The 144179-nt window shown below is 32.1% G+C and overlaps 10 protein-coding genes and 3 long non-coding RNA genes across 15 annotated transcripts; 12 read left to right on the top strand and 1 right to left on the bottom strand.

Annotated features, from left to right (window-relative positions):
* The first annotated feature begins 14816 nt into the window (after positions 1-14816).
* Positions 14817-23751, top strand: LOC134259798 (uncharacterized). Of its 2 annotated transcripts, XM_062742402.1 has the most exons (4): positions 14817-14878; positions 16419-16924; positions 18173-18352; positions 22850-23751. In XM_062742402.1, the coding sequence occupies exons 2-4, from the start codon at positions 16666-16668 to the stop codon at positions 23353-23355; spliced, it is 945 nt and encodes a 314-aa protein (XP_062598386.1). In that variant the 5' UTR covers positions 14817-14878; positions 16419-16665; the 3' UTR covers positions 23356-23751. The 2 variants fall into 2 exon arrangements, with proteins under 2 accessions (XP_062598386.1, XP_062598385.1); XM_062742401.1 differs by lacking the exons at positions 14817-14878; positions 16419-16924; positions 18173-18352 and adding an exon at positions 20438-22200.
* A 13114-nt stretch (positions 23752-36865) lies between these two features.
* Positions 36866-42686, top strand: LOC134259797 (uncharacterized). Of its 2 annotated transcripts, XR_009990416.1 has the most exons (5): positions 36866-37038; positions 37573-38376; positions 40296-40368; positions 40741-41488; positions 41562-42685. XR_009990416.1 is itself a non-coding variant. In XM_062742399.1 (4 exons), exons 1-4 carry the CDS (start codon positions 36996-36998, stop codon positions 41324-41326), a joined length of 1506 nt encoding a protein of 501 aa, XP_062598383.1. In that variant the 5' UTR covers positions 36866-36995; the 3' UTR covers positions 41327-42686. The 2 variants fall into 2 exon arrangements, 1 of the variants encoding a protein (XP_062598383.1); XM_062742399.1 differs by having other exon boundaries at positions 40741-42686.
* Positions 42687-45740: 3054 nt separating this feature from the next.
* On the top strand, positions 45741-61260 carry LOC134259791 (multiple epidermal growth factor-like domains protein 6). The gene is made up of 27 exons (XM_062742394.1): positions 45741-45906; positions 46427-46596; positions 47256-47489; positions 47891-48025; positions 48181-48318; positions 48446-48586; positions 49397-49534; positions 49732-49872; positions 50283-50420; positions 50593-50733; positions 51693-51830; positions 51984-52124; positions 52488-52625; positions 52870-53010; positions 53153-53290; positions 53519-53659; positions 54051-54188; positions 54316-54456; positions 54866-55003; positions 55167-55304; positions 55589-55729; positions 56104-56241; positions 56499-56639; positions 56935-57075; positions 60425-60533; positions 60703-60821; positions 61022-61260. Exons 1-27 carry the CDS (start codon positions 45758-45760, stop codon positions 61078-61080), a joined length of 3765 nt encoding a protein of 1254 aa, XP_062598378.1. The 5' UTR covers positions 45741-45757; the 3' UTR covers positions 61081-61260.
* A 1029-nt stretch (positions 61261-62289) lies between these two features.
* LOC134259796 (multiple epidermal growth factor-like domains protein 10) lies at positions 62290-71436 on the top strand. Its single transcript, XM_062742398.1, has 8 exons — positions 62290-62571; positions 63148-63351; positions 63768-64004; positions 65511-65642; positions 69595-69732; positions 69991-70131; positions 70536-70653; positions 71313-71436. The coding sequence occupies exons 1-8, from the start codon at positions 62508-62510 to the stop codon at positions 71359-71361; spliced, it is 1083 nt and encodes a 360-aa protein (XP_062598382.1). The 5' UTR covers positions 62290-62507; the 3' UTR covers positions 71362-71436.
* A 2441-nt stretch (positions 71437-73877) lies between these two features.
* LOC134259790 (neurogenic locus Notch protein-like) lies at positions 73878-80108 on the top strand. The gene is made up of 9 exons (XM_062742393.1): positions 73878-73944; positions 74361-74564; positions 75018-75177; positions 75571-75719; positions 77169-77396; positions 77542-77673; positions 78171-78308; positions 79012-79152; positions 79819-80108. Exons 1-9 carry the CDS (start codon positions 73878-73880, stop codon positions 80106-80108), a joined length of 1509 nt encoding a protein of 502 aa, XP_062598377.1.
* A 7221-nt stretch (positions 80109-87329) lies between these two features.
* LOC134259789 (scavenger receptor cysteine-rich domain superfamily protein-like) lies at positions 87330-109570 on the top strand. Its single transcript, XM_062742392.1, has 9 exons — positions 87330-87396; positions 87651-87854; positions 88590-88773; positions 90432-90580; positions 90942-91169; positions 91285-91413; positions 92167-92307; positions 108064-108223; positions 109393-109570. The coding sequence occupies exons 1-9, from the start codon at positions 87330-87332 to the stop codon at positions 109568-109570; spliced, it is 1440 nt and encodes a 479-aa protein (XP_062598376.1).
* Positions 109571-110898: 1328 nt separating this feature from the next.
* Positions 110899-113096, top strand: LOC134259795 (uncharacterized). Its single transcript, XM_062742397.1, has 2 exons — positions 110899-111236; positions 111890-113096. Exons 1-2 carry the CDS (start codon positions 111035-111037, stop codon positions 113092-113094), a joined length of 1407 nt encoding a protein of 468 aa, XP_062598381.1. The 5' UTR covers positions 110899-111034; the 3' UTR covers positions 113095-113096.
* Positions 113097-113227: 131 nt separating this feature from the next.
* On the bottom strand, positions 113228-115303 carry LOC134259793 (uncharacterized). Its single transcript, XM_062742396.1, has 2 exons — positions 115083-115303; positions 113228-114683 (listed from the first exon to the last, which is right to left on the bottom strand). The coding sequence occupies exons 1-2, from the start codon at positions 115265-115267 to the stop codon at positions 113228-113230; spliced, it is 1641 nt and encodes a 546-aa protein (XP_062598380.1). The 5' UTR covers positions 115268-115303.
* Positions 115304-131077: 15774 nt separating this feature from the next.
* On the top strand, positions 131078-131875 carry LOC134259788 (uncharacterized). Its single transcript, XM_062742390.1, has 2 exons — positions 131078-131231; positions 131571-131875. Exons 1-2 carry the CDS (start codon positions 131105-131107, stop codon positions 131864-131866), a joined length of 423 nt encoding a protein of 140 aa, XP_062598374.1. The 5' UTR covers positions 131078-131104; the 3' UTR covers positions 131867-131875.
* A 262-nt stretch (positions 131876-132137) lies between these two features.
* Positions 132138-132857, top strand: LOC134259786 (uncharacterized). The gene is made up of 2 exons (XM_062742389.1): positions 132138-132579; positions 132691-132857. Exons 1-2 carry the CDS (start codon positions 132138-132140, stop codon positions 132723-132725), a joined length of 477 nt encoding a protein of 158 aa, XP_062598373.1. The 3' UTR covers positions 132726-132857.
* A 131-nt stretch (positions 132858-132988) lies between these two features.
* Positions 132989-133599, top strand: LOC134259787 (uncharacterized). The gene is made up of 3 exons (XR_009990415.1): positions 132989-133092; positions 133277-133412; positions 133546-133599. It is a non-coding gene; the product is annotated as an uncharacterized LOC134259787 (long non-coding RNA).
* Positions 133600-134295: 696 nt separating this feature from the next.
* Positions 134296-135592, top strand: LOC134259785 (uncharacterized). The gene is made up of 3 exons (XR_009990414.1): positions 134296-135088; positions 135155-135236; positions 135468-135592. It is a non-coding gene; the product is annotated as an uncharacterized LOC134259785 (long non-coding RNA).
* A 4905-nt stretch (positions 135593-140497) lies between these two features.
* Positions 140498-142151, top strand: LOC134259783 (uncharacterized). Its single transcript, XR_009990413.1, has 3 exons — positions 140498-140563; positions 140756-140890; positions 141003-142151. It is a non-coding gene; the product is annotated as an uncharacterized LOC134259783 (long non-coding RNA).
* Positions 142152-144179: the final 2028 nt, after the last annotated feature.

Below are 144179 nucleotides of genomic sequence, written 5' to 3'. Positions count from 1 at the left end.
GAAAATCTAATCGGAGAACCCTTCGATATGATTAATGATATCATCTCTAAATCATTTTAATGTTCTATTCTAATGCTAAGATAAAATGAACTTTGTAAATATTCCTTATAGATATAATTTATAGAACTAGAGATGCGTTAACACTGAACTTACTTAATGATATCCCTGCTTTCAAAATTCTTATATTGACAAAGTATATGTTTGCTATGGGAGCCCAAAAATAAATCTCATATCAAAAAGTAAAACACAGTCCGAATTGACAATTTGTAATAAAGAATCTATAAAAGAGTTTTGCGGACGGATAACCTTCAATATTTTAGAAAGAATGGTAGTATCCGTGTTTTACTATTCCAATCCGAAAACGTGTGTCTGATCGAAAAGTAAAAAAAAAACGGTGCACAGTGACACTATGTAAAAAAGGATCTGTAAATGGTGTCATTAAATTTCATTCAGAAGTATATTGGATGACCTTTAGATAAAAGGTGGGTGCCCAAAATCCTAACAGAATGACGGACATCCCGATCACTACATACCCTTTGAATTTTTAAGCGGGGATATAGAGTATTTCACGGTTTCTCAAAAATTACCAATTGCCATTGTTTTAATTTCACGATGCAAGAGATCAATTCAAATTTTCGTATAAGCATTTAACGGTTTGCGAAAACTGATAAAAGCAGTCATGATGGGTTTAATTTCGCGGAAAAAATGATGCATAGTAAACATAGCAAAATTAAAACCATGTTGCTTATTTGCCAATCTACAGAATTATTACAGAATTAATACAGAAAGTAGATGATCGAAAAGCTGCAGTCATCTCTTTTTTCTTACAATTTAGATTTTAACTGGTTCTCATCGTCTATTGTCTGTAAAATCTAAAATATAATACAGATGTTCCAAATGATATGGTGTCTTTTACTTCAAGCTCAATCGAACATAGCCCCGTGGGGATCCGGGTTAAAATAGGTCCTCAGTACCCCCTTGCTTGTCGTAAAAGGCGACTAAATGGGGCAGTCCTTCGGATGAGACCATATAAATCGAGGCCCCGTGTAACAACAGGTGTGACACGATAAAGATTCCTCCCTGCTCAAAGGCCGTAAGTGCCGAGCATAGGCCAAAATTTGCAGCCCTTCACCGGCAATGGTGACGTCTCCATATCAGTGAAATATTCTGGAGAGGGACGTTAATCAGTGTACAATCCATCAATCAATCAATCGAACATTTGGAGTTGGCATACATGTATGTTTGGATGTTACAAATGTTAATTTATAAAAAAAATTCTTTTGTTACAATATGTTGTATTATTCATTTATTTAAATTTGACATAACAATCGTTATTCCCAAAAGAAGATTAGAAACCAGTAAATCTTGCTTTTATATGAATATCATGGTGTTACATGTAAGACGGGGAAAGTTTTATGGGTTATGGCTTATTCTAATCCCTTTTATCAAATTAAAATTGATTAAATTGTTAAATGCTGCTCTTAAAAAATATAATTCTATACTTTGTAAACCACTTTGTAATCCGTGACCGGAAGGTCATGAGTTTGAATACCGGCTGCAACTAACCAAAATCGATAAAAAAGGGGGATAACAGATATTACTTTCCATGCATTTGACTGTGAAAGTTGTGGGTCCTGTCAATGAAACATTAAAAACTGAGAACTCGTATCATGGCAGGTATTGTCAAGATATAGAACCCTCACTGCTTAATGAATCTGAATGCCGAGTAAAAGTCTTTTGATGCTTTTCATAAATATATGGTGACATCTTTGTAAAAGTTTAAAAATTTCGCATTAGCGGAGAACAACACAGAATCAATCAATCAACCAATTTCTCATGTGTTCCAACATCACGTGGTTGCAATTTACCAGGAATTTGTAAAAGCAGAGCTACATATATAAAATCTTCGAAAGGAAGCGTACAATTTAGAGTAGATTTTTTTGGTTAGCCTATATTTCCTTCCTTGTGAGTATTTTTTTTCTTCGTTTTTTTAATATTCAACGAGCATGAAACTGTGTTTCGGATTTTCAATGTTTAAAATACCTTCAAAAAATACGATTTCATTGCGAGGTCGATTTTCATTTTAATTTGTAAGTTATGTACTAAAGTACAGAGGATTTAAGTATTGATGGTTTTCTAAATTTATAAACACGTATTCATATATTAATATGATATCACATGACGTACTTGATCACGAGAGGGGCATATTAATTATTTAATTTGTGTTTTGTTTATTAGTTGTTCCGTTGAAGACAGTTTTTACAGAATTACTACAGAATTAATACAGAAAGTTGGGGATGGAAAAGCTGCAGTAATCTCTTTTTTGTCTACAAATTTAGATATAAACTGATTCTCATCATCTATTGTCTGTAAAATCTAAAATATGATACAGATGTTGCAAATGATATGGTGTCTTTTACTTCAAGCTCAATCGAACATAGCCCCGTGGGGATCCCGGTTAAAATAGGTCCTCAGTACCCCCTTACTTGTCGTAAAAGGCGACTAAATGGGGCAGTCCTTCGGATGAGACCGTATAAATCGAGGCCCCGTTTAACAACAGGTGTGACACGATAAGGATTCCTCCCTGCTCAAAGGCCTTAAGTGCCGAGCATAGGCCTAAATTTGCAGCCCTTCACCGGCAATGGTGACGTCTCCATATCAGTGAAATATTCTGGAGAGGGACGTTAATCAGTATACAATCAATCAATCAATCAATCGAACATTTGGAGCTGACATACATGTATGTATGGATGTTACAAATGTTAATTTATAAAAAAAAATTCCAGGATTTTGTTACAATATGTTGTATTATTCATTTATTTAAATTTGACATAACAATCGTTATTCCAAAAAGAAGATTAGAAACCAGTAAATCTTGCTTTTATATGAATATCATGGTGTTAAAGGTACTTGGACACAGATTTAAAGTTAATATTTTCTGTATAATATCACGAATTATATATTTTTATAGCATTTCACACAAAAATTTATTAAACATATTATTTCATTTAAAAGTTATTGAAACTTTAAAGTTTTTGGCGGGTTTGATTGACACATCCTTGCATTTTCACAAATCTTAACTCTCTTCTTAATCCTTACACTACTGGCTTTTAAAACCCCTGTCCGTATGAAAATCCCCTGTCTTTCTCTGTATCCTACAGCATTTTCACAGTAATCTACGGCATATCTACAGTATGCTACGGTATGCTAGCTCTGTATATACAGTAAATCTCTGTATGCCACTGTATGTATCCCCAGCATGCCACAGTTACATACAGTAGGCCCCGATACGCCTACAGTATGCCACTGTATGGCTACTGTTTCCTACAGACAACTACGGTAAACCCCAGTATATGCCCCAGTACGCCCCTGTATATGTTCATTGAAGCAAAAAGAAGAAGTTTACACACTCCCAGAGCACTGTACCGGTTACGTAAAATGTGGGATTATCAATTTAGTACACAGAGTTACTTACCTAGAAAATTTTTGAACACTATTTTAAACACATAGTAGTTTTTTTTTTAATTTGTTAGGAGACTTATCGTGTTCTTTTATAACTCTGAAACAACTCTGAAAAATTTAAAAACGTTGCTTCAAAAAATATTTATCTATCAATTTTTAAAATTAATTATTAAATTATTCTTTGAATTGATTTATTAGTTAATTAATTAATTTATTTATTTTGCGAACTCCTATTTAATCCATTAAATACTTGGAGTGACTGTAACTTTTGAAGAAAAAAAACCAAAGGCCGGGGTAATGCTGCATTTTGGAAAATTGTAGTTTTTAAAATTGATATAGTTTCTTTGAAAAAAATAAATATAATTATATCGATATCCATCATGAACGTAAAATAATTGAAATTTGTTTTACTATGCTTAAAAAATACTTTGTAGCATATTTTAGGAAAAATAATTTTCATATAAAAATAAAACTACTAAAATCAATTTGAAGGAGGGGGGGTATAAAATAGATCACTTTGTTGTCATCAAATTAAAATTGTACATAACCTGACGATTGATTAACGGCATGAAATTAATCATTGTAAAAACAAATCTATCTATTTCTTGACAAATGCAGAGCTGCATAGTAGACACTGCACAATATAAACAAGGTGAAGTGGTAAGTGAAAATTAAGTAAAATAAATGACTTTAAAAATACTAATTATTTATCTTATTTCTTTATTCTGTTTATCAATTTATCTACAAATACATAAATAAACAAAATAAATAAATTAATAATTTATTTATTTTTGTAATTGATGACAACAAAGTGATCTATTTTATACCCCCCCTCCTTCAAATTGATTTTAGTAGTTTTATTTTTATATGAAAATTATTTTTCCTAAAATATGCTACAAAGTATTTTTTAAGCATAGTAAAACAAATTTCAATTATTTTACGTCCATGATGGATATCGATATAATCGTCAGGTTATGTACAATTTTAATTTGTCAATTGCAATTTAATATCTTTACTTTTGTTTTGATCGAAAAAAAAAATCGGTTTTCAAAACCCTAACACGATTATGAAAGAACTTCAAAGCCATTGATTGTTTACAAATGACTCGGGGTACACAGTAATGATACCTATTGTCTTTTCCACTGACCACTATACCTTGTTTATTTTGTGGCAGAGAGCGACCGTGTCCACTCTGCAGCTGTTTGAAATAACATTTTCTCTTTGTAAGAGAACCGATTTTTTTTTTCATACAAAACAAAATAAAATTATTTTAAAAAGCTATTGACGGGTTAAAATTGTGCAGAATGAGACGATTATTTTGATATCTTACACGGAAGTAAAATAATTAAATGTAGTATAAATATGCTTAAAAAAAAGACTTTGAGAGACATTTTAGTGGAAACTTGTTTACATTAAATAAGCCAAATAAATCCAACTTTCGGGATTATAATTAATTAATTTGTTTGTATTGTCAATTTTAAAATTAATAGATAAATATATTTTTCTTTTTACAATGAATAAATACGTGCTTTTAATCAGTTTTATTTATTTATTCACTAACCATTTAAAATCAATTATTGAATTGATTTAAAAACTAATTTAAATAAAAATGCAGCATTACTCTTGTTGTGTAGATGTGTGTGTGTGTATTTAATTTTTTTCCCCCCGAAAGATACAAAAAAGCCATTTCAAGCATTTTATGGATTAAACAGGTGTTAAAGAAATAATTAAATGGTAAATAAATAAAAAAAAATAATTAATTTATTACCATAAAAATGTCAAACTCTTTAATTATATTTTTTTAAATTGACAATGCAACAAAATAATTAATTATTTATATCCCCCCAAATTAGATTTTTAAGGGTTTTTTGTATAAATATTTTTTATCCTAAACTAAGTTACAAAGTATTTTTTAAGCATATTAAAGCGAATTTCAGTTATTTTATGTCCATGATGGATATTAAAATAGTCGTCAGATTATGTACAATTTTTATTTGTCAATTGCAATTTCATATTTTTACTTTGATTTGATTGAAAAAAAAATGGTTTTCAAAATCCTTACACGATTATGAAAGAACTTCAAAGCCATTGATTGTTTACAAGTGACTCGGGGTACACAGTAATGACACCTATTGTCTTTTTCACTGACCACTATACCTTGTTTATTTTGTGGCAGAGAGCGACCCTGTCCACTCTGAGGCTGTTTGAAATAACATTTTCTCTTTGTGAGAGAACCGATTTTTTTTAAAAACAAAACAAAGTAAAAGTTTCTAAAAAGCTACTGACGGGTTAAGATTGTGCATAATGAGACGATTATTTTGATACCCAACACGGAAGTAAAATAATTAAAAGTAGTATAAATATGCTTCAAAAAAACTTTGAAAGGCATTTTAGTGGAAACTTGTTTACATTAAATAAGCCAAATAAATCTAACTTTCGGGATTATAATTAATTAATTTGTTTGTATCGTCAATTTTAAAATTAATAGATAAATATATTGTTCTTTTTACAATGAATAAATACGTGCTTTTAATCAGTTTTATTTATTTATTCACTAACCATTTAAAATCAATTATTGATTTGATTTAAAAACTAATTTAAAAAAAATATGCAGAATTACTCTTGTTGTGTAGGTGAGTGTGTGTGTAATTTTTTTTTCCCTCAAAAGATACAAAGAAGCCACTCCAAGCATTTTATGGATTAAACAGGTGTTAAAGAAATAAATAAATGGTAAATAAATAAAATAAATAATTAATATATTACCATAAAAATGTCAAACTCTTTAATTATATTTTTTTAATTGACAATACAACAAAATAATTAATTATTTATATCCCCCCAAATTAGATTTTTAAGGGTTTTTTGTATAAATATTTTTATCCTAAACTATGTCACAAAGTATTTTTTAAGCATATTAGAGCGAATTTCAATTATTTTACGTCCATGATGGAGATCAAAATAATCGTCAGATTATGTACAATTTTTATTTGTCAATTGCAATTTCATATTTTTACTTTGATTTGAGTGAAAAAAAATCGGTTTTCAAAATCCTTACACGATTATGAAAGAACTTCAAAGCCATTGATTGTGTACTACTGACACGGGGTACACAGTAATGACACCTATTGTTTTTTTCACTGATCACTATACCTTGTTTATTTTGTGACAGAGAGCGACCGTGTCCACTCTGCAGCTGCTTGAAATAACAGTTCTTCTTTGTATGAGAACCGATTTTTGTCATACATAACAAAATAGAAGTTTCTAAAAAGCTACTGACGGGTTAAGATTGTGCATAATGAGACGATTATTTTGATTACCAACACGGAAGTAAAATGATTAAAAGTAGTTTAAATATGCTTCAGAAAGACTTTGAAACACATTTTAGCATAAAATTGTTTACATAAAATTAGCCAAATAAATCCAACTTTCAGATATGCGATTAATAATTTTGTTTGTATATTCAATTTTTTTTTTTTTTGAAATATTATGCATTTTATTACAACAATGATAATATAAATATTACTGATAAGTACAAGTATCTTGGTATATTTTTACAATCAAATTGCAATTTAAAACATGCTTGTGATGACCTTGCTGCCAATCAATCATCATTTATTTATTTGAATCTCATCACCATTTTACAATAGCGTACAGAGACTACAAAAAACATATAGGTGATTTTATATACAGCAATAGGTCTAGAAAGGCATGCGTGAGTAAGAAACTAAACAAAAACAAAAAAATTGTAGGTTACTATAAATGTGAAGTATGGGAATTTAGGCCGGGGAGCATATTTTATTTATTTTCTTTACAAAGGAGCACAATTTTCTTAGAAAGCAGTGTTTATTGTTGTTCATAATCTTTTTAAAACTAATTATATTCTGGAATTTTATGTGTTTTTCTGTTAAGCAAAGTTTTCTTTCTGTTTGTAGCGAGTTGCACTTTAAAATGTAATGAAACTCATTAAGAAATAAGAAAAAAGTTTTTTTTAAGCAATGATTGATTACAATTAATTAGATTATTTTTTTAAAGAACATCAATAAGTTTTAAAAAACAAGAATTACCCCTGCTGTTTTTGTTTTTTTTTTAAATAAAAGTTACAAAGTCACTCCGAGTATTTTATGGATTAAATAAGCGTTCGCAAAATAAATAAATAAATAAATTAACCAATAAATAAATTCAAAGAATAATTCAATAATTAATTTGAAAAATCGATAGATAAATATTCCTTGAAGCAATGATTTATTAATTTTTCAGAGTTATAAAAGAACACAATAAGTTTCTTAAAATTGTTTTAAAAAAATACTTCTATGTGTTTAAAATAGTGCTCAAAAATTTCTTAAGGTAAGAAACTGTGTACTAAATTGATAATCCCACATCTTAGGTAACCGTACAGTGCTCTGGGAGTGTGTAAACTTCTTCTTTTTGCTTCAATGAACATATACAGGGGCGTACTGGGGCATATACTGGGGTTTACCGTAGTTGTCTGTAGGAAACAGTAGCCATACAGTGGCATACTGTAGGCGTATCGGGGCCTACTGTATGTAACTGTGGCATGCTGGGGATACATACAGTGGCATACAGAGATTTACTGTATATACAGAGCTAGCATACCGTAGCATACTGTAGATATGCCGTAGATTACTGTGAAAATGCTGTAGGATACAGAGAAAGACAGGGGATTTTCATACGGACAGGGGTTTTAAAAGCCAGTAGTATTAGGAAAAGTGGGAATCCTGAAGTGTATTAATGAGAAATATTAGAACTTAAATCAAGAATAATATTTTTTTTTCAGGGTTGAAATATTAGAAAGCAGAACTACTTCACAAGTATCGTAATTCCGTCGTGTACAGAGTTTTGCGAATCGATCACACTCGTGTTATGTACACCGATTTTTGTAAACATGTTATTATTTAATGTTTACGATTCATCGGGTGCGTAACATTGCCAAAGTCTCTTCACCACAACTGCACGGACTGACAATATATTGTGTGTTTGTTTTGCTTTCGAACATGTCTACACTGAATTTTCTGGAATATAGTATTTATATTTTTCATTAATACACATCAGGAATGCCACTTTTCCAAAGGACTAAGAATAAAGTTAAGATTTGTGAAAGTGCAAAGATGTGTCAATGAAACCAGCCAAAAATTTAAAGTTTTAATAACTTTTCAATGAATAAGATTTTTAATTATTTTTTGTGTGAAATGCTATTAAAATATATATGTCGTAATATTATGAAGAAAATATTAACTTCAAAGCTGTGTCCAAGTACCTTTAAGACGGGGAAAGTTTTATGGGTTATTAAAATTAAAATTGATTAAATTGTTAAATGCTGCTCTTTAAAAATATAATTCTATACATTATAAACCACATTGTTATCCGTGGTCGGGAGGTCATGAGTTTGAATACCGGCTGCAAGTAACAAAAATCGATAAAAAAAAGGGGGGGATAACAGATTTTACTTTCCATGCATTTGACTATTTGAAGTGAAAGTTGTGGGTCCTGTCAATGAGACATTAAAAAACTGAGAACTCGTGTCACGGCAGGTATTGGCAAGCTATAGATCCCTCACTGCTTGATGAATCTAAATGCCGAGTAAATGTCATTTGATGCTAAGTATATGGTGACATCTTTATACAAGAGGCCCAAGGGCCTTATAGGTCACCTGAGAATTGTGTAACAACTTTCAAACAATTAAATTTGGTTCGTGTTTAAAACCAGAGGCCATGAAATTCACAATTTTGAAAGAGGCACCATTGCTTATCATAATTATTAACTTATCATGCTTACTCTATGTAATTAGTACCCAAAGGTAGATCAGAGTAACAAAGAGAAAATGCACTTCCACTTTATACCCAGTTGTGCACCTCACTCTAAAGGAACCACTGACCCAGGGGCCACAAATTTCAAAATTTTGCAAATTTTATCATAAAATATTTGAATTATACCAAAGAGCAGATTTCAAAGCATTAATTTATTTTTCAGTAGCCCCACCCCCCCCCACCCCCCACCCCCCTCTGATCCAGGGGGCATAAAAAACTCTTTTCTGGATTCACCTGTTTTCATTTTAAATATATATACTTGGATAATTGGCATAAAACCCAGAAGCAAAAGAAAATATTTTCAAAGAATTATTGTATTTTTATTATTAATCAATAGAACCCCACCCTAACACCAGAACCGCTGACCCTGGGCCATAAAATTCACAATTCTGGACGAGGCACTCTTGCTCATCATAACTATGCACTTAGTTAGTTTATTTAATACCCAGGAGCAGAGAAGAAAATTTTCAAAGAATAATGCATTTTCACTATATAATCAATAGAGCCCCACCCTAACACCAGAACCCCTGACCCTGGGGCCATAAAATTCACAATTCTGAAAGAGGCACTCTTGCTCATCATAACTATGTAGTTAGTTAGTTTATTTGATACCCAGAAACAGAGAAGAATATGCTCAAAAAATTTATGCATTTTCACTATATAATCAATAGAGCCCCGCCCTAACACCACAACCCCTGACCCTGGGGCCATAAAATTCGCAAATTAGGAAAAGGCACTCTTGCTTATCATTACTATGTACTTAGTTAGTTTATTTAATACTCAGAAGCTGAGAAGATTTTCAAAGAATAAATGCATTTTCACCATATAATGAATAGAGCCCCGCCCTAACACCAGAACCCCTATCCATGGGGCCATAAAATTCACAGTAATGGAAAAGGCACTCTTGTTCATCATAACTACGTGCTTAGTTAGTTTATTTAATTTCTAGAAGCAGAGGGGAAGTTTTTCAAAGATTAAATACATTTTCACTATATAATCTATAGAGCCCCGCCCTAACACCAGAACCCCTGACCCTGGGGCCATAAAATTCACAAACCTGGAAGAGGCACTCTTGCTCATCTTTACTATGTTCTTACTGTAATTAGCTTATTTAATTCCAGAAGCAGAGAAGTAGATTCTCAAAGAATTAATGCATTTTCACTATATAATCAATAGAGCCCCACCCCTAACACCAGAACCCCTGACTCTGGAGCCATAAATTTCACAATTTTGGAAACGGCACTCTTGCTCATCATACCTATGTGTCTTAGTTAGCTTTTTTATACCCAGAAGCAGAGAAGAAGATTTTCAAGGAAATAATGCATTTTCACTATATAATCTATATAGCACCGCCCTAGCACTAGAAGCCCTGATCCTGGGGCTATGAATTTCACAATTTTGGTGAGAGAACTCAATGCTCATTACATTCATGCCAACAGTTTGCCTGCTTGTTGTGCAGGAGTAAAGAAGAAGATTTTTAAAGATTGCAATAATTTTAGTGGTCTATATTTCCTTCCTTGTAAGTATTTTTTTTCTTCGTTTTGTTTTTGATTCAACAACCAGGATGAAATTTGTTAAGGATTTTGAAAGTTAAAACTGCCTTCAAAACATAGGATTTCATTGTGAGGTCAATTTTCATTTTAATTTGTAGGTTATGTACTAAAGTACAGAAGATTTAAGTATTGATGCTTTTCTAAATTTATAAACCCGTGTTCAGATATTTAATATGATATCACATGACGTACTTGATCACGAGTGGCTTTTAAATCATTTGTGTGTTATTAATTGGTTGTTTTGTTGCAGATACTTTACACAATTGTTATCTTCTTTCATTATAAACAAAAGGTATAAATCTTTATCCGAAATATTTTAAAAAGTCATTAAAAGGTCGTTATAGTATTTGTTATTCATTTCATGAGTTTTCATTGATCAATTACTGGAACCAGCAATGTATCTTTGTTTGTTAAGATTTTTGTTATGGAGTTGAGGAACCCGGTACAGGTATGGTATTTAAAACCATTTCGGGTTTTGAAATATTCAAATCTGAGACATTGTATTGAATTAAGGGAATTATTTGTATAAGTTGGATATCATGAAACTTGAATCTGAAAATTATAATCTGAATAATATTAAACTCATGAATTGAACTGAAAAAAATTAGATGATCACAAACGTTTTAATTTTTATTGCTTAGCTATAAATTTAACTTTATTTTCTGTTCCAAAACTACCAATATTAACAAGCATGGAATTGTTCACACCGTGTTAAAGATAAGGTCATTTCTGCTGTTGCAAAATATTTAAAAGACGATACTATGAAAACAAAGGAGGTGTATCAATTTTTTAACCCATCAACAGCTTTTATATGGAACACTCTTCGAACACACGTTATAATTATAAAACGCAATTCTAAGTTAATATGTGTCTAAGTATCTTTTTTTATTTTTGTTCTTATAGAGAATTGATATTCAATGCCTGAAAAAATTATGATGCACTCCGGTCAGTTTGGATTTTTTAATTGATTTTTTAAGTTATATACGACGACACCTTCCTAAAAAATATATGATTTTTCCTAAGAATTTGTAATTGAAGTAAAGTTCCTTAAACAGATTTCCTCACAAAAAATAGGGTACCTCGATTACCAGGCATTTGGACAAGATACCACAGGGTCATGTTTCTAATATAACCAGTATGAGTAATCTTTTAAATGGCCTATATCACGATTTTTGGTGTACTTATTTCTAAATACATATCAAGAACAACGTAGAAATCGGCAAAAATTATCAATATATTTTTTTTATATAATACCAAGAGAAACAGGACATATATTTGAGGAACGTGTCGTCTGACCTAAACATGTAGAGGGTCATCTTGACCACATGCTTATATATTCATATTATGTCATTTGACTTCGGTCGTTTATAATTTTATTTGAAGAGTTTCAAAATAATTGCATCGATGCAACCGACCAACACTATCCTAAGGCCTTCGTTATATCTACATATAATGTAAATATGTATAAATAATCTCGACGAATCCCTATGAACTTATTTTTTGGGGGGTAGGTGTGGATGAAAAGATAGTACTAGTATATTGTATATTGTTTTAAGGTCCCTCTCGAAAATTTTCAATTATATAGAGACGCCACATCTTTCCGGTGGAGAGGTGAAGATTTTATCCTATGCTCGGCACTTAGTACCATTGAGCAGGACAGTATCTCAGGTTATACGGTCTCATCTGAATGACCGGTTCCCACGTTTCACAGTTGAATTTGAACCCTCGACGTAAGGATCAACTCTTTACTTCGCGACTCTAGAGCAGATGCACTTTGCCACGCGGACAACAAGGATGGTATAACAAAAATGAATAAGAAGGAAATTCAACTTACCAGTATATTTGAGCATGTTTTGATCTAATATCGTAATACACTACACCACAGCCGCACATAAATGCATAACTAGATTTTGTTTGAAAACAAACATCTCTTTCAGATTTCCACAAAAAATATACTTCCTCTCATCGAGAATACATATCAGAGTACATTGTAATTGAGGATCGTTTATTCATGATCGTTTACATTCTGTAAAGCGCTTATCTTCATTCAAAGGGGTCGCCCGCGTGGCGCAGTGGTTAGAGCGTCTGCTCTAGAGTCGCGAAGTAAGGAGTCAATCCTTACATCGCGGGTTCGAATCCCACTGCGGGACGTGGAGACCGGTCCTTCGTATGAGACCACATAAACTGAGGCCCCGTGTCGCGGTAGGTGCTGGCACCAAAAAGATCCCTCACTGCTCAAAGGCCCTGAGTGCCGAGCATAGGACAAAATTTGTAGCCCTCCTACGGCAAGTGGTGGCGTCTCCATATGAGTGAAAAATTCTCGAGAGGGACGTTAAACAACATACAATCAATCAATCATTCAAAGGGAATTCTCTTTTACTTTTTTAATTGTAAATATAAGTATTTAATAAAGAGGTGTGAATGTTGCAGTAGAGATCTGACATTTTACATACAATATGAAACAATGTGTGAAGTTTATAAAACTCTCACAATCATTACTATTCAAGTTCAGCAAGCGAATAATACATTTTGATATTTTATAAAAAGCTTCCTTCTACTTTAAGTGTTTTCCTCACTGAAACGAAATAACTATTTTCAGCAGGTTTTCAAAGATAAGTTATCATTGCCTGATGTTAGGCTGTATAAGGATTGATATTTCCAAGATCCGAAACTGTGCAATCATATCTAGAGAGCTAGATATTGTGCAAGCTGATTTACATTGGAATGATGTACCTGTATTTTAAAAGTAACAGTTTGCAGAAAAAAAGAATTATAGTTCTAATGCAAAACACTGCTATGTTTTCATTCTCTACTTTTATTGCATAGAACAGATTGTTTCGTGTGATTTGCCGTTTCAATATATCCGTGTATCTTTTCTCAGCATTTTAATACTACTGGATTAGTCATATATATATTCTACAAAAGGGATGAATCTCTCTTTTTACACCAGATGTCACTAGTAATTAAGCTATTTTAGTGCCTTTTGCTTTGATTGTTCTATTGATAACGGTTGTCCTAATGAATTCCTTCTAATGCTTCAGAAATTCTTTAAGCAACATATCGTATATATCAGTACATGTTAATAGATATACAACACTAACAAATTGATTATTCTAACTTGTTTCCCTATCCCGCGGTTGGTTTATTCCATAAATGTAGTAGTTAAATAATGATAAACAAAACAGTTTAAGTCATGTTCTCCAGATGCATGATCTATGATATGTCTATGTTTAGATGCACACAATAAATAAGAAAGCAGTGAAAAATCTGGGATTTTCTTTCCACAAAGGCTTAAATATTAAATGTAAATTCACTTATTTTATTCTCCATATATATGATAGTGTAACTACCCCACCCCCTTTTAAGAAAAACAAAAAAATGAATACACATTACTACTATGTACTTTAAATGAGAAAAAAACTCCAAAAATTAGTATTTAATATGTTTACAATGCATCATAAGTGTTACAATTTAGCTTGAAATCAATTCAGATCCAAGGGCAGATCACTCCACTTGCAGACCCAAATAACCTTCCTTCCACCCACTCCCCCGAATAACATCTTTTTAGGATGCAGTGTAGAAATGATTGTTCTACTAGTTAAAAGAAATTAAGATCTGAATTACACAAGGTTCTCAAAATATAAAGTTAGCACATGTTTTAGACCCACAAAAGTATTTCTCAAAAGGTTTATCACTCTTCATGCAGATAAATTTAATTAGTCAGGCAAGCTTTTAAAAAACTGTAACTTGTACTGTTTATTAGCTTTAATAGTGACTAGTAGGTGTCACGTGAAACAAGGGTCGTATAAATCCCAACTAACCTAGTGAAATTTACTTATAAATTCTAGATTTACAAATGTTATCTTCTATATCTACGCAATACCTAGGAAAAGGTAGTGATTGTATGGACATAAATTAATAGTTTTCTTAGTCACTTTCACAATTTTTTTTTTCAGTGTTTTGTTTACAGAAGGGGAAAAAACTATTAAATTTGATAAAAGGGCAATGTAACAAAGGAGCCAAAGAAGTCATCTTTAGGTAAGTTTATAAACCAAAACTCTAGAAGTCATTAAAACGTATAAGAGAGAGAAATTGATTTGGTGCACCAAGGGAAAAAGCATAATAGATAGTTTCCGTTAGGCCTTAATTTAGCGAGAGTTACTTCCCGTTGGTGGCCATATTAGTGGTCGACTTGGTAATTTTCCCTCTTTGTCTTACCAAGTTTAAGAGGTTGTAGCAGAAATATTTGGTTGAAAAACTTTATTAATCTTTTTTTTTAAACAAAGGAGGCTTCCAAAATTTTAATACTTCAGAAAAATAATGATTCCTAATTCAAAATAGCAAATATAAAAATTGGTTGAACAAAGAAGGGATATCAGCATTTGTGCCTTCATTATGGCGGCCAACGGGAAATAACTCTTGCTTCATTCTGGCCTATTGAAAACTATCTAAAGTACTAAGTTGCTGACACCATACATGTATACATGTATATTGAAAATGTGATTCATTTTGCCATAGAACTTGCAATTTGATGATTTGTCATGATAAACGCTATCACTTAAGGACAAACCCTTTTATTACATACTTCGTAATAAATACAGGATTTTTGCATATGCGATATGCCTGACGTCACAATAGCCGTATCAGCCCTTCAGGGCTGATATTGATTATCAGTCCTGCAGGGCTGATACGGATCAATATCACACCCTTAGTAAATTAAACCACAAAACAGTACCTGTAATTATACACAATTTTTGGTGGGTTCATATATTCTCCTAATTTTAACTTTTTGAAAATAATGATAATCTAATTAACAAACAATAGATTATTTTCAAATTACGGATCAAGTGCATCAAAATAGAAGTAGAAACAAACCCAAACCGTATTAGACAAAAGACCAGGTATATGTATGTTTGCATGTTTATTTACTAATTTTTTTTTTCTCAACTTAATGTGTGCTGTTTTTTATTACTAAGAATGTTATAAACATTATAATACATACCCTTTTCCAAATCACATCCTTTATCAGCCCTCGGGACTTCGGCCCTCTGTCTGATATTGGTGTTTCGGGCTGATAAAGGGTGTGATATGGAAAAGGGTATGTATTATTCTCTGTGTATGACTGTTTTACAAAAATGGTTTTTTCTCTTGCTTTTGAAAAGTGTAAGAAAGATATGGAGATAACGAACAGTATTCAATATCAAAGCCGATAAAACAATACAAAGTAGGAGCATAGCAAACACGGACCTCCGAAACATCAGAGTGAATATCCCTCGCTGACCGGACACACCCAAAGTGTGCTTCTTTTCATCATCGGGAAATAACGGAAAAATCCATTGTCAATACAATGCATAAATAATGGACTAACAATCAGTATGAAAAAGTTAGTTTGCTCGTAAAATGTTATAAGTCGAAAATCACATTGTATCTGATTTTGCTAGAACAGTTAAATCCCAATTTGAAGTAAAATTTAAGATATAATTAAGATAAGAGTAACTCGGAGGAATTATCATCTGCTTACCAGTAACCTTTAAGCTTGAAAATGTAAATATACAAATTAAATACTGTATTCTTTCAGAGTCTCTTGGAGTCAGGAAAATACTTTTCCGTGTTAAAGCTAAAGATCAACGCATTTTGCAGGACGTATGACCGTTTCAACCTTACCAGTTATAAGACTTTAATTCTATTTTTGTATGCAACTTATAAATTGTCCTTGTACTTTTTTCACTGATTATTTCAAATGAACTATATTTCAAGAAGCGTGGGAAAAAATACTAAGTACAGATTTATACATCTGTAATTCAGTGTGTCAAAACGGAATTGTTATGGGTTCTAATTTATCAATTACTAACCGTGGTAGAAAAGATGAACCTCTACTCACAAAACTTAAACCACCAAGGAAATCAAAATCAGGGCATATATGGACTGATGATTTGCCAGCACAAGAAAATTGTTATTGCGTTGCTAAAAGAAAGAATGTACCTTATCATTCTGTAATGAAATTCCATGAACAAGACGCGACAAATGTTAAACTCGAAAACGCAGAATCCAAGAAAATGAACATAAACCTTCAACACACATCAGGTAAGAATACGTTTGCTTATTTTAATATATTGATGCCTACATGTATAATATATAATAGATTTATAAGTTCTTGTTTCATTTTCATCCAAATTATAATTAAATATGATCGAGAATTAGTTGCAGTAACATATAAATTGTAAGTACGATCTTCATGTCATGGTCTAAAAGAACGTATACTAGTACGTTATCGTCCGAAAGACAGGTTTTCACCTATTAAAGAGGATCCGAAACTGCCACGTCCGTAATATGCGTAATATGCGACTCTAGAGAATAACACTTAAACTATTGTGCTATGCGGAAAGCAAACTTATTGTTTAAGAAATTATATGGGAGTTTAATGACAAGCAAAGCAATTTTAGTGACAAAAGTATTATATGTTAGCATCCTTAGTAAGTTTACTTTCAAGTTTAAATATACAGCTTCCTCGTGAAAATATTAAGACTACAATCCAACACTTGAATTTTTCGACCGAATATCTTAATAGAAATTTTATTCGAAGACAAGCAAGATTACTCCAAATTAATGAATAAGAAGAGCATTTTAAAAATTGCGTCGAGTCATTTTCTTTCAAAAAAAATTTAATGCTTTATCAAAATTTTACATGCTTGTTAAACATATGTTCAAAATAAAATCGAAGATAATATCTGATCTATGCTGAAGGTATGGTTTGTAGATCTTTTTGAGTCGATTCATTTGGGGCGTTATTTAGAGATTGTGGCCTCCAATATAGCGTTCATACAGCAATATACAGATGGATTTTCTAAAAAAAAAAATTCTGCTAATAAGGAACAAGTTATTTAGATCACCGTTATTGCATTTATTCTCCTTTTAAAAGTCAAAGACTCTTTATCCATATTATCAATAAGAAGCTAGTAAGTTTGAATCACGGTCACGACTGACCTATTGATAAAAAGTAGTAGCAGCTATTCCTTTGTTAAGAGCTAAGCGCCTTGATGTGAAAACTGTGGTTCTTTCTGTTAAACCCGAGGCATGGTGTTACGGTGGGTGTTGAATCGATTAAAACTTAAAAAAATTAAGGGCATACGAAAGTTATTACAGTAGTCCGAGTACTTTCCGAAGAACTCTCGTTGAATGAAGACAATGGCATTGAATATATCTCTCTTTTCACTCAAAACTGTTTATTCATCGGATAAAACATCATCAAAATTTATTGCACATGTATGATAAACAAATAGTGTTTCAAAGCTTATATACTTTAGAATTATTATTGTTGTTTTGGAAAACCAGAAATCAAAAGCCCTGTGAAGGATACCACTTTTCGGATTCGAGAAAAGGACTTTCCAATGGACCAATCAGAGAAATCAAGATCGTCGCAGTTTCAAACTGTAGATAACTACTCAAATGACGTATTAAAAAGCAAACGTTTGTTGGAGGAAACTGGATTTCACTTCTTGATTCCTCAATTAGGTATGCCTACATATAAATGATTAATGTAAGCATCTGTTTAAATAAACAGTAGTTTATTTAGTTTATTTTTTTTGTTGAATACGTTGTTGCAATGGGCAGGTGAAAAACAGAAGAGTACTAGATATGCAGCTCAACGAACTTTTTAAACTCACATGGTTTTTCGCACAAATTAAGGACAGATGATACAAACAAATTTTTTTCTTTGAAAAAGATCTAATATCATGTCACAAGTTTAGAAAATTGGATGGTTCTTAGTATTTTTTATTTCTCCTAAGAACTGGATTATGAAAAAATCTTGAAAATATTAGTAATATTTCATTGAAAAACCAAATGTAGACAAATTGCATTCATTAAAGGTTTACGGGTGAAAACAAAATTTCAGAATATGTTACCATGCTGCTAAAAGTGTAATATAAACTTAAGAGAAATATACCAAGCCAGGTGAATTTTATTAGGAAAAGCTAACTGGTAAAAATCAGCCTATATGATATTGCTAAGTTTTTGTCATTTTGATATTCCTCTTAAAATTCACCTGGCTTGGTATATTTTTCAAAAGTTTATATTATACTTTTAGCACCATGGTAACATATTCTGAAATTTGTTTTCACCTGTAAACCTTTACTGAATGTGATTTGTCTATATTTGTTTTTCTATTGAAATATTACTAATATTTTCCGATTCTATTTCATTTTTCAAGTTCTTAAGAGAAAAAAATTCTAAGAACCATCCACTTTTCTAAACTTGTGACATGATATTAGATCTTTTTCAAAGAAAAAAAAATGTTTATATCATCTGTCCTTAAGGTCACATTGTTATAATGTAAAATTGTGTAACTTGACAATAAAATATATTTTAAAAGTGATTTATAACTTATTTTTTATCTTATTCTATAACTTTAAACATTTTGCACACATTATAATTGGTAGAAATTTTATATGCTTTAGGATGATAGATTATGAGAATTCCCAAATGATTTTTTCATGGTTTCTCGTTAAATGCTGCTGTCATTTTATCCGTTCAGTTTAAAACCTAACTTTGCATTGCCTAATTAGAGAAACAGTGCAGTTCATGAAACGTTTAATGCATTTTCCGTACATTGATATGACGTTAGGGCGCAAGATGATAGAAGTATTTATCATCTATTTGACTGCTTTCATATTAAAAAGATAAATTTTTAAAGCTTGACTTTCTAAAATCTAGCATCATGAAAAATACCTTCCAACACAAAAATTCAAAGTTTTCAGACCATAAATGTAAAAGATTTTATTCTTTTCAATAGTAACAATTTTATATTGTGAAAGATAAACAATTCTTGATTATCCTATCCTCTGACATTACATGTATTTCTTTATGCAATCTGTCATTTTTCGGCGCTGCATTTCGAAAAAACCAAAACAAGAATGGAAAATGTGCAAAGTACTTTGAAAAATACTCATCTGTAATAAGTCAAATCAAATTTAACATTTCAACTAAATAGTGTCAAAAATAGGTCGATGAATTAGTTTGTGAATACCTATGGTAGAATCATACACATATAACATAATACAATTTATACCTAGCTATTTTGACAGAGTTTTAATGTGTATCAACAATTCTTGTTTAAAAATGAGCAGGTCTTTATATATGTGTCATTTCAATTGTCTTTTATTTAATCATAGTTTATGCCTTTAACCAACTGCAAGCGGAAGCCTCTCGATCTTCATATCATAAAGACGAAATAATGAACTATTACGAAGAAGTAACTATGCAAAGCAATAAATTTGCTTTCGTTGTGACAGGCATAATCGGAAAGGATAAATCTCGAGCAAGTTTATTATTATTTGAACGATTGAAAAATTTGAATGAGGCGACTCCCTTTGCAGTGAGAAACATTAGGGAACTTGAATCTATTCAAGTTCTCCCTGACATCAAAATGACAATACTTGTGGACGGACTGTTTGAACAAATTACATCTTTGGCAACTCTCAAAGAAACAGTATCTAGCCTCGACAATTTTTTCAAGTTGCTCAATACTTGGTCAGAAAATAATACTATCATAATATCAATGGAAAAAGAAGTTCTCAACTTCCTTAAGATTTCAAGTGCTGCAGACGAATTTCTTCAAAAAAGCTTCGTAATCGATTTGACAGACAAGGTAGAAAAGAGCATGAAGGAAATATTCACGCACATTAATGACATGGACGAGAAATGTTTTTCGTGTTTGTCTTCGGTGCTGTTGAATCCTGGTTTGAGCTTTCAATGTTCAGCAGCTTCTCGCATACATCATTCTGATCTTTTTCGCAATGATTTCATGATTCCACAAAAAATCGCAGAGTCTTTTGTTGGGATTTATTTAGAGAAAGAAGATAGCTGCTATTATGTTAATGATGAAAGTATCCGAAAGGTTTTGTGTCAAGTTCATTTAAAGCGAAATCCAGAGGTATTTCTTGAAATGTGTCCTTTAAGATACCTCAGTTACATTATGGACCATGATGATGTTTGCATAACAAAAGATGCTTTTTATGGAACATTGCTCTTACGTTTTTTTAACGAAATAAAAATGCATCCTTCACACTCCCTGTTTGAGGAATTAGCGCGACTTTTGGAGATGAAAAACGTTGATGAACATATATTTTCTTTCGACGCTGTGAAAGCAAATATTGCTCAAATTCCGAACACAATCAAGGCCCACTTGGCAAATCAACTAGCAGTGAGTGGAAAGGATGAGTTTACATCCCTTATACAAATGTTGGTAAAGGACTTCAATTTGACTGCAAAAAATGTATCTAAAATGTCATATGATGATATCTCAATTTTGTCCGACGAAAATATAGCTCATTCAAGATCCACTTTTACTGCAATAGCTTGCGAATTCGATCAGACAAGGTATGAATGGGGTCGAAAAACTGAAAATATTTACCCTTATTGTCTTTCCAATCAAGTGCTTGAAAGGTTGGTAAAAAGTGTTTATATGACTGATACGTTGATGGCAAAAATTTTAATTAGAGCAGTTGAGGAAAACTTTTGCTCCCAGTTTAGCGTCAGATCTGTTTATGTCTGGACAGGATACAGGTTTCAAAAACAGAGAGTTACTTGCAATGAGTATGTCATTATTGTTTGTAAGGAAGGCTTTAAATGTACGGCAAAAGAAGTGCTACCTTTAAAATATTGCGGACTTGAAGTCCTTGTAAAAGAAATCTCTGAAGTTGATGGTGAATCACTTGCAATTATGGAATATGAAGCAAAGTTTAACCTCGACAGAAATTTGGTGATACACGATTGGGTCATAAATAGCTTACTTCAATCCCATAGTAACATAACTGGGATTACAACATCATCTGTATTATCAAGGAATTACAAACCTGGAAAACCACCCAATATCGAACCAGTTTCCTGTATTGTAATATCATGCCACACAAAAGGTATAATTCCAATGGGCGAAAAACCATTTCCTACGAATTTAAATGGTTATCCTGTGGATGTACGTGAATCTGGTGCAGCTATTTCTGCAACTCGCCATCCTCAAATAGGAGACAGTATCAAATCAAGCACTGCTGAAATGGGTAAGGGTACCTTGGGAGGATTTGTTTTTGTTGGCAACAAAATATATTACTTAACCGCAGCACATGTCTTGGTGTTAAAAATCCATCTTAATGAAAACCTGTTTGAAAACGCGAAAACATTAGATGTAAAAATTTTAAGAGAAATATCTGACGAATGGAATGAATGTGGAATACTTGACAGAGGGTATTTTGGAGAGATACGTTTGAAAAGAAAATTTACGGTAGATGCTGTTCTTGTCAACATTAATTCTGAGGATCACAAGCCAAAACACCCATTTGTTCCTCAAAAAAATATGATAGATGCAGGTATTTGAAGTTATAAATTAGCAATTTCAGTTTAGGGATAAGTTCATCTATATAATATTATTTAATTGATTTTTATTCCTATTCCAGCCATGCCTTAGAATTGCCACTTCTTTTTTGTTCTCTTCATTCATTTGTGGATCATTCAGAAATGTCACCAAGTTTTGTAGGCTAATCAATAGAAATGAAAGTATAAATTATTTTACAATTTTCTTTGGGAAAAATTTAGTATGTTATTCAAGAACTCTTTCAATCATCAAAGATCTTATTTATTTATTTAAAAACATGCATGCACATGCATTTTAAATACTGATATGAATTGATTTGTTGGAATTAAAAATTTATTCAAAAATAGTATTAAAAACATCAGCAAAATTATTAGAGCACTGATCTTAAATTATCATGCGAATCCTTTAAAAATGTTGCCAACTTGCGATGAGTAAAAAAATAACAATGATCATTTACATGTAATTTGTAGTTCATGCATACCAGTAGATTTTTCAACTGTTACCAAACAATAAAAGGAAAATTTAAAATTAAAATTAACATCTCCACAATGATATTTGTTGTCCTTTTTTTCTTTCAAACTTAAATTCATATTTATTGAATATATTACAATCATTCAACTACCTGTTCCTTTCTCATGTTGTAGGATTTTTAGAAGGAAGTAAACCAATTTTTAGTGGAAAAATAAAAGACGTTTCAAACCTGGACGAACCATTGAATATTGTTAAATATGGACAAACAACGTTGTGGACAAAGGGGAGATTGACCCGTATTAATACTATGAAAACGATAAAAATCAATGAAAACGGTTCTTTTTTTAAACAATATTTCGGTCAAATGGTTATAAAATCTGACCATGGTAAATTTGCTGATCTTGGAGATTCTGGATCTCTCGTATTCATTGTAAGTGATTACAACGATCCAGAATTAGAGTGCATTGGACTCCTTAATGCTGTAGACCAAGCATCCGGGGAAGTTTACGTTACCCCAATCAGAGCGGTTTTGGAGAGTTTGAGACTTGATGAAAATGCCTTCAAAAAAATTGATCCGCCGTTTACCTTGACGTACTTAAACATGATTAGAGAAAGATTAGACTTGCACACTGAAATTCTTTTGAACATTGAAGAAAACATAAGACAACAAGCATCCTGATCATTCCCTGGTTTGTTTGTTTGTTTGTTTGTTTTTTTTTTTTTTTTTGCATTCAGTTTGCTTATGTGACTACAGTTTATTCAAAGACATAGTGCAATTTTGCATAATTCTCCCGAAGTCAAATTAGACATTGTACATGTAATGGAAAGAAAAATAACAGAAAAATCACATAGATGAGTTTTTTTTCGTCTTTTGGTTAAAGAGTTCCAATATTTTAAGGAGCCTTATGTGCATGCGTTTATTCTTTCGAAAAAGTCTGGATAGAACCCAACTTCTAGAAAATATAATTACTTATTGCTGTACACTTTTTCCCTGAGTTATAAAAGAGTAGTTGTATTTTATTAACTGATATATTTTCAAGATTCCTGGTAAAGTATGCTCTTTTTTGTCTACGAAGATCTGATGGCACTATGATCTCAAATTAATAATATCTTGAAGGAAAATAAATTCGTAGGTAAAGTATGTTGCAAATGTCCGAAAGCATGTATATTTAAAATAATTATGTATATTTATTATTTTATTTATTATTTATTTTAGGAAACATGCATCTGTAGTATATTGTTAATTATTTTTTCTCCTTTTTTTTTTAAAGTCTCTAAAGTCTAATGATATTTTGTGGAAATAGATTGAGAATAAAAGTGAGAAAAATAAGCATTTCATCTCATTATGAAAAACTTGAGGTGCTTTGAGTAGCATCATATTATATAAATATAATGTTAAAATCCATGTTTTGCTCTGGGAGACCCGAAATAAGTGTCAGATTTAAAAAACAAAACAAAATAGGCATTATATTTTATTCAGAAACGGTTGCATATAAATAAGTGATTGGTACCTCTCAATGTTATAGAAAGAATGACAGTGTACATGCTTTTCTATGGAAAACCTCATCTTAAAATAATACAAAAAACATAAAACTTCTTTTTAAATATAGCTTTAACGGTCTCATTTTAAATATTGTTTTGGTATTGGGAAATAAAAGTCTTGTATGGTAAAGAACATATGTCCTTAAATGTGATGTGAAATATCCTCCAAAAAAAACTGCCGTCTGATTTAATTTTCCAATGCCCCGAACTATCTTTCCCAGAATGTCAGTTTAGAAGAAGCCTTAAAAAACATAATTAACATATCTTCTAACGCGTAGAATGACAAATAAAATCATATTCAAATGGTGAAAATACATAGTTTATTTCATTGCGCTGTCGCATGTCATTCATGTAACTTTTAAAGTTACAGACAATAGGAAATGGAAGTGGGAATTAAAAAATATATCTTTTTCGATTATTATACTTGTTATAGTTACACCATAGACATTAATTGGTTAATGGTAAATACACTCACAGTTTTTAATTCACAAGGGGCGGAGCCCCGAGTGAATTAAAAACTGTGAGTGTATTTACCATTAACCTATTAATATCTATTGTGTAAGTTACTTGTACCAGAGGACCAATGAGAGAAAAGCTGTTTGACAGTTAGCACCGCCCACTTCATGCTGTCAAGCCATGGTCCGGAGTCTGTATAAATACCTTTCTCCATCTGAAAGGATGGTATTTTAAATGCTGCTGCTGGGGTATCGACGAACAAAAAATCGGAATGACATCATTATTAGGTACATGAGAAGATGTTGCAGCTTAGACAGAGGACTTGATTTTTGTCAGGAACAGATGTATAGCGATCGTAACCTGTTTTATTTTAGGCTGTTATTCCTTTCGAAGATCGATTTTATTTTTTTTGGGGGGGGGGGGTGGTCAATGGAAAACATCGCCGATTAATCTTTTCATTTATAGCGATCAATGTACATGCAAAATCCGCGAAATGATTTATGACATTTTATAAAGTTTGAAGGGTTTTGCAAGCATAGGCGTCGGAAGCAAATTGAAGGGCGAGGGTGGTGGTGGGGGGGGGGGGGGGCTCAAACCAACAAAAAGAAGGCCCCCTCCCCGGTTCCGAGTCTTCCGACGCCAATGTCAAGTAAAAAAAACAAGGACCTTTAACATGTTTAATGTGAAATTACTATTTGGAGACAAGAATAAGAATTAAGGCAATTCGAGATAGAACGTATAAGGTTCAAAGGATACACTTAATTAATTTTAGAATTCTTGAAGTTTAAATTGTTGACTAAACTCATTTATCAGTTATTGCCAAGGTTTTGAAATAAGCATCATTTCTTCATCAGTCAAGGTCTTGTTACATGTACTATGGCTTGATGCCAAATTGTGGGCGTGACTTAAAAACTGTGGTTCTTCTGGCAAATACACCACAGCAACATCAAAGTAAAATCTGAATTCACCGCCAGTCCTATGGTACATTAGTACACGAACATATGTCATTCTATGGATAATGTGTACAGAAATACTAGTAAATATCACGTACTTGTATATTTCATTTGAACTCATTAATGAACATACATAACTTATTTGCTGTAGGTGTCATGATGGCCTTTCTTACTATAAATAGCTTCACAGACAAAAGTAACAAGCAGATTCAAAAAATTGTGGTCCCCCGCTTTCGGTGTCTTTATGGGTGAGATGTTATTTTTTATGACATATTGTGTCTAATATGAACACCGTATCATATGTCCTTTATTTAGATATTATCATTGAAGTTGATTGTTTTGAAGAATAAAAACCCTAATCCTGACCGTTAAAACTTATGGCCAAAGTTAAAGGTTTTTTTTTAAAGTAGGTGAACTCCAAGGTCAAGATCAAAGGGTCAAAGTTGTTAATATCCCATGAAAGGTCTTCTCACAAGCATTACATATGTGAAGTATGAAAGTCCTAGCTCTTACCGTTCAAATGTTATGGTCAAGATTAAGTTTTTTCATAAGTATGTAAATCTTTAAGGTCAAGGTCAAAGTTGTTGATATCCAAATAAAGGTTCTGCCACAAAGAATATGTACGTGAAATATGAAAGTCCTAGATATATATCGTTCAAAAGTTGTGACCAAAGTTAAAGTTTCTTAAAAGTAGTTAAAACTCCAATGTCAAGGTCAAAGTACGAAAGCCCTCGCTCTCACCGTTCAAAAGTTATGGTCGAAGTTAAAGTTTATTCATAAGTACGTAATTCTCAAAGGTCAAGGTCAAAAGGTAAAGGTTGTTGGTATCCATTGAAAGGTCTTGCCACAAAGAATACAAATGTGAAACATAAAAGTCCTAGTAGCTACTGTTTAAAAGTTGTGATCAAGGTTTAAGTTTAAAAAGTAGTTTAAAATCCAAGGTCAAGGTCAAAGGGTAAAAGTTGTTGGTTTTCAATGGAAGGTCTTTTCACAAGAATTACATATGTGAAGTACGAAAGCCTTAGTCCTCACCGTTCAAAAGTTATGGTCAATGTTAAAGTTTTTTCATAAGTAAGTGAAACGCCATGGTCAAGGTCAAAAGATCAAGGTTGTTGGTATCCAATGAAAGGCCTTGCCACAAAGAATACATATGTGAAATATGAAAGTCCTAATATCTATCACTCAAAAGTTATGGCCAAAGTAAAAGTTTGGAATTTTTGTGTAAATGTGGGTTAAACTCCAAGGTCAAGGTCAAAAGGTCAAATTTGGTGGTACTCAAAGAAAGGTCTTGTCAAAAGAAATACACTAGTTTAATATGAAAGTCATAGCTCCACTAAATCAAAAGTTATGGGCAAGGTTAAAGTTTTTGTGACGGACAGACTGACAGACTGACCGACAGACGGACAGACGAATGAGATTTAATGTCCCTTCGCTTTCGCGAAAGCGGGGGACAAAAAATAAACCAAAGTGCGTCAAAGCATATCAATGCTTTCTATACACAAAATAGTCACATTAAGAGACGACAATTAAACACTTATTTTTAACATCTCAGTGTTTGAAAATATTGATCAATATTTCTGATTAAGAAATTAAACTGAAAAAAAAACAAATAAGATATTTATCTTATTAGAGTATAATGGCGATAGAGCAATTTGTGCACATACGCTGCTCAGTGCATATATTCGTGAACTATTTTCAAAAGCACAGTATGGAACGCCGTCACTGCCTTATAGCAGAACACTACAATTGCATTGTGTCAACTTTCAATTACATTATGTCAACACTTTGTGACATTTACGCACAGTACTATTGCATTGCGTCTACTTTCCATTACATTATGTCAACTTTTTATGATATTTACACACACTACTATTGCATTATTTCAACTTTCCATTACATTATGTTTAGTCTTTATGACATTTACACACACACTACTATTGCGTTATGTCAACTTTCCATTACATTATGTCAACTCTTTATGACATTTACACACACTACTATTGCGTCATGTCAACTTTCCATTACATTTTGTCAACTCTTTATGACATTTACACACACTAACTATTGCTTTATGTCAACTTTCCATTACATTATGTTAAGTCTTTATGGCATTAACTCGCACTTCAATTACATTGCGCCAACCTTCCATTGCATTATATCAGCTCTTTATGACATTAAGTCAAAACGATTTTACGTGGTGTAAAGATGTTTTTATATAATTTCAACTCATTATTACATTATGTGCACTCTCTACTATTTGGTCTAAGTAGTTCATTACATGATGTGAATTTATCTTTAATTCAATATCAAGTCGCTATAACACGATGTCAGAATTTCATTACATGATGTGAAAAAAATGTCACATGTAGCCAATTCTTTACTATACTGTGTCATCAATATGCTACATGACGACGGGAATCTATTACATGTTGTCAATTTTCCCTTACTTTTTGACAAATCATTATGTTATGCCATTGTATCTTTACATTGTTTCTAAAATGCTTAGCCTCTTGTCAGTATATCTTAGAATATTTCAACAATTTCGTTTCGTGTTTTTAATATTACATGCACATATGTTAAACATGCAAATAATTTAAATTAAACATATCAAATATTAAATTATACACAAGACTTAATTAATCCTTAATTGAATATCAGGTTAAATTTATAAATAGGATCATGTTCCCATGGAATCTTTATTGACGATTGTTTTTTTTTAACGCCGAAATTCAATGGCCATTTAATCTCATATAAATATCACAAATTAAATAATATGTGTCATGCAGCAATATTTTTCTTTTTATTTTGAATTATTTTGAAAAGTCCAAAACTTCTGATCTAACTACAAAACACTGTCCTAAGCTTTTTATCAGTCTTTAACCCTCCTTTTTTTAAAAAAAAGTGTAAACACATGGTATTTCATACATGCACTGGTGGTTTGGTGGGGAGAGGGGGGATCCCGCCCTCCCATCTTTAGTGACCAAAATATGCATGAAATTAATCAATTGATTTTATTTTGTAGGACATTGCATTAGTTTTACATAAAGTATAACTGAAATAAGTTGAAACGTTTTATAAAAAAAAAAATCTAAAGCCTGAGAGCTTCCGGGCTTTCACCCCCTGGTCCCCAACTTATACACCATATCGTCCCTCTTTAGCTACTCTTTTCAAGAACCCAAGATCGCCACTGATATAAGCCCATGTTTACTAAGGCAATTGGTCAATTGATTAAAGTGAGGGACTGGTAGATTTTCGGAACAGAATTCTGGTCCTGGAATGGTTGAAAAATGACTAATTCCAGTGAAGTTGAATCGTTTTTGAAGGTTGGGGGAGGTTTGTCAGCCAGAAAAAAATATGGTACAAAAAAAAAAAAGAAAAAAAATCCAAACTCGAAAATCCTACTTCGGGTGCGGGGGGGGGGGGGGGGTCCAACTTCGATCAGTCCTAAAAAAAATTCCAAATATACTACATTACCCTTATACTTCAGCACAAAGTGGTGCTGAATTTTAATGAACATTTTCTATGATAAAGTTATGTCGGAAAAAAGAGGAAGTCATACCCCCCCCTTCTCATATAATGTATCTAATTAATCAGGACCCCCCCCCCCTCCCAGTCGTGAAAACACGGTTATCAACTTTGACATAACGTAAATGTATTTTACAGCACGTAATGAACATTTGTAACCAACGTGATAAAGAATTAATACAATGTAAAGAAAGTTTTAAATCACATGAGAAAGAGTTAACATATTCTTAGTAAATATCCACATAAAGGAATGGAGTTTTGACATAATGTAATAAAGTGTTGATATAATATGGAACGCCGGGACTGTCTCCATAATATATGTTCACATTTTGTTAAAAACCTTTTTACTTAACGTAATAAAGCACTGACAGAAAGGTTTGATGTTTTCACCTCACATTGTGATGACCTCGGCCTAAAATAAAGATACATTGACATCACGTAATAATGCTTTGTTGCAATAGAAATATACACTCACAAAAGGGAATGGACTTTGACTTAATGTAATGATAAATTAAATCATAGAGCACATGTAAAACGAAATTAACTTGACGTAATGCAATTTTGACCTCACATATTAAAGAAATGAAATAATATAAAGAAATATTCATTTCACGTTATAAAGTTTTAACACAATGTAAACATATTTTCACTTCACATAATGAACTTTGGTCTTCAAGTTATAAAGTGCCGACATAATGGAAGAATGTGTTTACTTCATGTAATGCAGCATTGACATGATGTAAAGATATTTTTACATCACCCCATAAAAAATTGACATAACCTAAAGGTATGTTCACATCACGTAATGATAGATTGACATAATGAATGTATAGTTTTATGCTATAAGGCAGTGATGGCGTTCCATAGCACAGTCTTTGAAAAGGATACTATAGGCCTTATTGAATTGTTAAAAATATTATCTTTTTACGCCAGTGTTTTGTGAGCGGGTTTGCTTTCTTTGTTGTCTTCTAGCAAATAAATGTAGATTAGTAAATTGGAGTATGAAGAATTAATATGTGGTATGCATGAAATCGCCTGACAATGTATGTGTACAATATTTTGTATTGTATACATAATTGTATACATTATTTTTGCACCTCTGACCAGTTTGTTTGAAGTATACATGCGAACTACTATAAGTCCCCATTCACCAATATTTTGGTTAGGGCAAATAAATTGAACTGAACTGTACCGTTATCTATTTGGTGGTCTAAGTTCATCACTGTTAAGCAGCAAAATCGAATTTGCTTGTATTTAACCAGTTTAATAAATATTCAAAGCAATCTTATACCTGTTTATCTTTGTCTTTAACTCCCAATTTTCTTCAGAATTTGAACGGTTTAAAAGAAATTTAAAAATATTTTCCAGTTTAGAATTATTATGATGTATGTGTATGTAAATATTTCCAAGATTTGTTCGAATTATAATGACTTTATGTATGCATATATTTTCAAGATTATTCTTTTAGTTGTAATACTGGTAATGCTTAAATGTTTTCAATATATGAATTACTCAAATAAAAAAGTTAAATTCTTGATGTGTTTAAAGGAAAGTGATTTGAAAATACTGTTAATTCGATAATCCTAAATGCAATTAAAATCACATTCTCCCTTCAAATACATAATTTCGAACAAAAATTAAAATGGTTGTTGAAAGTTTTGTGTAAACGAGGGTCATTGAAAAAGTTTTTACACATTTTTCTAACATTTTTATTTAACGTCATATTAAATCTTAATTTCGTACACATACATTAACAACAAATTCGAATAATTTGAGAAAAAAATAGGAAAATATCTTCATATTTATAAAAATTATAAAGATTTAGAAGAGCAAAATTTGGGTCATAGAACAACGTTAAAACTGAGTAATTTTCACTCAATAATTCCTCGTTTTGACATATCCAAATTGCTTGAGTATATAAATAAATAAATGGCAATATGAATACCAACAATGAGTTTTCATTTGTGTCGAAAGAAAACTTGCTGATTTGATGAGGGTGTCAAGTCGTATAGAATGCACCAACGGGAAAGGAAACAGTGTGTAACAAAAGGCCCAGGAGCCACATCGCTCACCTGAGCAATTGGCTAGGAAAAAGCACATATCAGATCAGAACTGAAAGTTTACTGAAGGGGGGGGGGGCTTAAATTTTAACACCCCAGGGGGTCATGATTTGAACAAACTAGAATCTTCACTACCTGAGGATGATTCCCTATAAATATCACTAGGCATGGTTTTGAATTTGAATCTACACTACCCGAGGATAATTTCACATGAGTTTCATCTTTCCTGGTCCAGTTGTTCTTGAGAAGAAGATTTCTAAAGATTTTTTCCTACATGTATATATTCCTATGTAAAACTTGTGTCAGCCATTTTGGCCCCACCCTACCCCTGCGGGTCATGATTTGATCAAACTTAAATCTACACTACCTGAGGATGATTTGATATGAGTTTCATCTTTCCTGGTCCAATGGTTCTTGAGAAAAAGATTTTTAAAGATTTTCCCTATATATTCCTATTTAAAATTTTGATCGGCCATTTTGGCCACACCCTATCCGCGGGGGTCATGATTTGAACAAACTTGAATTTAAACTACCTGCGGATGATTCCACATGAGTTTCATCTTTCCTAGCCCAGTTGTTCTTGAGAAGAGGATTGTTCTTGAGAAGAGGATTTTTAAGATTTTTCAACATATTTCTATGCAAACCTTTGATCAGCCATTTTGGCACCACCTTACCTCCGGGAGTCATGATTTGAACAAACTTGAATCGTCACTACCTGAGGATGATTCCCTATGAATATAACTAAGCATGGCTTTGAAGTACTTTTAAAAGGTTTCCCTATATATTCCAATGAAAAAAATTTGATCGGCCATTTTGGCCCCACTCTACCCTCGGGGGTCATGATTTGAACAAACTTGAATCTGCACTACCTGAGAATGATTCCATAATTATGAGTTTCATCTTTCCATGCCCAGTGGTTCTTGAGAAGAAGATTTTTAAAGATTTTTTAAACATATTCCTATGATAAAATTTGATCAGCCATTTTGGCCCCAACCTACCCCCGGGGGTCATGATTTGAACAGAATCGAATCTTCACTACCTGAGGATGATTCCATATAAATATAACTAAGCATGGCTTTGAAGTACTTGAATAGAAGATTTTAAAAGTTTTACTAATATATTCCAATGTAAAACTTTTATCGGCCATTTTGTCCCCACCCTATCCTCGGGGGGTTATGATTTGAACAAACTTGAATCTACCCTACCCGAGGATGATTCAGCATGAGTTTCATCTTTCCTGGCCCAGTGGTTCATGAGAAGAAGATTTTTAAAGATTTTTCCTGTATGTTCCTTTGTAAAACTTTGGTCGGCCAGTTTGGCCCCACCCTAGTCCCGGGGATAATGATTTGAACAAATTTAGAATCTACACTACCTGAGGATAATTCCATGTGAGTTTCATCTTTCCTGGTCCATTGGTTCTTGAGAAGAAGATTTTTAAACGATTTTTTCTATATATCTCTATGTAAAACTTGGGTCGGCCATTGTGGCCCCACCCTAGCCCCAGGGGTCATGATTTGAACAAACCTGAATCTACACTACCTGCGGATGATTCCACATGAGTGTCATCTTTCCTGGTCCATTGGTTCTAGAGAAGAAGATTTTTAACGATTTTTTCCATATATTCCTATGTAAAACTTGGGTCGGCCATTTTGGTCCCACCCTAGCTCCGGGGGTCAAGATTTGAACAAAGTTGTATTTTCACTACCTGAGGATGATATCAAATGAGATTCATCTTTCCTTGCCCAGTGGTTCTTGAGAAGAAGTTTTTTTAAAAATACCATTAATTTTTCTCTCATTCATAATTATCTCCCCTTGGAAAAGGGCATGGCCCTTCATTTGAACAAACGTGAATCTCCTTTACCCAAGGATACTTTGCAGCAAGTTTGGTTAAAATTGGCCCAGTGGATCTTGAGAAGAAAATAATGTGAAACGCTTACGACGACGACAACGACAACAAATACGACAACGACAGACAACGGACAAATTTTGATCAGAACAGCTAACTTGAGCCTTCGGCTCAGGTGAGCTTAAAACCAATAAGAAAACGTATTGATTACCAAAGGGAAAAACTCACCGCTGTGTAAAAATACAGCACAAACTAATCTTAAACAATATTATAAAAAAAAAAATAAAAATGCCACAATGCCGTCAAAATCAAGTAAGCGAAACAAAATTCAAACTTGATCAAGAAAATTATATATTACATTTCCAATGCCGTTGTCCGAGATAAAATTACAAATAGTTAATTTACTTTATTTCCTCATCATTGTACTGGTTCATCAACAGGCGTGATTAAAAAAATTTCGTTGCAGAGCGGAAAATATATAGACAAGAAGCGGGGCTTCTAGCACGCGAATTGGCGGTATGAAGAGTATGCAAATATAAGGAATTATTTTAACTGTCAGATTTTTTGATTTCATGACAATGATCAATCGATTGGCTTGCGTGATATCTTTATGCATACATGTAAACCCCTTCAGCATTTTATGCAAATTATCACGCAATCCAATCGATCGATTACATCATGCAATCGAAAAAAAAGGCATGTATTCTTTTAACAATCACATACCAGAAACCACCTAAATATCTGCAAGCGGTTCCAAATCCATGTGGAACAACTGACAGAGGGACAGACAGGCACCTAAACGGACAGACAGACAGATTAACAAACTCAGAGAAAACATGTAGACTCATCCTGTTTCACAGGTAGGGGTCAATTATTAAACTTCTCCAATGATCTTGACTATGTCAAATGTATATATTTCATGTAGCCATTGCACTTCACTATCATCAAATTCATAGAAAAGTTACCTCCCTTGTAAATGCATATCCTTGATTCAGTTTCTTAGAGAGGAACTTGATGTGATGTGATGTTATCTTATGTACCGTAAATATATAGAAAACATGTCTAGGCATTGGGTACTACACATAAAACACACACTCACCGATTGACAAATTACCATCACTTTAATTATGAAATAAATGCCATAGGTTCGCTGTAGACATTTTTACAATAAATATTGTACATGTACCCTAGTAAATAAGTAAATATGTAATTCACATTACTATCAAATCACAAAATTTCAAATTAATTACTAGAAAAATGATCAAACAAAATGTATGGTTATTGAAGAGTACAAAATTTAATGTCCAAAAAAAAAATCATGTCACAATCACAGCAACTTTTTAACTTCCAATACCACATTAAAGATATCAACCTATTACAAGTGCATGACATAAATTCATAAATTTCTTACGAATAGACATCAAATCAAAAATCTTCATGCTTACTTTCTACATGTATCATGTAAGTAAAAGTTACACCTTAAACACGGTAGCAGCGAACACCTTATAGACATGTAATTGTTAACAAGTGTGCACGTAAAAATCTCTTATGAAACAATATACAAATAAGTTTCATGTTTAACTTACCAACTTGGAAGCTTTCTGTCATGGAAAAAACAAAGACAAACATGATAATCAACACAGTGACTTTTAAAGCAATATGAATAGTAAACAAATTCTACAATTGTAAAGTACATGTAGGTATTTCATCTAAAAAACAGAAGTTTCTGTCGAGACTGAAGCTCTACAAGTTTTTATTTACAACAAAGGAAGAGAAAAGTAGCAGTTGGGGAATGAAACTTTACAGCAGCAATGAAAATAATAATGATCCTTGATTAAGTCTCTTTATGTTCTTAGTGTAGTCTATAATTGCATGCCAGATTATATCATTATCAGACTAAAACTGTATTTGGTTGATTGATTGATTGAATACTGTTTTACGTCCCTCTCCAGAATATTTCACTGATATGGAGACGTCACCATTGCCGATGATGGGTTGCAAATTTAGGCCTATGCTCGGTACTTACGGCCTTTGAGCAGGGAGGGATCTTTATCATGCCACACCTGCTGTGCACGGGGTCTCGGTTTATACGGTCTCATCCGAAAGACTGCCCCATTTAGTCGCGTTTTACGACAAGCAAGGGGGTACTGACGACCTATTCTAACCCGGATCCCCACGGGACAACTGTATTTGGAATAGCATTTTGATAGTATTTTACAGAAATTTCTATCTTTAGTAAACAAGGCAATAATGTTCATCAAAACCGAAAAAAATGATGAATAGAATTGTGTATCTTAGTGTAGTCAACTTTTGTACAAAATTATATTGAAACAGAACAAAACTGTAGGAGTAGTATTTTGAAAGTATTTTGAAAACCGATAAAGAGAATCATGTGTCTTAGTGTAGTCTACTTGTGTGCCAAGTTATATTGAAATCAGACCAAATTTGTAGGAGGAGTAGCATTTTGAAACAATTTCACAGAAAATTCTGTTTAGTAACCATGACAACTTCGTTAATAAAAATCGAAAACCGATATACCTTATTGTGTATCTTAGTGTAGTCTACTTGCGTGCCAAGTTATACTGAAATAAGACTAAAACTGTCGGAGGATTAGTATTTAGAAAATATTTCACAGAAAATTCTACGTCAAGTAACCATGGCAACACCGTTCATCGAAATCAAAAACCGATATATAGAATTATGTATCTTAGTGTAGTCTACTTGTCGAACCAAAACTGTAGGAGAGTAGCATTTTGAAACAATTTCACAGAAATTTCTATTTCTAGTAACCACAGCAACACCATTCATCGAAATACTAAAAAAAAAACGATGAAAAGAATTATGTATCTTAGTGTAGTCTACTTGTGTGACAAGTTATATTGAAATCAGACCAAATCGGTTTCACTGAAATTTCTATTTTTTAGTAACAACGGCAACACCGTTCACTGAAATCAAAAACCGATACGCAGAATTGTGTATCTTATTGTTGTCTACGTCTACGCTAAGTTATATTGAAATCAGACCAAAATTGTAGGAGGAGTAGCATTTTGAAAAATTTCTTACAGACAGCTAGACGGACGGTCGCCGGACTCATTACTATCGCATAAGCTCTTCTGGTCTCTAACCGCATGCATTTTCTTCGTTTAAGGAGATGGACTTGGACCAAAAGCAGTCAAAGCTTCAGAAACTCATGGTCATCAGGTGTACATTTAAGCAGTTCACAAGCCTTTTAAAAATACTCACTTAGCTAACTCTCAGCTTCTCTCAATATTGTGTATTTTATAATATAAGCCATAAATCATGTGAATTTCATGCGATCTCGTGTCTTCTGATAAGTACTAGGTTCTCTTTTGATGCTGTTTCTAACTAAGGCACTTGCAAATGATTCAAATTCGAATGGTAAATAATTTTAACACAGGAAATACGCATGATTTTTAAATGGAAACTATACAAATATAATGAAACAAACACTGTTAGAGCACTATTTAAAGTAGATACGGGAACAAAATATGTTTTACTACATCTATTTGTTCATTAAATTGTTCTATAGTAAACATTAAAATGTGTAATCATAATGAATAAATAAATAAATAAATGATATTCGTAAAATATTAGTAAAAACAGCAATTTCCCTTAAGGGGCAAAAAAATATATATATAATAAAAAAATAATTAGAAAGATGAAGTCGCCAGTTTTAAATGTTTACTTCCGGTTTTCAACGTTTGCTTCCGGTAAGAAGGCAACTCGCCCTCAGCAGCTTGATGATATGACTTTTAGTGGTTTCCGGCGAGTGCGGAAGAAGAAAGTCTGTGTGTCAGAATGAAGAGTGTTTTCCTTGTATTTAACTTTATTTTTTGTTGAAATAAAATATTCATCGTCTTAATCTATCAAAAAAAGTACAGTATCTTTTGTGAAAACTAAAAATTGAAGATTCAACATGAGAAATGTGAAGGTTATCCTCACTGTCGAATTCATTTTTGGTAAGATTTTTCTTTACTATTTTATGAATTTAATGACTAATATCATATAATTTATTTATTTGTAATGTTGTATGCTTATTCAAGAATTCCATTTGATTTATGATAGATAAAATGTTACTTGATTCACCCATTCATTTATTTCATCCAAAGTGCTTATATGCCCCAATCAGATATCAAATAATGTTTAAACAAATTAGTTAAAAATACTTAAGGCTTGGGGGTTGTTTTGAAAAAAAAAAGATTATTTTCATGCGGTTTGACATCGCTATATGGTACATGTACAATGCGAATTAGAAATATCAGTTTAATAATTTTTTAACGTAGTGAGGACAAATCGAGAAGACAAAGGAAGTGCAATTTAAAACTTACATAAAAATAGACGTTTGTTTCATTTTTTATTTTGGAAATACTTTTTTGAAATTAGCAATGGATTAAAATTGCAGTGCTACCCTGAAATTTCCAAACATGTAACATAAATAGTATTCAAAAGGGTTTAAAACCTGTTATTATACTTTTATTATATTATTTATCTAGAATTGATATTGTGTTGCAATGGAAAAACCACAACATCTACAACCCTTTCAACCACAAGTATGCCGCCATCAAACAATCTAACATCGAATGCTTCAGTTCCATTTTCTACGACTGCTCAGAACTCGACAAACTCGACAGGAAGTACTACGATACTAACCCCGGTTTCCACAACAACTATTAGTCTTGCGTCAACAAATAATATTACATCGAACATGTCGAATTCTTCGACAACAGTTTCACCAATCAATCAAAACACAACCCTTTCATCACAAAACACAACACTGCTTTCATCTGTGTCCAGCACCAAGAATGGTTTGGTCAATTTAACAACCACAACCCAAATGACCGGTTTAGTGAGTATGGAAAACAGAACTAAGACAATCAGTGGTAATACCTCGGCAACAAGTAATACAACTACAACTAATCAAACATCTACTTTTTCATCGACTCAAGCTGTGAAATTTTACAATGAAAGCACCATCTCAACAACAAAGCAACTTGGCAATATGAGTAATGTGTCTTCAAGTCTCAAAACAACGACAACAATGAAAATGATGAACAGTTCGACAAAAACTCCAACCACAACCACTCGGGTCATTATTTCAACAACCTTAGCAAAAACAAGTCAAAGACCTAGTACAACCACTGTTCCTAAGGTCTTACCGTCCACTTCCATAAAAACTACACAAGCTATGATGACGTCATCAAAAATAACAACGACCAAATTGATGGCGGAATCAACACATGATCAAGTCAAGTTAGCCCCTGGAGAAAGCAAGGATCATGGCGATGTCTCCACAACAGGTATATTTCTCAGGTTAATGAGTACTAAGCAGGCTTACGTCAATTAGAGGGTCCATGTTTTTTTTTTCTTTTCTTTTTTTTTTCCACCATAAAAATTTTGTATTGAAATGTTTGTTTATGAGCTGGTTGCAGGATTGTTTAAGCAGTTTCAGTTTGGGGAAACCATTCCCAAATAAAATCCCTTGACAAATTAACCATAATATTGTTTAAATTTAATAAAGGGTGCACAAATATAGTCTATAGTAGGTATGCTATACTCTGAAAAACTAACTAGGAGGGGACAAGTCTAATCCCCCTTAACCCTTCCTTGTCCAGATCATACGACAATAGAATGGCCCCAAGTTACGATAAAGTTAAGTCAAATAAAGGTTAGTTTAATTCAGTGGTGTATTTGTAGAATTTGGAACTGAAAGAATTTGGAACACTCAAGCCCTAACCCCCCACCACCCCCCCACCCTCCCTATTTTAATAGGCATATGGTGAGAAATACCCTTCATTTTTCCTTCATTGTTGAAATTATTCACTTCTTCCATAAACATGGAAGAAGAAAGTAAATTCAGTTTCATTTTAACCCCAAGTATACGTTAAACTTTTACTACTTTTAGTACACACTGTATATTGAAGTCTGAATATGCTAAAAATCAATGTATTAGATTTTCTACAGCAGCTTTATGTGCCTCTTCGTAACGAAAGAAACTCTTGTGTAGCACGCCCTTTGACAATGGACACACAACAAAATAATACCCAGTCCTAACATCTGATGCTGTCAAGTAAACATGTACCTCATTAAATATATGTATTCAATATAAATAAGGGTATCCACGATATGCACATACAGAGATAATCATTTTGTCGAAATTCATTCATCTGTTTAACCAAAATGAAATCAAAATCTCCTTACATTTATATCGATGTAAATCAGCGATGATTGTGTTAAATAAAATCAACCAAAGTATAAAATTGTGATTTCTTTTAAAAAAATTTTTCTTTCCTTGAACGGTTGTGTTTAAAAAGGAAGGAAATTACTTAAATTGTTACTTTCTAAAGGAAACTACACTTAGTGCATGTATCGACACATCTAAAATGTGATCACTTTTCATATAAATTTTGACTTGTAAATATCAGAATCATTCATATTAGGATGTGTCCTTGAAATGAAATAGAGTATATTTAAATAGCAAATAGTATTTCAGCTAAAATGTATATTTTAAACAATTTCAAGTCAGATGAAACGTAAACCTCTAAAACATGAAAGGTTGGATTCGGCCATACATGAATGATCGACATCCCCCGCCAATTAGTCACACCCCGTTGTGCTTCCAATTATGATCAGTAAATAATGAAATATTTTTAGTTTGTATGTAATGACCCTTCACAGAGTATAAAAAACATAAGTTAGAATTTGACAAAATGATAGATTATATTTTGTGGACAATGCTTTGAAACCAACTATATAATTTACGAAACGATGCTTATAAATAAGTGTTTCTTCAACTTAATATTTTTTCATTTACTTACTTTGATTAAGAAATTTAAAAACAAACAAATTCACTACCTGTGTAATTGTTTAGCATTAATACAATCATAAATTGTTTTAATCTTTTTGGCCATTCTGTTCCTCATTTGTTGCTTATTATGTATGTTCAGTCTTTTGATCAAGTATATAAAATAATAGATAGTGTGCGACCCAGTTTCTGACCAAATTATGTTTTTTTTTATTTTAATTTTTCCTTCATTGGTATTTAAAAGGGAATATGCATTTTTTAAATGTGTCACATGATTAATTTTTCTTAACTTATGATTTGTTTACTTTTATTCTATTGTTGTAAAAGAAGCATTTAAGCAAATAATGTGATTGGTATTTCTAAGAGTCACATGATTGATTTGCCAGTAATCGTGTGATTTTGTTTATGTTGTAGTTGCAGTCTCTGTGGTTACTGTCGTCATCTTCATCTTGATTTCGGCTTTGATAATCATCTGCATCTTAAGAAAGTTTGTATATTTGTCTTTATCTATTTCTTATAATAAGATCAAATATATCTTTTTATTTTCTTTTCCCTTTAAACTATTCCGTGTATAAAATGAGAAAAAAAGTTATTTTTCTTGTACAAGAACACTACATATTTAAATGAATTTCTTTCTCAGGCACGCGGAAGAGTAAAATTGTGTTATTAAGCTTTTTTTGTCAATTACTTAATGCTTAAGAATACATGTTTAAGCTAAGTATATTTGTTGAATTCTGATTTCAAACTAGTTACTGATGGGTAAATGAGCAGTTCGTTCATAATGTTCTTTGTTTGTTCTGGCAATTTTTCGAGTTACAACTTTTGATGTAAAGCGATGTGTATTTTTTTTCTTTTGAAGACGCTCGAATTCCAGAGAAAATCCGAAAATAAACACAAACACCGGTTTCACACCGACGGTACATTCTCCAAGCAACATAAAACTGGATTTCGAAAATCTAAATGACGCATCCGCACCAGGGGAGTTTCTCATGGACAAATCTATGATTGACCTCGAATCTCCCACACCCGAAAACGAGGCTTTGCAGACCGTAGCTTTATTGGATCATGCAACGGATGAGTTTGGCTCAAGAGAAATAACCACTTTTCACACTAGCAAAAACGAGAAAGAGGATGAATTAAACGCATCTGGGAATCAAAATGTTGGGGATAAACAGGATTCTTCCGACGATGACTCATCGGAAGAAGAAGACGAGGAACCGGAAATGGGGGAGAAGAATAATGACAAGCGTCAAGTTAACCCTGAAGATAAAAGTTTACCGGAAGTAGGGAATGGTGAAAAGACAGTGAATAGCAATTCCGTGTCTGACGTTGCAGTGAAGGAAGATAGTTCGATGCCAATGACAAATTTTGTTTTGGAATCTGAAACTCCAAACGCTCTTCCTCAAGAATCTCAAAGAAAAAGTGTTAAAGTCTCTGAGCTTTGATAAAAATGATGTTAGATAAAAAACTAACGTGTGTACTTCTACATTGGGAAAGTGTAAAATGTACACGATTTCTCTAAAAGACCTTTACAATTGTGTAATTGTCTTTTTTAGATTTAAGAAACTCATGTCCTTTTGTATGCAATTTGTATTTTTTTTTTACCTGTCAAATATGAATTTAAATGACATGGATTTATAAAGTTGTGTGAGCGTGTGATTTTATTATTTCTTAATCCAGAAGCGCAATTTCTTTTTTTCTATTTTATTCTTCTTCCTCAAAAAAATGCATGTGTTTATATAGGACAAAAAAAATCAAGTTTTCTGTGATTGGATATTTTCTGTGCATATTTAGAGGACAGAAATCCCCCCCCCCCCAGGTTATGTGGTCGAAGCTTTATTTTTGGGAGGGGACGGGGGTGTTATAATATTGTTACAAAAAAGGAAACAAAACACAAAAAAACTGTATTTGAATATAATAAGACTTAATTCAGTTTTTTGGGGATTTGTTTTGCTTATATCTATGTCCAAATATCAAATACTGGTAATACAATGAATAGAAAAACGTAATACGTAATTTTTGAAATATAGAAAGGTTTAAAATTGGTTCAAACATGCATACAAACTCATTTCTTATGGACTTTCTCCTAGGTTCAAATTAACGTATACATTACCAGTTAAACATTTCAAGCTACGGTTTACCAGGAAGTTAACGTATATCTAGGACAATCAATACACTAATTTCATAAACTTCCTGCTTCTTATATAAAAGGGATGCTTAATTTACAATGTTTTATAAACGTGAATGAAAGTGTTTCTGTTAATTTGTTTGTGTTCTTTTTTTTGATTCATAATTTATCATTTTTAGAATTAATTAATTTTAATTCAATTTTAATTATTTTATATTTTCCTTTCATCAGCTTCCGCTTAAATCAAAGCCACATGCATTACGGGCATACAAAGAAAGAGGGCTTAAATAGGCTTTGCCTGCTGCCCCATCCCATTCATTTTATGTGAATAATAATATTTTGTATTTAAAAAAATACAAAGAAACATCACATTGATCCTTATGATTCATTTTCATTAAAAATGCACATGACGTGCCCGCGCCAGTAAAACGCTTAGATCATGATGATAAAAACAATGTAAATTTGATTTCCGGCTGTAAAGAAAGTGCAGGAGAGTGAGTGTTAGTAACGTACATGTTCAAACAATGATTTTATTTTATTATGTTGATGTCACATGTGTAATAATTTAGGGAAGAAAATAAACATGTACATTAACCGATGAGCTTGTCTTGTTGAAGACCTGTAAGTTTTGTTTAAAAGTTGATATTTTAATTTTTGAAAATGTGAGTCAATAAAACTATTTAAATATCAAGTAGTGGGTTTTCATATTTGCTAGGAATGTATTTAAAAAGAAAAGTAACAATGGGTATTTTTTACAACTTGACTTCCGTATGATATTGAAAAAAAATATACTAATAAGAAACTTCCTCTCAATACAGCATGATTTAAAAATACATATATAAGTGCTTTGCTACATGTATATGATGTTGCATTAATTTTTTTAACTTACTTCCTAGGAATGTTTTAGATTTTCATATATTTTAATACACATTTTCACATCTGGATTCCTTGTTGCTTACTATAATGTACTCATATCTGCCTGAATACTTTGACAAAAATAATCTAAAAGAAAAGCAGGCACGTGGCATTAGGAGGGGAAGGACATGTTTCCATTTTCAGACCTAACTTTTTACTATGGGAAATGTTCATTGAAAGTTAATTACCCCCCCCCCCCTCCACAAAACACACATTCTTGTTTGCAGTAGAGTCAAATACATGTAAGGGTAATGTAGTTTGTATGATTGAGTAAAAAATGATACTGAAGCTTCTGTCCCCGACGAAAAGGAGTTTGATTTCTTTTTTTTTTTTTTTTTGCCCCCCCCCCCCCCCTACATTAACAAATGCTATGCTTCCTCCATTAAGAAGTAATCATTATGTGGTCTTTTACTTTCTTTGTACATTTAAAAGATATGAAAGAAGGTCAAAATGCAAGTATAATTTATAACGAAAAAATCAACCGACTCCTAGACAACTAGCGAGGCTGTCACAAAACAAAACATAAAAATCTTTAATATATCAGAGGGATTGAGACGAAGTCGAACCAAACAAATTAACGTCAGTTGATAATTAGAAACGTCTGCAGTTAACGACAACATTCGCAGTCATTTTCACTAATCCTATCGCATGTCAAGTTTAACAATCTATAATCATATAATGGTCTCAATGAACATGAATGTCAAGAATTGTTTTAAATTTCGGTAAATTACAAGAAAATCATTTCAAAAATTTAAATGAATAGGTCAAAAAATTGCATTGATATTACAAACTAAGAATTAAACATTCGTGGGAATGAAAGGAAAAAACAAAAAATAAATTCATTTGGCATTAGAAATCAGATATTTAGATTGTTAAGGAAATCTAGGAAATGTAAGTAAAACATTTTCAGTTTTTTCTCAAGTTTTGAATCTGCATGTTATTATATATTTACAATTATTTATTTGTTAATTACGATAAATGTACTTTAATTTTACTTTTATTCCAAACTCCGTATTGTGACGACATTTACTAACTGTAGGTCAGAAAATAACTGTGTTGCGATAATAACTTACTGAAGAAAAAATGATTCGAAAATAATTTTTTGGAGCTTGATGAGATTTTTTTCCTTCGAATTTTGCGCATAAAAATATTTACATGTTGATATAAAGATGTTGAAAATCAAGCATATTTTTTTTCTCCATTCTTAAAAAAGCCTTAAAATTAGCGTGTTATACATCTTATTACCTATATTAATGAAATGTTTTATTCATAGCATTTTAATTTTTCTTATCCAGGAGGTAAAATTTGACAAATTTGTGATAACACACATTGAATTTTATTTAACTTTTGATAAATCATTACCCACAATTATTAATGGCTTGTATTTAACCTCAAAAAAAGTTTCTCCTCAATTCAGAAAATTATTCTGCAAAAGAAATGAGGAAAATTTTTGGTCTTGGAAAAAGTTACCGACAAATAAAAAAAATTAGAAAGGAATTTTGAATTTCAATCCAATTGCATTTTACTTACTTTAAAATGATTCACAAAATATCATTGCATACAACCTTGTGACTTCAAGAGTGCATTTTGCTATCAGATTACTAAAACACACACTTATTAATTAAAGTACATACATAAATAAACATATCAAAGAAGTTAACTAAAGTGAACATTTATAAATGATTATTTAGCAATTAGTAAAATATGAAGAAAGCTAAACCGAAATATTTCACATGATATAGCCCTCTTAAATTAACCGCATAAGCCGTTGACTATAATTTATTTTCGTAAATCTTTTATGCAATGTACATGTACATAGTTCATTTCTTTTTCTAAAACAGTATTACAAGAGATGAAAAGTGACAAAAACGACATTCTTTTAACAGAGTTGTCTTTCTTTCCTCAACAATTAAGTTGATCAAAAATACATGTATTAATATCGTATTAATTTCCTGACTTTTTTTATATTAAATAAAATGTAACTATGGAGATAGTTATGATATAAATTATATTATTTATAGAACTAACATATATTGGTTCATTATTTTACTCACGTGACTGACTCTGTGCCCTTTAATTATTACCGATCTCTTTTAAATAAGTTAAGAATTGCAAACGTCTGCAGCAAGGAGAGAAATGACATCAAGGACGATTTTAATACCGGTCATTTTCATTCTCATGGAACTTACTCCTCTTCTGTGTTACGGTAAGTATCTTTATATCTTCTATTTCTTTCTTTCTATCTCTCTGTCTTTCTGCCTGTCTGTCTTTCTTTCTTCCAAACTTCTCATCTGTTATGCATAATTAATTATTCAAATATAAGCAAACTTAATCTCCTTTAAACTATTTTTTTAATTATAAATGAAAAATATATATGAATTTCAGTCAATCTTGCCCTTAAGAAGAACACAGTTATGAGCTCTCAATTCGAGAAATCCAAAGATGTGAGTTCTAGAGCAGTGGACGGAAACAAGGGATTGCGCACGCCCGAATGTATCCTATCTGCTTCCGGTCAGCACCAAGCATGGTGGCAGGTTGATCTTGGAGCGGAACAAAGTCTGTCCTACATACGGATCAACTATCACAAGAGTTTGTTTACTTTTTTTTAGACACAAATAGCTAGGTTACTTAAAAAATGGCTCAAGATGAAAAAAAATGAAGTGAAAATAAATTATAATTTTGCAAGTTTACATGAGAAATGGCCATTAAAAAAACAAGCTTCATTGAATGTATATGCATTCAAGTAAACAAAAGAGTAATGTCAAATATAGAATTAGAATAAAAATACTTTTCTCAATACCTGTTCCTGGGTTGTTTGTCAGAACTGTCGGATATGGAAACAAGGGTTCGTCTAGTAGGCGGAAGATCAGAGGGCAGTGGAAGAATTGAGTTTGTACATCAAAACATCTGGGGAACGGTGTGTGACGATATGTTTCACGGAAAGGACGGAGCGGTAGCGTGTGTTATGGCGGGATACTTACCGTAAGTTTCTGATTATACATGTAGGCTGATCCAAGTTATGAGCGCCGCCATTTTTGATCACGTGACATGCAGCTATAACGTAGTCAGGGTTCTGTTCAACAGAGCGAGTGCTCTCAAATATTTCTTTTGGAGATAAAAGGCAATTGCGCTCGCGATCGTTCGCTCTGCTGAAAAGGTCTCAGGTGCTTTTAAAGTGTCAGAGTTGACGATATACATGTACATGTAGCGACAATCAATTTTAATACCTCGGAAGGCTTCAAATATGAATTTGATGTTTTGGGGGACTAAATTATATAGGCTGTGAATCTTAAGGGTTGTTTTAGTAAGGAGGGATGACCGCAAATATTTTGTCATTTTTAATACGCGTGTATTTTAATTGTAATTTTGTACTGAGTAAAATGAAATATTACCTGTAGATCTACAGTGTTGAGTCAAACTATTTTTTTTTTTTACAAACTATATTCATTGTATGCATATATTCCAGAAACCCTATGATTTAAAGTTTTATTTTATATTTCAGGGATGATGTTAAAGTGCGGGAGGAAGCATACTTTGGAGTTGGTAGAGGCCCGATATGGCTGGATGACCTAGAGTGCTCGGGTGAGGAGATTGACCTCACTAAGTGTAAAAACGCTTTCACGGAACCACCCAACTGTCGACACAACGAGGATGTCGGGGTTGAATGCTCAGGTAAGGTTTACGTGGAGTGTCCACCAAAATTATATCACAAGAAATTATTTTGATATATACACTTATTCAAATATTTACATTCAGTGTTATTATACCTCCGTTGAAAAGCCCGTCTGTCCGTCCGTCCTTCCGTCCGTCTGTTACGCTTTGGGGTACCCATCTCTTATCCGCAACTCCTCTCATACCACTGAATGAAATTTGATGAAACTTTCACAGAATCTTTATTACATATTGCCATTGTGCACCTACTATTTTACTTTTTGATCCGACACATATTTTGGGTTTCCAGGCCACAGCAAAACATGGACTTTGCAATTATAGCTATTTGGAGGCGGGGGGTATCATTTAGTGAGCTCATCGCTCACAGTACCTCTAGTTTTCTCATGAAGTCCATCAGAAATTCACGACGCTGAAATATCTATAACACACAAGAAACTAACATTGACGTCACCGCTCGAGCTCGTTAGAACACACAGTAGGAACTATATGTATTATCAATACTCTAGGAACACCACATGTACAATTAATGAAAAACTATAACCCTGATAACGCGCGGTATTCAATTTGTCGGCACGGCCAGGTGTGTTATAGGACTGACGACATCCCAAAGTATGAATTCAATGCTAAAATATATACATATTATTTTTCAACATATTTAGTTGGGAGTACCATGGCTGGATTTCAAATCTACGTATCCAGTAGTGAAGATTGGTGGAGCGGCCATAGATGTTTTCATCACACAGACCTAACAGCGCCCCCTAGTGTCATGAACGTCACATGCCCAAATCATGGTCGGTATGTGACGTTTTACAATGAACGGAACTCCTCGGAAGTTTACCCACTCACATACTCAAAATTTGCCTACGTTCAGCTTTGTGAACTAGAGGTATTTGGTGAGTAAAAACAAAGATTTATTTGCTATATTTATTTTCCTCGATGGGTTTAGTACAGTAAGACAAAATCACCAGATCTTGTGTTAATGAATATGTAGAATACATGTTTTATCCCTTTATATGCCGATGTTAAATGAAATATAAAATATATGATAATTAAAAAAGTATAATTTGCAAATTAATATAAAGTAATTATTGAGGGAAACAAAAAATATGGCAAACCCTAAAAAGTCTATAAGTAGCAGATAATTGGGAAAAAAAAAATAAAATCGCGGCACAGCAAATTTAGTTTTTGAAAGTTTAAATGAGATTTGCCGGGCAGCAAAGATAGAAATTTGAGTTTGAAATATTTATTTTTTAACTAATTTATTAACTATTGTAAATGTGTCTATTATTGACAGGGTGTCCTAGTGGTAGATATGCTACCGACTGCAAAAGAAAATGTCCTATAAACTGTGAATTTGATCGCTGTGATATTGAGAATGGCAACTGTTTTGCCTGTAAAAATGGTTATATCGGACAGCGATGTGAAACTGGTAAACTTTCTATAAGTCTTTTTAAAAAATAATATTTTTTACTCCTTGTCGACAATAGTGTATATCTCCCATTTTATTGTTTAAGATGCACAAAGTTAAAATGAATTTAAAATATTCTTTTTATTGGATTTGTTTTAACATTATTCATGTTTTAGAGTGTACAAAAGGAAAGTTCGGGAAGAATTGTAGTCTTTCATGTGGAAACTGTCTGTATGAAGAGCCGTGTAATTTTGTTGACGGCGCATGTGCAAAGGGATGTTCACAGGGCTGGAAAGGAGTTTACTGCAATGAAAGTATTTAAATTTTTGTTTTGATTGTCCGTCTCCCTTGAAAGCTTTCATGCAAATGCACATGCATCATATTGCGGTCTTGAAAAAAGGGATCATGGTAGCAGTGTATCACTATAACTTTCTATTATAGCTTGCAATCCGGGATTTTACGGGTTAAAATGCACAGAAACCTGTAGCATACATTGTACGGATCCAATGTCATGTGATCACGTAAACGGAAGCTGCGCAGAAAGCTGCAAGGACGGTTGGGAAGGGGACAAGTGTGACCAAAGTAAGATTTTGGGGGATGGTTGACAGATATATTTCAAAGTAGCAATAAAATTATTAATACAGTTGTAATCTAAATCGGGATGCATTTTATTTTATTATACTTTCATGTTGAATACTAAAATCTGATTGGTTTAGACGCAGTTAACAATCTGTTCTATTACCCTCAGCCTTAACAACACACGTGACAACGGGTAACACAACGACAATGCCACATGCATGGAAATTATGCGCGTACGGTTCACCGTAGAATTCTCAAAACGTCAGTTGCGCGTTTGAAATAACCGGAATAAACATGACGTCAATAAAAGCTTGCATCCGATGTAGCTTACTTGAAAACAACAAACGACAGACGAAACATGCTTGCGAGTGAAGAAACAAAACTTTAGATGATAAAGGACTCGTAGAGTATCAAATAAACAATAAATAGGTCAGTAACTCTTTTTCAAAGTAGTGGGGAGTTTGAAAGCTTTCTAAACGTGAACGAAAAGGCGATCGACGATTTTTATTGATGACAAAGTAAATCACGAAGACATTCAGTATAATAAAATAAATGGTGCCTGTTTTGGAGGGTAACAGTTGAAATTGACACCCCTCGGAAAAACCATTGTCAACCTCCGCTGACGCGTCGGTTGACAATGGTTTTCCTTGGGGTGTCAATTTCAACTGTTACCCTCCAAAACAGGCACCATTTATATAGTATACGTGGGCGCGTGGGTCGTAAATGTTCTCTTGCGCTGATGCTACAAATATCGCAAGGATTTTCGATAGGCATTTTTTTATGTTCAGAAATATGTTTTTTTTTTATTAATAGAATGTGAAGAAATGAAATATGGGAGCAAATGTCAGCACTCATGTGGTCATTGTGTTAATGGTGAGATCTGTAATCAAGTGACTGGTGTGTGTTCAAATGGATGTGCAACGGGATGGAAAGGGAATGTTTGTGATGAAGGTTTGTACTCATTTATACTTTTTTTTTTTTATAATAAATCAAACCTTGAATATTAGAAAGGCTGGGGCAACTCAAAAAAAAAAATTTAAAAAATTCACCAAAGAAGAATGGTGCTCCTTATTCTTCTTAACAAATTATACATCCGTAGTTCCACGAGAAATAATTAGTGTAGATAACATAATTTTAATTTTTCATAGAATGTGATCCTGGCTATTTCGGTTCGTTGTGTCAGGATACGTGTAGTGAGCACTGTATTAACCCCATGTCATGTGACCACGTAAACGGGTCTTGTGACGATGGATGTAAGGATGGGTGGATCGGGTCCAAATGCATCGAACGTAAGTCTCGTTCTTCTTTCACGTTTTTTAAGCAGTTAATGCTATTTCAGCATATCAAAAACGAATTTAAAAAATTGAGTGTATGTTTTTTAAAACAATGACATCGTATAAAATGATAATTATTCTTTTCATGTTATAAACTCACTCTACATGTTTGTTCCTTTACTCAATAGTTTTATAAATATGTAAATTATTCAAATGTATATTTTCAGTTTATTTGCAAACGGGTAAAAACTCTATCAATTTCGTTTGTTTTCTTGGAGTTATGGACTCATATTCATTAAATTTGAAATAGGCTACATGTACACATAAAAAGGATGTAATTAACATAGTGTCTCATATATACATACTATTTTCAATTTTTCATTTAAGAGAATATATTATACAGCCAGTGTTTCTCGTATTGACAGAATGTGAGAAGTATTTTTATGGAAAAGATTGTGAAAATCACTGTGGACATTGTTCTGAGGGCGAATTCTGCAATCACGTGACCGGAGAATGTCCCAATGGATGCGCATCCGGGTGGACTACGGATATTTGTGATCAAGGTAAATCAAAATTAGTGATCTGGTTAATCACTATTAAATCAGACAAAAATTTGCATTTTTCTGAAGTCTTAAATCCTTCAAAGTACATATAAAAGGGAATTAAAATGCTGATTATTGAAATGACGTTTAATTGCCTCTTAAACTGAAGCAGTAAATTGTATTAATATTGCAGAATGTGATCCTGGATATTATGGGCTGATGTGTAAGGATCAGTGCAGTCCACATTGTTTGGATTCTATGTCATGTGATCACGTGAGTGGGTCATGTGATGGAGGGTGTAAGGATGGCTGGATTGGAGCTAAGTGTCGGGATCGTGAGTATACAAAAAACAAACAAATTGTGAGTGGATATATTTCAGATCGTGAGTAGACATAATTTCGTCTTTCATTAAAGAAACAGAACACACGGCGAATGTGACCGGTGGAAAAGGATGCTTACTACCCCTTCGGGTCTTTATCCCAACTATGTTTTTGTAGAAGTCTTTATTTTGCTTTGCTCTTAAAAACATGGCGGGGGGAGGGGGGGGGGCAAGGCGGGCAGAATGCCTATAGAGTCAGAAAAAAAGGAATCATATTAATTCAAAATGTAAAATGAGTATTTCAATTAACTTCTCATTATGAAATTATGAGAAAAAAACTTTTTCTGAGAGAAAGGGGGTCAATGTACGTTTTTTGTTCATTTTCTCAACTTACGTATATTTTTCGCCAGTAAGCATATTCCTACGGAAGGAAGCATTGTCTAAGGAGTATACGTACCTGTGAATCCACTGGACACCTTCTAGTTTTATCAAACACCTCAACACAATTCCGAGGATCGAAGCAAAGTTGACGCTACACTGTGTTTTTGATCAAATATCAGAACAAAGCTTTGCTTTATCGTCACTTTTATCAGTATTATTGTTAAATATATGTTTACAAAACGCGTTTGCATATAATTGAGATTTAATTTTTCACTTTTTATCTGTCGTACTATAGGCACTTCGTCCGTCTTATCCCCCTTCTTCTTAGTATTACTTCATAAGACTTTTGAGATTGATAACTGTACATTATCTCCATATTTATTATTGAAAATTGGGAATTTGTTCTATTGTGAGTATATACATGTAGGCAATAAATATTTAAATAAGGTAATACACAATTGTTTAATATATTCGTCTTGTAAATAAATACTGAGTATATCTGATCGCAATAGACATGGCAAATATTACACTTCAGAATAAACTCCCATGTTAAAATCACTGGGATTTCACATACTCATTATTATTAACTACAGAATGTGAAGAGTTGACATTCGGCAGTAATTGTCAGCTGACGTGCGGCCATTGTTTCAATGGTGAAGTCTGCAGTCACGTGAATGGTACGTGTTCCGGAGGTTGCGCTCCGGGATGGACTGGCAATATTTGTGACCAAAGTAAGCATCGAAATAAAACTCTTAAAATCAAATATACAAAAGAAAGAGAGAGAAAGAGAGAAACGTTGTGAAACATATCTTAAGTTTCTGGTTGAATTGATATATAAGTTTAAGTGATTGTTAATAAACATGTATGTAAGATGATTTTCATAGAATGCGACAGCGGATACTTTGGACTAATGTGTAAGGATGGATGTAGTGAAAATTGTATGGATCCCATGTCATGTGACCACGTGAATGGATCGTGTGTTGGAAGCTGCAAAGATGGTTGGATGGGTTCTAAGTGTAGAACTGGTAAAATTATCCTTTTTTCACTTACGTCAGTACCATTTAAATGAAATAAAATATATAGTCATTTCACTACGAGTTAAAAAATACAGAAGGCATAAACGCAGTATAAAATCCATGAATCGAATTTCTATTCAAAATTCTTAGTTTTAGTTGATTTTAGTTTTTAGTAAAGTAAAACATGCAAAATTTGAACCAAACAGCACAGTCTATTGGGATATTGAGCTATTGATCGATGCATGGAACTAAAACTGTCAAACGAAATCTACTTAATAAGTTTACATACATGTATACCCATGTCTATAAATTGTTTACATTACCTGATAATTCCTACAAAGACTTGATTATAAAAAATGTGTCATTCGAAAGTATGTCCGGAAGGGATGTTTGGAGAAGCATGTAAATTTACCTGTGGACACTGTTTTAATAACGAGATATGCAGCCATCTTAACGGAAGTTGTTCTAGCGGATGTGCATCAGGATGGACTGGAACTGTTTGTGATAAAAGTAGGTACATGTAATTTATACATCCTTTTGCCACTATACAAAATGAACATTAGATCTAAATCAGCTCTTTCCAAGTATTCAATTTTGTGTGCGAAATTTTTTATGATTTTTTCATACAAAAAAGGTGGAAGATAATGTTTTTGTATGGAAGCAAAATTGTCTGTAAAATGTTAATTAGTTATAGCGACGGAGTCCTTTTCAAGCAAGATATTATCATTAGTTATTTACATTCATTTATTTTCAGAATGTGAGTCAGGACTTTTCGGAATAATGTGCAAGGACACTTGCAGTCCGAATTGTCTCGATCCTTTGTCATGTGATCACGTGACCGGAAAATGCGAAGGAGGCTGCGTCAATGGTTGGATCGGAGACAAATGTACACAAAGTAAGATGGTGTATTTTTAACCCTACAGATTCATAAAATACTTATATGGATCTTATAAAACATGTAATATTTTGGCAATAATATGCTCGTTATTTATGACTTGATTGTTCTGAATGACTTTGCTTACAATTTATTCTTTTAGAATGTGAAGAAGGAACGTTCGGAGAGAATTGTGAAGAGTTATGCGGGATGTGTTCGAATGGTGACGTCTGCAGTCCTGTAAATGGATCTTGTCCAAAAGGCTGTTCAGCAGGATGGAAGGGCAAAGACTGTCGGGAAGGTGTTTCTCTTCATAACACTTTTTCAAAAACTCCAGTGAAATAGATTTAAAAAAAAAACGTCATCATTATTTTCATTTTGAAAAAAATGTCAAATACAAATTTGTAATCCAATTACTACATGGATAGAGTAGATGTATTATGAGACACAATAGAGAGGTATTGTGTTTTTTGCTTTCAATTCTCTTTTTTTTTGAAAATGATATTAAATTAATTTTGTTATATTACAGCTTGTGAGCCTGGATCTTATGGGGTTATGTGTAAGGACAAATGTAGTCCGCATTGCCTCGATCCTACAAACTGTGACAGTAAATCTGGGGAATGTTATCTTGGTTGTTTGGATGGATGGGTCGGTGACCGCTGTCAACACAGTAAGTCTTAAGTTATTTTTTTCAGACAGAAAATAGAAAATTAGAATGTACAACCTCATTCATCTATTGAAACTCTCCTTTCTTAATTTCCATGTAAATGATCCCATGGAAAACATGACCTCTTACTGCATGGTTCAGTCACTTCTTCATTTCGCTTCAGAAACATCATATATTTTAGTAAATTATAACGAACATATTCTTTTTTCTTTCAAGTATCAAAATCAGATGGCAGGCTACAAAAAGGCTTTCTATTTGATATTCTTCAGTATTGTTGATATATGTAGCAGATAAATGCAAAACTCAAGCAAATAGAATAAATGCAGTAGTGGCTTAACGAAATAGGTAATCAAACACAAACAATTTTGTCCTTTTGTTTAAATTTACTTTAAAGCTTGTGAAGGAGGTTGGTATGGATCGCAGTGCAAACACAAATGTGGTCACTGCTATAATGAAGAACTGTGCGACAAGGTACATGGTGCATGCGCAAACGGATGTGCATCAGGCTGGGTAGGACAAAATTGCAACAATTGTAAGATATGTTCTTATATGTTTGTTATGAAATTAAACAAACTGATACATGTAGTTGTAATGAAATAATACGTGTAAAATATCATCTCATATTTCTGACTTCAAGTACTTTTCCATTTATTTTTAAGCTTGTACAAAAGGATCATACGGCATTATGTGTAAAGACACGTGTAGTGCCCATTGCGTCGACTCCTCTGATTGTGATCACGTGACAGGATCATGCGCGGGAGGATGCGTTGCTGGTTGGATGGGGTCAAGATGCAATCAGAGTATGAATTTCTCATTAAAAATAGTTGTTAGATACCGGGTTTGTAAGCAATGCAGTTTTTACTATAAAATGTTTTGTAATGATTAAAGATTACAACCATTCTATGTGTGTGTTTATCAGCAGTAAAAACTTGTACCTTCAAATAAGATGAAATTGGAAAATATTTTACCTACGTATTGATTTTATTTATTTAGATCTGGCCTGGGGGCCATAAAACTTACACAAGCTCACTTTTGATCTCAGTCTGACTTTTACCAAAAGGAATATACATGTACAGTGGAAAAAGGAGACTGAGATCAAAGGTGAGCTCGTCTATTGGAGTCTAACTTTTATGGCCCCCGGCCTGAAAACAATTGTATTATAAAAATGCTTTCTCATGTACTCTATACGATGTGATAAGCATGTTTCAGAATGCACTGAAAAGTCTTTCGGTGAGGAGTGTGGCAAGGTTTGTGGCCATTGTTTTGACAACGCCCCCTGTAATCACATCACAGGGGCATGCCCAGGGGACTGTAAAGATGGATGGCTGGGTCAGTTTTGTAACGAATGTAAGTGCACTACACCCACTTATTTGGCTAAAGTGAAGTTTTTCAGCCTTCCTGTGCTGTATTTATGGTGAACCCTTCTTTGGAATAGGTTTTGTAAAAACAAATATCCCTAAAAAGGTTTCTTTCATAGTGAGCCGTTTTAACTAGCTAATTTTTCACATAGCATGTCCTGAGGGAAAGTTCGGAGAAAAGTGTCAACAACAATGTGGTCATTGCGTCAATGGAAACATTTGTGAATTTACCAGCGGAAGTTGCTCAGATGGATGCGCAGATGGTTGGGTAGGAAGTAGGTGCAACATAGGTACAGGGCAATTTGTGAACTTTGATATTGATTTCTTGATTTATACGTATAGTAACACTATTAAATGATCATAATTCCTATTTTGTCATTTCAATTCATTATACGGATAGAAATGTGAAGTTTTATAATACCAGACGATAGCTAAATGGATTGGGTGTTTTTTTCCTTATTTGGTGTTTACCTTTTTACATTTTCAAATCCAGAAAGAAATAATGATATCAATATTTCAGTAACCTTAAAGCTAATCAAGTTTATATTGTCTCTCGGTATTATATAAATTTCAGTGTGTAGTTTTGGTTATTACGGTAAACATTGTATGCAGCAGTGCAACATAAACTGTAAAAATACGAAAGATTGCAACCGTATCAATGGATTCTGCTCAAATGGCTGTGCTGATGGTTGGTTAGGAAAGTTTTGTGATCAGAGTGAGTAGATTTAATTCAATCATTTTTCTGTCAACAGATAAACTAATGTAAGTTTATATTAATAAATAGTATGTCAATTCATAGTTTTGCAAATATGTCAGAATGTACTATTATGTACAAAGTTTATATTTCATTTTTTTTTTGTGGGGGGGGGAGGGGGTTTGGGGGTGGGTGGTTAATTTGTGTGATACTAATTGATTTTAAAGTTTTAAGCTTGTTGCTGTTCATCTTTAGAGATGATGGTTGTCATAATATGCCTTTTTTTATTCTTTTACATACATACACAGTGTTTAAAAGGAATTCCGTTAAGATCCAAGCACTGAAATTGCGATTTAGTGTAATTTTATTTCATACATATTTTATGTACATTTCAGAGTGCCCAGACGGAGTTTTTGGCCCAGATTGTTCCTTTAATTGTGGGCACTGTCTGGGGCAAGATATTTGTTCCCATGTAAACGGGTCATGTTTCTCAGGGTGTGCAAGGGGTTGGCATGGAAGATACTGCAACGAAAGTAAGGACCTAGAATGAATTTCCTGTTTTTATTTACCTGTTAAAATTTGCTGACTTGTAAAGAGGATGAAGTGAATAAAGGGTGGAGGAGAAAACAATATAAAAATGGCTAAAAAAAGGCTTTACCTACTGCCCAATTTCATTCACTTTTATTTCTGCACAAAAGTTTATGATAATAAAAATATCAATTACAAAAATGAACAGAATATAAAACTTTTTAACATTCTCAATGTATTGCAATTTCGTTTATTTCAAAAGGTTGCGAAAATGGTTACTTTGGAGACATGTGTACACAGAAATGTAGTGAACATTGCATAGGGTCTGGTCAATGCGATAGAATTACCGGGTTTTGTGCCAATGGGTGTATGGCTGGGTGGATCGGGAACTTCTGTGAATTAGGTGATCATCTCTTTTTTGATTTTATGGGGTGACTAAAACAAGAAATGAAAGGACACCTCATATGTTCCGTATTTTTGAGATGGTAACTAAAATTAGGTCATGCTTTCATAAGTGGCAAATCTGTGCAGGATTTATATAAAAAAAATTATTTTGAGAATCAGCAAAGACCTGAAGTTAATTTTAATCTCATACAAAGAAATATACCTGATTAAAAAAGCAAATACAAAAATCTGTATGACATATATTTTATTTAAGATTGTCAAAGAATAGTGAACAAATTAATAATTTATTTTAGAATGTCCCATTGGTACGTTTGGTGAGCATTGTATGGGAAACTGTAGTGAGCACTGTCTTAACGTTACCGACTGTAATCATGTGAACGGGTCATGTGACGGAGCATGCGTATCAGGATGGACCGGGAAGCATTGTCAGATAGGTACTAATATGCCTTTTATTATTAAAGACCTTAAACCATCATTTGGAGGTTATTTATCTCAGTTGATTCAATACGAAGGACTTTGATACACCTATGAACAGTTTTAAAAACGAGGTAAATTATTGACGAAGAAATTGATGTAATAATATCAGCAGTCTCGTTTAAAGTCACCATTTCATAAGTTCTATGGTCGATACGATGACCTTGTCAGCAAATACATTCATCAATGAGCCAAATACTGACCGACGTTTTCCGCACTTATTGTTAGTCCATTAATTATACACTGAATCGTCGACAGATACAATTTTATTTCCCGATCTTGACAAAGAGCATATACGGCGGGTGTGACCGGTCGTCAGGGGATGCTCACTCTTCCATCGCAACTGATCCAACCTCTGATGTTTTAGAGATATGTGTTTGCTCTGCTTCTACTATGTATTGTTTAATGGACTTTCTATCTTGAATACTGTTCGTCATCCCCATATGTTTCATTGGCAAGTTCAGTTGTGTGCAATTGATTTTCATGTGCCCTACATGTTTTTATCATTGATTCCTTTTTGATAACATGACAAGTTACTTGTTTAATACATTTTGAGAATCAGAAATTACATGTAGAATTAGAAATTAAAATACATTACAACTATATGAAAAGGCACTAAAATATGCGTGTACTACAACATTGTGATTGGCCAGATATAACCCTTGTTTTACGTCCTTTAAAATTAACACAGGTGCGGCATCATACCTGGTAATACTTGACCTTTCGACCCACATGTATTTTGGCAATTAGACCATAGATCTTATAAAAATTAAAGTACTGAAAGTACTCATGGGAGTTGAACATTGTTATCTGAAAGATCTCACAGGAAGTATAGGAACATCTTCATGCATGCAGATTCAAGTCAGCTAGAACTGATTTGTTAGAGATACAAAACGAAACATTAAAAATGATTTCTATTGCATTTAAATAGCCAAGATCATGGGACTGCTCTTAAATAAGCTGCAGAATTGTAGCTCTCCGAAAAAAAAAAATTGACAGACCGGAGAGCTACAGTGCCATCCATTGAAAACACTGTATATTTATTGCACACGAACAGTTAAGTTTAGTTCTGGATTAATTCTTTCTAATTCTTACCTCAATAATTTGACCAAACCAAACAAACAACCCCCACCACCCCAAAAAAAAAAATAATTTTTTCAAACTCGAAAATACTATTTTGTTGTTAGGGTTTAAACTTCTTTCAGTACCATTTATTACTAAAACTCAAACACTACCCTTATATTTCTGAAACATTTGAATCAAAACGCCCCCTACTCTCTTGAGAATGTGTACAAGATATTTGGTCCCAAGAAACAAACAAACAAACACTCTTTATATTCGATGTTACCATCACCAGACACTAGATTGTCATTTTCTTCCTCTGATTAAAACAAGTATTTGCTATTCTCTTTTGGGTGTGAATGTTCTTTTCGGACACAATAATTAATTTTTATAGAACTCCATGCTTATCTATTTTATCAAATGTATCTATCTTTATAACTTAGTCATTAAGTTTTGTTATTCCATAATTTTAAATTTCATTTCAAGTAATATCTATATAGAAGTAAGTATGTCTGAATACTTTCCATTTTGTTTGTTTTACGTTCGATAACTTTTCAATCATATTGAAACAATACCACTTGCCGATGGAGCTACCTACATGTAAGTCTACCATTTTTACCTATACACGGCTCTCAAAACCATTGATAAGTGAGGGATCGTTTTGTGCAAGCACATACTGCGACATGGGATTTCGGTTTATATGGTCTCATCAAAAAAGTTTATCTCCAAATGCATCCCACATGATTCTAACCTGCGACGTAAGGATCAATTAACACTTTACGTTGAATCTCTAGAGCAAACTATTTTAACAACTGCGCCACACGAGTGAGACTTAAAGTTTGTGATTTTGATTTGATTCAAATGTAATTAAAAATCAGATATAGTTTAATGAGCTACTACAAGAAAATAGTTGTAATCATGAGGAACGATCTTGCTCACGTGCATAGATCGATCATTGGGGTTATTATACCATTGTGTCCGTGCATACGCATGTATTCATTAATCTTAACTGTTTTAATTATATTATAAAATCAAGTGATACATTTTATAAGGTAATACTGCAATACAAGTACACACACATTTTTCAAGTTCAGATTTGCTGTTGTACACGTGACCAACTGAATGCTGATAAATTTATGAAATTAAGGATGCAAAATTAATGTCATTTGAAATTGTGTGATCGAATATTAACAACCTTTAATGCTTTTATTTTTTCCCTTTACCAACGTAAAAAAAATGAGTTGCATGTATCTGGTCTGACAAAAATTTTCCAGTCTAACAGATCATTTTACTTGTCAGAGCAAATAAATATTTTCCGCAGTGTTTTTTTTTAAAGAAACGTTTTTCTGTCTCTTTATTGCTGAAACATATTGAAAGAAGTTAAGTTAAACCTTAGCGTTCCTTTCCTTACATCTTTGTTTACGTCTCTATATTTAGACAATCGCGTCTTGTCAAACCAGTTAGACCAGTTGTTGCTCCTTGGATGACCTAGCACATTTTGTAATGGAGCGTAGTGGAGTCAGCCGAGGATTGCCGAATGATAAATGACGGAAAACTGGGACTTTTTTTTCATACGGAAATCAAAATGTATGTGTCATTTCTCAAAAAAGATGACAAAAATATGCTATTCAAATTAAGTTAAATAAAATTCCATTTCATTTACTTTCAAATCATTTATAAAAATTAGATTAATTCAGAAAAATGAGATGGACTATTTTTATTGCGGAAGTTTCTTCGAGTTTATATAGACTGGTACGAGTTTGTATTAAATATCACAGGGAAGTAAATTGGGCGAGACAGAAACACCACGACGGCCGCTATATAATTCATTGTAAAATTACTGAGCTAGAAATCGCGTGACAGCCTAGGGAGTCTGTTCAACTCCCAAAAACTATGCTGTTACTTTTAAGCGAGACTAAACTCTACATGTAGCAATATGGATGACTAATGGGGCAAAAACTGTTTTTAATGTGCACAAACAATTTCACTTGATAACATCATTAGACATCAGATACTGTAAACCAACTTTTATTCGCGACGACTTTATTTCGCGATTTACCAGGAGTAAAGTAGTTTGCAACGATTAATTTTCCAAGCCTTTTTGGAACTCTTCTTTTAAATAGAAAAAGAGACGGTAAGGACCCATTCGCGGCGAGAAATATTTGCGATGAGGAGGCTCTCGCGAACCTCGCGAAAATTTCTCGCACGCGAATAAAAGTTGGTTTACAGTATTGTATTTCATTTCAGAAGTCAATGAGATAAATGGACTACCTGCTGATATGCTACTTGGAATCGTATTTGGAGTGACTGCTTTATTCATTATCATTGACATCATTATTGTTGTTGTGGTTTTAAGGTGAATTTGGTGTTACAGATTCACAATATTTAACTTTTTTTCTGTAAGGATAACTTCTAACATTGCTTATGAAAGTACAAAATTATATTATAATGAAAAATTGAATTCGCTGTTCTCATAAAAAAATTCAAAGGAGGATTACAAATTTTAAATGAAATTTGAATCCTAGGTTCACGGGAAGGTCTAAGGTCGGAGGCTCCTCATTCCCCCGTCGCCTTAGTATTCTAAGTGTGAATTACTACGCCGATGTTAACAGTGGGAATCATGCAGCTGATAGACAAAATACAGGTATTCACGTATAAGTAGAGTCACATCAATTTTTAAGTAACATTCAAAGAATTAAGCAACTCGCTGTATAGACATCTCTTTTTATAGCAATTTTAAAAAGTATGTGTATATCATATTGAAGCTATCACTTGCAGATGCCAAAACAGGTTAACTGTTTAGAGAATAAAAAAAACCTGAGATATATTATGAATTTAATTTAGATGGCGGGCATGTATTGACTACTTGTGGTCGATCGTTCATCCAAGATAACACAGGGTAAGAAACTCTTAATTCTATCGCAATCAGATAGTCGACAGGGGATGCTCACCCCTCCAGGGCACCTGATCCCACCTCTGATGTTTTGGAGGTCCGTCTTTGCTCTGCTTCTAATTTGTATTGTTTTATGGTCATTTAATTTTGAATACTGTTTGTTATCTGTATATATAATATCGTGATTTTATTTTCAATTACCTCTGTTTTACGTCTGTGAAATATTTCAGCAAAAACAATCAAATATTTTTAACTAATGCAAGAGGAAAGATATAAAAGATGGAATTTTTTTGCTATTTTTTTTTATTAGGGCATTTACGAATATCGTTAATAAGTTATTTTTTATTCAATATACACTAATCATTATTTATTCTATAATTTTCTTCCTATATGAAACATTTCAAGGGATTATATTTATCAATTTAAATGTTTTTAATAACAGTAGACAAAGTTTTATATGAAGATAATTTTATTAGTAATATATATTCTGTTTTACTTTTATGATTTCAGTTTACACCACGAACAGATGAATTATGTTTCAAAAGAAAACCATTGTATCAGTTCTTGGGAATAGCTTTAAGGATTAGTTTGAAATAAATGTTGTATTATGAGTGATCTAAGTAATATTTAACTTTGTTTGAGAAAATAAACTTTTTGAATTAAAAAGAAATGATAAAATAAAAGACATTGTTAATACAGATATTACAATTTTTAAATTCCATGTCAAAAATTACTATTTAATATTTATGAAATAAAAAGAAAACAAGAGAAAAAAGGTTTTGCATAATTTCGGAACAATTATTTGTTTTAAACGTCGTCATCACAGCAAAACCGCTCTTTTATTAATTGGACATTGCATATACATGCCTATCATAATACATGCTGTTCTTAATAAATGTTTTATGGCATATCAATGTTCAGGCAAAGAGGTGTTTTAATCATCTTCACATGGATTTACGAATATTACTACAAAGAAAGAAGTTTCAAAACGGTAAAACCGTGTTTTCTTTATCGAACGTATCTAAAAACGATACATAGCCTAAATACCTTAATGCATTATTCTTTCTATGGTGTAATTTAGATATGATTGTGATATTCAAATGAGCTATTTAACGTGTGGCCGGGAGCAAAGGAATGTGATCTTCGCATAGATAAAACGCTTAAAATTGAAAGTCATTTAAGGATAAATATGAATTTCCGGAATGCAAGTATTTTAAAAATTATTCCGACTCAATTAAGTCTTAACGGAAACGATGCTATTATGCTCAACTCTTTTTGGACTCCACCTTGAAATGTTTACTGATATTATCGACCTTTCAGATTTACAATTTTTTGGGCCACAGACGTAGAATCTTATGTGGATTTTTGATAAATAAAATAATGTTGATTTATGAAAACCTTTAAGAAATTACAATTGCATTTCGAAAAAAAAAAAATATGAGGCATTTAACAAATTTTATTATTTCTTTGATTTCGCTCCTTGGGAATAATTATGGATATGGTAAGTACATTTTATTTATATATATCAGAATTCTATGCACTGCAGATAAGTATGTATTTTATTTAGAAATAATCATCCATGTTAAATGTCTATGTATATTTGCTAAAAAGGCGTCATTCTAATATGCGAAAATCTACATGGGTAAAAAATAGCAATTTAAAAATAGAAATTGATGTAATTTCATTTGAAAACTCGTCTTTAATTTCCGTATCAAGTGACTTTTTGTCTAATTACAATCGCTTTTCAGTGTCATTAAAAATCTAATCATTTTAAAACTGATGTTTTGCAAAAAATAATATATTCGAAAATATTAATCATCTAATTAAAAAAAAAGTAATACATGGCTAATCAGAAATATTTTATTAAAAAAGAAGTATATTTTAACTTAAAGGTTATATCACAGGTCTAGATGTTAATCATTAAATTGTTTGCCTTCAAGAAGATTCTAAATAATTTCTTCTATAATTTAAGATAGTGTGATGTGGAATCTTCAAAAATAATTATTGTCATACATGTGAACTCCCGAATTCGTATGCAGTTTGACTTGTTTAATTCAAACATCTATAATAATTCTAGAGCAGAACTTAGCCTTGGAAAAGCATGCTATCATGAGCTCACGTGCACACTTTTGGAGTAAGCCGGAACTAGCAAACGATGGTGACGTCAGCCAGGATGAAGTGAAGTGTACACAGACTTTGACGAATGCAACTCAAGCGTGGTGGCAGGTGGATCTATCGGGGGCGAGCATCTTGTATATACACATCACATATGCAAAAAATAGTGAGTGTTATAGCATAAAGGATTTCAACGTAATTTGGAGGAAACCTAATCTCTGTGTTAAAAAAAGTAAAGCATTCAAAAGAAAAACTGAAAATGCAGCTCTTTAAAGGAGAATTGCAAATCAATGCTGTTTTTTTTTTTCAAATGTAAATTTGATGAAAACTAATTGATAAAAAGTCCCTCAAGCAAATTCACACGAAGTTTCTGAAAAGTAATTTATATTACTAAATGAAATGGCAGTATCTTTCTTGCTTTTTGAGAAAAGGTACTTGAATACCTGTAAGGACGTTTAAAGAAAGTGTGACATTGAAGACATTGAAAGGAAATACATCTTAATGAAGCCATGCACTTTGCGTCATTAAAAGTGAATAGTTGCATAGCTTCAATAATGGCACATCATGGATTTTTCTCTTTAGGTGCTGACACAATGGCAGGGTTTTCTTTATATATTTCTGATGACGACATTAATTTCCGTAACGGACACCTTTGTTACAATCACAGCGACTCTACACTTCCGGAACTGTATATGGAGATAAATTGCAAAGTTCACGGAAGATTCCTCACGTTCTATAATGAGCGACTTCCGGATGTTAAATACCCGGATGGTTATTCTGCAACTGCGGTGATTCAACTGTGTGAAATCACCGTTACAGGTAGGCTTTATAGTTGCGTATTAAAGGAAAAAAGGCTTTGGCTTTTATGTCCCCGCCATGATATGATCAAGGCATAACAATGACATCAAAAGGTTTTGATTTTTTTTCTTATGTTTTTTTTTTATTTTAGTTTGATTTTCACTTTGTGGCTTTATGATGCTATATCCCTTTTGCCAGATTTGTAGGACCGTTTTTTTTTCTTCTCCCGATTTGCATTATTTAAATGGACTTTGTGCAAGGATGCTGTTCGTTATCGCCATATTTCTTTGTACATAAAGAACATTTCATATGTGTCTTTATACTGATAAATTAAATAAAAGATGTCATTACGGTGTATATGGCTTGTTTTTTTTAACTCTTACCTTACTGTGAATAATGACATAAATTCAATGCAACTATAGTACTAACAAACAAGGACTAGGCCTTTCAACTGCCGCTAGGGGTCGGTGTTATGAACGATAACTCACTGCTGAAACTTGTTTAGAGCAGGCTCGGGGTATCTAACTGTTTACACGCAAGGCAGTTTTTAGCATTTCCCAAGTGTTTCTTTGCTCTCAGTAGAATCCAGTGATTTTAAAATTTAGCACCAATGTTAAACTTATTTACTGTATAGTTGCGGACACCGGTTTACTGCATATAATTAAAATTTTTAATTAAAATAAAAAGTGTAATCTACCCTCCTTCTCAGTTCTAACCTATTTAAATTTGTATACTCGGTCGTTCCCCTTCGTGCTTAGTAACACAAATAAGATGATCAATTGTTGCATTTACTTGTAAAAATATATATATTTACATAGGAAGCGAAAAAGCGCGAACACAAAAAACATGACATTAAATTTTCTTCTTCATAATAATCGTCAAAGAGAGTTAATACTATTGAATATCGTCTGTTTCCCATTCATTTGACCCTGTTATTTCAGGTAGAGTGAAGGCATTCTCTTTCTCTTGGTCAAACATTTTTGTGTACAAAACAAAGTAAGGAACCCTTTTGTGTATATAACAATACCAATGCTGAAGCAGCCTATATGTCATTCTTATAAACGATAACTCATAAATCGGCACTAAGTTGGTCATTTTTCACACCTGAGTTACCTGTCCTTAAACACAACATCGGAAAAGTCAATTATAAATGATTAAACTTTTAAATGAGGTAATTAAAAGTATGCATAAGTTATTATCTTTTTTGATAATTTTATGTACCTATAAATCTATCTATACAATGTTTTTTACGATATGTGCAACTTGAAAAATTAGTTGAAAGGCCTACAAGGACAGTTAGAACTCAATAAATGTAATACTTTACCTTGTCTTATTTTCCCTTTGCAAATGTTTCAAATACTCTAACTTTTAATATTATTAGTAAATTATATATATTTTTAAATATTATCTCAATAGAAGATCTTTATTTGGTCTTATAACTTACGACTATCTCTCGAACTTTGTATGTTTCGTTATATCAACCACTTGCTTACAAATATATGTTGATAGAATAATTTATATTTCCAGGTTGTGAAAGGGGAAAGGGAGGCTTTACGTGCACCCCTTGTTCTCAAAAATGTCGCGAAGGCATCTGTCATATAATGACAGCAAAATGTTTGGAGTGCTATGACGGTTACTATGGAATGGACTGTGATAAAGGTACAGTACCCGCATCGTTATTCTTTACAATTCTATCGTGTTCTATCGTGCGTGTATCCTATCGTATCGTGCGTGTATCCTATCGTATCCTATCGTATCGTGTTTTCCGTTTATCGTGTTTTGCGTTTTCTATCGTGTTTTCCGTTTATCGTGTTTTGCGTTTATCGTGTAGATCGTTTATCAGGTTCTATCGTGTATCGTGTTTTGCGTTTATCGTGTATATTCGGGAACCCTCGCATTTTATCTTTACTATGTAAAGAAACTACGGAGCTATTCCGAGTTTCTTTTTCGTTTTGTTAATAAAAATAAGATTAATTCAACCGAAAAAAGAGAAAATAAAGATTTATCCCTTTCTTTTTCATCAATATAAGAAATATTAAAGCGTAGAAGGAAAAAATAATAAATCGCATATTTCATGAATGAATAAATTGATTTATTAATAAATAATTAATTAAATAAATAAAATATTTATATCATGGTAAAGCAGAGAGTAATTGTCAACATTTAAACAGTAACTCTATTTTTCGGAAATGGAATTCGATCGATCAACTGGTCTATTTCTTTAAGAAAATAATTTATCGAATTGTATGATTTATTTTGTAAAAAATTAAATACTATTAATATGATTTTCTTCAATGAATCGGAGTTACCAGAGAAAGATTTTTGGTAAGCTACGATGTTCGCGTAGACAAAAAGCAAATAAATAGATAATAAGCAGGATATTGAAATGTATCTTTTTTTAATGCAATATTCTGTTTTTCCTTGTTTATCGTCTGATAACGTTAGAAATACCTTTACGCGTCTGACCTGCATGTATGCACAATTAATATTTAAAGTCTTGATGTTACAAATATAATATAACATAACACAATGATCCAGATGATTTTAACAACGATTTTGGCCGTATACGTTCAAATTTTAAATTTATTTTTTAAAGCTAATTATAAATTCCTTGACATATGTTTAAATTAATAAAAGAAATCAAAATTATAAAATATAATCAATGAAAATATTCTACCCAATTTATCACACCATGGCTGTTACTATAAAATAGAAGATTTTCATTAATTTTATCTGGCATTAGATAACATAAAAATAATATATACATGAACAGGGGAAAACATGAAGTTTTTTAACAGCTTACCTTTTCGGCGTGGAAATAAACTCAAAATATAATCCATCGGGATGCCAAAAATCAAAATAAATTGAAGTCCTTTCCTTTCAAGAAAACTGAGAAGTATGTGTAGCTCTATAATTAGCACACTGTCTTCCTGTGCGGTCAACCGCCCCCTCCCCCTTCTCCCCTAACTGACACCTCGGCCCGTGTGTGTGTGATCACCGTCAACATACCTGTACTGATTTCTCACCCGGGGTCAATTACTAACCTCGAATACTACCTGGTTCTAATGAAACGCATCTACTTATTTTCGGGATTTTGTTCCTAACTTGTTTGAACAATTTTATCAAAGATTTAATTCAAAATGCATTAAATAATTGTACGATTTATAGATTAAAAAATCATCTTGAATGTTAAATAAAAATTCAAATAAATCAATTTAATGAAATGAAGTCCCTAAACTCACTCCGTTGATTCTTTTTCATTTCGTACAATGTTTCCATTATGTTTATGTAAATAAGTCTTTTAATAAACATAAAAAAATATACTGCCGTTATGGTACGTGCACTTTCGGGTCATCGGGTTTTCTACGTAAAACAGACAAAATTAATTCTAGGAAACAATTTCATTGATCGTAGAAACGGATGAAATAGTTCTAACATTCTAAACTATGAAAATTAGCTCGCAATATTTTTTAACGGTATATTACTATAAAAATAAAACAAAAGGAGTCGTCTGATCCGCCATGATCATGCAAGATTAATAAATACACCGAATCAATTTATAGTATTAATCGATTTTATTCCATACGTATATTACTTTATTTAAGAATTCAATATTATATTTGGCTATTTGGTTAGATCTTGTTTATCTAATTTTAAATTGGTTGCGGACTTTCAAAATACCGCCTTTCGAATATGCCTAATATGAGATTACCGTGTCAGTGTAAAATGATTTTTAAGGTTTAATAATTCATTTCCGTAATTAAACCTATTTTTCGTTATTATTAGAAACAGTACACACGGAGTTTAATAGCAATGATTTATAATTATTTAGTCGGAAAAGTCGCATTTCACTCTTTTTATATTTGTTAATTAATTTTTCTGTTTTGTATTTTAAAGAAGAAAGTATTTAACCATTCAATGTTCGTTAATAAATACGAGGTTTTAAGTATCTGTAATGAAAAAATGTTTACATGTACATAAGTCAGAGCTTAGCGTAAACGTACATGTGCAGTTGTAGCAGATTCATATTCTCATGACACAGTTTACATGTATTAATGCAGATCGCCATTATTTTAATAATTACTTAGATTTCTATTCAGAAAATTTAATTTTCTTGAACTGTTTCGTTCTTGATAGATCTATCATGTTAAATTTATTAATTTTGTTGAAGCCGTTTTCTTTAAACCTTTCTTTCGGCCAGTCTTCTACTTGTATTATTTTCTAAGATATTAATATTTAATTGCGATTTTTGGATACATCGCAGATTGTAAGCTTTAGACATTAAATACAAATATTTAATTTATTGCGTCAATTTCTTCCTTGAAATAACTTGGTACTTGTAGATAAATTTATTAGATAGAAAATTAAATGTATATTTCTCATAAATAATAAATCTGTTTATAGAGTTTCAAAAGTCACACTCTTGAGAAGAAATAAAAAAAAAATACAGTCTCCATTTTATAAAAATCCATTTAATCACTGTCAATTTTTTATATAAATAAAAAAAAACAACTTTTGTAAAATTAATACAGAGATCTCAGGTTCTTAGCTTTTTATAATAATTAAATGTACTTTATAGTTTAGATTTGAAGCTCTGCGAGTATTTAAATTAAAATGTAATTTAATTTAAATAATCTTTAATCTTTAAATTTCATTCAAAATAATCTTTTCGTCTTGTTAAAAAACGTTCCGCATTTTGAAACAATCCTATCAGGTTTTGCGTTTATCCTATCGTGTAGATCGTTTATCAGGTCTATCGTGTTTTGCGTTTATCGTGTTTTGCGTGTATCGTGTTTTACGTTTATCGTGTTTTGCGTTTATCCTATCGTGCGTGTATCCTGTCCTATCGTGCGTGTATCCTATCGTATCGTGCGTGTATCCTATCGTATCGTGCGTTTATCCTATCGTATCGTGTATCCTGTAAAGAATAACGATGCGGGTACTGTAATTAGTTTTACAAATTTTACTAGTGAAATCTAATGTAGACAGTAGTTTCTATGCTGTTTATTTATTTTTTTATCTAGATATAATTATTATAGCTCAGCTGAGAGTACGTTCTTTCAAGGTTGTTGTTTCATTATTTTTGTGCGAAATATTAATTTTAAGTTTTTAGAGAAAAGAATTTGAATATCTAAAGTGTTTTTAAGCTAAGTTATCCTGTTTATCCGACAAAACTGCTATCAGGAAAAATTATAGTTATGATGATAGATGATCGTGAAATACATTATTAAGCGGTTTAAAATGCCATTTCTCTATCGGAATGCTACCTGTTGTTATATGTATTAGAAAAACAGACGAATTTTAGTTAACAAAATCTACATGAATTGATTCTAATAATGCCATAAAATAAAATATTGCGTGAAATTTCGCCATTCACTTCAATACTTTATTATTTTACTTTAGCCTTTGACTGTTTTAAGTGAATGTTCTTTTCATAATTTCTTTATTGCTTTTATTGCCTTAAATTTTGTTTGTGGACTTATTTTTAATTTTAGAAAATTAGGTAACTTTTTTACTTTTAAGTTAATTGTTTCCCTATTTTTTTTTTAAATCTTTTGTTTTCTGAAATACAAACAAATAGTCCATATTGATAATATATTCTATTTTGCAGCGTGTAGTAACTTCACATATGGGTACAACTGTACTGAGCGATGTGGAAAGTGTGCAAATGACATCATATGTGACCACATGAACGGAACATGCGCAGAAGGATGTCTTCCCGGCTGGTTAGAGCCATTTTGTAACTCCTGTAGGTAAACATAAAAATAATCCATATAAAATAGTAATTACATGAGAATAAGAATGACTCTTCCCTTAAATAGATTTACGCTCTCATTTCTTTTTTTTTTCATTTGAAATTTTCTAATATTTTAAATCACAAATAAAAATTTTATAGAGGCTTTATGCATACAGCTATATATGTCAAAGAACGATTTTTTTTTCTAGAAAAAAATCTTTTAAAGTATTTCTTTTTAAATTAGCTATGAATTAAATTATAATCTGACAGCTTGTCCAACGGGCTTTTATGGATACAAGTGCGCGACATCATGCAGTGGTGGATGTAAAACAGCTGGACAATGTGACCCTATTGATGGACGGTGTATCGGTGGGTGTATGGCTGGGTGGAAAGGGGACCGATGCACTGAGAGTAAGAAAACATTTTTTTGTTCTACATGCATTATCTGCAGTGTAAAGTTCAATTTATTATCAAGGATGAAGGGATGAAAAAAAGAATGAAGGGCATTTGCAACAATAAACGTAAGTGATTTAAAAGCCAGCAGTACGGAAACATACAAGTCCTAATAAACTTCTATTCATCTAACGGACTTTAATACATATGATTCTTTGCATTTAAGTTAAAAAACGGCCAATTCTCAAATAAGAATAATGTTTCCAATAGACATGTTTTTTAATTCTAAAATTTGTACACATTTTCATTTCATTTTAATTTCTTATTGTCGAACATAATTATGATGGATTAAATATATTTGTATGATTAAAAGAACCGTCATTTTTGAAAATTAAAAATGCACAAAAATATAATATTTTAAGGTACAGACCCATCCAGCCTTGTCGAAGAGGATACGAATACAGCTGCGATAGCTATTGGTGTAATTGTCGGCGTAATTGTCATCATTATTGCTATAATCATCATTATCGTATTCATCAGGTAACTTTACAAAGTACAGTTTCATGTTTGCTTTTAATCTGAAAGGTTCTTATGTTGAATGTTGCAAAAGCAAAAAATAAATAAATAAATATATAAATAAAAATGATTTTTACTCTGAAAATTGTATATCTATAGAAAAAAATACAATTACACGTAAAATAGATTTAGAAATGATTTTTTTAAAAGGGAGAACACGGTCAATTAATGTTGATATAAAAATTTCATATTGAAAAACGGAAACAGAAGAACTCTACAAAAAATTATGCTTCTCTTCCGTAAATAAAGATAACAGATAACATTATGTTATCAAAGCGATCTTAAAAACAAAGTTTGAAAAGACAGAAAGATCAATTGATGTTGTTCCTGATGTTGTTCCATTTGTCAATCCCAGGCCCCAAAACTATTAACTGAGAATAGACTTAAGTCAAAAATTTAATTTTTAGTATCTTCGGTTCCGTTCAATGTATTAGCTTGAAAGTTTGCAACTGTGCAAAGACTTCAATTCAAACATATAGTTAAAATTTTATTCTATTATTAATATTATTTCGGAAGTTAAATTGATATGAAATTTTGACTTAAGTCTGTTCTCAGTTTATGGTTTTGGGGCCAGATTGTATAACTTGTATGTTAGATCTAAGTGGGTTTTACTTTTTTTTCAGATTTATTCAACGGTCAGATTCACGCATCATTGCAAGAGAGAAGAAATAAGAACGACTAAATGCTTTTATATAAATTAACAAACAAAAAAAATACAAAAAGATTTTATGATCGAATGGTTTAAATCAATTACTAAGTAGAATTGATTTCATCTTACTAGCTCGAAGAATGTTGAATTTCGAATTTGTATTTGCAAAACCTTCTGTGTTTTGGAAAACTCTCAGAAAATTAAGAAAATTGAAAGAGATTAATTGATAGAAAGACTCAGATTAATCATTTAATAGATTTAATTTTATCTTGATAGCTCACAGAATTTTTAATTTCATTTTTTAGTATTGTTATATAAAGAGTTACATTGTATATACGTATATACTTTTTTAGAGGATGTTAAATAAAGATGTACACAATATTGTTTTGAAATACATTTGTAATCAGACCATCCTTGAAATGATGTTTGTTTGCCATCTCCTCAGATAAAAGAAAAAAAAATCGGTGATTTAATTTGTGGTAGAATTTAAAAAATAGCATTGATATTGGCAAGATAAGAAAATTCAAGAAAAAAAACCGGAGGTTAAAAAGTTGTTTTTGCCAGTCTGCCAGGAGAGGGCAATTAAAAAAAGATGCATGTTTATCTAATAATATGTACATAGGTATATAATATCTACAAATGCAATGATATGAACATATGCATAAAATAATTTACAAATGTAGTGATATGACGAATGTACATATATAATACTAATAATCTACAAGTGAAGTGGTAATGAAATCATATTTAATATTTTTTTTTAAATGTATTGTTATGATACTATTGTTGATAAAATGGGCCTATATAATGAACAGTGTTTCTTATTTGAAATAAAATTTAAGTACTTGTTTGAAATGTTTTTTTTTTCTTATAAGGAAGCGGGAAGAACAGAAATAAAAGCCTAAGGGCAATATCAACAGGTATCTGCGCAGTATACTATGAAACCGTTTTTTCCTTTTAAAGGTTTGAGGTCCTTAATACATGTATAAAAAAAAATGAATGTTGTAAGGATACTGCTTCTCTTAGCAGTGTCAGGATTTTAGCCCTACCTTTTGGACAGTAGAAGAGATTTTCCGTTTGTTATGTCTTATATTTGTCTTTCTAGTTCTGTTGTCTACTTCGTAAACATTTTTAACCTTATACATGTACATGTTGGCAAGCTTATCACAGTTTCTTATTGCTGGTTTTGTACATGTCAAACATAACACTTTTATAGGGGGGAATAATATCATTTTCGAAATTGATGATAGAGACAAGAATTATTGAACAATCAGATTAACCAGCTCTGATCATCCGTAAAGTAAAATATGATATTTCTGATCCCATTAAATTGACTAAAAAACCAATACAATCAAACCATCATAAGGAAAAGGTAGACAAAAAACGCTTGCACATCAAAACAAAATACACCAGAATACAAGAACAATTTACGTATACAATTGCAATAATCCCCTTTATTTTCAGGACAGTTCTTGCATGTTATTTTAAACCCCTCATTTTTACTGTCAATTAAAGATTCAATCAACAAATTTTTCCCATAGCTTGTAAAAGTTCATTATTCTTTAAAATTATTTCATACTACACTTCCTACAGATTAAGTCATAGGATTCTATCTTTTGATACTTGAGCACATTAACTAAGTATCATAATGTCATCAATAGCATATTTTTTTTTCAAAACTCATTATTTTTCTATAAAAAGGCAAAATTTGTTATTGCTTTTATTTTGCATAGCCCTCTCCCAATAATTATGATCAAAAACATTTTAATTAACATTTCAATCATAGAATGAATTTCAGATGAATCTTAAGCATGATTTTTTCAATCGCTAGGTGGGCTTACATTTTTAATATTACCTAAGGTGTTCAGGTTTATCTAACTTCTTCAAAATTCATGAGTATTGTTAGATAAGAAAGCCTACATTACGTTGATATCCAATGGAGCGTTTTAAGGAAATTAAATGGATATTTTTACTTGTTGAGTTAATTAGTATACGGACAGGGTCATTTCATTGGTATAGTCAAGATTTAAGCCATATTTCAGAGCAGCATTCATTTCTATGTAACTCACATTTGAAATCCATTTACCAATTGATTTACATGTATTTAAACTTTATCTTGCTTATTTATGGCATTCTCGGTTGTCTTTCAGCTTAAAATATTTATTTTGAAATAGTTAAAAAAACTTTTTAATGCAGCATAGACTTTTCATCCTTTCACGGATGTTACCTGTTTTCAGACATTCATTGGTTCGTTGTCGCACAAATCACAATTTCTTAATGAATTTGTGGAAATTTGAAAAAGTTATATTAGGAAGTGTCGATTGCATCATTTAGGCTAATTTTCAATGTTAACATTTTACCATTGCTTATACGCGGTTTATTTTTTCTCTTAAGATAAAGATTACTTCAAAAGAATGTTTGTAATGTTCTTGCTCGGAAATACAAGGGAAAGTGCTCAGATGCTAATAAAAAAAATACCTAAAACTAAACAAAAAGTTGTTGCAAAGGGACATCGTTTTAAAATTGATCCATCTACAGTATGAACACCAATGAAATGATTTGGTCCATGATATTTGTTGTATCAATCGGAAGAACAAACTCCTTTGGTAAGATTTTCTTTCATTTTATTATTGTTATGATTCTATACATCAAATATAAATATAGTATAAATATTATCATATTTCTATTACTACCAAAGATAATTGTGATCTCATCAAATTGCATTCAAAATTATTCTGATTTCATCAGTAATTTTGTTCCTCCACCATGACATTTCATCCCTCCTCTAATGTTTTAAAGGTCTGCATTTGATTTACTCAAGATTTGTTATGTCTCATAATGAAGTTTTTCAATCTCAAAATCTCTTTTTCACAGTATGTTTAATAATGAAGTTTTTCAATCTCAAAATCTCTTTTTCACAGTATGTCTTATAATGAAGTTTTTCAAGCTAAAATTCTTTTTCTCACAGTATGTCTCATAATGAAGTTTTTCAAGCTTGAGTTACATCTCCATATTTTCTTAGACTTTTTAGCTTTTAAAAGGCCGGTGAGTGTTAGTACTAGATACAACAGTGAGTACTTTTCTCCAAGTAATGCTGTAGACGGGGATCGCAGTACAGACCTGTTGAAATGTACACTGACGGGCTTTGACCAGAAAGAGGCGTGGTTACGGGTAGACCTCGGCTCAAAGAAAAATATCGAATCGATATCAATTCTACATGGAGGTTGTAAGTATTTTCTCTTTCGTTTAGGATACATGTACGCTACATGCTCGTTTCTCCGCCTTATTTTATCTACAGGAGCATTTTATTAATGAATCTGATGAAATGATACATGTATCCTTCATTTAATAAAAAATATATTAATGGTCGATTCATCTCGTTATAAAGTTTTAAACATTTTATATGGTAAAAATATTCATTCGATGTATAATTTATAAGAAAATTATACATACAGTGTATTTCCTTACATTTTGAAACATTGTGGTATTAGAAAATATATTGACTTCTACGTTTGAAGGAAATTGATACAAAAACATGTTTTGCAAAATATTTTTCTTTTATATTGTAATGAGGGCTTTCTAATGGTTAACGCAATCGAAAGAGACACATATATTTTATTTCAAAGTGGTCCATTTTGTTTGAAACAGAACCAATATGTGCACAATTATTTCTTCACAGTGGGCGTGGATGCATCCCCAATAAGCTCAACTACTTCGGGTGTACTGCCAGATAATGACGGTGCAGGACATGTATTTCTGGTAGATAATGGAACAGTTTGTGGAGAAAATTTTGGTTCGGGCGATGCAATGGTTATCTGTCTGATATGGGGATTCATTCCGTAAGTGAAATACACGCATTTCATTTTTTAGGCCTTTATACCGCATGTCAAGAAAAAAAAATAGTTTGGCAGATCGAGGTAAGGTTACCACCGTCCGTCTCTTTGTTATAAATGAGTTACACAAAGAATAAATATGAATTATAGAATTAATATTTTCAAATTTATTCTAATGGTTTCTAGAAAGTTGCTTTTTTTTTCCAATTTTGTCTTTTAAATTGGAAAAAAAATGTTTTTTTTCCAATTTATTTCAATACCATGGCTTGAAAGAAAAAAAAACCTCTGGAAAATGCTATCAATTACAAGGATTAAAAAAGGAATAAAAATGCAAAAACAGAACTTGTTTGTTAAAAAAAATAACTAATGATTTCTTTAAAAAAATATCTATTTTTCCAGAGATTATCCATCATACAGGAAAGTGAATATGTCTTCTAGGATTCTTCTAAATGATCCCGAATGTAAAGGGGACGAAGTCAGCATCAATGAATGTCCGATGGGAGGACGAAATTGTTCTTCTGGTGAATCAGTGTCAGTTAAATGTAATAGTAAGTCGATATGCTTTTACATTTTTTGTTATTTTTATTTTTCTGTTATCGGCGGCGTGAGGCAGTGGTTAGAGGGTTGTGAAGTGCGTTAGTATAAGGAAATACAATATACAGTTAGTACAACTCGTGAAAATGATGAGGGGTAACTATGGGTTACAACCCACCTGAGTTGTGGACACCGGACGGGACAGTGTCGTGAGACGTCTGTATTGATCCTGGGTATTATCACAACTGGCTTAAGGTTTCGTCAAAGGTCAACATGTCCAAAAATTTATTTTTACAATAACTCCAAAACCATGTGAGGTATAAAGTTAAAACTTTTACAGTTTATAGATTTTTCATTGATTAACAGATAGAAAGTATCACTTGATAAAAAATACTTGGAAAAATATTTGAATTGAGAAAAAAATCTTTTTAAAAATGCACATTTCTTCAGAAAATGCACCTAATTAATTCCGTGCTTTTAATGAAAACCATCACTGCAGAAACAAAATATGTTTATCAATGAAGGGCAAGTTGGACTTGGATAGCGCCTGGAAAGTTGTTTTCCCTGTTTATTTTGTCGTTAAGACTTTAAAGCGAAAGTACATTGCAAATGGCGGGTTCTACAGGGGTCTTGTCTATATACATGTCATGTTTTCAATAACAGCCTTTCAGAGACCATTCACGTCCAACTTGCCCTTCAATGATAAACATATATTATTTCTGCAATGATGGTTTTCACAAAAAGGAAAGAATTAAGCAGGTGCATTTTTCTTTAAATATGCACATTTCCTGGTACAATTTTTCTCAAAAAATATCTTATTGAAAATATTTGTTATCAAGTGATACTTTCTATCTATTAATTAATGATATATTTATAAACTGTAAACATTTTGACTTTATACAACACATACTTTTGGAGCTATTGTAAAAATAATTTTTTAGACATGTTGACCATTGACGAAACCTTAATATGGTAGTGAGCAGCTGATTGTGACGTACCAAATACATGAATAGATGGATCCCGAACCCGAACTCTTTTATAAAGCCTTTACCACTTTAACGCTTCCCTCGATTTGTGAAGTAAGGAGTTAATCCTTACGTTGTAGGTTCGAATCCACTGCGGGACATGAATACCGGTTCTTGACTGAGAGTGTTAAAATTGAATTCCCTATCGCAGTAGGTGTTGCCACAAAAACCAGGAATAATGTCTTTCGAATAGCCTTGAGTATTTCGTAAATATCAACCTCAACATCTAAAGCCTTGCACCAGCAAGTAATGTGTCTCTTTATGGGCGAACAATTCTGGAGAGGGACGATAAAATTAAACAAACAAAAGAAATTACATGAGCATTCAGAAAATCTCATTACAATCTGAAAGCTGTAAGGGAAATATACAGTACTGTAAGACGGTAATCAACATTTTTCCCCCACAATTCAGTAATTAACAACCCTGTTTTTTTAACAGAAGGAAATACCTTTGCTGGTTTCTCCGTTTATGTATCTGACACGGAAGACTTTAAATCGGGCCACGCTTGTCACCATCATGCAGTAGAGGAAATACCAAGCAATACAATATCTTTTCCTTGCATCACTTCGGGTCGTTACGTCACTATTTTCAACTCAAGGAATGCGACTCAACTTCCATCCTTGTCAGAGTGGGCATATATCAATATTTGCGAATTAAATGTTGCAGGTATTTATTTTCAATTTCTCACTTATCAAATTTATTTGGACATTTGAATGTTGATCAGTCCGTCAATGTGCCTGATTGTTCTTCTGCTATTGAGGTTTCACATACAATTTTTTCAAGGTATCAAAGTCTGTACACATTTTGATAGGTTGTGATTATGGCTTTTACGGAGGGGAGTGTTCTAGATGTCCTGGTAACTGTCTAGACGATAATTGTCATGTCCAGACAGGTCTGTGTTCAGGCTGTAAGGATGGGTTCACAGGACCAACTTGCACTACAGGTATATTTCACATCACTACATATTATAATTTATGGTTTTGCTATAGTTCTATAAGGATATTGTTGTGTCTTTTATCCTTTGGTAACATAAAAAAATAATATCTAAAATGGATTTTAACTTACTGTGAACAGAGTATTTAAAAAGAATAATTAAATGTCACCTGGCCCTGGATCATAAAGCTTTTTACGCTTAAGTCAAAATAATCATGTTATACTAAAATTTTGATTACATAAAACAGTTAAAATTAAAATATTTATCAATATTGCTTCATAATATTGTTTTTGTTTGTAAATAAAGAGATTCATTCAATAATTGATAAATATTTTACAGTTGACTGAAGATTTGTCTTTAATCTAAATAGATTTCATGATCCTTCGGCCTGATCTTTTTTTTAACCCACTGAAATGCAAAACACAACAATAGATTCTGTTTTTTTTTTTTTATTTATTTTTGCTGTGTAAATTTACTACTTTCTTAAAGAAAATAATCTAATCCAGAATGTACAGCTGGCCTGTATGGACCGAATTGCTCTCTGACTTGTGCACAATGTCGTGACGGAGAATCATGTAACAAAATAAACGGGGCTTGTCCTAATGGGTGTTCCGCCGGCTGGATGGGAGAACAATGTAATCTAAGTAAGTCTAGATTCCAACTTTAAGATTTCTCTTTTATAGACAGAACAGATTTTGCGAATTATCACCTTATCCTTTATCTTCTAATCTGATTGATTAATTGATTGATTGATTGATTGTATATTGTTTAACGTCCCTCTCGAGAATTTTTCACTCATATGGAGACGCCACCATTTGCCGATGGAGAGCTGCAAATTTTGTCATTTACTCGGCACTCAGGGCCATTGAGCAGGGAGGGATCTTTTTCGTGCCAACACCTACTGCGACACGGGACCTCGGTTTATACGGTCTCATCTCAAGGACCGGTCTTCACGTCCCGCAGTTGGAATTCGAACCCGCGACGTAAGGATTGAATCCTCACTTCGCGACTCTATAGCAGACGCTCTAACCAATGCGCCACGCGGGCGACACTTCTAATCCTAAAAACCATGTGGAAAGTTTATTTTTTCCGGAGGTGGTATTTTTTCAATGTAAATGCTAGTCACTCCTGAACTAAAAAAATCAAATAAAAAATGATTTCTTTCTTTTATATTGTTGTCTCAAAATAAGAAAAGGTTACAAATGAAACTTTATATACATTGTTTTTAAACTTTCGGATAAAAAAATAGAAACTTTGAATATTTGTATTTTTAAATATTGTCAATAGCCTTATTCATCATTCATGAGAGAGGAATAAAATATACTGTATATAAATGTTTCTGTCTAGAATGTGATTACGGTTTCTTTGGTCAGGGATGTAACAATTCCTGCAACATTCCTAACTGTAAGAACAGCTCCTCATGTGATGACGTCACTGGTGCATGTCTTCTCGGCTGTATTGATGGTTGGACAGGGAAAATCTGCAATGGTTAAGTTTATTAGATTTTAAAAATCTGCAATGGTTAAGTTTATTATTTTTTTAACGTAACATATGACTACTTCTTATATAAAACACATGGAGGTGAGTGCAGAAAAAGAAGGAATTATCTAAGCTTAGAATTATTTCTGGTTTTTTTTTTGTTTTGTTTTGTGTTTGTTTGTTTTCGTGTGTTTTTGTTTGTTCTTTGTTTGGGGAAAATCCATAATACAAATCACTGAATCAGAATAGCGAATTACGTCCCGCAACTGTCATATTTTGGAGATGCGGTTATTCGATATCACCTGGCTTTAAAAAAAAAGTGTTTTTTTTCTTGTTTATTGACCAAGGATAAAGAAAACATACAAATAATTATTCGACCGTCTAGATAAGGCAAAAACAGTCTCTTCTTAACTATTTGCAATTTGGTTTGCCTTACCAGATGACAAATTTTGATTCAGAGTAGTCTGAGCTATTGAAACACCTGATGACAAAATGTATTGTAAATGTGCTTTCTTAATCCCCACAATCTAGATGCTTAGTAATTATGAGGTAAAATGCGTTCTCTGAATATTTACATTTCTAAAATAAGGTTTTTTAAATATTGATATGTGCTGGAATTATTTGAAAATGATTACCAAATGCACCAATAAAAAAGTTTTTTCTTTCTTTTCACAGAAAAGACCAGTGATATGGTCACATATATCATCATCGGCTCAGTATCATCGATCATTTTCATTATCTTGGTCGTCGCTGTTTCTGTAAGACTCATCCATAAAAAGCCTTGTCATAAGAAAGAGGAAAGCTTCGAAAAGTCGTCAGCGAATAGTGTAAAAAGAGAGTATGATCATATTGCAAAAATTAGGATAAATAAGGAATTAGAGGCTAACCAGACATGTTATATGGATACCTCAATGGAAGACATTATAACAAGATCCCAGCATGTGTATGATGAACCCGAATTTTAAACGTTTTTGATCTAAACAATCCGAGTTAAAATGACATACTAATGAATCGTGAATTGAAGTTCAGATGAGGTATCGCTTTGTTTGAACCAACTTTGAATGATCAGTATCATGCCATCGTAATTCATATTGTCATTTAAATTAATATGATCCGATTTTACAATGTATTTCTTATACGGTTATATAAACATATTTTCTAATTGTTTTCTTTGTAATGTCTCATTGATTCTTAGGATTGATTGATTGAATTTCTATTGTTTAACGCCGAGTCGGCAATATTGCAGCCATATTTCGGTGGACAAGTTTGTTAATTGACCGGTTTTTGAACGATTTTGGTTTCTCTGGCGGTACCCCCAATGAGCCTACTCTTTTTCGAACTTCATAGAAACGATCTTTTACGTGTCAGGGGTTTTTATCTTTAACACGGGGCACCATTTTATGTCCCATTTAAAATATGTAAATTGTTAAAAATAAAATGATCTAAATATATCTCATAAAATTGCTCTAATCATTTCTATATTTAATTGTAAAAATCAGTTTCATGTAAATATTCCAAAATTGCATGTACATTAATTTTTGTAAAAAAAAAATCATATATCGTTTCTGCATTACCAAAAAGTCTACTTCGAATAGGCGAAAAAGCAGAACATTCCGATAAAATATGATTTATAGTTATCGAACAGTCACAGGATATGCATTCAGGCTGAGACTCCCGATTCAGTAAGTGTTCATGTGTTTTTTTAGAGTGACCAATACGTATTCTTTATATAATTACTTCGTCTTGAAGTTGCAGACGGAAGTCACATGATTTGTTATGGGATTGATTTCGTGATAATTCCGCCAGGTAAAGCCCTGGAGCCAGTCATATATTTCCGTCTCTGACATCAGTTGACAAGATTAAAAAAAAAAAAAAAACAAGGGATGCCTCTTGTATTTTAAACCTATTCGAATACTATATTTACAATTAATTTCACATAATCACTGATAATAATAAATTTTTATATGAGGAGTCACTGTCTAGTGTCTTGGGTATTCATGGAACCTCGACTACAGTTAACTTATGTAAATAAATCTTACGTTTCCAATTATTCTTGATAATATAGCATACCCAGCAAATCATATAAGAAGTGTAATTAAAAAAAAAGAAAGAAAGATAATGCTTATTTTTTATGTATTTATTTATCAATTAATATACCTGTATATCCAACATTTGAGTCGACGAAAAAAAAAACAACATTTAATTATCTATTTAATTCTCATTTTGACGATCAAAAACATTGCTCAACTTTTCATCTCTCTCTTTGAAAATGCATTTACTTGTTTTAGTTTTCACTTATTTATTTATTTGATGGACGATTTCCTCGTAACCCACTGTGCATAATACTAAAATGAGTAAAAATTCCATGGATCCATTATTATATTTTATCACAGTCTTGTTACATCTGATATAAATGAAATCAAAATTTGAATTTTAAAAAAAATCATTATATTGTAATTATTCCATGCTTTTCAAATTTAAGTACAGCGGAAATATCCATTTGTACACTTGAACTTCTTGTACTAACTGCATTTAAGTCGACAATTTTTATTTGTTTCCATCAAAAAAAAGCAAATGCGGTTTTAAATGAAAAAAAAGCAAAACAAATGATGTATGCACACTTAAATTATTTTTTTTTATTTACTTGAGACATCTTCATTTTCATTTAGATTGCTATGGACAACAAATCTAACAAAAAAATATATGCAAAAACCTTAATAATTCTTTACCTTTCAAATGAGAGGAAAAAAAATATTCATTCGAAGAAATGTTATTTGAAACAAAAATTTCATTGTTAATAGACTAATAGTCGCGAATTCTATTATCAGCACTTGTCACACAGAAAAAAAAAACCCCAATGGTATTTGTATAAATTGAGTAAACTGTCGAAATTATCAATTTTGAAAATTGGTTTCCAGGAACTTCGTCTTGAAAATCGGCTTTAAGAATGTCTTGCATCGTTGCAAACCACAGCCATAATGTACGATCCTCTCCCATTCTGGTCGTGGTTGAATGAGACGAGAACATTTCGTAGATCATTAAAAAATTGACCAATGCGAGTAAAGCATGGCCGAAAAAATGAACGATCCGACCTTTCAATATTCAATCGTAGTGTAAGAAATATTTCTTGTGTACTTTGATGTCAATATTGTTGATATCAATTGCGATGGAAATTAAACAATGACTGAATATAACGATCACAAAGAGAGAGATGTAAATATTGAAGATTACGACACTTTTTGTGACCAAGCAGCCACGGGTAGGAGAGAGCTAAATATATATGCGGACTCCGGACCGCGGCTTAAAAGGATGGATTTCTTGCTGGACTATTCATTGTTTTTTAATAGAAGTTTTACTTAAATTCATACATACATACATTTGTGTATCTGTTTGTATATTTCATCATAGTCAAAACGCAAGTAAGTTAAGGCAGGCTAGAACATTTTCCATGGGAATGAGATAATGAAAATGCATAAATTGTGTAATTTTTACACAGAGAAGGTTCAATCTTATTTTCTCATACATACTTAGTACCCATAGCATGATAGAGCAACACCATATTATGACGTCATATTATGACGACATTAAACTTTTCCATTCAAAGTTATGAACATCAACAAAATAACGCTGGCGCAAGGACAATCCATATATAATTTTCAGTAAATAAAGTAAAATATTACAAAGAATGTTATAAAAATTAATACCATTGCTGCAGAAATCCTAAGCGCTTTCTCAATTCATGAAAATTTCAGGAAACTTGCAACGGACAGTGAATTTTTGCCCTGTTTATAGCTTAAACTTTTGAAATAGTAACTAAACAATCGCACTGTAATATCATAAATCCTTGTAATCTTTTGTGTGTAATAATACCTTGTTTTTGCAGTGCAAAGTTGAGTATGCCCTGGCGCCGAAGCTATTTTGTAGATGTTCCTTATAAACTTGTGTAGTACAAGACTATGACGTCATAATATGAAGTCATAATGTGCACTGGCTTGGGCATGTCATGGGTACCAACAAAACAAGTTTTAACTTTTTCTGAGCAATAATTTCAGTCCTTCTGCGTTTTAATTACTTCATTGCATAGAAATCTCTATGCATTGCCTTAACTTACTTGCGAATATCTTCTTATATATTGTATTTCTAAAATTTCAATTGTACCATGAACGTATATAATAAACTTGAGTTCAATTTTTTTTTTACTTTGAAATGACTGCAACTTGCTACACATTTCATTTTAATGTTTGATGATCCCTTTTTTACAAGTAAGTTTTTTTTGTAAATGCTATTTAGCATAAATGCTGATTTTAAAAAAAAGTTACACTAGTAAAACGCTTTAAAAAAATCAGTGTACCAACGGCAGAGTAACATAGTTTGAATTAAAAAAAAAAGCGATACTACTGAAGCAAGGGTTACGTTTCTTTCTCCCCTTAAGCTGCACAAATATTATTTCTTTATGGAAAGGCGAATATGACAATTATAATTCATCTTCTAAAATTACTTTAACATGATAGTCAGAATGCAAGGTAGTCATGTCTTTCAATCCTATGATCCCAATTTTTTTCATTTAATTTCATCACGTTTTTTGTTTAAATCGGAATTAAGTTATAAAGATGATTGAATTTTTCCATCCTTAACTGAATATCTTGTCTCGCTGTATTTTCGCTTAAGGTCATACGCAACGTATTTTCAACTTTTTGGGATTCTTCTCTGGAGTTGAAGAGTTCCATTAATAAAGGACATGTTTGCAATGTTTTTAATGTGTATTTATTGATTTGTACACCTATTCTAAAACAATTTTTGACAAAAAAAATCTGAAATTTATGTTTTATAATTTTTGTATATTTTTATTTGAATAATGCCAAAATTTTCAAAATTCGATATCTTTTCAAAACCCCTGGTAACGCATGCTGATTTTTTGTCTAAGAACATGTAATGATATTATAAGTTTAAATTTTAGAATATCTTGTAAAGTTATCAGTAGGTAAGGTACGTTGAGTATGTCCTTAATTCGCAAGAACAACTGCAAGATCTACTCGGGTCTCTAGAATTTACAGGATATCAAGAAATAACTTGTCCCGAAACAAAAACAGTGTGAAAATTCCTCTAAGCGTTTATGTATTACTGAAATATTGCTGAATTTTGAAGAAAATGGATAGATTGGAATATTTTCAGCTAATGCATAAATAATTATATCAAGGATATATTAACTACTGTGGTTTCGTCAATATTATTAAATAATTAATCGCTATTTTTTTTTATGTACCACAGACACCAAAAAAAGAAACGATATCCTTCTTGAAATTCAATGTCCTTATTCTTTCAGTAAAGAGTCGGACAAACAACATAAGTCGGATAACCTGGCACATATTTAAAAATCCGATGGTTTGTTTTTAGTCTCCTTTCCTATAAGATGTGCTATGCTAAAGTGCGCTGATCTGTCACTCTAACATCCGATATTACGGAGAAGCAACGTTTACGACGTCACAAAAATCCTTGACACTGATGTCCTTGATTTAAACGCTATCACTCCTAAATTCGGCCTTTCATACAATTGTTTTCATTTTGATTGATTTGTTGAACCTTACATGTATATTAGGATTCTCTCTTGCACGCTACTCGACTGACATTGATAATTTCTTGCTTTTCACCAAATTTTATCCTATTGACCTAATAATCCACTTTCTAAATTTTGACAGAATTATCATCTTTTAAAGGTTTTTCCGGATTTGTTTTTTAAATACGCCTTACCCATTATTTACCGGGAACCCCTTTTATTTGTGCCTGTCTTTATCCTTATGGTTTGTTCATAGTTTAATGAACCGAGCTGCGTCAGTCAAAAAGCATTTTATACCTTTCTCTGTATGAGGAAATTTTGTGAAAATGCACAAAGATAGCTATTTAAATGAAACCACAAATGGCTCGAGATGAAAGAAAAATTTAAAAGGGTACTATGTAAAAAATCAAATTGATATCCTTTATTTCTTCATTTTCCTTCTCAGCAGTTTAGAAACAGTAATGCGTCTAAAAACTTTCTCATTGGCAATTTCTCTATTGCTAAGGAAATAAAGTACAAGATATAAAACATATACACAGTCTATGCACAAAACAGGTCATAAGAGCTATATGATATTCGAATGAATTGTTGCTTAGTAAACATAAATTGGTTGATTTCTTTCAAATCAATGTTGTTTGAGAAGCATAAATTAAAAAAAATCTCAAATAAAAGGTTCTGTTGCTAAAAAAGGAAACCATTTCCAACACGGTTTAATCTTTTTAAAAAAATCAAGCAAAATATAGAAATATCTAAAGAAGGCAGTGTGAAAAATCTCATGAAAAGGGAAACAGGAAAACGACAATTGCTATCATTTTCGCAATATGAGCAGGTTTCCTTGTAGTTTATTTTTTTTTTTCAAATCAAGAGTTCTAAGGTTGTAATATTAAAAGTCACCGCAAAATGTAATGAATAGAGATGACAAACAGAATTCGACCTTTAAAGTTCACTGAACCAAAGCAAATCCAGAGCAAAGCAGATGTGGATGTCCGAAAAATCAGAGTTGGGATCAGCTGCCAAAGAGGAGTTATGCTCCCTGCCATGATCGGGAAAATAACAGAAATATCCGTGGACAATTCAATGTGTACATAATGACCTACAATTAGTAATAAAAGCTTGTCAGCATTTTATTTAATGATAGATTGTATTTGCTGACAGTCATTGTATGGACCATAGAATTTGATAAATGATGACTTTATACGAAACTGTTTCATCGACTTTTTTGTCAATAAATTATCTCATTTAAGAAATTGTTCATACAGCATGATCTAGCTTATCTTATCAATTGATGAGAAACATAAACTCTGTACACAGGTGATAAGGGTATATTGCTGCCTAAATAAGGGAAGTTTGCGATCGAAAAGTTGCAGTCATCACGTTTATCAGAGAGCTTTCTTGTTACATTACCAATTCAATAAAGCTTTTTTCTAGTAAGTGTAGAGAATAGACCCGCTTCTCTTTGTAATCTTAATTTATTAGATCTTCTTGTCGCAAACTAGAAGACCTTATTCATAAAATGTGTCCGTCGTCTGTTTAGCTGTCCGTCTGACCATTCCTCTTACATTTTACCAAGGTAGAAGACAGGTATGCTTTACTCAAATTTATTATTCTTAATATTGGTTTAAGATTTCTTCAATGATGTTTCCCAGGCCTCTAAAAGTTAATATTCCTCTCTTTGAAAAAAAAAAAAAATTAAAAAGTCACTCTTTTTGCAGTTTTGAAAATATTTTATTACCTTTTGGTATATGAGCATAACCAGTATATCATAAATAACATTTTTCGAAGTTTCTTTTTTTAAATATCGACAAACGGTTTTGAACGTCAAAGATACATAATTATCTTTTTTGCATATTAATTATGACAAACGGAATTGACATGCTTACAAAAAAGAATGTGTGTGAAATTCTTCAGTGTACATTTTTATCCGATTTCAATAAGATTTGTATACATGTACACGTATACCATACATAAATAATTGTTTTTATCTGTGTTTGGTTTTTCATGTTCCGGGAGTTAGTTTAAAGAAAACGATTCTGATGAATATTTTCAAGTTCTTGCTCCTCATCGGGTTCAGTTAGGTGTAGTAGACAGTCAAGTAGTCCGTATAATGTTTGTACCGTTATGCATTTTCTCATGTTTTGGAGACCCGAGTTTGCTCAGCTCCTATTTTGTATTGTTTAAAAATATGGTCTTTTTCAATCTGAATTATGCAAAAGTATTTTTCAAAATACATGTATTTTTGCAATGTGTGTCACTTTCATGGTCACTTTTTAAAAACTAATGTAGTGTAATCTACATAAGAACGTGTCAACATGTAACGGATTTTACCGGTTTAAAAGATATCCATTGGCTCGTTGTCAAACAAATCGCCATTTATGTTATATTTTTGTGCAATGTTTAAGAGTTAGGAAGAGAAGGATATTGCTTACATTATTCAAGCCAATTATCCCATGTTAACAGTCTATACTAATACATCAGATATATTTTTACTTTTAAAATATGTTACTTCAAAGTGATGTGTGTCATGTTCTTGTTTGCAAATGTAATTTTAAACAAATACTCGGAAGTAAACAGAAAAAGAGAAACAAAAAGACATGTCGAATGAAATCCCAATTATATTCAAGCTAACTTCAGTATGGAAACCTACGCAATATTTTCGTTCATTGTATTTTGTAAGCTAACTGGAAAAACAGACTCCTTCAGTAAGATTTGTTTTAACTTTTTAGTTGATGTAATTCAATACTTCAAACACGCATATATACGATTGTAATATCTAAAATGTCACAGTTAATAGTCTAATCAAATTTCATTGTTATTTCTACCGAAATTAACTTCTTTTATCCTGCATGGCACCTGATCCCACCTCTGATATCCGTATTTTCTCTGCTCTTAATTTATATTGTTTCATTGGAATTTGAACTTGTATACTGCTCGTTAAATCCATATTTTCCAATAGAATTTTTAGCTTTTAAAAGGCCTGTGACTGTAAGTTCTAGATACAACAGTGAGCACTTTTCTCCAAGTAATGCAGTAGACGGGGATCGCAGTACAGACCTGCTGAAATGTACACTGACGGGCTTTGACCAGAAAGAGGCGTGGTTAAGGGTTGACCTCGGCTCAAAGAAAAATATCGAATCGATATCAATTCTGCATGGAGGTTGTAAGTATTTTTGACACCCCTTCCCCTTTTGGATATTTAGGACACATGTATGGTAAGATTCTCTTCCTGTATTTTCTCTGCTACCACATTTCTTTATTCATTATAAACCTAATGTGTATTACTCGATTTTACTATTGATTTTATGCAATCAAGTGAAGTCGTAATCCTACTTTCCGAAACACCACACTGTGGTTTTCTGAATTTATATCACTACTTTTTGAAACTGATGACGTAGTACGCAAAAACATGACGTTATCCTTCTTTCGCGTTAAAAAGTCCATTGCTTTTTTTGCATTGTTTTATGAATATTACACAACTGATTTCTGAATTTTTAATTTGCTATATTTAGCCAGTTATATAATAAATTAATAATAAATTTATCATTATAACAGTAACTTGATCCGGAGAGCCGTATCACGTCTCGTTGACAGGCGCGGATCATCAGATCAAACTCGACGCTTTGCTTCTCGTTAGATCTGATAATCCGCGCCCGTCAACTCGACGTGATACGACCCTTCAGATCAAGTTACTGTTATAATAATATATATTTATCTGTTGATATTCTCCATGGAAAACATACACATTTATATAGAAATAAGTGGATTGTCTCAGAAACTCCTAGATATTTATGTTATATCAAAAAGGTTATTCATACAAAAGTGCATATTAAGTAAGAAGCGACGATATATTTTCTAAATTTTTATATGTTTATTTGTTTATATTCTTTTTCCACAGTGGGCGATGATGCTTCTCCAATAGAATCAACTATACTGGGTGTACGTCCAGACTCTGACGGTACTGGGACTGTATATCTCAGGGGCAATGGGAATGTATATCTCAGGGGCAATGGAACAATATGTGGGGATAACTTTAATACGGGAGACGCAATGGTGATATGTCTAATATGGGGATTTATTCCGTACGTACCTTAGTTGTATTTGTAATTATTTTGTTAGCCCTTCTTTTTGCATGCTGAGGATATAAACATGTATGCACTGGAAGAGTATCTGTCGTCCGTTTGTTTGTCTATAAACAATTTCAAAAACTGGACAATTTTTTATCCAGATTCGATAACATTTTCGAAAGTGGATATTTAATTATAATTTTCTTGTTATCACACAAATATCCAAAAAAAAACCCATATGTATTGAAATTATTTAAGATACTATAGCTTTGGCATTTTAAGTGCTTTTAAACTTGGAAATACTATAATTCTAATATAGAAAATTTCTGACAATAACATTTTATCAATGTAAAACAGTTGGCAGAGCTCTGGCTTCTTTATTCTTTGCAATCATTCATTCGTAGAGATCCTACAACATTGTATAGTCAGTGTTTGTATTATTTTCCCTCCAAAATCGTCCTAGTAAAAGCTTCGATCTGTACTACTTAACTAATTTATCTCAGATAAGTGCATTTATAAAAATAAAATTTACTGTGGCGAAGATTGGGCACGGCTGTTTATCCAGAGACCAAATTTATGAAAAATTTTTGGTATCTCTGGCAACACAACAAAGCAAAGATTACATAAATTAAATTAAATATTAAATATTCAAACTCAGGTTCAAAGTTCATAGTTCAAAGGTCAAATTTCACAAACACCATCTCAGAAAGTGGTAAAAGCCTTGACCCTGGGAGGTGCAGAGGTCAAGCACTTATTTATGTAAATCTAAATCCAAAGTTTACTTTTCAACTTTTATGAGTTACATGACTGCATGTAAGGATTGTTACTTACTTGCCGCTCGTTTACGCACAACTCAGATCAGCTGGAAAGAAACGGACATCCGTACCAAATTATATAAATCAACATTATTGTTTTAATGTTGTGGTTAAAGGAAAGTTATTGGTTCCTGCAAAATTGGTGCATGATTTGCTCTTGGAATGAATCACTTCCATATGAATAGTTGTTCCTCACATCGCTTTCACATTAAATCAAGTACAGAATGGTGTGTGCCCGTAGAGGTCCTTGTGTTTCTATTCCCTGAGCTGTTCCTAAGACCCTAGTTTCATCTCATAAGCCCTGTCATGTTGAGACTGATATTCGCTCCAAGTCTTCCTCTGAAAGCATAAAAAACTAGGAAAGCAGCATCTATTCTACACGGGTGAGGTGGGTGGGTTTTTCAAATTTATAATACACAATAACAAGCTGGAAAATTTACCGACCCAAGATGATGCTGGAATATTGAAAAAGGAAGTAGCAACCAAAGCGACTTCAGGTGATTTTATTAAAAGGGGCAATAATCAACTAAAATATTTGAAAAGAACGATAATCACTAAGTATTGGGACTTAGGTAAAGGCAATTGTGCACTTCCTCCGATAAAAGCAGCTAATTCAGAGTGATTTAGCTTTGAAAAATAAATAGAAATGTATATTTCTTTACACCATGTCTTATGGTTTCCAAAAAGAGGTTAATTTTTATTTATTTATTTATTTATGTATTTCAATTTAAATGTAAATGTAATAAAATTTATGGCACTGTAAAATTTTCTTTTACCCGGATTAGAAATTATATGTGAGCGATAAATGTTGAGTGTGTTCGTTAACAAAAAAGGATGCCTTTTTTATGTTTATTGCAGGGACTATCCATCATACAAAAAAGTAAATACGTCCTCCAACATTGTACTGAATGACCCCAACTGTAGTGGGAACGAAGTTAGGTTAAACGAATGTCCAATGGGTGAAAATAACTGTACTTCCGGTCAATCAGTGTCGGTGAAATGTAGAGGTAAGTAGTTGTCTCATTATGTATCTCCTTATTTTCATTATCCGGGACATTTTGAAAATTATCTGTCTTTTTTAATGACAACTGTTACAAAAACGATTTTGAAAGTGTGATATTGTATTGTTATCACAGTACAGTTAAACTTGTCAAACCGAGCACCACTGGTTCGAAAGAAAAAAGCCGAAATAGACAACATATACTCCGAGAAAGACAAAATTTTAAACAAGTGAAATTAAAAAAAATGGACTTTATTTCACATTGTATACATAAAGCAAGATTTTAAATTTCAGATCCGGATTAAACAATTTTTACTGTAATCGTTTTCATAATGGATTAATCAACAATCTTTTTTTTTTTTAATCAGAAGGGAGTACCCTTGCGGGTTTCTCTGTATATATATCTGACACAGAAGACTGGAAATCGGGACATGTTTGTCATCATCATGAAATAGAAGAAATACCAAGAAATACAATTTCTTTCCCCTGCGTCTTTTCCGGTCGCTATGTTACTGTCTACAATTCAAGGAATGCGACTCAATTCCCTTCTGTGTCCGACTGGGCATATATCAATATTTGCGAATTAAATGTTGCAGGTATTCTTTTTCAATCTCTCTGTAATTGAAGATTTATGGACATTTAAGTTTTTACCATTCCGTTTGTCTTTATTTAGTGTTTGACATGAAAATCTTTCAAAATCTCATTTTTCAGGTTGTGATTTTGGTTCTTATGGAGGAGAATGTTCCAGGTGTCCCGAAAAATGCCTAAACAATAATTGTCATATTCAGACAGGCGCCTGCTCTGCCTGCAAAGAGGGATACACAGGACACACGTGCACAGGTACAGATATCTAACATATATTGCTTCATGGTTTCGCTAAAGATATAAAAGGGTTACTTTCCTCCTTGGCCGCCATTTAAAAAGAAAGTAATATCTAGACGGGGCTTTAACTTATTTTTTTTACAACGAATTTACAAATAGTAATGAAAAGGTACCTTGTCTTCTTTAATACATTAAAATCAAACAAACAACACTGAATTTTGTTTTATTTTATTTCATCTGTGGAGAAAAATGTACTCACTTTTTGGCACAGAATGTTCAGCAGGTCGGTATGGAGAGAGCTGCTCCTTTACTTGTGGACAATGTCGTGACGGAACAACATGTGATAAAATGAACGGGGCTTGTCCTAATGGATGTTCAGCCGGCTGGATGGGAGGAAAATGTGATCAACGTGTGTCTAAATTTCAAGTTCTGTCAAAAATCGAACTAAGTTTGCAAATAATAAATTTTCCCTTCACAACTTACACCTTTTTTGGCAATGATCTTACTAGAATCTTTGTTATAGTACCAATTTTCTCTATCTGAGGTTTTTTTTCAAAATTCCAGATCAATTAATAAACATTTTTGATATTTAAGTCACAGGCGAGGATGAAATTACATGTATATTATAGAGGCTTTATTATTACCTATATTTTTAACCTATCGAAAAACACATACACTTGTAATTTATTATACTTATAGCATTTTTCATCTCTGACAATGGACTTCATAAAACGGGTAAAATCTTCTCACTTATAAACATTTCTTTTCCAGAATGTGAGTACGGATACTTTGGTCTTGGTTGTAATAATTCATGTAGCATTGCAAACTGTAAAAACAGTTCCTCTTGTGATGCCATTAATGGAGCATGCCTGGTTGGCTGTGTAGATGGTTGGACAGGAAGTACCTGCAATGGTAAAGTTTATTATCTTTTATAATGACTACTAAAAATATTTTTCTTGGAAGGTGTTAATTTGTTAAGGATGTTTTTTTTTGGGGGGGGGGGAGGGGGTGAATCCATATTGAAATACATTGCTTTACATTAATAATTTCGTCCTGTGGCTGTCATAGTTTGGGGAGGCAGTTATCAATTTTCTTTTGTCTCTAAAAACGGTTTTTATATTTTCTGATAGACCACAAATGAGGAAAAATATTCAACAGATCCATTAATGACTGAAAAACTTGATAATGGAGACACGTTGTATATATGTTGGGATCCACTTTTATTTATATTTTTGATTAATTTGAACTATTGTAACACGCATAGGGTTAAAATGGGTAGTGGTATTGTTTTTCTTTGATTCCCACTTTGATCGCTGATTTCGTTATTATGAGCTAAAATGTCACTTTAAGAATTTGTGTATACATATCTGAAATAAGGTATTCAAAGATTTGTATCTATTTGACAAAATCCCCATTTTAACAAATTACCATGTACATTAAATAAGAGACATTATTTCTTTATTTTTACAGAGAAACCCAATGGTAGGGTAGCATATATCATCGCCGGCTCAGTTTCATCGATCTTTATCATTATCTTGGTAGTTGTTATTTCTCTTTCATTAATCCTGAAAAAACCTTGTCATAAAAAATCGGAAAACTACGAAAAGTCGTTAAAGAACAGTATAAAAAAGGAATATGATCACATTGAGAAAATAACGATAAATATGAAAAGAGGGAATAACCAATCATATTATATGGATACCTCCATAGAAGATATTGTTTCAAGATCCGAGCATGTTTATGATGAACCCGATGTATAGAATTTTTTGTAAACTTTCTTGATATATGTATCCGATATATCGTAAACAATCCCAATGGTCATATTTGAAAATGACATTCTAATAAATTGTGGAGTGAAGTAATTATTTAAATGACGCATCACTTTGTTTGAATCAACTTTGAATGATCAATGTTATACTATTACAATTTATATCGTCATTTACATGAATACGACCCAATTACGCAATTTATTTCTTATATTGTTATATGAGCATTTCTAATTGTTTTCTTTGTAATATCTCTTTGAAACTGAAGAGACTTGATTTCTTGATAATTATGAGTTTAAATTCCGCCAGGTACATGTAAACGTCATGTGAATGACATGCATTTTAATCTCTGACGTAATGAGCAAGGATATATGAACGAAATAAGGGATACTTGGTGTGTTTTAAATCTATTTGACTTATCTTAGTTGAGATGAAATCAATCTCTAGCTTGTAATGCAGTAATGCAGATATATCTCCTTAAGTTTTCAATTATCGTTGATGCCCTGACATACCCAACAAATTACGTGTACATATGCAGAGTGTGTGATTCTTTTTTTAAATGCTTATATCTTTATGTCAAATATGACATAGTCATTTAAACAATTGATAAACCTGTATATCTAACATTTAAGAAATTTTTTTTTTCTATTTCATTCTCATTTCCAGAACAAAAGACGCTGCTTTCTATTTCTCTCTTAGAAATATGCAATTTTCTTTAGAATTGTTTTGATATTCAAATATTGTTTTCTTTATTAACAATATCCTCATAACGCATTGTGCATCATACTATTCAATATTGCATATTATCACAGTTATTTACCTCAGTATCTGATAAAAATACAAACGAAATCTCAATTAAAAGATTTTTAATGGAAATAATTGCATGTTTTCCAAATATAAATTAATGGAAATATTCATTTGTACACCTAAAAAACTTGCAGTGACCACCTTTACCTAGGCAGTATTCAACTGTTTTCATCTTAAAGTGCAGACTGCTGTTTTAAATGAAAAAGACAAAGCACATTATATTTATGTACACTTTGAATAATTTATTTTCCTTCAATTTGCTTGAGACATTTTTATTTTCATTTAGTTTGCTATGGTCAACAAATCCATCATTAAAAAAAGTAAGCAAACTCTCCAATACCTATATACCTTTCTAATGAGACAAAAATACTTTCGAAGAAATGTGTTCATGTTACAAAAAATGCTATATTATAAAAGACGCGCATTCTATCATAAGCACTTGTCACATGAGTAAACATGGTATTTGTATAATATGCGTCAATTGTCGTTGTTATCACTTTGGAATATTATGTTTCGAGAAATTCCCTTTTGTAAATCACCTTCTAGAATTCCTTGCTAGACTTTTTAAGTTTTTTTAATTGAAGTTTCAATTGATTGTGCATCTCAAATGTATATATAAGTAAATAACATTATAAAAACTTCAATGGGAATATAATTTAAGGGGGCCGGTCTCGTGATCAAATCCTGTGAAGGACGAAGATATTGCTGCACAAATGTCGACACTGCAATTGTTTATTTTCTACTTGTACAGTTCTTAGTTGAAACAGGGTAAAAATTCACAGTCCAGAGTAAGTGTCCTTAAATTTTTATCTATTGAAGATGTGCAAAGGATTTGTGCAGCAATTTTATTAGTTTTAAGAATATTCTCCTTAATTTAATACATAATTTATTTTAAAGTAAATGGAATATGCCATTGCGCCAACGTTATTTTATTGATGCGTTTATTACATTGAATGGGAATAAACCGTGACGTAATAATTTGACGTCATAATGTGCACTTGCATCAATATACTGTGGGTACTAAGAATGTATGAGAAAATAAATTTGAACTTTCTGTGTACATAAAATATACAATTTGTGAATTTGTATTAGCTAATAATGCAAATTCACAAATTGTATATTTTATGTACAGGGAAAGTTCAAATTTATTTTCTCATACATTCTTAGTACCTGTGGTAAGGATGGCTCCGCCTCGCCAGGTATGAAATTTACTAACCAGATATCATCCTATACCCTGTCACTAAAAGACTATGTAACTAATAATACACTTCAACAAATGAAAACATCTGGTTTTCTGTCAGACTGTCTCACTTTGTTTGCCGAAAATTAACTTTTAGTGTATCTTAATGACCTAAAAAACATATTTTGTCCACTTTATAAATTTTGACAGAATTATCATGGCCTCTTTAATTATTAAGTTTTTTTGGGAATTAATTTTTTTTCAAAACGCCTTATCGATAATTTCACCGGACAAGCCCTTATATGTGTGCAAGTATTTATCCTGTTTTTTGTTCTTATTGTATTTAACCGTGGTTCGTCGGTCAAAAAGCATTTTATACCTTTCTCCGTATGAGGAAATATGTGAAAACGCACACGGATAGATATTAAAGAAACCCCTAAAATAACTCAAGATGAAAGAGAAATCTTAAAGTGTATGACTGTTTAAAAAAATCAAATTGATATCCTTATTTCTTTATTTCTTCCCAGTGATTCAGAGTCAGTAATGCGTCTGAAAGCTTTCTAATTTGCATCTTCCCTATTGTGAAGGAAATAAATCACAAGATACATGTACATACATGTAAGATATAAACAGTCTATCTACAAAACATGTCATTAGATCCATAGGATATTTTTCAAGATGTCGTACAAAATATTGATTAAGTTTCTTCCATATCATTGTTGTTTAAGAAGCATAAAAACAAATCTCAAAAATTTTTCTTGTTCAACATGAGAAATATGAGAGTGGAAACCATTGCCGACGTGTGTGACCGGTCGTCAGGGGATTCTCACTCTTCCATGGCACCTGATCCCACCTCTTATATTTGGAGGTCCTTGTTTGATCTGTTCCTATTTTGTATTTTTATTATTTGTAGATTTTCTGAAGTCTATCATTGCATGTTATCTTCACCTACTATATAAAGTATACACTGCACATCAAATTATCCTGTTTGAGCAATGCATATTTTGTTTTCATGTAATTTTTACTCTGTTTATATTTTTGCCCGCAATAAATTTGTTATCGTCCATTTATTCGGATTAATTGAAGCTGTGGCTTTCATTTTTAAAAGGTGTATTTCTTGTGACTTTTTAAAATCTTTGATAACACCTATTGACCTTGAGTTTGCATTTTGATCCACTTTTTCTCGAATTTATTAAACGTAAATCTATGTCATAATTTTAAAAACGGACTGTTTTCCTTGATATGCTTTTTTTAGTCATTAAACCTCTCCCTTGACACAAACATTTTTGATTTTTTGAACTTAGACTAAGAAATAATTTAACTGTACCTTTCAGTACAACTATTTTTTTAAAAATTGATCTTAACTTTTATGCTTGCAGTAGGGAAAAATCTGACCTTTGAAATAAGCAGCCATGCAGTAACTTAGATGTTTATAAATTAACAAAGTGTGGTTGCCTTGAAATGAATTTGAAATAAGATTAGTAAGAAGCAGTTTAAAACTTGTAAAACATGAAAATATATCAATGAGCTATGATTTGTGTACTTGAAAGATTATATTCAATTAAAGATTTATAGTTTGGTGTTGACAAACAAGATAAACTAGATGCTGTCATGAGACAGTAATACCCGCACTAAGGTGTTTGCCTCTAAATGCACACTTCTTCATATTGGGCTTTACTTAGGAAAAAGTCAATATAATTCAATAATTTACATAATACATGTTTTATCAAATTGAGCATAATATGCTCAGGTGACCATGTGACCCATGGGCCTCCATCTAATAGGTATTTCATATTCTTAATTCATTACCAGTTTGAAATTAAACAACAGAATTAAATTAATGATGTAAATTAGGTTTGATAAAGGGGGGGGGGGGGGTATAAATTTTTGGCACATAATTGGAACTTTTTAATTCTATTTTCTCATATCTATAGATCAACAACAAATAATATTATTCAAATTAGTATGAAGCATTTTTGATGAATTTTTCAAAATGTGCAAAATTTATTTATATTTGATTAGGCAGTTCTAAACTTCTTGAAAGCTGCCATATACACAATCAATTTAGTCAACCCCCAAACCTCTCCCATCAACACACACACATAAACACACCTTATTTGCCTGTTTTTGGAAATAGGCCTAGATGGCAAAGTTAAGATAAAACATCTTTCGTAATGATAATTTTCAATTTGTTCTTGCACTATACATGTATTTGAACACCTGCATCACATTGGGCTTGCATCTGCACGTACCCAACTTAAGTACTAGTTTTACCATTGGCATTATTATTTTTAGATTTCACTGCACGTGCAGTAGGCTACTAGTGTGGTATACACATCATTGCATATATGTAAGTAGGAATTATTTCATTTTGTGCTTTAATTGGATTATATTTCATGAAGATTACAGGTTCTAAATAATGACAATCGGTAAGTACAAAGTTTTGGTATAGATTTGGGTAAAATAGTCTGAAATGCAAACGGTTAGGTTCAAGTTTAAAGGATCAAAGGTCATCCGATGCTGCAATAGACGAATTTGACATTCTGAAGAGTTATCCCCCGTTATCAACGTTACATTCGGTTACAAGATCCAGATTTTTTTCTGGGACTGGGAGGGAGGGGGGTTTCCAGACCAGAATTTCCTGAGAAGCAAAAAGAAAAAAGAAGTTATGTTTTGGTCTGTTTTCTAAGGTGGAGGGACACTTAGGGCATCCAAAGTCATTTTTATTTCCTCCAGTATATATTATAGTCCTGCAAATTCCGGGGGGGGGGGGGGGGGGGGGGGTTAGAGGGCGATCTCCCAATCCATTCCCTGTCCCTGTAAACAGTAATGACAAATGATCATCAGGCGCGTATCCAGGAATTGAAGTTAGAGGGGGCGCCAAAAGAAGGCAAGGGGTCTGGGCTAAGCCCTGGTGGGGGCCCAGGGGGCGAAACCCCTGGAAGCTCCTGGGTTTTAGAGATTTTGTAGGGTAAAAATGAGGTCTACCAAGTAGACATATTTACATTTTTTAGACAAAACTGTGATTTACGTTAACTTTGACAATTTTAAGGGGGGGGCGCCGGGTGCGCCCCCCTCCCTTAAATCCGCCACTGATCATGTGACTCCTAAATAGTTGGAAAGTTTTTCCATTTGACTATCCATAATTTTGTTTCTTGTGTTATTATGTTATGTAAATTTAAAAGGTTATGAATCCCTGGAGGTCATTCCAACTCTCCTAATGAGCTGGAAATGTTCACAGTATGACTGCATTAAATTAAATAAAAGTGCATCAATGATAAGATTACTTGGCATTTTATTCATGGATTTGTGTCAACCTATCTTCCTAGAATTAGGAATGAAAATCATTCAGAGATGGACCACATTAAAGTATTTGTATAATTTTTTTTTAATGTTATACAAGTAGTAGTTTACATACATAAACAAACAGGGGTCTGGGAACATGGGGAAGTGGTGAGGGGAAGGATCGAGTTAATATTTCTTTATGTCTTAATGGTTGAAAACTCCTAAAATGAATGTTGACCTCAAATCTAACTTAATTGTCCTCATTATTTTTCAAGTGGTGGTGTCTCCATATGAGTGAAAAATTCCTGAGAGGGATGTTTAACAACAAACAAAATGACATAAAAACACAATATTGATTTGCGTTAAGAAATATGCAGGGGATTTTTTCCATCATAAATCTTCTTCTCAAGAACAGCAAGGGCATTATTGTCCCCCATTTTGGGGAAAGGGAGGGGACGTTAAATCTCATTTGTCTGTCAGTTTGTCCATCTTATTGACAGCTAGTATGTGCATCTGTCACATTAAATTTAACCTTGGTCATAACTTTTGAATAATAAGAGATAGTGCTTTCATATTTCACATGTACATTACCACAAAACTTTCTAAATATACTATGATTTTTTAACCCAAGTGAGACCTTGACCTTAAAGTATTACCTACTTTCCAAAAAATAACATTTTAAATTGATCAATTTGAAAGAGAAAAGGAAGGGCATTCAAATTATACATGTTTATTACATATGAAAAGACTTTTCTAAATATATCATGACTTTTGACTCTGTGACCTTGACCTAGAAGTTTAACCTACTTTTCAAAAATATTATATTGTATATATAAATTTTGATTCAAAAGAGATAGGACTTTCATATTTGACATGTATACATTACCTGCAACAAAATGTTTCAGAGCATGCTATGATTTTTCCCCTTTGACCTAATTTTCAAAAATTGATATATGATATGGGTGCATATTTGACACATAATCTGCCATAAATTATGGCATCCCATTCACTAAAACACAGAAAGCAGAGGACCACAATTCTTTGAATTTGCTTATATAATCTTCATAGATGGAATCCTCATATAATGTAGATTCAAGTTTTTTATGACACACCATGATTAGGAATTTCATACATGTATAGTTTTTGTCATTTCCGTCCTCCACCCTTCCATCTGTCTTTCCATCAGGCTCAAAGAAACTTTCTAGATATTTTTATCAAAGTTCATATGTTGATGCATACTGATGTAAATATCCAACTGCATGCGCAGCAATATTTTTTGACTTTGACTTTTCCTTTGACCTTCACTTAACTTTTCTTAAAAGAGGCTGGGTGGTTGTGGCCATTTTTAGACTACATTGATCTCCTTTAGAAGAAGAGCTCCATATAAAGAAATAATAAAATGATCAAATTTTAAAACTAAAATTTATGAAATTTTTCTTTGCCAAATGATAGTTGACAGCTTAAGATATCATATCCCCAAATTTAAGTTATAACTGGTGGTTAATAAAAAAATAATTTGTTGACCCCTAGCGTCCTTAAATTACTGTTTAGCTTTATTTTAAAGAAACCATTCAAGTTGTGTAATGAAACTTCACATGATGATACATGTAAGCTTTACAATGCTTCACTCTTTTTTACCTTGACCTTTCCTGTGACCTTGACCTCACTTTTCTAAAATTAATGTCTAGATCAGTTTTGAGTAAACAATTCAAAATATATTTATCAAACTTCATATGCTGATACATACTGCAGAGAGCTATTAATACATCAACTTATTTTGACCTTAAATTTTCCTTTGACCTTGACCTCACTTTTTAAAATATGTGTTTATCTGAGTTTTAAATAAACCATTAATTATAGTTTTATCAAACTTCATATGCTAATAGTAAATTCATACTGATGTAAGCTTTTCAACTGTAACAATTAACATTTTGGCCCTAAGCTTTCCTTTGATCTCTCTTTTCTTAGAAAAAGTGTTAAGCTCAGTTTCATTAAATCATTCAAGATATTCTTATCAAACATAATATGCTGATAACTTCATCAAAAACTTCACCTTGCACATTCCTCTGACCTTGACCTCCATCCTTTTTAATTTGTATTTCGCTTAGTTTTAAAGAAATAATTTAAGACATTTTTATGTTTAGCATGCACTTATACATAATTTGGTGACGATTTATAATCTATATCCAATTTATTTAGACTTTAGTTTCAATTCTAAAGAAACTGTTCGAGATATTTTCAACAAACTTAATACACTAATTCACCCATTCTCAATATAAGGGCACAAATGCCTCTCTGATTTTTTAAAAAATGAAGTTCAAGATAACAATTTTTCTATCAATTACCTTTGAAAGAAAGTATCTGAAGATTTTGTTTCCAGATTTTTTTCATCAAATTATAATATATGGAATAATGACAAGACGATAAAGTAGAGGGTGATTTTATTCAGAAATGTAGCTTGAAATGTACGTTACTCTTTCTTCAATGTCTAAAAAAATATGTCAAAAAAAATGTAGTCATTAAAATCACAATTGGAATATCTCATCTTAACACCAGCACATCCTACCAACTCTGTCAGCAACATATTTTCGCGGCATACGAACGTGCGTTTGATTTTTCCTTTCAAAAAACAAAGGTTACTTTTTGATCCAGATGTATAAAAACATTTTTTAAATACATGCTTTAAATTCTTCTTTCTGTTTTGTTAAGAGCGATCAGTTTGGAATCTTTTCATTTTTAATAGATACTGGAACCTAACATGTACATGTAGTAAAATTCTATTTTGTAGTTACTGTCTTTTTTAACATATATACATGCCGATTTAGAAAACTATGTAAATGTAACGTACATTTCAAGATATATTTCTGTTTAATAAAAAGCTTAAAATTCATCTGAAATTCATTTAAAAATTCATCGAATTGTTTCAGTTTATTCCAAAAAAGATTCTCTATGTAATCACATTGTGTTATATGTAACAATCACCACTATAAAGACACGATTGTCTCAGAATATGAGTAGGTAACGTACATTTCAAGCTTGTAATAATATGTAAATTAGTAATAAGAAAATATTGAAAAAAAAGCAATTATTGACATAAAAATCATATCAAAGAAGCGTTTTAAGGCAGTAATATAAGAAATCATAATGTAACAAACGAGGTTATTGTCATCAACTACATGACTATCACGTCACTTCGGTAACGTTCATTTCACATATTATTGGGGAGTCCCCTCCACCTCAGTTCATTACCATTATTTTGTGCTGTTTCGCTGAAATTGACACCGGTCGTAACCTAGTTACTTCTAACTGTGTGCAAGGATACAGACAAAAAAAATATAAGAGTCAGATGTATTTTGCTCTGATCTAACAAATGTTCGTGTTTGGTCATTGAGACTTAACATAAATCTATTCCGAATATGTCCATCGTCAGTCTTGTTAACAATTTCATTTAGTATGTTGCAACATCGTTTTTCAAAACACAAACGTACGTGCTTTTCAGCAGATCTGGAAAAATATAACCCAAAATGCAATGATTCAAACAAAACTGAGTATTCAGTAGTTGAAATGTACGTGACCGTCTTGTGTTCTGGGTTTATTTGTTTTGTTTCTTTTTCTTTTCTTTTCTTTTCTTTTTTTTTTAAGCCAATTTTATATACCAATTATAAGCCTATGCATACCTTGTTTTAAATTATCAACAACAAATCAATCAATATTGACGAAAAGTCGCATATGAAAAGTAAACAAACTGCAAAAAGGTTGCCAAAGATGAATTTTAGACACTTAGAAATAAATTTTCTAGCATGTGGTAACAGTTTAAAACATTTACAAGGATTGGGGGTGCATTTAGATGGATTTATGTGGCCAGTTGTCAAATGGATTGTAACAATAATTTTGTTTCGCTCGTGTAAACGCAATTCACTGACTAAATTTAAAAAAATGTCAGTTAGAAATACATGAAATGTACGTTACCATACGTAACGTACATTTCAAATATAAAAATCAATTCTCTTCCACAAGCATACGTTAGACACGCAATATATTGATACTATTTGAACCTGCATATCATAAGAAATGCATCATACAGGTTTCGTATTCAGAAATATATACCAGGTATCAAAATTATATTACATAAAAATTTACTTTAATATATTTTTTTCCTCAGCAGAGACGTTTCTTTTCATTAATTTTGGGATTTAGCCGACCTCCAACCTTTGAAACTTTCCTTTGTGTACACATTCGAGTGTGTGACAGTATTAGAATACATGAAAATTCGTTCGAGATTCACTTAATTCGAATTTCATGGTAACGTACATTTCAGTCACGTACATTTCAAATGATCACTTTTCATAAAAAAAATAATTTTTAATTGTGTTAAGCAAAACGTCTTTGCCAGTTTACAGGATACAAGGGGTTGCTTATTCAGAGTCGTCTCATATTTTCTACTTAATATGTATTCTTAATGGAAGAATATAGGTAACGTACATTTCTTTCTTATCTCTACGATTGAAAATGTCTTTCATTCCGGAAACATATTTATAAAAGTTGCTCAAGTTGTTCAATTTCATGTTACATTATCTAAGTAGGAGTAATTAATCCTTTGAAATTTCAAATTTAGCCCATCAATAAATAAAGGAGAACAAAACTATCAGGTGTATAATCTTTGTGTTTGCTTGTAATGTGGTTGAAATAGAATTAAGCGACAGGGACATTGCACAATATAAATTATTTATTATCACAAAGAAAATGTATTTATTGTTATGAAAAGAAATATATATGATACAAGGTTTAACTAATCAGAAAATTTTAACTTGAGAATCAAAACTATATATTACACAGAGGGGATTCAGAATAATATTTGCCTCGGCGACAGTAACGTACATTTCAAATAGGCTACTATATTTGAATTTGGAACTCCTTAAATACCCTTTCAGATCGATAATTATATGAATTCTTATTCATTGTTATATGACTATTTATAATGTTGATTTAAAAATTACATCAGTGGTATTTCTTTTAAATGAAAATGAGGCGACATTATTTGTGCCCTTATATTGAGAATGGGTGTAATACAAATTTTCCTGTAGCATGAGTAGTATACATCCAGTGGGACATTCATGTCCTAAAGACATATTTCTAGTTTTTCAAATCATAACCTCAAAGGCTAGGTCAAGCCACAATTAGGGATCAAAGTTTTATTGAGGAATAAAAGGAAACAAATCTTCAAAATTCTCCTTTTCAAGAACAATAAGAGCATGATTAATATGGAAAAATTCTCAAGGTGTAGATTCTAGTTTTACAAATCATGACCCCCTGGGTTAGGCAGGGGCCATTTTTTCCTGCCCCTTTTTGCCATCCACATGAAAAAGCAAATTTTGAAACCATTTTACACATCCACAAAACAAACCAATCATTTTCCAAATGATCATGGTTTAAAGCTAATACATAAAATATTAGGGAAGTTCTAGAATGCAGGGTGATTAAAAATATTAAATATTTAAAAAAAAAAAAAAAAATCTACCCCCATTTGACCCCTCGGGCAAAATGAAAATTCCGAAACCTTACTGCACATCTACATGACAACACCAACCATCTCCTAAAAGATAATTAGGCTACTGAGTCAAATGTAAGAGGAGGTCAGGGAAAACGGGGCTTCTTGCATTAAAAAACATCATTTTTCGACCCTCATTTGACCCCCTGGGGCAAAATCAACATTCCAAAACCTTACTGCACATCTACATGACACCATCAACCATCTCCAAAAAGATGATTAGCCTACTGTGTAAAATGTAAGAGGAGTTCAGGGAAGACGGGGCTTTTTGCATAAAAAACATCATTTTTTGACCCCCATTTGACCCCCTGGGGCAAATTAAAATTCCAAAACCTTATTGCACATCTACATGACACCACTAACCATCTCCCCAAAGATGATTAGGCTACTGTGTAAAATGTAAGAGGAGTTCAGGGAAGACGGGGCTTTTTGCATAAAAAACGTCATTTTTCGACCCCCATTTGACCCCCTCGGGCAAAATCAAAATTCCGAAACCTTACTGCACATCTACATGACACCACCAACCATCTCCCCAAAGATGATTAGGCTACTGTGTAAAATGTAAGAGGAGTTCAGGGAAGACGGGGCTTTTTGCATAAAAAACATCATTTTTCGACCCCCATTTGACCCCCTCGGGCAAAATCAAAATTCCGAAACTTTACTGCACATCTACATGACACCACCAACCATCTCCCCAAAGATGATTTGGCTACTGTGTAAAATGTAAGAGGAGTTCAGGGAAGAAAAGTGTGACAGACGGACGGACGGACGGACGGACATGAGTAACAACAATATACCCGAACTTTCTTTAGAAAGTGCGGGTATAATAAAGGAAGCACATTGATGGGTACTTTCGATTAGTCTATGAATTAACGCTAATCATTTGAAATCTACAATTCAGCAAACAATCTTTTTTATGAAGCTTTATCCAATTTCTTGTACTTTTAAAAATGTGCACACAATTAGGGCACATATGAGAAGTTTGTTGTGATAATGAAGATTTTATTATCAGATATCGAGCTTGAAGAATGAATGCACTGTGAGGTTTGAAGAGGTATACCAAGACTAAGTGTTTGTGACATGTGAACATGTTACGGATGGAACATTTGCATTCACACCTATGTTTACTCCAAACGCCTTGTATATATCAAATGTATTTGCTTGTATTTGTCGATTTTTCTTATTATTTGTATTTTTTTTTAATTTTTTTTTTTGTGGATTCTTTCTTTAATGCCAGAAATAAACATATAGCTAATCACCCTAAGATTGTAACTTTTAATATTTTTCATAACTCAGACGGCGCATTTGAACACAAAATATTTTTCAATTGTAATTCTCTGAAGTATGCACAACATTTAATTTGTATTCAACAAGTGAGTAAAAAACCGATTTGTCTTTGATTATTTTATTAATATAAGCTACTTTATACTCTTCTGTTAATTCAATTATCTACTTTTTAAATTGATTTTAGCTTTGAATTCAGTAAATAATAGATTAAGTATGTTAAATTTTAGTAAATAACTGTAAAAACGTTTGTTATGATTAATATAATTAAAAAAAAAAACATGCAATGCTCAAACAGGATCATTTGATAAACCTTGTATACTTAATGTAGTAGGTGAAGATAACATGCAATGATCGATATCAGAAAATCTACAAATAAAAGAAAGTTCGAATGGGTTATATAAAACACAGACCCCTGGATAATCAATAGAGGAGATCTCTGGTGCTGAAGATAACTATTTAACCCTTGTTTACCTTTAAACACGCATAAAGCTTATTTTTTCTTTTAGATCACAGGTTAAAACTGCTAGGAAGATCATTATAAACTACAAATGAGTATGACATGCATGACAGAAGAAAATATTTTTACTACGTACAGTGCGGAAGTATTTTTTACCATATATGACTACTTTTTCCCCTAATATGGAGTCAACAATATTATATATATATTACTTGTTTTATACCAATTTATCGATAATACTCAATAGTACGGTAAGTTATTTAAACATATTTGCGAAATACTATCTCAATTGTAGTGAAGTTACAGATGCTAGAATCTCTAATGAATTAGAACATCGTTTCAAAGGAAATTACATATTTTTTTTTTAAAGAAAATCTCGCTTTTGAGAGAAATGTGGCGATCAGTAGTAGATATAATTATGGATACTTTTCACCAAGTAAAGCCGTGGACGGAGACAGAAGTAGATACCTACTTGACTGCGTACTGACAGCATCCGGTCAAGAGGAGATAAGAAAAATATAGCATCGATATCAATCTTACATGGGGGTTGTAAGCATTCAGATATATGTGTTATGCTATTCTTATTTCATATAACTAACACAATATATTGGTGGATGTTATACATGTATGAATATTTAATGTTCGTAAAATTGGCAAGCTTTCAGTCAGTTTTTTGGGAACATCATTAAGGACAGATGATACAAATAAAAAGTGGATGCCTGGATTATAATATTTTTTTTGACATAATTTCTTTGCTAATGAAGCAAATAATAAATTTCTAGAATATAAAGAAATTGTAAACTTTCTGTGATGTTAAAAAGCCTGTCCTTCTGAAACCATCCTTGAATGTATAAACAAAATTTACATTAAATTCAATTTTTTGTGAAAAATTTAATGAAAAATTAAAAACTATGTGGGGAATGTTATTCATTTTAAGCATTTAAACATGACCCGAGTTGTTATTTTCTAATTTTTAGACAAAAGTTTGTATCATCTGTCTTTTAAAAGTGTATACAAGTCTAAGAGAGTCAAGCATTTGACAAAGAATGCCTGTATGATAATATCAACACAATGTATTCAGGGATGGGGTACTAAAAAAGTAATCATAACTGAGTGTAATTCATCAAATTTTATGAAAGTAATTGGAAGTATTTATAATTGAATTTGCTGTCAATAGAAAATAATTTAAGTATTTTAAAACACTCCAAAAATACCTTTTTCTTCGAGTTAAGATGTCATTAAATCTATATATATATATATATATATATCATTTGATTCGATACGCAAGGGCATGCTCTATGTTCATGAATGAACAATTTCTAAAACGAGGTAAATCAATGACAAACAAGTTGATGTAAAGACAATATCAGCGGCCTAGTTTAAAGTCATTACATGTTATTCAATCCAATGTCGATACAAGGACCATCAGCATATACAATTTATCATTGAGTCAAATGCTGACTAGCGTTTTTCATGCCAATTTCGTGGATAACGGGCCTTTCGGATGAGATTGTAAAATTCGGGTTTCCGTGTTTCAGTAGGTGCTGGCACGGAAAAGACCCCTCTCTGCTTTATGGTCTAATTGTTAGTGTAGGATAAAATTTGCAGCTCTCCATTGGCAAGTGTGGAGTCTCCGTGTGAGTGAAACATTCTCGAGTGGGACGTGTAACAATATACAATCAATCAGTCATACTAATTGTAAATCGGTATCCGATCATGACAAGAAGGACAGAACAGGTGTTACCGGTCGACAGAGGATAATCACTCCTCCATGGCACCTGATCCCACCTCCGATGTTTTGGAGATCCGTGTTTCCCTGCTCCTATTTTGTATTGTTTAATGGACTTTTGATATTGAATTAATTTCGTTATTTCGATTTGTTTGCATATCTGTTTGGCCTGAGCTTGAATTTATGCCATATTAAAATGTCTCATAATGTTAAATTATTTGTTTATAAGTATGACGCACTGCCAAAAGCAATACCAGGTGTGAACCCAGGGTCCCAGGATCATAGAAAAAAAATCTTGCTTAGAACCGAACAAATGAATTAAGTAGTACATGTACAGGTTGTTAAAAATTGTTCAACCTGAGTGATGTTGTCCGAATGATATTTATTGATAATAAAAATAAATTAAAAACATACTGTAAAAGCACAATATAATTGAAATATTGCATCACATTTGGAAACATTAATGATCAATGTATGTGAAAATAGTTAACTATACATTTCATTGGCCCCGACCCTGTTTGCAATGTTGTATAAAAAGTATCTTGATTAGTTTGAAATCTGTCATCATATAATAATTCTTAAATATTCACCGGAATATGCCATTTTAAGTTGGTCTAGGTGCATCATCACTAAGAACATCTGACTCTGGTCTCTTTCCTTATTCCAATGGAGACGGAACTGTGTTTGCTAGTCCATTAAGTAGGATTTGTAACGATAGCTTTGATGAAAAGGATGCCAAGGTTGTTTGCTTGGCTTGGGAATTTCTAACGTAAGTATATAGACTTGACTATAATTTGAAAGATCCATAATATTGTTCATCCTGATTATGATAATTAAGAGCAGTCAATGGAATTTTTAAGGTTTTGTTCGAATAAAAATAAGTCATTATGGTTGGTTATTACATGTAAAAATAATTAATATCAACTTAAAATTAAACGAGAGATATTTATAGGTGCATGTGCATGTATTATTCCATCATTAAATGATATACACTGCCGTATATGTAAAGAATGTGTCTTTTATTTTCTTAAAGTTTCATGAACACAGATTTGAAGTTAATTTTTTTCTGTATAATATTACTACTTATATATTTTAAAAGCATTTAAAATATTTTAAAAAAGTAAAATTTGTGAGAGTCCAAGGATATGTTCAAAAATTTGAAATTTCAATAACTTTTAGATGAAATAAAATTTTTAATTTATATTTGTATAAAATGCTATTAAAAGATATATGTCGTAATATTATACAGAAATTATTAACTTCAAATCTGTGTCCATGCACATTTAAATATGAGTTCTTATTTTCTTTCAAATATATAAATTATTAATTCAGTTTTAAAATGATGCATCAGTTCGCAATGCTTGTAGAAAGCCTAAAAGTTAAACCAGACATTGTATTTGTATTTATTCGTTTTTTTAATATTGTAAATACTTATTTTAGATAACATAAAAAAACAATCCCCTTTGGAATAATTATTTAAGGACATACGCAAGGTACCTTAAAAGCTTATCTACTGATACTTTTTAATGATTTTCTCAATTTAAGATTATAGTGCCATCAGATGTTCATAAACAAAAAATCAGCATGCAGTACCAGGATTTTTGGAAGATATTAAATTATGAATTTTTTTTTCATTATTGAAAGAAAAATAAATAAAAATTACGAAACATCAATTGCAGATTTTTTTTTCCATCAAAATTTGTTTTAGAAGAGGTGTACAAATCCATTTATAGACATCAAATGTATTGCACACAGATCCTTTGTCTTTTGAAACTCTTCAGCTGCGTGGAAGAGCCGTAAAAAGTTCAAACTACGTTGCGTATGACATTAAGTATTTATCATATCAATAATGATGTTTCTAAGGTTTGATATTTTTCTTTCATATTTTCTTTCTAAATAAATATGATCTCATATTAAAGTATCGTTTAACAATTGTAGAGATTATCCATTATATAACACAGCTGTAGATTCCTCTTCGACCTACTTTTATGAAAATGTCTTGAACTATGCAGGCAATGAAGTTAACATAAATAAATGTTCAAAAGGATCCTCCGGCTGTCCATCAAGATCAGCTGTAGCTGTTACATGTAAAAGTAAGGCTCGTGCAATGGAGTAGATGTTGACATGAAAGAAGAAGGTATGGTTTTAGCTTTATTCCGCTCTAAAAATGTAATGATATCAAAGAGTTTTGAAACTGGCTTAAATATTAGTTAAATAAATGACTCTGATAAATCAAGAAAGAATATGGCATGAAGGTTTACCATTCTGCAAATATGACGTCATAAATGTGAAGCATTTCTCTATTTTCAACAGAAAAAGCTTCAAAATTGCACATTTCAAGGGTGATTTTCCTTTTAAAAACAGTGTCCACAGCCGTAGCCCACGTTAACTTTTCTGATATTTTGTGCAAAATTCAATAACAAATCACATATCTCAAGATCTTTGTGGGCGATGCCTGTGGACAATGTTATCTGAAAGAAAATTCTGTTGAAAATTGGTGTCTTCTGCAACTTTTTAAGAAAATGCGGGAAAATGCACATGTTTATGACGTCATAATTAGCATTTAAAAACACATGTGAGAAAAATAATTTGTATGATATTTCTGCATTGAATTTCAATTATTTAAAAAGCATGAGTTTTCAACTTTTACACCAGTTTCATTTTTAAGAAAATAACAGGGCAAAGTTTGTATGGAAACTATACCTTCTTCTTTGAGGATTTTTAAACAAAATTATTATCTTTTATCGCTGCAATGGCGATTGGGGCGATAGGAAGGTTGTCAAAAGATTTTAAAATATTGTAGACAGGAAACTTATCAGGCACGTAGCAACAGAGTGGGGGGTTGGGGGGGGCCTGCCCCCAACTTTCTATGAAGTCATAACTTTTTACTATTTAAAATGTTCATTGAAGGCTGATCCCCTTCAACTTAGGGCAAAGTAAAATAAGGGTAATGCATTATAAGTAGAAAATTTGGTACTGAAGGACGTCCTATCTATCATAAAAAATATACAGCGATGATATTTTTATAAAACTGACTTCAGGGAGCTAGCCACGCTTCGCACATTAATTATATAGACCTTTTACTTTAAAATGCACAATTTTTGCTTAGAAAGATTTATTATATTTTACCTCTCGCTAAAGTATTCAATAAACGTCACTTGGAGAATTTTTGAATGAAATTAGAGGGTTTATGACTGTTTTATAGTCATTTTTAAATGATCAAGGCGTTAAAAAAAGGCAAAAGTTGGAAGGTTATTGAACGTATTTTAGCACTGCACTACTAAAAACTTATGTGTGCGGGCAGGAAAGATTCTAAATCAAACTAAAATGTTTCTAGATGCTGCTGTGAATAATATATACACGTCCAAAAACAAAAAGGATTTCAAATGGAAACTTTACTTTACGACTATATGAATTACACTACTTCCATACTTGATCAATGGTTTTCCGGCGCTGGTTATCTTTCCCTTAGATGGCGCCACAGAAAAATGCGGTCCCCTTCGGAACTAGCTCGCGCATTATCATTACGATTTTACCATAGCACATATAAACAAATCGCTGTCATATGCACACGTGAAACATGCCGGAGACTTGCTGTTGCGTACCTGGTTGTAGTAATAGAGGTGGACATGCTTTCCCATCAGATCAAACGAGACGAAAATCATGGATTCATGCAATTAGACGAGGGGAAACACGTTTCCAGAGCTGGGAACCTTCTGCCTATGCCGTTGTGTGCAGATCGCATTTCAAAGAAAGCGATTATTTAGCAGAGACTGTTCACGGTAAAATTCTTTAAAAATCTTGTGTATTTCTTAATATTATCACAAATCAGTTCATTTTACATAAATTTATAATGCAGAAGATTAGTTTAGATAAAATGTTAAAAATGTAGGTATGAAATCGATAAAATTAAAGCATAGAATATATAAAATGTTAGATTTCGCGGATTACATTTTTGAGGTTTTATTATTTTTTTTCAGTAAACTCCCGTAATTCTTTTATTTATGTTTTTCATTTCTCATGAACCAAAAATAGTTAAATTATATATATGATCGTAAACAACAGCTCTTGACATCAAATGCCAAGCCAGTACACCCCGCTGATTTGCACTATCGGAAACATGCCATACATTCGTAAACAACTGCCCTGTGTAAACATCTGGCATCGTAAATTTCTCTGTTCAATGAGACCACCTGTTGTTAATGAAGTCTTCTACTGCATTTGCTAATTACATATTAGTCTTATCCTCTAAACTGATTATCAAACAAAGATATATTAGCATCTTCAGTCTAACTTACTTAAGTCACTTATATGTAAATTTTTTTTTTTTTACAAATACACATGTTCATATTAATCATTAAATGTTTTCGATACTGAAAGGATAAAAACTTTGAAATATTTATTTTTTGCTTAAAAATATCAATATTATTTTCAGGAAATACACCTTTAAGTAAGAGGTTACGGAAAACAGCAATACCCAGCCTTTTCCAATGGGCAGATCCAACAAGCCCAGCTGTACTTGCTAGAGCTGACAGAGCTAGGACAAGGGGTGTCAAAAGAAAATTAATAGAAGATATTGCATCTACAAGTCAAAGTTCAGAAGAAGTATTTTTTGATGACATTAATATTGTAGAGGAAACTATCAGTGATTACAGCAGTAGTCTTAATGAAAATATCTCGAGTCAACATGATGATCAGCAAACAGTTCGTCAAAATGTAGGAACACAAACGCCAACATTTCCCCCAATGTGTATTGATAACTTTGAAAAGGATTATGCTGGTATTCATTTTTACACTGGTTTGGAAACAATCTCTAAATTTTATTTTGTATTAAGAACTTTAGGTCCTGCAGCTTATTGTTTAAATTATGTATATCACCAAGTCACAAATATCAGTGTCCCAGATCAATTTTTTCTTGTTCTCATCAAATTGAGGCGACACAGAACTAATTTTGAATTGTCAAGATTATTCAGTATTTCGGAAAAAACTGTATCGAATATATTCTATACTTGGATTCTATTCATGTCCAAACAGTGGAGAGAAGTTGACATATGGCCACCTAAATCCCTTGTGAAATATTTTTGTCCCTCTGATTTTAAACTAAAGTTTCCTAAGACTCGAGTGCTAGTTGATGGAACGGAGTGTCCTATCAAGAAGCCAAAACAACCAAAATCCCAGCAAGCTACGTTCTCAACATATAAAAATAAGAACACAGTGAAAATTCTGGTTGGTGCAACCCCTGGCGGCTTAGTTTCTTATGTATCTTCTGCATATGGTGGTTCTACAAGCGACAGACAAATAGTGGAACGTAGCAGTTTGTTGAATTTGTGTGATCCTGGTGACTCTATCATGGCTGATAAAGGATTCAATGTGCAAGACATGTTTGTTCATAGAAATATTCAGATAAACACACCTACATTTTTTAAGAAAAAGAATAGAATGTCTCGTGCATCTGTAGTTCAAGACAGAAAAATTTCAATCAAAAGGGTGCATATTGAGCGAATCATTGGTCTTGCTAAAACTTTTAAAATTTTAACTGAACCTATGAATAGCTCAGAGACAAAGCTGTCCTCACATATAACTTTTGTGTGTTTTATGTTATGCAATTTTAAAACTTGTATTGTCCCATCATATGCATAGTAAAGTAAATAAATTATTTTCATTACATATATACAATATTGGGTTTTATATTTGATGTTGGCTTTTCAAACTTGGTGCATCATTGTAACAATAAAATTGAAAAAAAAATTGAATGCATCTTAATCTCTCAAATTTATTTTGAACAATGACAGTCTTCATAAGATTTGAAATAATTTTTTTCTAGAACAGCAGTCCTGAAATGATTTTCATAGAAAATATTCAGTTTTCTTATCATCTCTGAAATAAAATTATCATTTCTTTGAATTGGGAAAAATAAAATATCGTTGAATGTATATACAATAAAGTAACATATTTTTTTCTCTGCACAAAAAAGTTGTCCCTGAACTTGATAGTAATAATCATGGTTTTTGTCCAATGAAAATTTGCCGTCATTTTGTCTTATGTATGGGACTGTCTGTCTGGAGATCATTTCGTTCCTTGCAACATAAGGGCACTTCACTTCCACAACAGTGTCTTCGTCGATGATTCCATCCGGTGAAGCGGCCAAATACGGATTTGTAAGGCTTACACATATTCCTGTGTCATACACTGTATGTCCAGTAATGTCTTGGAATTTTTTTATGGCAACTTTTTTAAACTTTTGACCATGGAGAATCGGTGCAGAATGAAGTTTGCGTTGTTTCGTAACAAGTGTCTCTGCTAATTTTACTTTGTCTGTTCTATCAGTCATTTTGCAAATTCTGCCAAACACAGAAGCGTGCAGACGCTTGCATCTTTCTTCATGCCACATATTGCATGCAGCCTGTTTTGCTGTATTTAAATTCAGAATTCGTGCTTCTTCTTCTGTAATCTGTGAAACATTTATTTCATTTAAATACGCATAGCTTCCTTGAAGAGAAAAGTAGTCATGGTCCACATCAATGCCCCTCATGTTTGCTGGAGGGAAAGTTTGAAATATAGGGGTCTTGCTTACTCCTGGATATGAAAGGCATACATTCTGGAAGTAAGACTTGTATCCTAGATTATTCCTATACTCGACTGGCCTAGGATCAAATCCATCTGCGAAATTACAAATTTCATCACATCCAGGCATGTCCAGGTTATCCGCTTTCATAGGGGTTCCTCTATGTGGCCTCACTCTATGAAACGTTTGCAGCCTTTGTGTGCATGTTTGTTCGGTTTTCACAGATCCGTGTGTTTTGAATGAAAGGCATGCAAACAGTGCTGTGCATATATGTTTACAGTGTGCTAGAGGTCCCATTCCTGCTGCACACTCACACTGACATTCTGCAATATTGCCATCATTTTCCATTACAATATCTATAGTATAAACTACAGACTTTGACATCTCTGCTCTAATGGCACTCCTAACATACCATAGGGCATTGTTTTCAGTGGTACGGATGTACTTGATAAATCCATCGTTGTACAAATTCTTCGCTTTGGATTCTAAATTTTTATTGAACTGTGCCAAGTATGTTGTAATATTATCCATATTGCACCCAGGAAAATTCTTGTCACTGTTCAGATCTTCATATTTTTGAGGATCAGGTAGGACCATCACATAATCTTGAGCAGCAGTAAGGTCTGTCCTGGAGCAGTGAGCATTGCGTGTGTATGCCTCAAGCCTGTATAAAAACAAATAAGCTGGTGTATAACATTGATACATATCATGTGCCTATTTGACTATTTTTCTACAAAAAAAAATTAACCAGGTTAACCATTGTTTTTAAAATATATTTCAGAGAGGCATATATTTGAAAAATTGCCAGAAAATCATAAAATATTACGTATATTTTTAATTTATGCCCCGTAGAAAAAATGCCTAGGAAATTCGGGTTATATCGTTAAACCAGCTAGTTAAGTTCAGCAATACATTTTGTCGCGTAAAATTATCAACTGAATTCAATAATTGTCTTTTCTATATTACATCTTCCTTACTTCTTGCTGAATTGAATAATCAAGTCAGTATTTTAAGTAAAACACGAATCATTGCTATGTAAAACATTGTTATGTTGCGTACATACCTTTCTACAAGCTCTCTTTTTCGTCCCGATTTTTTTGCACCAAATTTTTCGAGTTCCTTTCGTAATTCAGGAATAGTCATTGAACCAAAATTAGTTGCCATTGTAATGAATTTCCACTTAAGACAATATAAAACACGTTCGCTTTCTTTAAGAATACTGATACTGATAAGATGAAGAGATGCCATTATCAGCTGTTTTGTGTTGGACCGTATTTTCCTGTGGCGACCTCTCACGGTGCAAGATAAGATAACTCACTCCGGTTCCCCATTAGTCACGCAGACATTTATTTTAAGTTTTCACTGAAATCCAAAAGCACAAAACACATTATACAAGAAAAATATCATGATATACATATTCAATTTCAACGTAGAAAGAAGACGAGGAAAGTCTAAAGAAATCTAAGTTTCTACTATTCTGAAAAAATTAAAGTTTTGAAATCTGGTTGTCATGTCACAAAACTTCAAGTGATTACTCCGTGAATCCTATGGCCTCATTGTAAACATCGTTGTAAATTACAAAATTTTAATAAAGGGACGTCACTTTTTTTTACATCCTAGTAAACAAAAGATAGGACTTTGTTAAGATGTTGGTCAAAAGTTCTGTTCCGTGTGCTTAACATGCATCTTTTTAGCATCTCTTGGAGTATTTTAGACTGGAAAACCTATCTTGACGTAGGAATTCCTAAAAAATAACTTTGAAGTTTTGTTCTAGATATCAACAGAGAGGCAAATGCGATTGCCATATTTTGTTGCGTAAATATTTCTGGATTGTCCTGGTGCTCCAACAGATACATGTAATATCGACCTTCTTACAGTTATTACTGATATTATCATGACAGTTTTATTATCATGAGAAATATTTATTTTAAAATCTCCATTTGCTACAAAATTTTGGGGCAAGCCTTATTTTATTCTAATTTTATCATGTAAATTTGTAATGAAAAATGATGTGGGCAAGACTACTCAGTATCTTTTAAACTAATAACTATTAAATGAAATGATGCACCTATCTTCATATACAGAAGGCAGCACGCTGTCTGGATTTTCTGTGTTTGTATCAGATACAGAAGACTGGAGGTTAGGCACTCGCTGCTATCATCACGACATACAACAAATACCACCTAATGAGGTCACAGTAGACTGTGTCACATCCGGTCGTTACGTCACTGTTTACAACACAAGGAACATGACTTCATTTCCAGGTATTTCCGAGTTTTCATACATTAATATTTGTGAAATTGATGTGGAAGGTAAACGTCTTTCTTAGGTCATTTACAGATTCAAATTCTCAAATCATCTGCATAATTATAAAGAATATAATATACACTAATTTACAATTTTGATCTTTCCTTTTCATTTGAAAGAAATACCTAAATGCTGCAGTTGAAAAAAAGTGTAAAAATCATTAACAATAAGAAAAGAAAAGGGACAAAGTTGAAGTTTTTGTATGACAAAAATATTCAATTTTTAAAAATAAATGCATCTCATAATAGCCTTAAAACTATCATATGCTTTATTTTCCTTGATAATTGAAAAGTAAAGGTTCTGAAATTTTTATCTTATAATAAATGAAAGAAGTAAGTCTCTACTTTATCTTTATGTTTGAAACTGAACTGAGTGTGCGTTCAGAAATTTATATATGTACGTATCTCTTTATACAAGTCTTACCAGATGTTTTGTACAAACGTAACATAAGCTTGCAAACTATGTCAGTGGACGAACTCTTACAAATAATAAACGAAAATTTTATTTTAGTGGTCTTTAAGCATCAAGAGTAGAGACGTTATCGATTTGATATGATTTGATATTTATTGTTGATAGTGTTTATTAGCTCACTTCAGCCTTTTGTATATTCTGATTACATGAAGGTTGTGAATTTGGTCTTTATGGAGTTAACTGTAAAAAGTGTCCGAAGAACTGCTTGAATAACTCATGCCACAATCAAACTAGACAATGTATTGATTGTATAGCTGGATACATTGGAGCTAACTGTGAAACAGGTATAGTATGCTTATCCTCTTATCCACCTTAATAATCGATATAAATGTTTGTTTTTTTAAACCCAAGACAGGAGTGAAAAGGACTTTCAACCGGGATCTTGTTCGAAGGAAATACTAAAAGTTTCGAAATATACAGGGTTTGATGAGAAAATAAATCTCTCAATTAAACTTATGGTCATAATATTTCATGAGTGTTAGCTTTTTACAACGGATATTGCTTTTTAAATCTACATTGATGGATGAGTCAAAAAACTTAACGAATGAAATATTATTTAAGTTTATAGAATTTTTTTAATGAAATGTATTACAAACATAAGTATACTGCTGTTGAAACTTTTCTTATAGAACTCAAGAAGGTAAACGTCTTTTAAGTCTATAATCTCCATGCAAAGCAAAGGTCTACCATCGGATACTAGTTTTTTCCCCCACTTCTGGGAAAATTCTCTAGAATTACAGCCAATTTTCATATCCTGTGTTGAATGTATAGAATGATAAATTCTCATGACTATGAGGTTTTTAGTGAAGCTTTTTTTCATGCTTAGATTACAAACTGTATCAGAAAATTTAAACTCAGATATTATGACATACAGCAGTATCATAAAACGAATATCCACTGGTTGTGAGTTGAATACTATATACAGGGAAATATTCGCTGCAGTTTTATTTTTGCCCCCATTCGGCCTTGTTAAAAGTGGGTGAATTTAAAACGGGGTGAATTCAAAGAACACAGTATAAATTCTTAAACAGAACTGTGACTTGGCGAATTTGAAACGGGGCAAAATTGTTAGAAAGTGTAAAACGGCGAAAATAACACTGTTTATTATACTTCTGTGAATTTGTTCAATATAAAAACATGACGAATAAACATGCTATCTTTTCCAAACAGCATCTACCGTGAAATAGTTTTTGTGCTATCTGCCCATGGTGAAATAGTCATCAAACTAATCACCGGCAGCATTCTGTTTCCCTCGCTTTTCATCTCGAAAAACTTCTGGCTTTATACGGATTGTGACGCGTATATATTATGACGTAACAGAAGTTAAGTCAGCATCGGTATAATATGGAATATCATAATTGTCTGTACCCTGGACTCCCAAAAGTTAACAAAAGTTAAGTCAGCATCGGTATAATAAAACACCTATTTACTGACTATTCGGACAATAGCAAGTTTATCGTCCCCCTCGAAAGCAAACTATTTCCCTCGGCTTCGCCTCGGGAAATAGTTTGCTGTCTTGGGGAACGATAAACTTGCTATTGTCCTCATAGTTAGTAAATAGGTGTATAATGCAGTTTCTCATTCATCAAACCTTAAACGGGAACTGTTTGTCTCGCGGGTTTGATGAAAGAACTATCCCACTCACAAACCACGGGTAAGTGTATACATGTACTTTATTACACACTTAATAATAAATACAGGTTTTTTGCATATGCGATATGGCTGACGTCACAATAGCCGTATCAACCCTGCAGGACTGATATGGATTTGCGGGGCTGATATCCGTATCAGCCCTGCAAATCCATATCAGCCCTGCAGGGCTGATACGGCTATTGTGACGTCAATATCACACCCTTAGTAAATTAAACCACAATAACAGTACTTGTGTTCATACACAATTTTTGGTGCGTTCATATTCTCTTAATTTTAACTTTTTGAAAATCTTAATTTACAAATACATGTAATACTATAGAATATTTTCAAATGACGGATCAAGTGCATTGAAATAGAAGTAGAAACAAACCCTAATCTTATGAGACATTAGACTATGTACATGTATGTAAGACGTCTATGCATGATTATTTACTTACTTTCTTCTCAACTGAATGTGTTCTGTATTTTATTATTAAGTATGTAATAAATATAATAAAACATACCCTTTTCCACATCACATCCTGTATCAGCCCTCGACCAATATCAGCCCTCGGGCCTTCGGCCCTCTGGCTGATATTGGTGTCTCGGGCTGATACAGGATGTGATATGGAAAAGGGTATGTATTATTCTCTATATATATCAGGGTTTAACTTAGATATATCTGAACAATTCCAGTTTTCAAAAGTTATTTTACAAAAAACCTTTGTGTAGAAAACATAAAAAAAAATTCTTCCTCCTTGGAGTGCTATTCTTATTTCTATATTGATGTCAGTGAATCTTCACCTTGATAAAAACAGCATTTTTAAAAAGTACTCTGCAGTATTGTCTATATAAAATGTTACTTTTAAGAGAGAGAGAGAGAGAGAGAGAAAGAGAGAGAGAGAGAGAGAGAGAGAGAGAGAGAGCTTACATATTGTTCCCCACAAAAATTTCTTATGCATTTACATTTTAACTTGTGTCTTTCTTTTTCGATTTAGCATGTACTCCTGGTATATATGGTCAAGGAAGTGATTTCATATGTGGTAACTGTGTTGATAACAGTGTATGTAATAATATGAATGGCTTTTGTCCTGGAGAGTGTTCTCCTGGATGGAGGGGAGATAAATGTGATCAAGGTATGTTTCATAATCAATGAATGAATCCCTATTAGTTAATTGACCTTTTCCGTAATTTGATTGTATGTCATAAATAAACATTCAATATTTAAATATTCAGATGGAATACGGTCAGTCATTTGCTTTTTTTTTTTTTTAGAAACTTCTTCATTAACTAGTATACCGGGTTATTACAAGAATTATTACTTTCATAGTGTGTGAAATTGGATATTTTGGACTGAATTGTAAGTCGCCATGTAGCATCACTAACTGTAAAGACAGTACATCATGTGACCATGTGACCGGAGGATGTCAAATAGGCTGTGTTGAGGGTTGGGTCGGGACGACCTGTAGTGGTAAGGCCCTTTAGTATCTATTGAACAGATATTGATATGAACGAGATTATTTTTTTACTGTTTTATTAAAGGCGGTTTCAAAGGTCATTGATTTCCATGCAAATTACTTATTTTATATGAAAAAAATAAACTCTTGTAAAATCACAGCGGCATGATTCTATTGAATTCAATACATTACAATAATGGATTAATGTCGCTAGTTATCTGCTTAATTTCTTTTTAAAAAACAAGCAAACAAAAAATTGGCAAATTTGTTTCAAGCTAAGATGAAAAACATTCAACATTTCTAATCATTACATTTTTTTAATTGACCAATATGTTACATGTTGTGAAGGTGTCAATATGATAAATGACTTTAGAACAGGCCACAAGAATAAAAAAGATATCATAATGTTTATCATAGAGTGTGATGGGCGCTTCTATGGAGAAGAATGTAGAATGACGTGCAATGAATACTGTAGGGAAAAGGCTTTGTGATCCTTCAAGAGGTCAATGTCATGGCTGTGTTGATGGCAGATCCGGACTCTTTTGCGAAACAGAAGTTGTAGAAAATAATCCCTTAACAGGTATATGTGCATGATTTATTCTCTTTATTTACCAAAATAAAAAAAAATTGTTTATAATCGATCATATCCTTTTTTGGTGGATGGGGAGGAGGTGTTAGTTTATTAGTTAACATTTTGAATACCACTCTTTTAAAATATTTTTGACAAACATTGTCCAGTAAACTAATTTTTGTTCTATATCAAGCAAATCTTACAATAAATGTTTGACAGATCTTTATACATTAAAATACGTTTCAATACACAAGCAATACACAAAGGAAACATTTTTAAACATATTCAGCTGTATAATTAGTTCCAAGAATATCATCATTGCATTAAAAATCAGATGGGCCGAGGAAACATGCAAACTTCTTTTCATTATTCAAGTTTGTTTTTAAAATATTTCACATTTTTTTTTACTATATCTTGTTACAGAAACTACTTCACTTGTGATAGCAGTCGTCATTTTATCCTTGTTTATAATCCTAATGGTCGTGGTTTTTCTTGCCTGCGTCCTGAAGAGGAAATGCCAATCCTCCCATTCTACTAATGCAGGACAAGATTACGAAACCACCCTTAGTGCAAAAGACAGTAATGTGTATAGTCAAATTCAGCATGTTATGCCCAATGACAATGTTGGGCTTGAGCCGTTTCACTATATGGAGTTAAATAACACACATATCAAAGCAAGGACAGAGTACTTCAACCTTAGTTCTAATCCATAGCTTCTATAACCACATGCAATTTGTAGGGAATTTGAAATCAATCCCTGTATAGCAATATACAATAAACACGCTTATAGTGAATATGCCTAAAATGGAAATGTCGTTTATAATGAAGTTAATTTCAGTCTCCTTTGGTTTAAAATTATTCCGTAGCTAGAAGATATAACGAATTACCTTTAAAACAAAGAAAAATTCACCGTCCCAAGTTAAAAGACTGTTTGATTATATTGTTAGAATGGGAGGAAATTCTTATTAACAAACAATATCGCAAAATATCAAAGAAGCACTTTAATAAATAAAGATCAAAGAAAATTTAAAAAAGGAAATGTGAATCATTCAAATCAATATCTTTATTTCTTCCCTGTAATTAATAGTCAGATAGGCGTTTGGAAGGTGTTCAATTGCAACTTCTTTGATGTGAAGGAAATAAGTCATAGGTAAGGGGGAAAAATCACATTCAGTATGCTTATATTTAATTTTCACGTCTGACTCAATAATTAAAATCATAAATATACTCGAAATAGTTTTGTACAAATTAAACATGAATCAGGTAGTATGTTACCTTTCAACCTCGTTATTGATGTTAAAACATATGTTTTTTTTTATTTGTTTAATTTAAAAAAAAAAAACGAATCATTAGAAATTCGCAAACAGGGAATAAACTATGATCCGAAAAAGAAAAACAGATATGGGGAAATACTCCTTCTTGGATTTATTTTTCCCTTGAGTATATCTTATGATTTTCAATTTGCCATATAATTTAGAATCAGTTGTAAGTTTCAAATAAGGAACAGAGATTGATATCAAAAGCCTACAAGCAATATATTTCTAAGAAGAGGAAACTATCGGATTTTTGGATATAGGTGGATGAAAAAATAATGACCACTAAACTGAATTCTCTTCGAAATATTGATCTATTTATAACATATATTTATTTTCTCATATCATCATATTTCTCATGCATTCTAGTTGAAAATCTCGAAGTGGCAATTTAAAAGACAATTGGATAAAAGTGTTACTTAATTTTATTAGAAAACCTCATCTGAAAAAAAATCACTGCATCCTTAAAAATTTTCTTAATAATTTTTACGTAATCAGAAGGAACTGTAGTTTTTATTATGCTTAAAATACTATCAGAGAAATAAATGGTGAAATGATGTTGACCTTGATTGAGTTTCCTCTCTCGTATATGTGACAAAAATATCGAATTTTGATTGTTATTTTATATTATATTCTATATTAATATTCTATATACTATATTTTAGAGTCCTTTTGGCATAGTTTTGTTTTTGTTAATTGAGACATCTGTGAGATATTTGGCAGGTATTTAACCACTATCAAAAGACATATGCTAAGGCATAAAATCTATTTTCATTTCCTGTATTAAAGTGTAGGTCGATAAAAATATATTTGTTATTTTTTAAGTCACTTATATTCTAGATACAAAGCCTTTATACCCCGGGCCTTGTAAATTAATGACAGAGTATATTTGCAAACAAGACTGTTATGTTATACCAAAAAGTGTTTTACGTACAAAATGATGACTTTAAACTATGACACACTTCAAAGGAGAGAAACTTTGTAAATTCATTGCGGAAGTTTACCTCTTTATGACGACACGTATTATTTTTAAATATGGACTCCAACGTATTGTACATATTATTTGTCTTTTGCCAATTCATTGACAAAGCTTATCTTTACGGTAAGTTTCTATTCATTTCTATACATAATAAAGTCTTAATTGACCAAGATAAAACGTATCTTTGAAAGGGTTTTAAACTGTTAATATATGATATAAGGTCTCAAGTTGTTAATTTATTATTTGACAAAGAAAACCTCGCCTTTAATAAAACTGTGAGAGTCAGTAAGAGATACAACAATGACTACTTTGCACCAAGTAAGGTTGTGGACGGAAACTGGAGTATTTCTCTGCTGCAATGCGCACTGACAGCTTCCGGCCAGAAGGAGGCGTGGCTAACGATAGATCTCGGAGAGAGAAAAAATGTTGCATCAATAACAATGATTCATGGGACTTGTAAGTATTTTGATTTTTTAATTTTTTTTTTTCGGAAATAAAATTTAATATATGTAATTCATGAAATATTACGTTTAAGTTGTAAACCCCCTTTTATGAAAATGAAAAAAATGAGTATTTTTATATTTTTTGTAAATATATGTCCCCTTCCTGATGCACGTGAAACACAGACGGATTACTATGAGTTTGTGAAATTACAATCGATATTACCTGTAAAAGGAAGTTCTCGGGGGTTAGGGGTGGAAAATGGGGGTTGGGTTAAAATTACTTGTTTCCTAATGATTTCTAAATTTAAAAATACACACATACATACACAGACACACACAACTTTTTTCCCCCAAATTTATAAATCAATCTCTTTTTATTCTTTGAAGAAAAAGTCATGTTTCAGATAATCCATTAAGATATATAAATAAAGATAAAAAATCAATCAAATATGTTAACTTTTAATAGAAGTTTTTAGCATTAAAGACCATCCAGACATAACCCTTCCTCCCATTTATCATTCTGAGGTTCAGGCTTGTTTATACATCTTGTTCTGACATAAAGCAAATTATGAATTTACAAAAATGTACATTTAAGGAAAGTTTGATAGCAGGTGTCTCACCTTTTTCATGTTTAATTCTAGGATATGGGGTTGACCCCAGGGGCTCATGAATGAATGCCAGATTATGATTGACACACTTTTGACAAAGATCCCTATTGTGACCATTACCAGTTTTAGGGAAGGGGACGACCTTCAGTGGCTCATAACTTGAATATTCAATTAATGCATACTGTTACAAGGAACAACATTGTGTTAAGGAGAGAAGTTTCAATCATTTTCGAGATAAACATATGATTTAATGAGGTATCAGATGGTGCAGTTGACTTTTAGGGATCATGACCTATATTCAACTTAATGTGTCATAATACAATTTCAGATGGCTTAGGGGCTTTTAAATAATGAATGTTATTTGTCTGCATTTGATTTCAGAAAGTTGAAATAACCCCAGGAACGTGCTTCAAAGCATAACTTGCATATAGAATCCAATTATCTAAATGACTCTTTCAAATAACCACCTGCACCTCAGGTGATCTTACCCCTTTCTCTCAGAGACATGTTTTTAATGCCTCTGCATTGTTCTGTATACTTGTCTGAATCTTTAAAAATATTAAACATTACGTATTTATCGACTGTAGTGGGTACTGTTCACTTCATAAGTTAGTCAATTTCAAACACATTAGGAATCATGATAATGCTAAAGGTAATAATGATAAGATGTATGTATACCATAAACAATCCAATTATGATAACGGAAAAAGTAGTGCTCGTAGTGAGACAAAATTCCCACCAGACGCAGGGATATTCTAAAACTAGAGGTACTGTGAGCAATGAGCTCACTAAATAATACATACGCCTCCCACATGAATATAATGGCAGTGCCCATGTTTTGCTATGGGAAACCCTAAATATGTATTGGATCAAAAAGTAAAATAGGAGGTACACAGTGGCAATATGTAATAACGATTCTGTAAAAGTTTCATCAAATTTCATTCAGTGGTATGAGAGGGGTTGGGCATAAGAGATTCGTACAAGAGCATAACAGATGGACGGACGGACATACCGATTACTCTATATCCTCCTGCTTTTCAAGCGGGGGTATAAAAAGTGTAAAATTTATATCAAAATTCCATAGGATTTTTCACCATAGCAAAGGGTTATCTATTCCATATCTACAGGAAAACATTTGAAATGTTGGTGGTCGGGGTTGATTTTTTTTTTTTTTTTTTCATACATGTAAATTAGCGGGTGTGGATTTAGAAAGGTAAATTAACGACCATTATCAACCATTATCCCTGGGAAAAAATTGCACAATTTGATTATTTCACAAAGTGGCGATTATGAACTCTAAATTTAGTCATAAACGCTATGAACTAAAATAATAATATTTGTTGTTTTAACAATAAATTTAACAAAAGCCAATTATGAGCCAAAAATCAGAACACCCCCCCCCCCCACCCGTATCCCCTACCCCCACCCCCAAAATCATTAAATTCTTTAATATCAGGCAGGTAATGAATTTGGTATATGAGCTCATGAATAGGTGTGGATTTTTCCATCGTTACGCAATTACGAAGGAGAGTGCATTTAGAGCTTCATTGCTGGTGTTACTTTTTGATGACAGCATGTGGTTTGAATTGCTTGTTTAAACATAATTTGATGGCACCTTATTTTATTAATCTTAATTGGAACTTTTTAACTTAGAGTATAAACATACGTTTTTAACAGTGGGTTTCGGTTCTTCCTCAATATCATCTTCTGTCTCTGGTCTCTCAGCTGATGCTGATGGAGACGGGCCAGTCTATACTAGCAAACCGAGGAGAAGAATTTGTAAAGATAGCTTTGATGAAAATAATGCCCAGGTCGTTTGCTTGGCATGGGGATTTCTACCGTAAGTATAAACTTTTGATAAAATTGTATGAAATAGAAAAAAGAAACTCAATATTGCGATACATTCTATGAGTGTGGCATGAAAATCGTACAAAATGCGATCTCTCGAGAATTTCAATGCCATGGATGATCATTAATGTTCATATAAGGGGGACGACTTTGGTTTCCATTGCGCAGTATTTCGCACATCATTATAAAATAAAGTGTCTTTACTGTTTTTAAAGAATTTTTTCACTTAATTTAAAAGAATTTAACACAATTTAAAAAAAAATTCTGGTGAAAAAATAGAATAAAAAATTTTATATAACTGATTTTTAAAACGATTTTCCATTTGATTAGGTAGATTGACCTTGTAATGATCCGTTTTGGTGTTATGATAACGTGAAGTTCTTAAAGAAGGGGTAATAAAAATGTTATAAAGAAAATGTCACAAACATATGCTCCTGAAATTTAAAACACAGAATTATCCAACATTTTTAATTTTTTTTTTGTATAAAGCTTTTCTTTTCGTCATATTTTACAGTACTCTGTAAAATCAGGAAGATTCGTTAATTTTTGGCATTTTGAGATGCCCCCTCTGGAAACAAGACGGTAGAATTTTGTGTTTCTTACATGTAATGTACAATGTAGTATTATTCATCATATATTATAGTTTGAGCAAAAACTCTATTGTAGTGTTTGTATAATTTGCTTTTAAGTGCGAAAAATTAGCACTTTCCTATATTATCCTATAGTAATTGTAGCTAATTTTGAGATGGTCCCTTAAAAATATATTTGCAGTGGATTTTCCTCAAACTTGCGTGTGCACCAAAGTCAATATTAGTTATATATGGTGTTAAAATAAAGAGTTTCGCTATTGTAGTTTTCACACAATAAAACCATAGTCGGCCCCATAAAGGATTTTCACCAAGGCAATTTTCTCTGATTAATTTTTGACAAAAGCTCTAAATTAGAAACTGAATTGTCAAAAGAAAAAAAAAAGAATGGGGCAATGGAAAAAAACATAAAAGAACAAACAATTAAATGAAAAAAAATGTTTATGTGGTACATTTAACATTTTATTGATAAAATGTACATATTAAAATGTCTTTGTTTTAAAAACAAATATATACATGAAAAATTTAAAAATTGAAAATTAGGTACATCATCCTTGTATTACAAATTTTCATCTTTTAATCTTACATTTAGTAGGAAAATTTCCTCTTTTTGGGTATTTTGAACGCTTTCTTTAAATGCAAAAATATAAAATGGTCTCATTTAATTAGTTCTTGAAGCAAACCAGGTCTTGAGAAAAATTTCCTTTTATCGCCGTATATTATTTCCGTATGAAGTTCTGTTTTCTTGTCTTATTATTTAAATAAAAATATCTTCATCATATTAAAAAAAATCTTTTTTTTTAGCGATAATCCCTCTTACACGTTTTATGGAAATGGCTCTTTTGCTCAATATTATGATAATGTGTTGAACTGTGAAGGGAATGAGGTTAACATAAATACATGTCCAAAAGGAATAAAAGGTTGTCCATCAAAGGAAAGTGTAGCCGTAAAATGTAAAAGTAAGATTGTCTCAATATTTTTTTTTACTGTAATTTAATTTATGAATTCCGTGTCTGAAATTTTAAGTTTGTTACACTGTATATCTGAGTATATTATTAAAAATTCTAAAACAAATATTTGAAATAATAATATCGGCATAACTCGGTAGATACGAGGGTTGTCCCGTAAAATCGTGGACAAAGCGTTTTTCTCGAAAAGTAATGGGCGCAGTAAGCTGAAAATTTCAGTAAATTTTTATTTATCATATTTAAGTGCATGATAATTTTTTTGATAAAATATAGGCAAAAATAAAGATTTTATTATGCTTGAATGTGCACGAGGTATTGTCCTACGGCGCACGGTCAAAAAACCAAGGTTTTATTAAAGAATACACAAGTTTAGATTCAAAATAAAAGTTTTAAATACATAAGATTTGGATTAAAATTATCCTAATTCAATTCCATTATCAATTTTGTAGTCTTTGTAAAAATTTTAAGGCATTTGCTTAATTTTTGGCAGTTTCTCGAGCATTCGAAATGGGAAAGTGGTAAACACAACGCACGAAAAATGGCGACGTTTTATGACGTTACGGCGCACCGGAGAACAGTTCAGTTTTATTTCGATGTTGTAATGACACCTTAAGAGACTTGAAATGACCATAGAAGAAAAAAGATTATAAAAATATTACCATATCTTAAGTATACAAATGAAATAGGAGTTTTCTTAGCGAAGTTTTTATGATCGAATCCCTGGGGAGTACAAAACCTACGGACAAACTCCTAATTTAATAGCAAAAGACGCTGTCACAGTTAATATGAGATTTTCTATTAGTTGAATGATGGTGAGAATATTGTCCGTAACCTTACTAATAAATCTTCAGAAGATCTTATGAGGGTGCCAATTGGTTCTTCGACTGTTTATGGAGACTAAAGAATGTGTATCAATGAAATTCCTAAATTTAAGTCGGACTCATCCAACTTCATTTTCAGCAAAGATAAACGTGATGCTTTTTTAGACACTTTGACGTTATAATCCATGCGCCGTAAGGTGATACAATACATGGCATAAAATCTCATAATTTGTTTATTTATGCATATATTTATCTGAAATTTGCTGTGTATATTACTAACATATGTACTAAATAATAGTGAAAATTTCAGAACGCAGTGATGTTTATTTTTCACACTAGACAACTTGTCAACGATTTTACGGGACAACCCTCGTAAATTGGCAAGGTCATGACTATCCTGTATACCATTGATTGTTAGATTTATAATTATTATTATTTTTTTTTTGAATTTTTCTATTATCTTCAGAGGGCAATACCTTGTCTGGATTTTCTGTATATGTATCCAATACAGACGATTGGAAGTCAGGCTTTCTGTGTTACCAACACGACATCCAACAAATGCCACGTATCAAAATCATTATTGACTGTGTCACTTCCGGTCGCTACGTCACTTTTTACAACACTAGAAAGTCTAAGTCATTTTCAGGTGTTTCTGAATATTCATACATCAACGCTTGCGAAATTATAGTTAATGGTAATTTTCATTTTCTAGTTCATAGAGGCCTTAACAATCTTGATTTTGAATAACTTTCCCTCATATGTAAATGCAACGTATTTTGCCTTTCGTTTTATTTCGAAAAAATTACATATTACATGAATATGAGTTTAAAAATTAGGGAATTTGAAATGCAGTTATTCTTAACAGTACATGTTAAACTGAAAATTAAATTTTGGTTTGGTATTTTTAAAAATGATACATCGATTGAAACTATCAAGTATTATGCTATAACAAACCTACATTTCCCTTAAGAAACTGATAAAGTAGTTACTTCGTATAAATACATTCAAGCACTGAATTAACTTTTTTTCTGGACAATTGTGTTCGTAATGTTCTAATAAACTACATTAGATTTAATATAGTTTCAAAGAACACTTAAGTAAATCAATAAAAAGGGTTAGTTATTTTATTTGATAAATCGCTCTCAAATGAAATAGTGCTTTACTTGTTCTGTTCTATATTTTGGTTTTCCTAAATTACAGGATGTGACTTGGGATTTTATGGTGTTAACTGTACTCAGTGTCCAAGAAACTGCTTTAATAACTCATGCCACTTTAAAACAGGAGAATGTGTTAATTGTATAGCTGGATACATTGGGGCAAGCTGTGAAACAGGTATTGTGTATTCACTTATCCACTTGTTATACAATGTAATTAGGATATTTAATTATCCCATTGCCAGTGGATACGCGCTTTCATGCTTACGTTTTTTATGAATTATTAAGGTTGGCTAGTAATAAATTTATTCTAGGGGGCTAAGCACTGTGGAAATGTATAGTGTGAGAAAAAGCGCCAAATATATCCCATAAAATCGAAATTACCGTAAAAAGTTGAAAATTAGTTTTCTGAAAGATGGATAGCACACACAATATCGTGTGGCATGCCTTAGCTGTATATGAAAATATCAATTAATATTCTTCCTTAATATTTGGAACAATTATTAATTTACTTGAGTCTTCCTTTTTGGTCAAGCATGTTCGCCTGGTCGTTATGGTCATGGATGTGCGTTTGTATGCGGTAACTGCCTTGATAACAGTGAATGTAACAATGTAAATGGGGTGTGTGTTGGTGATTGTTCCCCTGGATGGAAGGGAGATAAATGTGATCAAGGTTTGTTTCATAATATATATATAGAAATACGTACATATACCTATACGGTTCTTCATTTTAAATAATCAAGTGTAGGGCATGAATACAAACTCAATATTGAAACATCCAGAGGGAATTAGGCCAGTCATTTGCTCATTCATTTAATACAATAACAAATATCATTATTTTTATAGTGTGTGAAAATGGTTACTTTGGTCTGAATTGTGAGTTGTCATGCAACATTCCTAACTGTAGAAACAGTACATCGTGTGACGTCATCACAGGGGAGTGTCTTGAAGGTTGTATTGAGGGTTTGGCCGGAAAAACTTGTAATGGTAGGCCCCATTAATATTTATCAAATGGACATTTATCTCAAGGGGATCATTCGTACGCAAATTTTCATAGGCGAGTTCAGAAGTTACTACAAATTTGTTTTTCTAACATAAAAAAATTAAGCATTTTAAATCATTACTATCATTATTTTATCCACTGACTTCAATATTTCTAGGAAATAATTCTTTTTGAAATTATACTAAAGTGTTTTAAGGACAGATGATGCAAAAATTTTTTTTCTCTGGAAGAGACTTAATATCATGTCACAGGTTTCGAAAAGTGGATAATTATTAGAATTTTTTCTCCTAAGAACTGGAAAATGAAATAGACATGGAAAATATTGGTAATGTTTCAATAAAAAACAACAATAGACAAATCACACTCAGTAAAGGTTTACAGGTAAAAAAAAATCAAAATATGTAACCTTGTTGCTAAAAGTGTATTATAAAATTAAGAAAAATATAGCAAGCCAGGTTAATTTGGTTAGGAAAAGCAGAATGGTAAAAATCAGCCTACGTAATATTGCTGATTTTTGTCATTTGTTTTTCCTCATTCAATTCACATGGCTTGGTATATTTTTATAAAGATTAACCTTTATATACATATTACATCTTTAGCACCTAGGTAACATATTCTGAAATTTGTTTTCACGAATAAACCTTAACCGACTGTTTTTGTCCAAATTTGTAATTTTATTGAAATATTGCTAATATTTTATCTAAGTCTATTTCATTTTCCAGTTCTTAAGAGAAAAAATCTAAAAATTATTCACTTTTCTAAAATTGTGACATGATTTTAAGTCTCCTCCTCCAAAAAAAAAATGTTTGTATCATCTGTCCTAAAACCTGAAATAAAATTTTAATTCTTATTTCAAAACTTTTACTTTTAAAAAATAAATTTCTTCAGAATGTGAGGGGAACTTTTATGGTGAAAGATGTAACATGACATGCAGTGAATTTTGCAAGGATGGAGTCTGTATTCGTACAACAGGTCAATGTAGAGATTGTATTCATGGCAGATCCGGATTTTTCTGTGAAACAAAAGTTACAGAAAATAATCCCAGTGCAGGTACCTTTTCTTTTTACCTTTAAACACGATAATATACGATTTTTTTTTCATGAAATTATTTAATTATTTATTTGTTCATTTCTTAAATAGGCTTCATCAATTATATTTAATACAGCGCTTTATTATCATTTTAAATCGTAAGTGGTCTGTGATTTTTTTCTTGTAAAATATTTTGCTCTTTATCTAAAATATATCTTATATGTACAATTCATTCAACAAGAAGTAATACTAAAAAGAATTGAATCAGCATCAGATGGAAGAGATAATCCTTTTGAAAGCATCATCTAAAGTTTATTTTAATAATGCTTCACAGTTCATTTTATATGATATCTTTTACAGATAGTAACATTTCCATAACTGTGATAGCAGTCGTTACATTATTTGTGTTTATTACCTTGATGATCATGGCGTTGCTAATCTGTGTATTGAAGAGGAAATGCAAGTCCTCTCATTCAAACAATAAAGAACAAAATTACGAAACCATCATGAGAACAAAAGACAGTAACGAGTATAGTCAAATTCAGCACGACATTCCTAATGATAATACTGCGATTGAGACGACTCACTATATGGAGATAAATAGCACAGATATCACGGGAAGGACAGAGTACATCAACTTTGGTTTTAAGCCATAACTTCTATATAACCACTTGAAATATACATTTAATCAAAATACTGTTAAAGTGACAATAAAGTATGTTTCTATCAATGTCGCTTTTCTTTTAAAGATTTGCACTGCTTGAGTTTTTCTTAAGGATTTAGATGTGTAATACCCCACTTCCGGTAAAAGCTACGATGTAAGCCGATGTTTCCCGAAGTGGCAATTCTCAGAAAACCGTACGAGTTATGTTTCTTAGCACGAGTTATCTATCGTTGCTAACCGTAAGTTGAAAAAGAAGGGGGAAAATGGCGCTTAGGGACAAAAAAGGAAGGTTTCTTGGTGTCAAAAAGAAAAAAACAAACACCAGTCCTTCAAGAAGAAAAAAAACAACATATGAAGGCGACCATGATTATTTATCGGGACTAAGTGATCATTGTTGTCCGCCTCAAATTAACATCGATTTGGGGAATAATGTCGATAGGATTGGATGGAGGGAGGGACGTCGCATTGTTGAATTTGATGTCCTATTGTCTAGTTTAAAAACATGTAAGTTCTGCAAATTAGGTCCCGTGCCGTTAATTATTTATAATATCGTTGGTGAATTGAAGAAAGGACTCGGGGGGTATTTGTATGTAAAATGCATGAACCCTGAGTGTGAACAGATAAACTGTGCACCATACGGCAAAACACATCGCCAGAAGAAAAAAGGCATGCCCTGTTTCGTTGCAAACACAAAGCTTTGTACATGTATGTAGATTTCATACTGATTTTAATTAAATAATAAATGTACCAGTGATATATTCAGAACATTAGCACAATAAATTAAATTTTTCAGTATGGTAATTTTTTTAATGATAGCCATGATTGACAGTATAGAGGGCCAAACAGGGTGAATAATTTCCTATCAACATTAAATATAAAACCCATCGATCAAAAGAACTTAAAGTCCATGGAACGCCGAGCAGGGCAAAAAATTGAGGAGGTAGCCAAGCAGATAGAGCAGCCAAAGAAACATATAAACTAGAAATGAGTTAAGTTAAATCTATTTTACACTTATCTATAAAATTAATTAAATTATTTTAATGCTTTTGAAAATTATATGCTTGTGAGAAATATGCTACAGACTCCTACAGTTAGAATGTGTTTTATTGTTTAAAGGGATGTCGCACATGAGGAAATGACTGCCGCTACCGTGGAGATGGGAGAAGTCATCGATGACTTGGGTGTTGGGCTCATGCCCGATGCTTCGCCATCCTTACGGTTTGTTTGATTCAGAGCCTTTATTTCTTTAATGCGAATTTTATATGTTTAAGTTGTTTCTATGAACTGTAAACAATATAAATTTATTATTTTTTTTTTTAAATTTTTTATATACTGTATTGTGTTGTAACTCATGCTAAACCAATCTGTTTTGAAATCGTAAACATGATAAATAATATTGTAGCTCAAGAATTGCTACATTTCCCGATGAGCCCTGATGCATCCAACACAGATAACCAGGACCAGAGTGCCGATAGTGATATGAACAGAGAGAGTAGTTCCTTATTCAAATTTCAGACCACTGCTGCATCTACTGCTTGGTCAATAACTAAATATAAATCTAGTTATAATTTTCCTTATAAAATTGTCTTCGAATTTTGTATAATTTTTAGTTTTTATTTTTAATTTACATTGCCCACTTAGTTTATATAAAAGTATGAATAAAAAATACAGCACACCATTAAATCAGCAAAGAGTCTACAAGGCTTTGAAAAAAAAAAACAGGCAGTCCACAAGTAAACCAGCATGTGAAAAGAAATATTGCTACATTTCCCAATGAGCCTGATGCATCCAACACAGATAACCAGGACCAGATTGCGGATAGTGATTCGAACAGAGAGACTAGTTCCTTATTCAAATTTCAGACCACTGCTGCATCTACTGCTTGGTAAATAAATAAATATAAATTTAACAGTGTAGTGCGGCAATGAATTAATTAATGTATTGTTCTTCAATTTTGTCTTAAACATGCAAATTTAATAATAATTTACCTAATAAAATTGTGTTCGAATTTTGTATAATTATTAGTTTTTAATTTTAATTTACATTGCCTACTTATATAAGTATGAAAAAAAAAATTACAGCACATCATTAAATCAGCGCAGAGTCTACAAGGCGCTGAAAAAAAAAACAACAGGCAGTCAACAAGTCAAAAACCAGTATTTGAAAAGAAATATTGCATCAGCCTTTCCTTGTCGCACAAGAAGTGGCATGTCTCTGGCAGTTGATACAGCCTGACATAAGCCTGGGTTTGATAGTCTTACATGTAATATCAAAACATATTTCCCTAATATAATGAAAATAGATAAATACTAAAAGTTTAAAAAAATTAAAGTACTGTTATTTTATCCTTTATTTTATGTCATTTTTTTTCGGAGATATATGAAATAATTAATACTTTTCACATTGTAGCTCACACTTTTTTCATGGGAAAATCTTGTTATTGGAAAAAAGGTAGTGAAAGCCATTGTTAAACATCGAGTATGTGGAACTTGCAAATGGTGGTCCAGAAATCGTCCAAATGCACCTGTTCGACCGCACAGATGTGTAAAAAACCATCAAGGGAGTGCACGTATGATGGAAAGTACAGGTGGACTTCAAGGGGTGAAAGAACTAAATGAAAGTGGTACTCCAGTTGAATATTTAGAAGGTGATGGTGACAATACTTTAATTGCAAGGCTTAAGAGTGATTTGAATATTTCTATGAAAAAAATATTTGACAGGAACCACATTGTCAAAAACATTGGTAAAAGCATGTTTGCCTTACAAGAAAAAAAACTTAGTAGAGCAGTGATAATGCACATTCAAAAATGTTTAAAGTACATCTTCGCAAAAAAATCAAGGGAACAGAGATGGTATGGAGGAGAACTTGAAAGCGCTAATCCCCCACCAATTTGGTGATCATTCGCACTGTAAACCCCACTTTTGTGGCTTCAAACACAATCCGAACGAAGTGTATCCCCATCGCAGCCTTCTCTACAGAACATCTTTGAAGGATGCTGATTTGCGTACAAAACTTGAAAAACTGTTCGCACCAGTCATTTCAAATGTTGATCAATACTGCGATCTAGGATCCAATCAGCAATGTGAGCATGCCAACCGAGAAGTTACTTTACGTGCTCCAAAGTCCTTGCACTACGGAAACTCTGAGTCTTTGGATTTCCGAGTGATGGCCACATCAGCTTTCATCAACGAGGGTCGGAAGTATATTTCCCAGGTATTTGTTTTTTTCTTGTTCGAGTTCTTGTGTTCTTATTTTCTTTGTTTCTGTCTAAATTTTCAGGTTACAGTTGGTTTGAGTTGCCTGGTGTTTTTTACATTACAGTCCATTCCAAGAAAAACTCTTAATTGTTCAGACTATTAGAGTGAGTTGAGTTTATTTAAGAAAAGCAAAAATAAAAATGAAAATTAATTTTTTTACCTTGAAAAGCACATGCATATTTAATTTGCCATTTTAATAAATAAAATCAGTTTTTATTAAAAAATTCAGTTTTCCTTTTTTTATATTGATAAGATAATTCATTGTTTTATGCTAAACTTTTTTTATGCAGTTGTAAATTAGTCTGTTTCATTAATTAATCTGATGAATTTAATAGGCACATACAGAAGCTGGAATATCACCCGGAAGATATACAGAAGCATATGCGGAGAAGCAGCTGAAGCACCAACGCTATGTACAGGAGAAAGCAAAGCTACCATCCCAGAAAAGGAGGAGACTTGTGCTTAACCCTTTCTCTTCCGGCGCATTTTACGTGTTTTGGAGGCCTTTTGACATGGCATTATTAAATTATTTCTAACTTTTTTATCCTAAGTGAAAGCTAGGCTTAATGCATACCATTTTGAAGGGAATTTCATATAGATGATATTTTATGACTATTTAGATGCTCAACCACTGACCTTATTAGTAAAAATTGAGGTCAAAGGTCAATTAAGTGCAAAATTTTATGGAATTTTTTGATACTTTTTAATCTTCAAGCTAAATATTAAGTATTATGTATGTTGAAATAGGAAATTTGGGATATACCCACAAAAGAGCATTATACTGTAGTACATGAAACACATAAACTTTTTTTTCAATTATGCATATAACTACTTAAAAGGGGTTGCTAAGCAACGCAGAATTCTTTAATTTTCGAGCAGAAATTTTCATTTTTTACTCAATCTAGATACATTAATGCACACCAGTACATATAAAAGTTAGATGTGAGGTCATAAAATTACAAGGGACATACAACAGATAAATTGTCTTAAAGTTTGACCTTATTAGAACTTTTTTTTAGGAGGTCAAAGGTCAAATAAGTGCAAAAGTTTCATCAATTTTTTTCAACACTTTTCAATATTCTTGCCATAATTTTACACAATGGATGCTGAAATGGAAAATTCTGAATATACTCTCAAGAAGGGATCAGAACTGCAATATCCATGCATCATTTTAGTTCAAATATCTGTTTAATGACCTTCAAGTGGTTGCTAAGCAACAACATTTTTAAAGGTTTTGGCTATATACATGTTTGTTATTTCACATTCTGGACACATTCTAGACACTTTTTGTATATTCCATGATATTGTTTGTAAGATATATATGGGCCATAAAGATGAAAATACATTTTTGTATTAAAAATTGACCTCGACACTCTTGTTCTTCAGGGGGTCAAGGTCATATCAGTACAGAATTCTGCTTTAAACTGTAAGTAAATATCAATTTTGAAATGCTTCATACATGGATAAATCATCTAATAGTTGACGTAATAAAAATGGCGAATGACAAAATTTGCAAGCAAAGAATTCTGGTCTGCTTCTTAAAAAAACCCTAGCAAAACACATATACAATCTTTTTGTTAAACAAGAAATCCATTCTCTTGATGCCATTAAAAATAATCTTTATTTTCATGGATTTAATCTAACAATAAAAAAAAAATAAATGATTTCATTACAATATTTTTCTGGTATAACAGAGCTTAAGGGGTACAATAAAGGCTTGACATGTTATCTTAGAGGGAAATAATAATAACAAATAGCATTGGCAATATTTAGCCCAAAACTGTTTAGTCAAAAAGTTGAAAATTTGACACTTATATCCAAATATACAAATCCAGATATACTGCAAGAAGAATTCCAAATCAGACTGAAATCTTCAATAAAATGTTGAAGAGCACTTTTACTTTGTGTCCACCATTCTTTTATCAACTGTTACTTCTCTGTAAGACTGGAGGAAATTCTTTGACTTGTCCAAGACATTATTATTTGCTTTCAAGTTCGAGTGATCAGCTTCTATCCTGTAAAAGATTTAAATATTTTGAAACAGATACATGTCATTGTGTATATGAATTTACATTTATAAATAAAATTAAGAATGCTAAAATTACTACATTTATTTGATTTTCCTTTTAAAATTAAGATTGCATCTATTGTGTGATTCAAGTAGTTAAATGATATTGTTAAATCAATGTATCAGGACTGATAATTCAACAACCTTGTAGTAAACCATTATGGTAAAATTACTGAACTAAAACAAATAGCTTATATGGCAATCTGACTAAAGCCAGACCTCTGTTTACGCTATCGCAACATATAAAAAAATCTGGCAGTGGATGGAAGATTTAATTTTAATTAGATTGCTACGAAAGCCATGAAGGGACACAGCAATTTTTCAAAAAAGTAAAAAATGAGATCTCAAATTAGACAATCCAATTCCACGAATACTAAATCATTCCCTCGATTTATAATTCGAGATCTCGAATTACACAATCCGATCTTACAGATTACTAATTCGCCCCCTTGATTCATAATTTGAGATCTCGAATTACATACTTGTAATTCGTTTTCACAGATTAATAATTCAAGATTTGTTACAACGTCAGTCCTAAGATTTTGGCAATCTGTGCTCTTGAATTTTATTACATATATGTACAGATACATCCAACCATTTTAATCAATTAGTGTGTTCACTTATTTTTATTTTGTTTCTGAACTTTCAGCAACCGGTCATTTCCAACCTCTTTCATAACTAATTCAACGAATATTTATTTTAGAAATATTATGATTACACAGGACCCATATTCACTTTACTATTTCAGATTTTCAATTATCTTAATATACACGTAACACAAAAACCTCTAAGATTTTTTGTTGTACAAATATCAGTACTAGCATATGGATTTGAAAATGTTCTTGTATTTTTCTCATTTTGGACCGTAATATGTAATAAAAGGTTGAATGTAAAATACTACAATATTCTATTCTTTAAACATGTATTACCATATCCGATATGTACAGATAAATAATTTTAATGAAATCATGGGAAGAGTTTACATTCCGAGGGAACGTATCATTTAAACTTAGAGAATGAATTATACAATCTGAGATAATGGATTGTGTAATTTGAGGGAAGATAATCTGTGAGAATATGAATTGGCAATTTGTTATAACAGATTGTCAATCTGAGAGAATAGATTGTGTAAATCGAGAACTCGGTTTACTTTTATAAATTTTTAAAAATTCTATGTCCCTTCATGGTTTTCATAGATTGCATACCTGTATGGCTGCCAGGGTTGTGAAAAGAAGGGAGACAATAGACTGCAATATTACTTTAGGGCAAAATTCCTTGGGCAAGGCTGTTCGTGAGCATGGGAGTGTTGATAAACCATCCAGTGAGTTTGACCACCCATATATATGATGTACGATAATTGGAAAGTGTCTGAAAAAATGAGAAAATGGAAATTCTAACCACAAACTTTATGCAGATTGGAAATACCTCAGCAGTCTATAAAAACAGCTTGTTTCATATCTCGGCATTCATTCAAATAGATATTACGTGTTCAAATAATGTGTTTGTATGAATTATCAATCATCATAAGTATTATGTGTTTCAAACACTTATTTTTCAAAATATAAATCAAATGTTTATAAACTTGTATGAATGCTATATCATGAGTATGACACAAATGAAATTTGACTTTATTTTTTGAAATTTTAGAAATACAGAAATTTTCAATAAAAAAACAAAAATTTACCTGTTCAATAGTGTCCTTACATATTAATTGGCATTCGTAGTTCATGGTGGGCTTAGCAAGTGGGTATTCACAGATGAAAGTATTGCTGCGTATGGTGCCAGCACCCTTAAAAATTCAAAGTGAAAGTGGTATATGTACACATTGGTACACACATACTGAAAACAACTATCTTTTTAATATTATGGCAACTTTGATTTTACTTTAAACTTACGAGTGTTTGTCAAAAGCATCAAATTTCAAAAGCAACACAAAATTGGCTTAACAATACGAAATACGCACACTGAAATAAGAAGATCTAGTACATGTACATGACACAGTGTACATTTAGCTTTCTTTTGAACGTGAACTAATTGCGTTTTAAACTTAAACTATTCAGTCAATATACACGTATTCTCACCTGCTAATACCAAAGGCATGTCCGTATTATTTGATTCATTGATGTGATAATCTTCGTAGTGAAATAATCATGAAAATTAACGTTCAGATTTCGCATCACGGTCACCATCATGTTGTTTGTTTACTGCTACCATAGCGGAAACACGTGGTTATTTCAATTCGTATCAACTCATACAGTGATGAGTCGTATTTATTTAAAAATGCGAGTTCTTGTATTGTTAAATTTCGTGCCAATATAGATCTAATTAATTTGCAAATTAAGTATACAATATAACAAGATACAACTATATTAAAATCTGATTTTTTTTAGTAAAGATTGACGTTTAGGGAATCTACAATTTTCTCAACATTGTACATCAATGTCATCATGTACACCACTACATGAAATTTTCATCATTACATGTGGATGAATGAATTGACATTTCATTTCACACAAAAGGCAGAACGATAGTATATATTTGTTTTTTTTAAAATGTATTTTTATATTATGCATTTATTTCAGTAAAAAATATATATTTAAATGGTCAAAAAAGTCTTATAAAAGAATTGGTTGTTTCGAGTAAGACGCAACAATATCGACCTTGACGTTACATGGTAAATATTGATCGATTTTTCCATAAAAACTATGCGAAGGTCACAAATTCAAATTATCGTAATTAAAAAAATACTGAGCATAAGAAGGCCTGTAAGGGCTTGTTAGAAAGGAAATTTTCTCTACTTTTACCAGCTTTATTTTGTTTTCCCTATTTCAACACAGAAATAAACGTAAAACTGAGCTTTGTTAAAACATTACGAATAAAACCGAGAAAAAACACATAAGTGTAAGAAAATTCTTGTTTTGAAAATATACCTTAAAGTAATAACATTATTTTTACATATTTTAAAAGTAGAGAAAATGTGCTTTAAGAATATACCATGCTTTCTTTAAAAAGTGAAACAGGAAAAAATTGTCAATCGTCTGGAAAATCGGCAATCGCTTTGGAAAATTACGCCATTTTCAAAACGTCACGTTTGTATTTACAACGTAAAATCGATTAAATACCGGCAATCAAGACATAATCTTTTTAGATATTTTAAAAGTAGAGAAAATTTCCAAAAAGATGATATATAGTTTATATACCTTCATGTTACCATTAAATAGATACGGAGATCTTATTTTCGCGAAGTCGTGTTTTAACGCGCCACCGGTCAATTTGACCGGTACGGAAGTGAAGGGGTTAAGCAGGAGAGGGCAGTGACAAAAGGGGCCATGGAAGCTTTGGAGGGAGTTTCTAGCCAAGCTGGTCAGTTATCAGCTTTAATATTTTTATGCTATCATGAGCATTGAACATGTTGAGGTCATATGTTAAAATTTAGTTTTTCAAAGAATATAAAAATATTTTCATGTAATTTCATTATGTTATGTATTTAAAATGAAGAGAATGATTGTTATTTACTTGCATTTTTTATATTATTGTTGCACAACATTTATTTAGGTGTTGGACATGAGGATAATGTTGACATTGAACAAATTCCTAGTCCTGTATCCAAGGGATATTTCAAACTTTTTCCCAGGTCTTCTCAAGATAGAATTGCATATGTTACCTTTGATTTGTAGACAACTGATCTAAGTAAGTAACCAATTCTAGAAAGAAAATTATCAAATAATAAAAATATTTATTTTATAAACATGTTGCTATTTGCATGATCTTTAAATATTATTTGAATTTGATTTTTTTTCAGTTCGTGGAGGAAGGATCCCACACATAACACAGATTGCAGCATCTGATTTGACCCCTAAATCACAGAGGGAGTTCAACTGCTATGTGCTTCCAAAGATTCCACAGTCACAAGAGGCCCAGAGAATTAGTGGGATCACTATGTCTTCATCCAATGTATTAATGGTAAATGGGAAGGAGGTAGAGACTGAAACTATTGACTCAGCTCTGTCCAAGTTTCTAGATTGGCTAAAATTCTACAAGAAAGTCATCCTGATTGCTCACATTGGCAAAAATTTCGATTTCCCTATGTTCGTGACGGCACTTGCATCTGTGGATCGTGTATCCGAATTATATGATGTTGTAATAGGATTTGTTGACAGTCTACCTTTGTTAAAAAAGGTTTTCCCTGGAGAAAGTTCGTACAAGCAAGAAAATCTTGTCAGAAGCCTACTAGCTGCAGCATATGATGCACATAATGCCCTTGAGGATGTAAGATCACTAGGCTGGCTTATGAAGCATGAGAAAGTAACTGATAAATATCTTGCAGACTTTTCGTTTTCACCTGTAGCAGTGAAAAATTAGTTGCCATTTAACAGGGAGAAAACCAAAAACATTGGATCATTAAATCCATTAATTGCAGCCGGTGTGATGAAGATGACAACAGCAGAAAATGTTGCAGGGTTTGGTTTGTGTCTTGCAAACCTTCGAAAAATTCATATGCGGGAGGGTGAGGATGGACTTCGAAATATTTTTATTAGCAAAAACAGTCACGGCCAAGCTCGGGTCACTAGTTGTAAAAGAACATTAGATTCTGTCATTCCAAAATTATGTGAATTTTTTGACAAGTATAACATGTAGTATGAATTCATATTATTATTTGTGTCTTGTTATGTACCAATGCACATCAAAGCAAAAAAAAAAAAAGGAAAAGATGAAAATGTATTTGATATATCACATATTATGTTATGGCTGTTAACCCTTGTGAGTAAATTATCTTTGGAGGTCAGGTGATGTTAAATGAACAGAATAAGAACTTAAATGTACATTGTTAACATGCTGAAATATAGTTTCCTCCTCAGTAGTAGTTGACGTTATTTGAAATACCATGATTACAAATATTTAAGGATTTTAAGGGTCAAGGTCATATATCTAGGTCAAATGATTGAAATTTTTATTATTTATTTGAATTTTTATTATTTATTTAGTAAAAGTATCTTTAAAAAAAATATTGTTAATATGAAGTATCATTATGCTTATTGGGGATGACAAAGTGATTTTAGTGCTGAAATCGATTTTTTTCACAAGGGGGTACCCTAGAAGGGCAAAGGATAATTTAGAAATGTGTGGATGGAATTCATTGTTTTTTTTATTATAATTATATACACATGTACTTTGAAAGCAATAAAACTGTTTTGGTTCTGCACTCATATTTTTTTTTGAATGATATTACTCAGTATTTTATTTGTCAAGATGTCGTCTTTGTGAACAAGTGTTGATGTTATAATATTTTTACTTGATTAAATGGGGATTCAAATGAATTTAATATTATTATAGAATATCATATCAGGTAAAAAAAAAACTTAAAATAAAATTGATTATTCCAGCTTAAAATATAGAAAACTTATGGTAACCATCTGTCCATTAGTGGAAATTAAGTCGAACAGGGTAGAGTCATAAATAATGTTGTAAAAACTTTTTCTGTCGTTGAAAGTTTACCAGACTTGCTGAAATGAATAACTATATGTACTTCTTTATAATTCTGATGTATTTGACAATATCTGAATTACAGACCATTACACCCCTAATACCTTAAACATTGACTTTTCGATAAAATATGGAATGTAAACATAATGTTATTTAACCACATAATTGTATGTACATGCATTAAGAGTTTTGGGATTTATACCAGTATGTAAATATGCCTATGATTTACAATACTGTAATGATGAGTATAACTTCAAATAATTCCTTATAGATGACATGAATAGTTTGTTAATCATGGTATTTAGAAAACAATTGTATAATGGATTATTTTACCCCATGTTATTATGTTTTGTTGCATCGTTGACAGACTCTATTCCTGTCAGAATTTTTTATCGACCTACAGCATGTTGTTTGATAATATGAATGCACAAAATTAGGCCAATTAGATTTCTCCAAATCAGTAAAAAAAAAAAGAGTGTATTTCTAAATGACTGTTTTTATGCAAACTTTTATTTGAGCTCTTATTACTGATTGCAATATTTCAACTCGTTTTCCAACGACTAGCACAGTTGAAGTATTATGTTTATGCAGATGAAACAATGAGATATTTGAGATTATCATTATCCACGTAATTCCACTTTGGTACGATGCACATTACATATCAACCAACCCTCGTACATGTAAGTAGATATTCAATATGCAGAATTTATAGCGGCGTAAGCAAAACTGAACAACAACAAATGAAAATTTAGCATCAAATTAGCTCAAATCTCTCAGGTTATATGTTTGAAAGATTTTCTATAACAAGTAATCAGTTCAAAAATAATAAATTAGAATCTAATTGCCTTCAGAGAAAATGTCATACTTCATAACTTTTTTTTAATTTTATATTATGTGTAAATGTACCGAACATAGTACAGATAATTTGTTAATGTGTTCATCAAACGTGGAAGTGAAAGCTTTAAAAGCTTTTAAAAGCCATTTACACATGAATGATATACTTTGAAAAACTGTTAACAAGAGGCAATCGTCAGTCCATAATAGTTTACTTCCGTGGTGGATAGTTCAATGGAGCTGTTGGTTATAGTATGAGCAAAGAGGAAGTGTATCTATATGAACACGATATGGCCCTAGAATTCGTGAGTGCGAAAATATTTCAATTACTTGTCCTTTCTGTTCTCACAAATGTTTCTTTTCTGGCACTAAAAATTTATCGGAGGGTAATGTGGGGGGTCTTAATCAATCGATCTAGTGCAAGGGCATACACTCTATGGACCAAAGTAAGCTTTTACATTTCAACTATAGAACTGTTAAAGTATCTGGAAAGAGCTGCGATCCGGATGAAATCTCAGAAACAATTTGATTATATCATTATTTCATGCCGCAGACCAGCAAAAAATATAGCATTCGGCAATACAAGTATAATTTTAACAATGAAATTGCAGAATTTAGACATGATTGCAGCACTTTTTAAAAACTACAATGCGTGTTGAAA

This window comes from Saccostrea cucullata, unplaced genomic scaffold, assembly GCF_032062105.1.
Source record: "Saccostrea cucullata isolate Sc308-1 unplaced genomic scaffold, CSIRO_AGI_Scuc_v1 ctg940, whole genome shotgun sequence".
In the NCBI taxonomy this organism is placed as follows: Eukaryota; Metazoa; Mollusca; class Bivalvia; order Ostreida; family Ostreidae; genus Saccostrea; species Saccostrea cuccullata.
The sequence above is the reverse complement of the archived record's forward strand: the minus strand, read 5'-3'. Positions and strand labels throughout refer to the sequence as shown.

Coding starts and splice junctions, on each gene's coding strand:
- LOC134259797 (XM_062742399.1), top strand. CDS start 36,996: ATGAGAAATGTGAAGGTTATCCTCACTGTCGAATTCATTTTTG. Junction 37,039..37,572: donor CACTGTCGAATTCATTTTTG/GTAAGATTTTTC, acceptor TTATTTATCTAG/AATTGATATTGTGTTGCAAT. Junction 40,369..40,740: donor ATCATCTGCATCTTAAGAAA/GTTTGTATATTT, acceptor TTTCTTTTGAAG/ACGCTCGAATTCCAGAGAAA.
- LOC134259786 (XM_062742389.1), top strand. CDS start 132,138: ATGGCGCTTAGGGACAAAAAAGGAAGGTTTCTTGGTGTCAAAAAGAAA. Junction 132,580..132,690: donor AAACACAAAGCTTTGTACAT/GTATGTAGATTT, acceptor TTTTAATGATAG/CCATGATTGACAGTATAGAG.
- LOC134259793 (XM_062742396.1), bottom strand. CDS start 115,267: ATGGCATCTCTTCATCTTATCAGTATCAGTATTCTTAAAGAAAGCGAA. Junction 114,684..115,082: donor AAAAGAGAGCTTGTAGAAAG/GTATGTACGCAA, acceptor GTTTTTATACAG/GCTTGAGGCATACACACGCA.
- LOC134259796 (XM_062742398.1), top strand. CDS start 62,508: ATGAGGCATTTAACAAATTTTATTATTTCTTTGATTTCGCTCCTTGGG. Junction 65,643..69,594: donor TGGAATGGACTGTGATAAAG/GTACAGTACCCG, acceptor TCTATTTTGCAG/CGTGTAGTAACTTCACATAT. Junction 70,132..70,535: donor AGGGGACCGATGCACTGAGA/GTAAGAAAACAT, acceptor TAATATTTTAAG/GTACAGACCCATCCAGCCTT.
- LOC134259791 (XM_062742394.1), top strand. CDS start 45,758: ATGGAAACAAGGGTTCGTCTAGTAGGCGGAAGATCAGAGGGCAGTGGA. Junction 52,125..52,487: donor GGGTTCTAAGTGTAGAACTG/GTAAAATTATCC, acceptor GTCATTCGAAAG/TATGTCCGGAAGGGATGTTT. Junction 60,822..61,021: donor AGCTGATAGACAAAATACAG/GTATTCACGTAT, acceptor AATTTAATTTAG/ATGGCGGGCATGTATTGACT.
- LOC134259788 (XM_062742390.1), top strand. CDS start 131,105: ATGACATGCAGTGAATTTTGCAAGGATGGAGTCTGTATTCGTACAACA. Junction 131,232..131,570: donor AGAAAATAATCCCAGTGCAG/GTACCTTTTCTT, acceptor TATCTTTTACAG/ATAGTAACATTTCCATAACT.
- LOC134259789 (XM_062742392.1), top strand. CDS start 87,330: ATGGAAACCTACGCAATATTTTCGTTCATTGTATTTTGTAAGCTAACT. Junction 88,774..90,431: donor CTAATATGGGGATTTATTCC/GTACGTACCTTA, acceptor TGTTTATTGCAG/GGACTATCCATCATACAAAA. Junction 90,581..90,941: donor AGTGTCGGTGAAATGTAGAG/GTAAGTAGTTGT, acceptor TTTTTTAATCAG/AAGGGAGTACCCTTGCGGGT.
- LOC134259798 (XM_062742401.1), top strand. CDS start 20,499: ATGAAGGAAATATTCACGCACATTAATGACATGGACGAGAAATGTTTT. Junction 22,201..22,849: donor AAAAAATATGATAGATGCAG/GTATTTGAAGTT, acceptor CTCATGTTGTAG/GATTTTTAGAAGGAAGTAAA.
- LOC134259795 (XM_062742397.1), top strand. CDS start 111,035: ATGCCGGAGACTTGCTGTTGCGTACCTGGTTGTAGTAATAGAGGTGGA. Junction 111,237..111,889: donor TTTAGCAGAGACTGTTCACG/GTAAAATTCTTT, acceptor TATTATTTTCAG/GAAATACACCTTTAAGTAAG.
- LOC134259790 (XM_062742393.1), top strand. CDS start 73,878: ATGAACACCAATGAAATGATTTGGTCCATGATATTTGTTGTATCAATC. Junction 75,178..75,570: donor CTGATATGGGGATTCATTCC/GTAAGTGAAATA, acceptor CTATTTTTCCAG/AGATTATCCATCATACAGGA. Junction 77,397..77,541: donor TTGCGAATTAAATGTTGCAG/GTATTTATTTTC, acceptor ACATTTTGATAG/GTTGTGATTATGGCTTTTAC.